Source organism: Sciurus carolinensis, chromosome 10 (genome assembly GCF_902686445.1).
Source record: "Sciurus carolinensis chromosome 10, mSciCar1.2, whole genome shotgun sequence".
In the NCBI taxonomy this organism is placed as follows: domain Eukaryota; kingdom Metazoa; phylum Chordata; class Mammalia; order Rodentia; family Sciuridae; genus Sciurus; species Sciurus carolinensis.
Window position 1 is genome coordinate 96,607,127 of NC_062222.1, and position 135,731 is coordinate 96,742,857.

The window sequence follows — 135,731 nt, forward strand, 5'->3', positions numbered from 1 at the left end:
ATGTGATGGGTTCACACACTTCCCTTTCCACAGAAGCATGGCTCATCTTAGGCAAATGATAAACTTTTGGATGGGCTTATGAGACTCTCATATCTCCTTTCTCCTCCCACTTGCCCAGGGGAGTCATGGCTTTATTCTTTCCCCATTCTACCTGCTTCCACCCAAACTTACCTACCCGCTGTCTCATTCTTTCAGGGTTTTTCCTCTGCTCAGTAACTATCAAGGTAATCTAAGGAGATCAGAAAATAGCATGTTTACATTTTAAGATGGGACTTAGGGTCAGCTCAAGGAGCATCAGATGGGTGAATCCTGGATGAGCACCATGGCATTTGGGGGAAGAAGACACAAAGTATCAAAGTTTCTATCCCCTTCACCTCCCTCTTTAGAGTAATGTGATTAATTATATCTACCATTCTCTTGAATGAATTGAACTGAAATCTTTCCAGTGGGTGAAAAACTATTTAAAAATTCCATCCACTCTGGTGAACTGTGTTCAGGAGTATCCAGTGTCCCCAGAGGTGAACAAAAACGTAAGAGTTGGCAACCACCGGGAAGGGATTAGGCCTTTGCAGCAGGGATACGGCCACTGTGACGGGCAGGATGGGTCCCAGCTTTCCTCAAAACTGGCCATGATGTCAGGGAGAACCACCAGAGACCTCAGGGAAACCCACCCTAAGATGCCACTCGACTGAGAAACAAATCCTGCAACTTAAAATATACAGGGAAGATAAGACCCACATACAAATGCAGTTGTCCCTCAGGATCCATGAGGGTTGGTTCCAGGACCCGAGTAGATACTGAAACCCACGGATGCTCAAGTCCCTCATAAAATGGTGTGACATGTGCACCATGCAGCTGCTCACGACACCTACACACTGTAATGCTGTATGAATAGTTGTTACGCTGTATTGTTCGGGAAATAATGACAAGGAAAGAAGTTAGTATGTGTCCAATACAGAGGCAACTATTATAGACCTAACTCCTTTTCCATCTGTGGTTGATCGAATCTGTAGATGCAGAGGCTACGGATATATAAGATTAACTGTAGAATATATGGCCAAATAATATTTTGAAATATGGTTTTTCCTTTTTCTCTCTATAATGCGCCTTCTCTCCTGGAAGGCTCTGGCTCCCTTACCTTGGAGAAGAAATGCAACAAGGAAGAAACAGATGTAGCTTGGAAGTGGTTCTGCTTCTTGTTCCAAAAGCTTAAACCCATAGGGAATCCTAGGTTTGGGGTGCTGTGGAGGAGATTAAAGGTAGAGCATTTGTGTCATTCCCAGACTGGAAAGAGTTTTCCATAGGTGGGAATAAAGAGGGGGAAATGAGAGATTGTGTGTTCCAGAAGCAAAAAGGATCCAGCCTGGCTTGGCAACACAGTCAGTCCCAAGGAAAGCAAACCCAGAGAGAAAAGGTCTGTGACTACACAGAGGCACAACCTTGCCAAAGATTCCCACATCCTATTTGGGACAGAAAAGCAGCAGAGAGCTGGAGGACTTGAAGGGAACATACAGAGAGGGATAACACGCCTCAGCAGCAACCAGTGTGGAGCAGGGCCAGAGGATCTCCGTCCTCAGCCCCAGGCCCCTCTGCTCAGAGTCTTGGCACTTGGGAGGTTCCTGGAATCCCAGAAGAGTGTGAGGCTGTTTTTTCCTCAGCTGGATGGGAAAAGGCTCAAGGTCAGAAAGCAAACTGAGTTATAGAGAATAAAGTCCTCTTTATCATAGGCCTGAGTTTGTGCCCATGTTTCATGGCAGAGAAGTGGGTGAGTGACATGAGATAAAAGGAAGAGAGTGGCCCTGGGCTGGAGGAGGTGGGGGTCTGACTGCGGAGAGCCAGTTTGAATTCTCCTGGATTGGCCACTTCACATCAGGGAGGGACCTGAAGACCTGGTTCTCTGCTTAAGCAAAAGTCGCGTGTTCTGATAACATGAAGCACGTTATTGCTGATCAAGATGCACGTGCTGATATCGCTAATCCTGCCCTAATTGTTAAGGCTGAACCAGATAGTTGCCACCAGTTTTAAGTAGGTTGTTAGGCACCTTCGTATATGTTTGTTGGTGTGGTGAATTCTATGGTAAGAATCGCTAAGATACAGTGTTTACTTAATAAACAATGTGAGGGAGATTTGGCACTTTTCCTAGGAAGGGTGAAATTGATTCCTCTGAACACATGGATGTAATGTGGGTGATAATCACCAAATGAGAAAGCTTATTTTGATAATGAGTGCAAGCCCTTTTTATCATCCTCATTTCATTCTGAATCTCTATACCTTTGCAAATAAGTAACGCACCTTCATGGCAAATAAAGAACTGAAGGCATGTTTTAGGCTGACATGTGTTGGATGATTCAAGATTCCCCAAGAATTTATCGCACAGTGGTCTCCTCTTCCACCAACTTATTTTTAAAAATAAATAAATAAATAACAGGTTGGTTTTTTTTGTGTTTTTTTTTTTTAGCAGTTTAAGTTTACAGAAAAATTGAGCAAAATATATAGAGTTCCCGTACACTGCCTCATACCCACCTCCCAGGTCCCTCCATTAACATCTTGCAATGGTGTGGCAAAATTGATACATTATTAACTAAAGTCCATAGTTTACATTAGTGTTCACTTCAGGTGTTTGGACAAATGTATGACATGTGTCCACCGTGGCAGTACCATACACAGTAGTTTCACTGTCCTAAAAATCCTCTGTGATCCACCTATTATTTATTCATCCCTCCCCAGGCCCCTCTAACTCTGGAAACCACTTCAGCGTGCTTTTATTAATCACACAAACTCCTAAGACAATGAGAACCCACTGAATATATGCATCATTTACATCAGTTTAAATTAAGACCCCCATCTTTATCAGTAGGCAAACGTAAGTATTTCCAGAGCTAGGATAACTGCATATTCTTTTGCACTTTAATTGTTTTCTTCCTTTCTTCCTTTTCTTTTATTTATTTATTTATTTATTTATTTGGTACTGGGAATTGGACACAGGGCTTCACCACTGAGCCCTTTTTATATTTTATTTAGAGACAGGGTCTCACTAAGTTGCAGAATCTGGCTTTGAACTTGCGATCTTCCTGCCTCAGCCTCCCCAGCTGCTGGAATTACAGGCATGCACCACCACACCTAGCCACTCTGTTTTTAATCAGCATTACTTTATAGATCTATTTCCACATCCAAGCAGAGTTCACACACTATTGCTAACCTTGCCACAGTGTGTAAGAATGATCAATTACCTTAGAATTGCCATGATTTTTCAGGATGAATTTCTCTACAGATATGTTTGTTTAAGTTCTAGTTCTTCAACATATATAACTGACATAGAAACACAATTTTATTATACACTTGTGAACCAAATGTCCACCCAGTCCTACAGAGGGCCATGTAGTTTTTCAAGGAATAAGTTTCTGGAGATCTTTCATAATTCAACACTCATTTTCCCATAGGAATAAATAAGGAGTCTTCCTGGAGTGTTAAGAAATCTATAACTATGGAAGCACATTTTTTGCTTTAATGCTACTTTTAATGCTTTAACACTATTTTTAATTTTTCTGTAGGTTATCTGATAAATTAATAGTATTCTATAATATCAATAACTATAGGAGCATATTTTTGCTTTAATGTTACTTTTAATGCTGTAATACTATTTTTAGTTTTTTCCATAGGCTGTCTGCTAAATTAATAGCATTAATTAATATTAACTTGCTTTATTCATACTACTTTATAACATCTAACTTTAACTCTGGACTTTTGACTTTAATTGCATTGTCCCACACTAGTTTTAGCAGCAGCATCACTTGAATGATATAGGATTTATAAAATCTTTCAATTTGCTAATAGTAAACAGAATAGCAATGTAATAAACATTAAAAGTAATCACAAAATTCCAGATGTCTTCAAATGTTCGTGGTTCTTCTGACAATAAAAATGAAGAGGATTACAGTCTGCTAGCTAAATAAGCTCTCTCAGGTCCTAGAAAGAAACAGGTAATATAAGTTTCTTCCTTATATAGGAAAACAATGTTTGTATCACAACACTTTAAAGTCACAAAAATCAAATTGCTTAGAACACATTTCCAGAGCAGATCACAGTCTCCACATGATCCCTCTGAATTGCATGTACCTTAAAAACGCTAGTCTATTTTGTTCCCCAAGCTGCAACTCACTTTATCTTATAAGCAATAATTTAATATACCTCTGTGGGAATGCAAACTTAAAGTTTTCTTTTTTGTTCAACAAGGAAAACTCCCAAGGAATTGGACAACAGTAACTAATTTAAAGAGGTTTCCTCCTAACTGTGCAAGAATTAACGTGATTCTTGAGTCCTGACTTCCCTTGTCTTAGGAAGTTACTTTGCACAACTTGCTGCCAGGGCTGGGGCCCTGGTCTGCCACTTTCCATGCAGGACTTCCTTACAACCTCACTGCTGAAGGGCAGCCCAGTGAGAAGTTTGGAGTAGCCGCTTTCAGTCAACTTCTTAAAGTCACTCAGGTGAATGTAGGTGCTGCAGAATCGCAGCCAGCTGGCTTTCGTTGGGATTCTGCAGTGCCTGTTAGTGCTGCCTGTGATTTCCTCAGGTCAGGCTATACGACAACAGTCACTCGTGGGTATCAAAGCTGCGACACTAGTGTTTTCTTTTGTTTCTCGCTTTTTTTTTTTCCTATTGAGTTGTAGGATTTCCTTATATACTTTGAAAATTATTCCCTGATCATGTATGTGGTTTGCAAAATCAATCATCCCCAGAGTCTCTGGGTTCTGCATCCACACATTCAAACACAGAAAAATATTTGGGAAAAACTGGAGTGTATACTGAACATGTACAGATTTTTCTTATGATTAGTCTCTAAATAATACAGTACAACAACTATTTTCATAGTCTTTACATTGTCTTAGATATTATAAGTAATCTAAAGATTATTTAAAGTATAGGGAAGATATGCACGGTTATATGCAAATACTCTGTCATTTTACATCTGTGCATTTTGGTATGCATGGCAGGGTCAGGGTCCTGGAACTAATCTCCCATGGATACCAAGAGATGACTATAATTCTATCATCCCACTGGTTTCTCTTTCACTCTGTTGATTGTTTCCTTTGCTGTGCAAAAGCTTTTTTAGTTTGATGGAGTCCAACTTGTTTATATTTATTTTTGTTGCCTGTGCTTTGGGTATCATGTAGCCAAGATGTGGAAACAAACTAAATGTCCATCAACAAATGAATGGATAAAGAAAATGTTGTATATACATACAATGGAACATTACTCAACCTTAACAAAGAAGGAAATCCTGCCATGGACAATGACATAGATAAATATTGGGGACATTATGGTAAGTGAATCAGGCGCAAGTGACAAATACTACATGATCCCACTTATATGAGGTACCTTCACATAATCAAATCATAGAATCAAAGAATGGCATGGTGGTTGCTATGCACTGGGAGAAGAGAAAATTGGAAGTACTAATGTTTCAGTCAATCAAAATGAATGCACTCTAGAGATCTGCTGAACAACTCTGTATGTAAGTGCACTCGGCAACCATGTTTTATACACTCACCAATTTGTTAAGAGGGTAGGTTTTTTGTTCAATGTTCTTTCTATAATTAAAGTTAAGTTTTAAAAAGAACTATGTAGATTAGCAAAGGGAGATGAGCAAAGAAAAGCAGCTACCTTCCACTGAGCATCTGAGTTGGCCAATGAAGGCAGATCTTAAAATAGAAAGATCTCCCACATCTTGGAGCACTCAGCAGAGAGTCTTAAGATAGACTTCATGTGCTCCTTCTGTGAAAAGTCCACACATCTGAAATGGAAAAGAACCAAAGTAATGCCATTTTGATCCGACCTGACTCCAGTGTATGCTTGCGTATAATGTTTCCCTTTTGGCCTCCTGAAGCTGCATCTACGTTGACAGTACAATAGGACCTTCCCGTGGCCCTGATGTAAAACAAAATGACTCTGAAATTATAATCATGTAATCAAAATATCTGTTTCAACAGGATCTTTGTGACCTACATATGCCTCAATTGTTCTTGTGGTTTTTTGGGTTTTGCCTCTATAAACTTTGTACTTGCAAAATTCAGGAGGTGGGAGTTCTTTGAGGCTTTAGCCTGCTCCCAGCCACCACTTGCCAGGCATGCTCATTAAAGAACCTTTTTCTCCTATCAATTTGGCTCAATAGGCATGGTAGTTTGTAATTCTCAGGCATTCCATAACACATCCATCTATAAACCCTGGTTCCTGACTATTTCTCTGACTTTAAACCCTCTCTCTCTCTCTGGTCTAGAGGAAAGGAGGAAAAGAACACAGGCATTTTATTAATTTTTTAAATTTTTAAATTTGTTTTAATTAGTTATACATGACAGTATAATGCACTTTGATACATCATATATAAAGAAGTATAATTTCTCATTCTTCTGGTTATACATGATGTAGAATCCTACCAGTCATATAGTTACATATATACATGGGGTAATAATGTCTCATTCATTCTCCTATCCTTCCTAACCCCATCCTGCCTCCTCTCCCTTCACTCCCCTCTACCTAAAGTAACTCTATTCTTCCCTAGGCACCCCCGCCAATTGTGAATTAGCATCTGCATATCAGAGAAAACATTCAGCTTTTGGTTTATGTGAATTGGCTTATTTCACTTAGCAAGATATTCTCCAACTCCATCCATTTACCAGCAAATGCATATGATACCTGGTGATCTCTTTGCAAGTTGAAAGGGTATTGAGATCTTGGGACTACAGCAAAGCAGAGTCTGGGGAAGCTGATGCCTAGGTCCATCAGATTGCAGCTGGGTTTGTGTGGTTTGTGTGATATATATATATATATATATATATATATCACATTTTCTTTATCCATTTGTCTGTCGAAGGGCATCTAGGTTATCTAGGTTGGTTCCATTGTTTAGTTATTGTGAATTGAGCTGCCATAAACATTGATGTGGCTGTGTCACTGTAGTATGCTGATTTTAAGTCCTTTGTGAATAAACCGAGGAGTGGGATAGCTGGGTCAAAGGTGCTTCCATTCCAAGTTTTCTGAGGACTCTCCATATCGCTTTCCATAATGGTTGCACCAATTTGCAGTCCCACCAGCAATGTATGAGCGTACCTTTTCCCCCACATCCTCGCCAACATGTACTGTTGCTTGTATTCTTGATAATTGCCATTCTGACTGGAGTGAGATGAAATCTTAGAGTAGTTTCAATTTGTGTTTCTCTAATTGCTAAAGATGTTGAACATTTTTTCATACATTTGTTGATGAAATGGAAGAATAACCAAAGTAATGCCATTTTGTTCTGATCTCACTGCATTATATACTTGCTTGTAATGTTTTCTTTTCAATCTCCTGAAGCTGCATCTATGTTGACAGTAAGTATAGTGGGATCTTCTGGCGTCCCTGATTTTGGGCCTGATGTATAACAAAAATGACTCTGAAATGTGTAATCACAACAATTCTCTCATGTAATCAAAATATCTGTCACAACAAGGTCTTTTCTGACCTACAGTGGCTCAGTTGTCCTTGTGATTTTTGTGAATTTTGCCTTTATAAACCCAGTACTTCTAAAATTCAGGACTGGGAGTTCTTTGAGGCTTTAACCTGCTCCCTGCCATCACTTGCCTGGCATGCTCATTAAAAAAAAAAAAAAACAAAAAACCTTTTCCCCTTTCAGTTTGGCTCAATATGTGTCATGGTTTGTAATTCTCCAATTCTCCCGCACACCATAATATTGATCCACTGTATTTCTTCTGTGAAGTGTCGTTTAGTTCCTTAGCATATTTATCGACTGGGTCATTTTATTAATATTAAAGGGATTTTTTTGGTTCCAGGGATTGAACTCAGGGGCACTCCGACCACTGAGCCACATCTCCAGTCCTTTTTTATATTTTATTAGAGACAGGGTCTCACTAAGTTGCTGAGGCTGGCTTTGAACTCATGATCCTCCTGCCTCTGCCTCCTGAGTCTCTGGGATTGCAGGCGTGCACCACCGCTCCGGGCTTAAAGGGACATATTTCAAAAGCCAGAAGACGGGCGGGGGCGAGTTCAGCTGTGAGGAAGCCTGGCGGCCCAGCGCTTACTGACAAGTCGCAGTTCCCGCTGTTCTCAGGACTTCACTTTCGCCCTCACCATCGCGGTGGGCGCCCTGTTCTTTGAGCGCGTCGTCATTTAGGCAGCGACTCGATCTAGAAGCGCATCAGCAGGGTAAACTGTGGATCCAGCTGTGATATCTTTTTTAAAGTCCCCTATTAACTCTAAGATGCGGGCAGGCTGAGATCCCCTGGTCTAGAGCCTGCTGGCATGTTGTAGAAGCTGCCGCAATGGTGACTGACTGCAGGCACTTTGGGGGAAATCGAGGTCATGTACTACTTCCCTGGCCTAAGGATCTTCTGAGACAGTGTGTGATCTCAAGAAATAGATTTCTTCTCTAGAGATAATGAAGCATCCTCTCCTCTGCCTGCAGATCACCAGCTCCCTCCTGTGACTGCCAAAGCACCAACACAGAGGATGTGAGAGCCTCTTAATAAACCAGAGCAGCCTGACTCCGCATGGTGAGAGAAAGGCAAAGGTTCTGGATCTGGTGCTTCTGTCCCCATCTTGCATGGAATTGAGCATGTACAGGGCCCCTCAGGATGACTTAGGATGTATGGTACCCTTTCTCTCCAATAAGACTTAAAATTCCAAGCATCTATTTTGGATTTTATAAACAACCATATGCTGAGATGTACTTGTTGTAAAGATCTGCTGCCTTTTCTGCCTTTATTTGCATTTTCAAAAGAGAGAAGTCTTAGGTGATGGGAAAATAATTCTGGAGGTGGAATTTTTTGCATTAGCAAAGTGGTAAAAGAGGTGAGGTTTGGACAGGAAAATACTACTACTGGTGGTTATAGTCACTGAGCACTTACCGTGTAGTAGTACCCTAAGCATTTCATCCCTTGTTTCATTTCATCTTCACAATGCTGGAGATAAGTTCAGAGAACTTGAACCTAAACCACCAATGCCCACGCAGTTTACTGTCTACATGAACATGAATTTCTCCACAGCCTTCAGTACTATGACTCTAGGAAACTCTAGCCCAGGAAGATGAAGTTGCAAATAACTTTATGGTCATTGTCCTGAAAGTATTGCCCCAGCCTCATCAACTCTCCAAGCCTCTCTTGGAAATCTTTCCCGTGTAAGGCTCATCAGTCCCCTGCCCAATCTGAATCAAACTTTCCCACTGAAAGACCTGCCTGAGAACAGATCCCCAACACCTAATAAATAACCCACTCTGCCTCTCTCTACTAGATGTGACTTAGCTTAGTCACCCATAATCAACTTTTGCTTTGTCCCTAGCTGTCTGGTGGTACTTTGTGGAGCCAGGATTGTCATGTACTGTTCTTGCCTCTTTTATTAGTCTAATGTAAGCCTCTTTCTGTAGCCTCGCTTACCAAAACTTCAAAGGGAGAAGGGAAGTTCCCTGCCCCGCCCCACAAGTAAGAACCTATGAGAGTTAAAGAAAAAAGCATTTTCTTTCCTTTAGGAAACCAACCCCAAATCTTAAAGTGAGGACTCTTTTTTCCTGGCGTTTCTGTGGATCAGCCCTGCAGTAGTGCTGCAGGGCCTCCCTGGCTCTCGGGCAGAGGCACTCTGCAGAGGCTTAGCTGGAGGCGTGTGCAGGGCAGCTCCTCACTCCAAGAGGCCTTTTGAGGAGTCTAGATTTCTTCTCAGAAGGAAAGAGTAGAAGTTGCCAGGCTCCCTGTGGCCTGGGCTTAGAAGCCCCACAGTGTGGATTCTGCCACATTCTCTTACTCTAATTTAGGGGAAGGATAAAAATTTTCTAAACCCATTGTAGCTGTTGGTTAGTATGGATTCCTGTAACAACACACAGATTAAAGAGAAAACAAACATAAGTTTCTTAACATATATGCCTCATGCATACACAGGAGATACTGCAGAATGAGTTAATCTCAAAAAAGTGTCCTTAAATTCAGACGAGCTGGACTCAGTGGTGCACACCTATAATCCCAGCAGCTCAGGAGGCTGAGGCAGGAGGATCTCGAGTTCAAAACCAAATTCAGCAACTTAGCGACACCCTAAGCAACTCAGCAAGACCCTGTCTCTAAATAAAATATAAAAAAGGGCTGAGGATGTGGCTCATTGGGTAAGTACCACTGGGTTCAATCCCCCTGGCTAAAAAAAAAAAAAAAATTCAGACTTGATAACATCATTCCAGTGAAACAAAGAAAGATGGGTATGAGGGAGATGCCCAGGAAAAGCATAGTAAGGCTTTTTACAATTTATAAGCCATGACTTTTGTTTTCTTCCTGCGGTCTGCTCTACATTTTATGGCCGGTTGCCATAGAGTTACTTAAAGCACTAACCCTCCCTGCATACTCTCTCCTCGCAGGTTATAGGCAAGGCCCCAATTAAAATGGAGTTGTAAAAATGTAAAGCAGAAACTGACGAAACCAGACACAGAACTTCAAGTGGCAAACCTTGACACCATCACATTTGCTTAGGTTCACAGGTCTAGGTTAACAAGGTGGCCCCAGGACTGAGTTAAAATGCTCACACTAGATTTCTAGAACTGACCATTTCTCAACACTGACGAACTACCCTGGTGGCCACTTCTCTAAGATAACATTCTCACTAAAGATGACATCTGTGCACGCCGACAGTCCCAGAGACTCAGAAGCTGAGGCCTGCAAATTTGAGGCCAGCCTCAGCAGTTTAGTAAGACCCTGTCTCAAAACTAAAAGAGAAGTGGGCAGTCCTGGGGGCGTACTCAATGGTAGAGCACTCCGAGGTTCAGTCTCCAGCACCCCCACCCAAAACAAACAGAACCACGAGCTCAGAAGCAGCTCCTCAAGGTAAGCTTTGCTTTTGCAGAAGGGTGTGCTACCGAGTTCAGTCTGGCAAACGAGCACACTTGGGCCAGAAGTCCACCTGGTTTTGTTCCTAATACAGCAGTGCCCCTTGTTCTCATAGGAGGAACTTGGGGTTACCATCTATGCGACTGGTTAATTTAAAATTGGGCAGTGCAAAGGAAAAGGTTATAGTTGCAATTGGATACATGTTAAGGAGCTTTCAGAAAAATGGCTACATTTTAACCACATGGTGTAGTAACTTAAAATGTCTCTATAACATCCTGAGGGCTGGGGCTGTAGCTCAGAGATGGAGCACTTACCTAGCACATATGAGGCACTGGGTTCGATCCTCAGCACCACATAAAAATAAATAAATAAAGGTATTGTGTCCATCTACAACTAAAAAATATTTTAATAATACTAACTATAATACATCCTGGAATTTAGGTTATAGTAAAACATTTATGACAGAAAAGACAGTATTGGTAGAATACTAAGCATTCATCTTCCAACTTGCGGACTTGTTGCTGATCAGAACTTTTCTTCTTCTGCCAATCTGTCTCTTGAATTACTAGCACTTTTGAGCGGCAGCAGAGACCTTTTCTCAATTATGATAAGGAGACACACAAATAGAGAATCCCTTTATAGATGTAAATTTCCATTTCTAAAGGATAACTTTCACGGTTTTCGGAGTTCCTCCTCTGTCTATATTCTCCAAATAACCAACTCAGAATAAGCCTTGGGCTAAGAGGACATGTTTTGGGGTGGCATATTTCAGTCTTCCATTCAAGTCCAGGCCAGCCGTGACTCAAGTAGGGAGAGGAAGACTCCAACCCAATCCCAAACTGGGGATTGCATTCAGGGATGCTCTACGAATGATCTACATCCCCAGTCCTTTTTAGGTTTTCTTTTGAGACCTACTTTGTTGAGACTGGACTCAAAGTTGCAATCCTCCTGTCTCAGCCTCTCAAATGGCTGGGATTACAGGTGTGTGCTAGTGGGCCGCTAGCTTCCTTCTCTTGATGGGAGGATTGTGGTTTTGTTTGTATTATAGCTAGTTGCCGAGAGGTCAGTTCTTGTCCCCAATGCCCATATGATAACAATGACATAGTTTTGAGAAAAAGGAAAAAGAAGGTTTGTTGTTTTGCTAGCAAAGGAGAAACAGATGTCTCCTGTCCCAGAGGCTGTGATTCTGCTCTGCACAAAAACAGGGGACATTTAAAGAGGTGACTCAAAGGTGTTCTCTGCTGGAGTTGTAGTTCACTTGTTAATTTGGGAGATAGTCCTCTCTGAGATCTTCTGGTACCAGTCCCAAAATCTGGATTCCTTCATTCCTATGATGGGTATGTACCCAAGGACAGATAAACTCTGTCTAGGATGGGGAAGAAAGGTCATCTCAGGTTTCTCCTGAGATTCGGGAGGGAGAGAGATTAGGGAGGAACAGGGAGAGAGGAAGAGAAAGAAACACATCCATTTTAAAAATAAAAAGCAGTGGCAGAGCACCTAGGGCTATATTCAAAGCATAAAGTGCATCTCACTGTTACAGGGTCTCGGTTGTTTCTGAACATAGGCAGGGATCAGAGGAGTGTAACTTACTGGAACCTTTCAAATCTTCACAGCAAACGACAGTAGCCACATTTCAATGAAAAAGTAAATGCTTTATACAAGATTTCATGGCTAATACTTGATGAAGGCTATTCGAGAGCTTCCTTAGCCAGAAGCAGGACTGCCTTCACACCCTGTCTCCCAGACTACGGGAAGCCCCAGAAAGTTTATGCCACCATTTTCCTTCCTTCAACCAAAGTTGGTTAACTCTGCTCTAACACCTCTGTCCCCAATTATTCTTCACATACCCACTATTTATGGAGTGCTTATCATATGTGAAACCCTTACAACTCAAGAGGTTGCTACAGAGGTCGTGGGGTAGAGTTGCACCTCGTATATGGTCTGGCCATTGTCCATTTATATATTCTGATTCTTACTATCTTGACTCAGTCCTTTCAGACCACTATAACAAGATATCACAGAATGGATAATTTATAAACCATGGAATTGTATTTGTCACAGTTTTAGAGGCTGGGGAGTATAAAGTCAAGGCATAAGTAGATACAGCATCTGGTAAGGGCTATTCTCTGCTTCCAAAATGGCAGCTTCTTGCTGTGTCCTCTTATAATTGAAGGGAAAAATGAAAGAACTTGCTTCCTCAAGCCCTTTTATTTACTTTTAAATATACGGTTTTTAGTTGTAGGTGAACACAATGCCTTTATTTTCTTTATGTGGTGCTGAGGATGGAACCCAGGGCCTCATGTGTGCTAGGTGGGTGCTCTACCACTGAGCCACAACCCCAGCCCCCCATCAAGTCCTTCTATAAGGGACCTAATCATTTCCTAAATAGACTTAACCTTTTAATAATATTATATTATAGATTAAATTTCAGTGTTAGGTAGGAGTTCAGGGACACCAAGATGGAGACAGGGTATTAAAAAGAAGTCACTGGAGGACAAGACAAGGAGATGAGTCCTGTCCCTGTTTACAATAAATCCCATTGCCATGACAACTTCCTCCACTGAGGATTTATCACCACAAAAACTCTAGCCACAGGTTCACACTTGCACCTGAGCCCCTCTCACTCAGTCTACTGCATTCTACCTAATGGAGTAATAACTTCACCTTCAATAAAGTCTGTACTCATCTGTTACTTCTGTGTGTGTCTCTCAGTTCTTTGTTCAGGACACCAAGGACCTGGATTTTGACTGGACATCCCAACAATAACATCAACATGAATTTTTGAGGGACACAAACGTTCGAACCCTAGCACTCTCCTGTTTCATAAACTAGAAATCCAGGAATTATCTTGAAGGCTTCCTTCTCTCCCTCCCCAAATCCAATCAAATCTATCTCCTTGAGTCTCTCTTAAATCTATCATTTCTTTCCATCTTCCATAGTGCCAGGAAACTATTTTCATCTTTTTTCTGATCTACCTAATAGTCTCCTTACTTGGTCTGCCTACCTCTACTGTCCCCTCCCAAATTTGTCAGAGTAACCTTTTCAAAAGACAACCCTAATTATGTCTTCCCTATGCTTAAGTTGTTTCAATAGCTTTCCATGAAGACTATAAGGTGAAGACTGTAACTTTCAACTTGACCTCTAGTGCCCTACATGTTCTGCTGCCTTCCTTCAGCCTCCACTGGCATCGTACAACCTCTTTGTTTCTTCCTGTTGGTGCCACACTGACCTTCTTTCAGTCCCTGATGCATCCTCCCACCTGCAACAAAGCATTCGTTGGAAGGCTAGGAGCATGCTCCTGAGTCAAAGGAGTACTAACAGACCAGGGTACGAGTCAGAAGCTCCAGGAATAGAAGTAACAGGAGCAAAGTAAAATCTCATCAGGGCATCTACCTATAATGAGAAATAACAGCTCCAACTACCTGCATGTCACTCCACTTAAGATCCAAAGCCCCAGAGGACAGTTCAATGGGTCTGGATGGTTTGGGTCACATGTCCATCCTATGGCCAAAATATCTTGAATAAAAATCCCCATAGAGTTTTAAACAATGGAGAAAATAATTCTCCTAAAGGAAATTTGGGGTTCTTACCAAGAAAAAGAGGAATTGGTGGAGGTAGGTTGGTCCCCCAATCACAAATGTCCACTAAATACTTGTTCCCATTATATGGAATACCTTCCTGTCTCCCCTTTGGCTAGATCAAAGTTCTCCATTCTGTTATTTCAAAATATTCTTTCATAACACTTGGTATTGTTGTAATTTTACATTTGTTTATGAATGTGTGAATTAGATCCAGCTCTCCTAACCAGCTAAATAGTCCCTGAGAGCAGAGCCTGTATCTGTGTGACACTTGTGGCATCTCTAGTGCTTGCACAGTGCCTGGCAAAGCAGTCAACAGACATTCATATAGTGGAAGGACTAAGCCATATTTTCACACATTTCTATGAATATGCCACTCCCCACATAGAAGGCAAATAGTTAAATATATAAACAATTTTTCTTCAATTCATACTTCATTATATACATCTTCTCATCTAATCTTTATGATAATGTGGTAGGAACTCACTTTATACATAAACTGAGGCACAGAAGATAGGAATTTGTTGAAGATCACACACCTGATAAATAACTAGTGGGAGATAAAAACTCAGATCACTCTGATTCCAAAGTTCAAGTTCAAAACTGCAAAGATCATAAAGATAGAACTCATCCATGGTAAAATAGGTTTTCAAGTAAAGTTTCTGTGTTGGTCAGCTTTTTGTCTCTGTGACCAAACACCCAAGAAGAACACCTTTGAGGAGGAAAAGCGGGCTGGGGAGATAGGTCGGTTGGTAGAGTGCTTGCCTTGCAAGCACAAGGCCCTGGGTTCAATCCCCAGCACCGCTAAGAAAAAAAAAAAAAAAAGGAGGAAAAGCTTATTTTGGGCTCATGGTTTCCAAGGTTTAGTCCATGGGATTGTTGTCAATTGTCAATGGGATTGACGCCATTGCTCAAGGCCTAACACAGGGCAGATCATGGTGGAAGGGCATTGTGGAGGAAAGTTGCTCATTTCCTATAAGTCAGGAAGTGGAAAGTGATGGCAGGAGCTAGGCACAAAATATATAATCCCCAAGGCATTATCCCAGTGACCCCCTCCTCCAGCCACACCCTACCTGCCTATAGTTACCTCCCAGTTGATCCATTCAAAATATTAATCCATCATATGAATTAATCCATTAGTTAGGTTACAACTCTCATAATCTAAGATTTCACCTCCTACCTTACTTAATATAGGAAGTTTTGGGGGACACCTCATATCCAAACCATAACAATTCCTTTGGATGCAAATCTAGGTTTGTCCCATAAAAGTAAGCTTAATTTATAAAATATGATATGTGAAGAGAATATAAAATAAAATAAAAACTATGGACAGATACAATAGAGCATTTTTCAGATCTGCTAGTAAAAGCGATATCTTGCTTTCTCTGCCATTTGTGGTAAGTCGCTCTGAGCAAGAGTGAAGGAATAGATTGGTGGTGGAGATGAGATCATTTAAGGCAATCCATTTCCTAAATATCAGCTACAGATTATGACAAGTATTTCAATTTTTAAAATATTTTTATTGATTCTTTTTAGTTATACCTAACAATAGAATCCATTTTGACATCTTGTATAAGCAAGGGATATATATCTCATTCTAATTTAGACACCACGACCTCTCCTTCCCCTTCCTTTTCCCCTCCCCCTGCTCCCTTCCCTCTATTGATCTTCCTGCCATTTGCCCATAGTTACTTTTTTTAAAATTAATTTCTTGTGGATGTACATGATGGTGAGATTCACTGTGTGTATTTATATATGTACGTAGGAAAGTTAGGTCAGATTCATTCTACTGTCTTTCCTTTTCCTCTCCCCACTCCCTTCCCTTCATTTCCTTTTGTCTAATCTACTGAACTTCTACCACTACCCCCATACTTATTGTGAGTTAGCTTCTGCTCATCAGAGAAAATATTTGACCATTAGTCTTTGGGGATTGGCTTATTTCACTTAGCATGATAGTCACTGGATCCACCATTTACCAGCAAATGTCATAAAGTCGTTCTCTATGGGCTAAGTAATACTCCATTGTGTATATGTACCAGATTTTCTTTATCCATTCATCTGTTGAAGGGCACCTAGGTTGTTCTACAGCTTAGCTCTTGTGAACTGCGCTGCTATATGTGCCTCTGTCCTCTAGTAAAGCAGTTCAATTTGACTGAAAGGTTCTTGCTGTGTCAGTTTATTTTCTAGGTAATGAGGGGAGGTTGCCAAAGTGCCCTAAAGAATGCTATCAATTCCCAGGACTTACCAGAGAAAGGACAGAGGAAGCATCAGCTACGAGGAACATGAAACTTGCCAAGAAAGGAAAAGCAAAACCCTCTAAGGAAGTGTCCTAGGGTCTGCCACAGTAATGAGCAGCCACGATGCTTGTGATGAGGTAGTAAAGATAGCAAGACGGGCTCTTGGCCTCTCTTTTATTGCATACTGAAGTCCCAAAACCTTCAAAACCAAGAAGCAATTACTGGCATCTGCAGCAACTGCTACTTCATGCTCATGGTTGGTGTTCCCTGGAGGTCTCGTATGTGGGGGGCGGTTGGGGAAGTTGTAATGGACGGTACCAGAGTAGGGAACTAAGTCGTCTAACACATGTTATAGATACATAACTACTGTCTGACGGCGGTGACTTTTTATGTTTAGCGTACAATAGGTTCTGCCAACTCCTGGATCCTTGAAGAACACTGTGCTTTCAAAGCTGCCGGCTTGACTTTAAAGACATTTGGATCATAAAATAGAATATGCATAGGCACCCTAAAACAGAAGGAAAAGAAATCAACCTGAGTAAGATGTACAAAGAAAGGGAACTAATGTTTCCCAAGCACCCATTATGTGTCAATCACTAGGACATTATCTCATTTAGATTTTCATGACCTCTATTTACAGACACGAAAAGGAAGGCTCAAAGAGGTTGTAAGAATGATCTATGACCAAATCCAGATTTGCATATCTGTCAGATTCCAAAGCCTTTGCTCTTTTCACAGAAAGTAAATTCTAGAAAATTTTCAAGAAGTTGGTAATGTTAAAACAAGCCAAAAAGTCCTCTATAGTCCTCTATCAGTCTTGAAAAATATCTAATTCTTTTGTGTGTGTGTGTGTTCAAGTGTTCTACCTTGAGCATCTGTAAACAAATGTATTTTTTCTTACACAAATTAAAACAGTGCGCTGTTTTGCAACTCATTTCAATTAACGATGTACATTGGATAAATATTTCATCTGCATACTTTCAGAGCTGTCTCCTAGATCTAAGTTTCAGTGCCTAGTCTATTAACCCTACTGATAGCTTTAGATTTATTGGAAGAAGACCACATATTTGTCACAATAAATGTAACTAGTGAGCAGGGCACAGGGGCACACACCTGTAATCCCAGCAGCTCAGGAGGCTGAGGCAGGAGGATCAAAAGTTCAAAGCCAGCCTCAGCAACTTAGTGAGACCCTAAGTAATTCAGCAAGACCCCATCTCTAAATTAAAAATATAAAAAAGGGCTGGGGATGTAGCTCAGAGGATAAGCATCCCTGGGTTCAATCTCTGGTACCAAAACAAACAAAAAAGTAACTAGTGAGATGTTATTGCATTTTTAAAAAATTTCTGGGCTGGGGTTGTAGCTCAGTGGTAGAGCACTTGCCTAGCATGTATGAGGCTTTGGGTTCAATCCTCAGCACCACATATAAATAAGTAAAAAATAAAAGGTATTGTGCCCATCTACAACTAAAAAATATTTTTTAATTTCTACAACTCTTTTCATTGACTAATAAAGTCAATCAACCTTCTCCCTGACCCCACAACCCAACCTGTCCTGTTCCATTTTAGTCTTAAGTTGGCATACCTTGAACTTGGATTAGCTAGTTCCTGAATTCTAGGAGATATTGCAGAATGGGTGGCAGCATAAGACACTGGCCATCGGGCATCACGGGCAGGTAGGTAATCTTGATGGACAGGCTTGGACTTAGCTAGATCTATCGTTCGGGAGCTAGGTATGGCGATCATGGCTGCCGGGGATACCTGCAGGGGAAACAAAGAGACACAAAAATACGTCCCAGCTTTCACCAGGCTTCCTGTCTCTACAGCTATCCTCAACTTGAGTTGCTCCCGTTTCTCTCCTGGGCTGCTGCAACAGACTCCTAACAGGTGTCCCTGCTTCCACCCTGGCCTGCGCAGTGCAGCCTCCCCATGACAATTACTAGGGAACCAACAAGTAGGTAGCATGTCACATGACAAGTGATTTGCCCAAATCACTCCCACTTCATCACCATGACAACCCCATAAGGAAGCACTTTCTAAAGCCCAATCGGACCATGGCTCTGCAGGCTTTAAACCCTTCCTGCGGCTGCCCATTTTGCTAACGATAGCTCCTTCCTATGTCTAAGATACCTGGTAGGATTGGGCTCCTGCCACTCCTCTGATCTTATCTCCCCCCCCCAACAGCTCCCCCCATCCCTATGACCCTGGCCACAGGAGGCCCCTCTGGTCCAGTTTCTCCTGCTCGGGACCCTTGTACCTGCTCGTTTTGCTTGAAAACGTCTTTCCTCCATCTCTGCTCAGCTGCCTCTTCCTTGTTCAAGTGTCTGGACTCACACACAGAGTCCTCAAACAGGGCTTCCCGACTGGCCAAAATAAACCAGCCTCTCTGATGAAGCGCCTCCGTGGTTCTCATCTACGCTGTTGCAGGGCACTGTCCACACCTGCACTAGTTTGTGTAAGGCTTGGCCTATTGTCTACTTCTCCCCACTAGAATATACACCACTGGAGGGGCCTCACCCCATTTGGCAATAGCTAGAACGAACTCTGGCTCATAACTGGTGCTGATAAATATGTCAACTGACAGTCCCCCTTTGATCTTACTTTAAAAACCACATCTGCCTGAGTGCCCTTTGTTATGTGACTTTATTGGTAAAATAAGGATGACACGTGGCTACTGTTCTCTCTGTTAAGTGCTCATTCAAAATACATAGGATGAACAATCAATACTTCTCAGCAACCCTGGAAGTGTTCTGTGTTGCATGAGTCCAGTTAGTTTTGGGTTCTAACAGTATGATTTTCCATAGCAGTATCCCCCCTTTTTAATTAAAGCCTTAAAAAAAAAAAAAAAAGAAACTCAAACAATTCTAGCAATAAAGGAAAGATGCCTATAATTCCCATTTCTATAACAAAAACAGCATTAAGTCATTTTCCTGCAAATTCAAGACACTCTCCTGAGAGTTTTTGGTTCCCAGGATGGTTTTCCATATTAAATCCTGAGGTTCCCAGAGAGAGGGTGAAATTGCTCCCACTTCTTCAGCAGCATATTTACTGAAAACCCAACTGAGACAGGGCACCAAGTCGGCAATATAATTAAAAAAGCAGAACGTCAAGGAGGAAGAGGGAGGGAAGCCGCTGAGTGTGCCAGGCTCCAGGCTGGGCACATGCCTTCCTGCTACCACATCCCAGCAGACCTCTAAGTGGGAAGTCCAACACCTGCCCTACCTGCCCTCCCCTGGCTCACCGAGCTCCACCCAGCTCCAAGCTCCTCCCAGACTGAGGGCTTGGGCATGTGCTCTTCCCTGTGCTGGGACATCTTCCTCCCAGATCTTTACTCAACTGACCCCTTCTCACTCCCAGGGTCGGCCCAACTACTACATGCCACATACCCCGTCACTCACTTCCTATATCATTTTCTCCAAGACATTTATCACTCTCTGGCACTGTCTTATCTTTTTACTTATTCATTGCTTATCCCCCCACCTTAGCTGCATTTGTTCACTTGGAAGAGTACTTGGCACAAAGTACACTTGCAAACACTGGTGGAATGACCAAGGCTCGGGAAGGTTCTCTGAACATGATAAAGCTAGCAGTGGTGAGGCGGGAATTGGAATCCAGCTCCTGTGACTCCAAAGCCCATGCCCTTTGCACCCAACTGCTCTGCATCCCTCTGTATCAGGTAGCTAGGTTTTCCTTCCTGACACAGACTACTGTTCCAAGATTCTTTCTTCCAGTGATTTTGGGCTATGTCCTATAGAAGCAAACAAACCAACCTCAACAACCACAAAAAAACCACCTTAGGATCAACCAGAAAGAGAGCAGAAGGACGGCAAGGCAGTGATGGCTTACAGGACGGATGGGCATTTCACTTCTTTGTCTTTCATAGTATAGACCCTCTGACTTGATCTTTGGGTGGGCAAGGTCTAAGATTCTTGGAGTTGCGATAGCACTCAGGGCAGACGCTGAAATCTTAGTTTCAATCTAGAGGAGAAAAATAAAACAGTACCTGTAAGTATTAAATAATAAACAACATCTAGTTCAAGATTACAAAGTAGTGTCTGATCTCTGGACCAGGCTTCCCAGTAACCAGTAGAAATGATCAGACTCTTACAATAACCCCTGGTCACACCTGGAAAGATCAATTGCCATCTTTCTCAAACTACATGGGTTCCAAACCAACTTTTCAGGAACTTAACTGTTAAACTACAGAGGTAGAGGAAACAACAAACAATGTTACATACTGACTCAAAATTAAATGGTAATATTGATTTGTAGACTGATAAACTCAGGGAAGGTTCAACCCTATCACATGAGAATGCTTTACCAGGTAAGAGTCTGCTTTGTTCTTCATTATTTTTGCCCTTTGGAAACTGGGGCTTATATTATCACCATGCCAAAAAGAATTTAAGTGGTTCTCTTCTCATTGGAATAAATAAGAAAAGAAAAAAACTGAAGCCAACAAGAAGAAAGCAAAACCGTAAACCTCCTTTGGACCCCCAAATCATTCTTTTTTTTTTCAGGTACCCAGAATTGAACTCAGGGGCACTTGACCATTGAGCCATATCCCCAGCTCTATTTTGTATTTTATTTAGAGACAAGGTCTCACCGAGTTGCTTAGGACCTAGCTTTTGCTGAGGCTGGTTTCGAATTCATGATTCTCCTGCCTTAGCCTCCTGAGCCGCTGGGATTACAGGTATGCAATACCATGCCTGGCCTCCTCATTTGTGATTATGAAAATGAGATCAAATTACATGGTCTTCTATTTAAATTACTTGTATTTAAGTAACTTCTTATACAAGACTTTGAAAGGGAATATAGTCAACAACTGAAAATAAAATAAGTCTTTAACTATGGGTGGAAAAAATATGGTCGTCTCAGTACGATAATGAGTTCAAAGCCAGCCTCAGCAAAAGTGAGGTGCTAAGCAACTCAGTGAGATCCTGTCTCTAAATAAAATACAAAATAGGGCTGGGGATGTGGCTCAGTGGTCGAGTGCCCCTGAGTTCAATCCCCAGTACCTCCCCAAAAAACAGATAAATATGGTATACATAAAGTATTTCCCAAATTCTTTCTTATGTTATTTAAATGAGGATCATGATGATATTAACACTGACTGTTTTACATGTAATTAGTTTATTTCTTTCCTGGAGTATCATTTTTATTTCTATTTCACTAATGGAGTAACTAAGGCACTTGAGGTTCCATGGTTTACGTAGTTAGTAAATGGCAAATATGGAATTCCAACCAAAGGTCCTGCATGTTTGTACAACACTGTGAAGGACTAATTAAGCATTTAAGCATTTCCTATGAATAAAGCTTTTGTCTCCTATCAGACTCTGGCAAATCGAAGTATATGGCAACCATCGCCTTCAACAATTAAGCCTTCCAATCTAAAAGGAAATAAAACAATCATTCATTAATTCAATTCATTAAACAAATATTTCTTAATCAAGTATGTTATGTAAGACATAATAAAATGCAGTTCTTTTCCTTAATGCAATTTTCAATTTATAAAGAACCTAGACCTATAGGCAAATAATTAAGATTATTTGGTACTCAAAAGAAAAGGTTAAAAAAAAAATGAAGAGCTATCAGAGGAAAGGTGGGAGAAGACCAGGAAGGATGCTCTTTTTTTGGCGGATTGGGGTACATTGCAGGAAAGAACCATTAGCCTTCACTAGACAGGAAGCATGATCAAAGCTGGAGACTACCCTGTCGGCAATGGATGAGAAAGACATGCAGAACCACAGGAAGCAGGGGACAAAGAAAGCTCTGGGCCCAAAGAAGAATGTTTTTTTCCCATTCTAAAGTGGTGTTCGGGCTGGTGGGGGGCTACTGGGAGTTTGGACCAGGGGGCTTCAACCTGTACCTCACACATGCAGAAAAAAATAATTCAAAGTGAATCATATACATAAAAACACAAAAGTAAAAATACTAAGGCATCTATAGGAAAACATAGAAAACCTTCATGAGCGTACAATAGACAAATATTTCTTAGCCAGGACACCAAAAGCATTAACCATAAAAGTAAAGATTGACAAATTAAATTTTATCAAATTTGAAACATTTTTTCTCATCAAATGATACCTTTAATAAAATTAATAGGTTAGCCATAGAAAATATTTGCAAATTCATAGCCCTGAGGAAAAGACATATATTCAAAACTAAATAAAATTTGAAAACATCCATAAAGTGTAAGTATTACCACCTAATTTTTTAAGCCTAATAAAAACAGACAACTCTGTTCAAACACAAATTATTTGATGTGGAAAATCCTGAAGAATGTGATAAAAAAACAAAACAAATCAAACCAAGATACAACTACTACTCAATGACAGAAGAAGCTACAGATGCCAAGAAGCACAGGGCAATTGCTGAACATCCATGCGTGGCCTGGAAAAGCAAGCAAAAATCACTATGAGACACCACTGTCTCGCTGAAATGTCCAAACTCCTAAAAAGGGACGATGACAAATGCAGGCCAGTCTGAAGCCTCTGGACCACTTACACACAGCTGAACGAAAATAAGGGGGTGTGGCTCAGCCATAGAGTGCTTAGCAGGTGTGAGGCCTTAAGTTCAACCCCCAAGGTCCGGGGTGTGCGTTGGGTGGTGGGGGGATGATACATTCACCTGGAAAATAATGGTGTATTATAAAGTTAAATCTATACCTACCCTGTGACTCGACAATTCTACTGTTATGTATTTATCCTAAAGAAATGAAAGCATGTGTTCACAAAAATATCTGTAATATGAATGTGCATAGCAACTTTATTCTTTTTTTTTAATTTTTTTTTATTGTAAACAAATGGGGTACAACTTGTTTCTCTGTACATGAAGTAGAGGCATACGATTTGTGTAATCATACATTTACATAGGGTAATGGTGTTTGATTCATTCTGTTATTTTTTTCCTATCCCCCACACCCTTCCCACCCCTCTTGCAACTTTATTTTTGATAGCCCATTTGGAAATATCCCAAATGTCCATCAAAGGAATAAAAAAGAATTGATGTAGTTTTACAATGGAATAATCATTAATAAAAAAAAGAACACAATGTACTGATACACTCAATAGTATGCATGAACCTTAAAAACAGTATGTTGACTGAGTGAAAAAAAGCCAGATACTAAAGAGTATATATTGTATGATTTCATTTAGGGTTTTTTTTTTTTTTTTTTTTTTTTTAAGTTGGGGGAGACTGGGGATTGAACTTAGGGGCACTGGGAAACTGAGCCACATCCCCAGCCCTATTTTGCATTTTCTTTAGAGACAGGGTGTCACTGAGTCGCTTAGTGCCTTGCTTTTGCAGAGGCTGACTTTAAGCCTGAGATCCTCCTGCCTCAGTCTCCTGAGCCATTGGGATTATAAGCATGAGCCACCATACCCGACTGCATGATTTCATATAAATCAAGTTCAAGAGCAGCCAAAACTAGTGAGTGTTGATAGGAATCTGAACAGTAGTTGCCTCTAGGGCAAGGATTAGATTAGGAATTGACTGGAAATAATCAGAAGGAAACATTCTGGAAGAGCGGATATGTTGTGTATCTTGATTTGAGTAGTTATGGAATAGATATATACATTTGTTAAAAGCTTATTAAACTACACACTTAAGATCTATGTGCTTTATATAAATTAAAATTCAAGAATTTAAAATTATAAGCTGAGGAGAGTACCATATATAACAGATGAAGAATTAATGTCCTTAATATGTAAAGAACTTTAATAAACTGATTAAAAAACATACAGGCCAGTAGAAAAACAATTAAAACCATGAAGAGATAAATTTTTCAGAAAAAAAGTATGCATGGTAAATAAATGAGGGGAACTACCTGACTTTATTATTATCAAAGAAATCCAAAAATTTTTAAAGACGTACTGCGTTACTACACAATTAACATTTTGCAAAATAAGTAGTATTTCATGTTGGCTGGAGTACAGTGGAAAGGCAGACAACGAATGCAAGCAAAAATGCAAATCAAAGCCACTTTTAGGGACCATGTTTTGGAATCTTACATACATCACCTCCAAAATGTTCACGCACTTTCTTGACCCAGTGATTTTAGTTCTAGAATTTTTATTCTAGGAAAACAGAGACTGAGGAAGATGGGGGGGATGGGAAGTAGAATGACCTTATGAACTAGGACAGCAAGTAAGACAAAGCCAAGTGGGATAGCCAGAGTTCAAGTGCATTGTACTCAAAGGTATCTGCCAGATAGGAAATAGGAGTCTGAAGAGTCAGAGTCTCTCAAAAGTTAAAAATCTAAAAATTCCCAACAGGTTGATGCGTCTAGGAAGGAGCTGCAGGACCTCAGAAAGCAGTCAGAGAATCACAGATATGGACTAAGTGAGCCGTGAGAGTGACTCATTTTTAAGTTTTGATTGGTTTTTGTTTTGTGTGTTTTGTAGTACTGGGATTGAACACAGGGCGAGCGCTCTACCACTGAGCTACAGCCTATTTTTAAGTTGTGCAGGCTCCAAAAAATGTACTATAAGAAGGGACTCAACATGACCAGCCATTGAATAGGAAGACTTCCTCCAGTTCATCCATCCAAAGTCTCCGGTGGCAAGTGACCTCAGGCACCTGTGAAAGTACCTTGACTTCCCTTGAGAACATGTATTATTGTTAAACTTGAGGAAGATTAATAATTAACTGTAAAAAAAGAAACCCTAAGGGAATCAAATCATGAAATTAACACTTTGTTAAGAATAAGTATGTGTGACAGATGATGAATTTGAACATGGATCATAGGGTAGATACAGTACTTTTGTATCAATACTAAATTTCCTGATTTTGATAAAGCTTTTATTCTGTGGTTAAATAATACAATGTCCTTGTTTTTAGAAACTTAGCACTGAAATATTTAGGGAAAAGGGGATATCGTATACTTTTATGAACTAGCTTGTCTCAAAAATTATTCAGGGGAAAAATTATTCACAACACACATGGAGGAGAGAGAATGATAAAGCAAAGGGAATAAAATGTGAATTTTTACAACTTTTCAATAAGTTTAATATTATTACAATAAAACTATATGTATATAAAATAAATACCAGGTGGATGTTTAAGAGAGTGAGAAATTTACAACTGCTATTAGAAATGTATAACTGACTAATCAATTTAGAATTGTGACATTAAATTAAAATCTTAACTTTGTTTATTCTTACAATATTAAAAAAAACTTGAGCTTCGCCATGTTTATTAACTTAACAGGATAAATTTTAAAGTATTGCTTTAGTATTTCAGAAGATTTTGTTTGCTTATGTAGATGAGTAAAGTACCTGAAAATCAATCAAATGTAATATATTTATGAATGTAGTTTAAGTTGTTTGAAGGATTTTATTAACTAGGTTTGGAAACATAACCAAACATTTTTTGGGATTCTTAAAATTAATTATTAAAACTGCTCGAATTATAAATATAATAAAATATATAAGCAAAACCTGAAAGTCTAAGAAAATTTGATTTTTAAATTTGAAATTTAAAACATAAGACTATTCACTAGGAATATGCTCAAGGATACCAAAAGACTCACATCACTGGGTGTGGCAGGGGCTTTTTTTTAGTGCCTATAAATTCTTTGACACTTCTCTCATTGGAAAGTAGGGTTTGCATTCCCGCCCCCTGAATCCAGCCAGACCACACATACCTGCATCAATCAATAGAGTATAATTGTGGTGACACATGACTTCCAAAGGCAAGTCATCAAAAACCAGGTAGCTGCCTCCTATTCTCTTGGAATGCTCACCCTCAGGGCACTCCAATTTAGTATACTTCTCAGAACTTGGCTGCCAAGTAGAGAGGTCTTTGCCACATGGAGAGGGCTTGGGAAGGTGCTCTGTACACATTATCAACTGAGTCAAGACTCAAGTCATTACCAGCCTAGACAGCACACATGCATGTTGTTATAGACTGAATGTTCGTGCCTCTCCAAAATTCTTATGTTGAAGGCCTGCTCTCAACTGTGTTGAAATTAGTAGCTGGGGTCTTTGGAAGGTAATTAAGGTAAGATGAGGTCATGAGAAGGGAACCTCCATAAAGGGATTAGTGTTCTTATAAGAAAAGAGACCAGAGTATTCTCTACCTTTTTACCTCTCCCCTACCACACACATCCCAATTTTCAAAAAGAGGTCGTGTGAGCACACAACAATATGGCGGCCATCTGCAAGCTAGGAAATAGACCCTCACCAAGAACAGAATCTGCTGGTTGGGCTTCCCAACCACCATAACTGTGAGATATAAATATCTTCTGTTTGAGTACCCAGGCTAGGGTATTAGGTTACAGAGCCTTAAATTGATGAAAACATGAAGGAACCTCCAGCTGATACCAGTCCCTTACTTCTTCAGACACTTAAGTAATTTTCCAAGATTTCCAGTTGAGAAGCTGAGACAAATATTACTTATTTCCCTGTTAGAATCTCTCATTCATAAAATCCTTGAGCATAATAAAATTGATGTTTTATGCCACTAAGTTTAGGGTGTTTGGTATGGTCAACAACCTGAACTGGTTGCTGCTTCATACCAAAGGAAAGATTATCTATATGGGTTCAAGATTATCTGGGATTTGTTTTCTGAGCTGATTAGCTTTAGAGGCATTAATGAGCCCATTGTTAGTGGTCTAAAAAAATCCCCACAGGTAGCTCATGACATGCAGTAGCAAAACAGAAACAAAGGCTTTGGATGATCAACAGTTGCTGTCAAAGAACACTGTCATGGAATAAAGAACAACAATGAGGTTGGCTGGTTGTTTGTAAGTATACTGGAGAAATTGAGAAAAGATAAGATCAGCTCAGGCCTTTGAATTCCCACCTGAAAGTTCTGATAAGGGAGCAGAAATTTGCTGTGTTTTCCCTAAAAAAAAATAAAAACCCTTATCTTCTATTGTCAGAGGGCAGAAAATTCTGAAAAGCAAAAATCTAATTCTGTGGGTAGGTAAGTTCAAATGAAAATCCTGCACAGACCCTATGTTAAAGTTGGGGCAGTGATTGGGAGGGACTAGGAGCTTGAAAATTGAAATGGGGACACAGGGGTGGTTTCCAAGGAACCTGGAGACTTTAAGCCCCTAAATGCTGTTGAACCTTCCTTACCTTTAGAATCAGCCCTTCCACCCTGAGGAGGTTAGACTCCCATTGCCCAGACACCTTCCAGGGAGCCACATACCTATCTCTACCACCTCTCATTGCTTCTAGATCTATTACCAGGACCAAGTCCTAGATGCCATATCAGCCTTCCATAGACTTTGCCACTGGCTCCACAATTGTCTAATGCTTCATCTCTGTAATAAAGCCCTTATCCACATCACTCATGGTTCTGCTTCTCTGATCCACTCCTGACCAATATAGTAAGTATAGAAGGGTTAGAAACATTCACTTATTGAGAGGAGAAGTACAAAGGAAGAAAAGAAAAATACGCACCCAGACTTAAAAGAGTATTATGTTATAAAGTCAATCAAGAACTGGTTCTTTCACATAGGCCACTTACATTTTTTGGAGGAACATAATTAGGATCTACGCTTTTGGCAATTGACAGTCGTAAAACCCGGGGTGAAGGATCAGGCACTTGAAGAGAACTTCTTACTACATTATCATTGAGGGACCTATATGCAAATGGAAATATAAAATGTCATATACAGGGCTGGGGATATAACTCAGTTGGTACAGTGCTTGTTTTGCATGTACAAGGTCCTGGGTTTAATCCTAGCACCACACACACACACAAAAAATGTCATATATATTGAATATGGGGGACAATAATTGAATTTGTCATTGCTATAATCAACTTCCAATCAATTATGCATACTGTTTCCATCTTAGGAAGATCTTTTCCTATAATCATTAGTGCTTTTTCAAACAGATTGGTGTTTATCAAAATTTATTTACTATAATCCACAATAAGTAGTACATTTTATCTTGTGATATGTAATATGTGAGTGGGTTTGTGTATACTGAATTTCTGGTATGATATTAAATAGAAATAGTGAAAACTCACAATCTTGTATTGTTCTAATCTTAGGGAGAAAGTATTTCACCATCAGTTGTGTTTACTGAGGTATTTTTGTAGATGCCCTTTATAAAGTTGAGTAGGTTCCCTTCTAAGCCTAGTTTTTTTTTTTTTTTTTTAAATACCTTTATTTTATTGATTTTTTTTTTTTTTATGTCGTGCTGGGGATCGAACCCAGGGTCTCACATATGCCAGGCAAGCACTCTGCCACTAAGCCACAGTCCCAGCATAAGCCTAGTTTACAGAGCATTTTTATTATGAAAGTGTGTTAAATGTTGTCAAACACTTCTGCTGGGTGTACTGAGATGATCATGCAGATTTTTTTTCTTCTACTAATTAGGTGTATTACATTGATTTTATTGGTTTTATCATTGTTAACCATCTCAGTCAGGAAGTACAATATTTTTATATATTATTGGATTTGATTTGCCAATATATTGATGTGAATTATTGCGTGTACATTTGGATTTGGTTTGCTGCTGTTTTGGTGTGGATCTCTGCGTGTATATTCACAAGAAATATTGGTTTTTAAAATATAAAATGCTCTTTTCTGCTTTTGTATCAGGATGATACAAATCAAATAGAATGAGTTGGGAAGTGTCCTACTTTTTGGAATGAGCAGAAGAGTTTGATGTTAATTCTTCTCAAACATGTAATAAAATTCACCAATGATTCACTTGCATGTAATGAAATTACTCTTCCTGAGCTGTTCTTTATAGGGAGGTTTTTTGAAAACTATTAATTGGATTCCCTTTACTTATTATGGGTCTCTTGAGACTTCCTATTTTTTCTTGAGTCATTTTAAATAGTTTGTCTTTCTAGGAATATGTCCATTTCATCTAGACTATCTAATTTGTTGGCCTTAATTGTTCATAGTAATCCCTTATAATCTTTTATTTCTGTAAGGTCAGTAGTAATAACTCCTTATAAATAACCCCTTAGAAAGGTTTCTTATTTTTTCCCCTGATTTTACTAACTTGGGTCTCTCTTTTTTGTGTTGATTAACCTAGCCAAAGGCTTGTCAATTTTGTCAGTTTCCAAAGAATCAACTTTGGAGGGTTTGTCATTTTCTGGTTTTCTAATCTCTGTTTCATTGATTTCCACCTTTATTATTTCCTTCCTTCTTTGTGTTTTGAGTTAATTTGTTTTTTTTAGTAATTTCTTAAGGTGAAAAGGTGAGGTTATGATTTGAGATCTCTTTTGTTTATCTCTTGTGAATATACACACAGAGATCCACATCAAAACACCAGCAAACCAAATTCAAATCTACATGCCACAGTTCACATCAAAATACTAACAAACCAGGCTGGGGATATAGCTCAGTTGGTAGAGTGCTTGTGTCACAAACACAAGGCCCTGGGTTCAATTCCCAGCACTGCAGGGGAAAAAAAAAAGAATACAGACAAAAAAAAAAATACTAACGAACCAAATCCAACAACATATAAAAATGTTTTGTGGGGACGAGGGGGATAACTCAGTTGGTAGAGTGCGTGCCTTGCAAGCACAAGGCACTGGGTTCAATCCCCAGCACCCAAAAAAAAAAAAGTTTTGCTTCCTGACCAAGTCTGTTTATCCTCCACCTGCTCCTTTGTGCTTTTCTAAAATACACGGTATGTCTACCAACATAGGACTATAATTATTGTTCTATGCAGCTCTCTTTTAAATCATGGAGGAAAATAAGAAGTTACAAAGAAAAAGTATATTATTTTGTCTTTTTATATTTACCTACATAATTAATTTTATTGGCACCTCTTATTTCTTCATGTAAATTCAAGTTATTGTCTAGTGTCTGAAAAGATACTTCAGGGATTCTAATATTTCTTATGTAGCAAGTCTACTGGTAATTCATTCCCAATCAATTAAGTTTTCATTCATTTCTCCTTCGTTTTTGAAGGATAGTTCTGCTGGGTAGAGTATTCTTGGCTGATAGTCTTTTTCATTCACTGCTTTAACTGCCACCCACTGCCTTCCAGCCACAATCATTTCTGATGAGAAATCATTCATTAACCTTATTGTAGATCCTTGGTATGTGATGACTTGCTTCTCTCTGGCTGCTTTCAAGACTCTGGCTTTCTTTGCCTGTTGAGTTTGGTTATGTTGTGGCTAGCTGTGGCTCTCGAGTTTTTCCTCTTTGGAGTTTGTTGAATTTCTTGGGTGGTAAAAGTTTTTCTTCAAATTTGGTGTGTCTGGGGCCCTTGTTTCTTCATATATTCATTCTGGCCCTTTATTCCTCTCCTCTCTTTGTAAGAGTCCCCTTGTTTGTCTGTTGATCCTCATGATGGTGTCCCACAAGTCTCTGTTGGGAGCCATGATGAATTGTGTGCTTGTCTGAGCCATCTCTAAACAGAGGTGAGCCCCTCTGAGAACTCTTGGTGTCATCTCACCGATCTGAGACTGCTCCGTTGCCTTGGCAACCTCCTGCTCAAAGAGAATTCTGTGCTACCATGGAATTTATTGGCCCAGACAGCCCTAGGTTCAAATGCAACTCCCTGGAGGTGGAAAGAGATACCAGTGCACCCAAATAGCCTTGAGGCGCCGGCTGCCTGGAGGAGGAAGAATCGCTGCACAAGTGATAAGTCTCCAATCAGGCCAAGTTCCCCACAGCCTCTGGCTTCTTGTTTATCTTGAAAAAGTTTTTCTCACAATAAATCCCCCTTGATGTGTTTCACGATAAATAAAGCATTTGCAAGCCTCTCCTCTTTGTTAGGATCAGACCCATCAGGTCTTTTCCACCTGTCAAGCCCTCACTTTAACTATATTTCTAGTGTCTTTGTATTTATTTCTCAATTTTTTAATAATTTTATTTATTTATTTAACCTTTATTTTTATAGAATGCATTTGGATTCACTGTACACAAATGGGGTACAACTTTTCACTTCTCTGGTTGTATCTCAATACTATTTTTTCTGTCTTTTTTTTCCAGCCGTCCCACATCTCCGTGTGGTTTACTTATTCCCTCCCCATGCAAGTCTGGGTGAGAAGTCTCTGAGCCTCTGTTCATTTTACTCCATTCTTCTCTGTTGCTCAGAACTGATCACCTCAAATGAACTCTCTTCAAGTTTGCTGATTCTTTCTTCTGCCTACTCAAGTCCGCTGGTGAGCATTCTAGCCAATCAGCTTCTCTAGTGCCCAGAGCCTACGCTGTGTAGCAGTACCTTTATTTTTGGAGATCCCTGTATCTTCACTAAGTACTTACTTTGTTTCCTTTCATACGATTCTAACAAACTTGAAGATCTAGTAAGAGGCTGATTAGAGAACACTCTCCCTCACCCTGCCCCGCTCCAATTTCCATTCCTGGAAAGCTATTCAGAAAGATTTTTCCATACTTAGCTGACATCTGCAGTAAATTCCTTCTTTTACTTCTTGTACTAGGATTGATTAAATTAATTTTCCTTCCTCCCCTTCTTCCGATTCTTCCTCTTTCAGATGCCAACCTTTTACACATTTGAACAGAGCTATCACTGCTTCCTTGGTCTCTTCTCTAAGCTAAACATGTCATTTCTCTTAACTTTTTTCATGTAACAATTTCCAGAAGCCTGGATGTTTCATTTACCTCCTTCTGAACAGTCTCAAATGGATTGCTACCTTCTTAAGGCATAGTGTTCACACTGGTTACATAGACCCAGTGTGTCCTAACCACAGGGTAGCAATGTTGCCTCCCCACATCTGTACACTGAACCTATTCACTAACACAACCTCATGTCAAAGTCACTTTCCAACAACTATATCACAATCAGCTTCCCTGGGGAAGGCAGCACCTAAGCTATCTTTTAAGGAGAAGGAGAAATTCAGTATTCAAAGCAAAAGCATCTGCCAAGTCACTGGGTTATCTGGGGGCAGAAATAACAGTTCAGTTTGGGAATCAGAGAAACAGAAGGAAGAGGTGAGATATAAAAGAACATCAAGTTCTACAAATTGCAAAAGTCTGTGATGTTCATTTGCTGATTTCCCTTTTGGTTTTTTTCTGATTGTGTGGTGCTGGAGGACAAAACCCAGGGCCTCATGAATGCTAGGCAAATACTCTAGCACTGAGAAATTTCCTTTTAATTGGCTAACAATTAAAAGAAAATTAAAACAATGATAAGGTCTAATGTGAATTTTAGTTTCACCACAATTTGAGTCAAATGTAATTATTGATGATGATCTTCTGATTGGCTACAGTTTCTACAAATATTTGGCTTTTTTACCTGACACTCTGGAAAACAAATGGACTTTTAGCTCATGAAATTGCACATGCTAAAATTAGGACAACAGTATTGTGACACTTAACCAGATTAGATCAGGATTTATGGAGATTCTCAAGATACTCTACCGATTTAGTAGAGGCAGTCTTTTGAATCTGTTGGGCTGTGCCAGACTCTGGATCCTTTTAGACGGCTGGATAAACAATGCAGAATGAGGTATTGTCCAAATTACAGACTCTCTTCCACAACTGTAGTAATACTGGGCCCTGCAAGTTGTAGAAGAGAAATGAGTGAAACAGGCACGAATTCAAATTATCACAGGATTTTCCAACTTTGATTCCCAGACCTTGAAGAGCAGGTATGACATTATTTAGGATAAATAATAATATCATTCTTATTATCCCTGCCATTTTGTCTTTTCTTAATCAAAATATATCAGCAGTGAAAAAGGAAGTGGTCCTGACTCTTTCCGACCGTGTGTTAACTCATATTGCAGTGCCACCTCTGCTTCTTTGAGACACTCACAGAAACAGGTCCTTGTCCCTCTGCCCACACCTCTGTCTGCCGGTTGCTGCTGTGAGTCTCAGTCTCTGTCAGCCTGTATCTCCTTTCTGGTGACCCTCCAGGTTTGAGGTGGGCTCACCCCACCATGCATCTGTCTGGACTCCCAGCCCCCAGGCCACACACACGGCCGAGCTCAAGCAGGCAAGGAGCTTCCAGCCCTGGGTTATCTGGGGGCAGAAATAACAGTTCAGTTTGGGAATCAGAGAAACAGAAGGAAGAGGTGGTTTTTTGAAAAATGGGTCGCCTCCAACAGACTAGATTCAGGTAAGGGGACCGCAGCGATTAGGAAGAAGAGGTGAGTAGGCAGCCAATGAGCAGCATAGAGGCAAGAAGCTCTTGGAGAGCAGGGCAAAGGGTAGAAGTCCAGACAGTGGGTGAGAGAGAAAAAAATATAGTAAAATAAAATGAGACACAAACTCAGTGGCTCAACATTCTGTCCCTGGGGAATGGCAAACACCAAATGCCACTGATCATGTTACTTATGCCTTATGCTGCCAACAACTAGAAGTGCAGGGTGCCTTAGGAAACGGGGGAAATAACACACGTTATGCCACTGTGGAGATTAGATCAGTAAAGTCATCTGATAATTTATAAGCACTATTCAAACATGACTTCATTAATCAAATTGTGATTGATTTTAATATTAATATCTTTTCTCCAATTATTATATTATTGTATATTAATAAAGTGCAGTGCTATTCACATTTGTGTGTTTCTCCTCCTCCCATAATTTTCCACAAGCCCAGGTCTTACAATGCCAACAATGTAGCAGGTACTCAAATATTATTTTAATATAAAATATGCTGTATTTTTCTCATTGAAAAAGAAATAAATAATACTTGTATATAATTATATCATATAAATATACTCACATAGATAGATAGATAGGTAGATAGATAGATAGATATAGATACTGGGGATTGAACCCAGAGCTACTACCACTGAATTTCATCTCTACCAAAAAACTCTACCAAAAAGTTTCATCTTTTTTTTCATTTTGAGAGAAGGCCTCACTAAGTTTCCCAGGCTGAACTAGAACTTGGACTCCTCCTGCCTCCACTTTCCAAGTTGCTGGGATTACAAGCAATTGCCACCATGTTTGTTTTATAACAGAAAATTTTAATGTGGTATATATACACAGTGGAATATTACTCAGCCATAAAGAAGAAGGAAATTATGGCATTTGCTGGTAAAAGGATGAACTGAAGACTATCATGCTAAGTAAAATAACCTAATTCCAAAAGCTGAATATTCTCTCTGATATGCAGATGGTAACACACAGTAAGGGAGGGGAGGAAAGAGTAGAAGTTCATTGGGTTAGACAAAAGGAAATGAAGGGAAGGGAGAAGGATGGGAAAAGGAAAGAGAATGAATTTGACACAATTTTCCTATGTTCATATATGAATACATGGTCAGCATAACTCCATATAACTCCACATCATGTACAACCACAAGAATGGGAAGTTATACTCCATGTATGTATAATATGTCAAAATACATTCTACTGACATGTATAACTAAAAAGAACAAATTTCAAAATTTTTTAAATAGAACTTTTTAAAATAAAATTTTTTTTATTTCTTGAAAGAAAGAGTGCACACATTCAGAGATGGTAATGGGTAATATTTTAGAATAATTTTTGTCTTTTTCCCCTTGTTTACATACTCAGAAAGTTCTCATTGATCACCCGTCATGGTGTTAGGTGCTAGGGAAAGAGTAAAGTCTGTGACAACCACAGTTCTCTTGGAGCTTGAGGCTGGGGTGGTGAGAGACACTGTTGCAAGAGCTCTGAAAGCATCAGTCATGCAATAGAGATGGAGGCTTCCCAGGAAGGCGTGTGAGGAGTGGAGACTTAGTGTGTTGGTCAGCTCTACATCACTGTGACCAAAATACCTGACGAGAACAATTTAGAGAAGGAAAATTGTATTTTGGCTCTTTGCTGCCGAGGTTCAGTCCATGGTTAGCCAATTCCATAGCTCTGGACCCAAGATGAGGCAGAACATCATGGCAGAGGGACATGACAGAGGAAAATGGCAACCGAGGACAAAATACATACCCCAAGGCACACCCCCAGTGACGTACCTTCTCCAGCCACTCCCCACCTGCCTACAGTTACCACGCAATTAATCCATATCAGTGCATCAAACCACTAATAAGGTTAAGACTCCCATACAGGCAAAGAAACAAACAGACAAAAGAAGAATAACCCCATCCATTCACCTGAAAATGGCAAAATTTTATTCTTCTTTATGACTGAATAATATTCCATTGTGTATGGCATTTGCAGATAAATGGATGGAGTTGGAGAATATCATGCTAAGTGAAATAAGCCAATCTGAAAAAAAAAAAAGGTCAAATGATTTCTCTGATAAGTGGATGATAATACATAAGGGGGTGGGAGGGAGACAAGAATGGAGGAAAGATGGATTGAATAAAGAAAAATGAGGGGTGGGGAGGGGATTTGGGGAAGGAAAAATAATAGAATGAGACAAACATCATTACCCTATGTATATGTATGGTTATGCAAATAGTGTGACTCTACTCCATGTACAACCAGAGGAACAATAACTGTACCCCATTTGTGTACAATGAATTAAAATAATAAAAAAAAGAAGAGTAACAATGTTTCAACAAAAACAACTGGAGACAGTGAGGCAGAATCTATTAATATAGAATTTCATGACCAGCAGAAATTCAGTTCAAAATGAAAGTGAAATAAGGAATTTTTCAGACATTCAAAAGCTGAAAGAATTCATCAGTAGCCGATCTGCCCTATAAGAAACATTAAGGAAAGTTTTTCCAAAGCACAGAAATGATACCAGATAAAATCTAGATTCAAACAAAAGAACGTAGAGTATGGGAAATGGTAAGAATGTGGATAAATACAAAATACCTTTTCCTATTTTTCAAAATATCTTTAAAAAAGAATTGCTTGTTTAAAGAAAAAATAATAAAAATGCATTGTGGGATTTATAAGACAAAGTAGAGTAAAATACATGATGCAAATAGCACAAAAGTCAGAAATGAGGAAGTGGAGATATACCATACTACACAAAGTGGTGTAACACGAAGATGTATACTGCAAGTTCCATGCAAAGTTAAAGATGTATACTATAAATCCTGAAGTCACCTATAAAATAAAAATTGAAAGCTGTGAGCCGAGTATGACACTGTGTGACTGTGTGCTCCCAGCTACTAAGAAGACAGACAGGAGGATAACTTGAGCCCAGGAGTTCAAGAACAGCCTGGGCAACCGACAAGACCCTGTCTCCAAAATAAAAATTCAAAAAGTTAGTGAATAAGCCAAAAAGAAGATAAAATGGAATAAACATAACAATTAATTCATAAGACAGCAAGAAAGAGGGAAAAGGGAAAAAAATAGATGGAATAAATAGAAAATAAATGCTAGTGGCTCTAAATATGTCAATAATCACATTAAATGTAAAAGATCTAAACATCTCAATTAAAAGACAGATTATTAAATTGGATAAAAAAAACAAGACTCAACTATAGGCTACCTATAATAAATGCACTTTAATATAAAGATACAAATAAGTTAAAGGTAAAAGGATTTAAAAATATGTCATGCTAACACTCGTGAAAACGTTAGATTATGTAGAGGGAAATGAGAAGGAGGAGGGAGCGGGGATATGAAAAATGGTGGACTGAGACAGACATCATTACCCTATGTACATGTATGATTATATGAATGGTGTGAAATCTACATCATGCACAACCATAGAAATGAAAAGATGTACCCCATTTGTGTACAATGAATCAAAATGCAGTCTGTAAAAATAAAAAAAGAAAAAAAGAAAGCTGGCATAATTATATTAATACCAAAATAGATTTCAGAGCAAAGCGTACTTTGCCAATGATAAAGAGGTTCAACTCATAACAATAAAGAAGTCAATTCATCAAGAGGACATAGTTTTAATTTTTTTTTTTTTTTTTTTTTTTTTGGGTGCTGGGGATCGAACCCAGGGCCTTGTTGCTTGCAAGGCAAGCACTCTACCGACTGAGCTATCTCCCCAGCCCCTAAATTTTTATTCTTCTAGTAATAATGTAAAAACTGATAGAACTGCAAGGAGAGACAATCCACAGTTATGATCACAGGTTTTAAAACCCCACACCTGAAAAATGGATCGAATAATTAAATAAACAAGGGATCAGTAAGGATAGAGACTTGAACAACATTATCAACTCAGTTGAGCTGAGTAATATTTATAGAACACTTCACCCAATAACAGGAAAACCATTTCAAGTGTACTTGAAATATTTTAGAACACATTCTGTGACATGAAACAGTCTCCATAATTGTGAAAGATTGAAATTATCCAGAGTATGTTCTCTAATCCCAATGGAATTACATTAAAAATCAATAACAAAAAAATTTGTAAAATTCCCCACATATTTTGGAAACTAAACAATATATATTTAATATTTGTGATTCAAACATGACATCAAATGAAGTATTAAAATGTATTTTGAAGCTGGGCATGGTGCACATACCTGTAATCACAGCAGCTCAGGAGGCTAAGGCAGGAGGATCACAAGTTCAAAGCCAGCCTTAGATATACAAAGAACTCAAAAAACTTAACACCAAAAATACAAATAACCTAACCAATAAATGGGCTAAAGAACTGAACAGACACCTCACAGAAAAAGAAATACAATCGATCAACAAACATGAAAAAATGTTCATCATCTCTTACAATCAGAGAAATGCAAATCAAAATTACTCCAAGATTTCATCTCACTCCAGTCAGAATGACTATTATCAAGAATACAAGCAATAATAAACGTTGGCAAGGTTGTGGGGAAAAATGTACACTCATACATTATTGGTGGGACTGCAGATTGGTGCAACCACTTTGGAAAGCAGTGTGGTGATTCCTCAGAAAACTTGGAATGGAACCACCATTTGACCCAGCTATCCCACTCCTTGGTTTATAATCAAAGAACTTAAAATCAGCATACTACAGTGACACAGCCACATCAATGTTTATAGCAGCTCAATTCACAATAGCTAAACTATGAAACCAACTTAGATGCCCTTCAACAGATGAATGGATAAAGAAAATGTATATATAGACAATGGAGTATTACTCAGCCCAAAAGAAGAGTGAAATTGTGGCATTTGCGGGTAAACAGATGGAACTAGAGAATATCATGCTAAGCAAAATAAGTTAGTCCCAAAAAACCAAAGGCCAAATATTTTCTCTGATAAGTAGATGCTGATCCATAGTGGGGAGTGGGGTAGGGAAGAATGAAGGAACTTTGGATTATGCAGAGGGGAGTGAGAGGAGGGGTGGAATGGGGATGGGAAATATAATCTTCAATAAAAAAACCTAAAATTTTAAAATTTAAAGAACTTTGAAAAAGTCAGTCTCAGCAACTTAGTGTGCCTTAAGCAACTCAGTGAGACCCTGTCTCTAAATAAAATACAAAAATGGGCCAGGGATGTGGCTCAGTGATTAAATGCCCTTGAGTTCAATCCCTGGTACCAAAAAAAAAAAAAAAAAAAAAAAAAAAAAAAGCATTTTGAACTTAATGAAAATGAAGACACAACATATCAACATTTGTGAAATTCAGCTAAGGCAACACTTACCAGAGGAAAATACATAGACTTAATAACTATTACAAAGAAGGAAATGTCTCAAGTTAATGATTTCAGTTTCCACTTTAAGAAACTGGGAAAAGAAAAGCAAATGAAATCCAAAGTAAGCAGAAGAAAATAATAAAGAGCAGAGAAGAAATAAATGAAATAGAAAACAGTAAAATAACAGAGAAAAATCTATGAAACCAAAAATAGATCAACCTTTAACCCAAATGATCAGCAAAAAAAAATTAAGTATAAAAAATCACTATATAAATTATACATTGATTTTCTCAAAATGTTTACAAAGACTATTTATAAAATGTACATATATGCATAGCAAAAAAGACTAGAAGAAAATATAACAAAATATAAACAATTTATCTGAATTATAGGCCTAAAGGAGATTTTTGTTTCCTTTTAAAAAATGTATCTATTCATATAATAGGAGATTAAGTATAACAAAGATACTAAACAATATGAAGCAAAACATGATACACACGTGTGCTGAATTAAATTGTATCATCACCAAAAATAACGGTAAAAAAATAAACAAAATTTTTAAAATAAATAAAACAAAACTATGGTTAAGACATCATCATACAGGCAAGGATTATTCATTATTTTCAAGAAGGAAGATGAAATTTAAAATGTACAACTGGAATTCTCTTATTCAGACAAAGTAATTCCCATTAAAAAATTTGAAAAAACTTGAAAAAAATTTTTTTTGCAGCACTCAGAATTGAACCCAGGGTCTTGCACAAGTTAGGTGAGTGTTCCACCATTGAACTACATCCTGAACGCACTGTGACATTATCTTGAATCAGGGTCTCACTAAGTTGCCCAGGCTAACCTCAAACTTGCCATCCTCCTGCCTCAGCCTCCTGAGTCGCCAGGATTACAGGTGTGCCCCACCACACCTAACTTGAGTTCATATTCTTGAATAAAACTTTTAAAAGCAAACAATTACACCAATGATTGCACCCTATAAATGTCATTCTGAAACAAGTATCTAATTCAACCAAGATTCCATTAAAAAAGGAGTCCTGGAATTAGCTAAGCCTCTTTACAGACTTCTGAAAGAAACTTTACACCAGGGAGCAACCACCCTAATATGGGAACCAGAACATATTAAAGCCTTTAAGACATTAAAAGGGGCCCTGCCCTTAGTTTACCTACTGAAGGGAAATTTAGCCTGTTTTTCATTAAAAGAGGAAGAATAGCCTTAGAAGTGGTAACACAAAAGAATGGACCTGTTCAACAGCCACTATCCTATCTCAGCAAGGAACTTGACTTGGTGTCTCGGGGATGGCCCCACTGTTTGAGAGTGATTGCAGTGGTAGCCCTACTAGTCCCTGAGGCAATCAAAATCACCCTGGGAAGAGACCTTATTGTCTACACTTCCTATGATCTCTCAGGAATTTTAAACACAAAAGGAAGACTATGGCTTTCAGACAGTCTCCTTCTAAAATATTAGGCTTTACTTTTGGAAGGACCCATAACTCAGATAGAGACCATATCCTCCCTAGACTTATCATGGGAACAAATTCTTAGCTCCTGGTTCTCTGGTACCTCCTGGTGGAAAACATTATTAGTCTCTGTCATCACCATCATATTCATTGGCATGTTCCTATGCTGTGGCATTTACTGTTGCATTAATCTTATCCCAGTACTCATAACTTCTTGTTTCTCTTATAGACCGCCTATCTCTCAAATGACCCTCCAGCCTATTACTTCTCAACCAGACTCCTACCATGGACCCCTCGATCGACCTGATTTCTAAATGGGAACTCCAAATGGCTTGCCCCATGCTGCCCACTTCCAGCTCGAAGCAGCCAGAGTGGTCATCGCCCCCTTTCCTTACAGCAGTAAGGAGTTCCTAAAACTAGAGGGGGGAATGAAGCCAGAATTGGCGACAGGCAGTTAGTGTAAAAATCGGGATCGGGTCAGATCGAGGAAATGGAGGCCATGAAAGCCATCTGCCTCTGGAAGTTGGAGACTGTCCTGGGAGAATGGAATGTCAAGGACCTACAGAGTCTATTGATGACCAAATTTACCTGCCTTTGTCAGGGACTACAGGCAAGGAGATGCTAATGAATGCCCCCTGGACACTTACCTGCCTGAATCACCTTGGCCCTCCCTCTGCCCATGCTTCTCACTTTATGCAAAACTGGGCCTAATTCCGTAGGTGGGAAGGAAAGAGATAAGGGGGGAGAATAAAACCTATATAAAAAGGACAAGATTTGCTCAATCCGATGGATTCTGCCTTTGGGTCCCCCTTCTTCCACCAGGGAGAAGTCTGCTTTTACTTTTCTTTAATAAAGCTTCTTACTTTCTACTCTAAAAAAAATAAAAATAAAAAAGGAGTCCTGTCCTGTATCAAACATGCTAAGTGGGAGGTCCCGCAGAGGAACCCAGGACATCTGAGATAAGAGAGAGGTGTTGAAGATTTGGAGGTCATCACCACACAAGTAGAAACAAAATCCATATAACAGGACAACCTCATCTTGGGGAGTCTTTAGAGCAGAAGGAGAAAGAAGCCAACTGGGAAATGGCAGTGGAGAAAGAGGAACCCACCAAGGACGTTGAGAGCGCAGGAAGATGGAAGTGCATTGTGGACAGAGCACACCTCCCAAGCCAAGGTGAGAGCTCAGAGAAGGGAGTGGCCTGTCCTCTTCTGAGGGAGCCTTAACAGGTGATTTTGGATGTACCTTCAACTTCTGATATGTCTTCAATACTAAAATTAGGGATCCTAACTTGAAAAACCAATGGCTTCTATAGAATTCATCAAGATACCTTGACGTTCTTGGGGCTGGAGATGTAGCTCAGTGGTAGAGCCCTTGCCTGGCATGTGCAAGGTCCAGGGTTTGATAGCCACCACTGAAAAAAAAATATTTTATAATATTCTTATTTTATTTTTAAAAAATCCTCATAAGCCAAAGCATTATGAAATATAATACAAGTCTGGATCTTGCTCTGGAAAAGTTTGACTGTAGTATGAGATTGGAACAGACAGAGCTTCCCTAAGCCTCAAAAAATTTTGACTGTAGATTGAACAATCTAGGACCCTGGGGTGAAAGGCCTGAATTCCATGTTCATTTTCTTGAAGGAGTCCTGACGAAGGAACCTCGTAACACAAACACCTACCTGTTAGGTACATAGTGCTGGGAGACTTGCTTGGGATGAGCAAGGTCTTTAAGTCTTTTGGTTAGCTGAGCCTTCAAAGCACTCTCGGAAATAGGGCAAATAGGATCTTGATTTCCCCAAAATAGTTTTCTGTTAAAATACACAACGATAAAATGGTAAAAAAAATAAATAAATAAAATTTATAAATAAATAAATAAATAAAATTCACTGAGAATGGACATCTTAGACATAGCTCTTAACAAGTCTTCATTTCCAGAATTATCACTATAACAGAGCTTTACAATTTCCAGTCATCAGAAAGAAACTATGGACATTGAAATAAGAATAAAATAAGGCAATTTTGTCCACTGTCTTGAAAGTGGTGACCCAAAATGAACCAACCTATTAGAGAGAAGATAGTTCTGTTCCTGCCATCTGGGAATCAACAGTGTAAGTTACAATCAGGTAGGCAGCAAAGGGACGTGCCAACCATCTCCACTGTGCTCCCATTTGGACAAAGGTGAGCAGAAAATAGTAACAGAATAATGATAATGGCTACCATTTGTGTGATATTTACTGTAGGCCTGGAACTGTACTGAGTGATGTACAGACATCAGTTCACTTAGCTGTGAAATAGGCGTGAAGGAAGAAGAGAGAGAAATCTGTATAGAATTGAGCTGAAAATGCTTCACAGAAGAAAGCTGAAGGGCACAGACTTCCATAAGTGAAGCATGTTCTGTGGTGGGAATGGGAATAATCCTGTCTTGAACTAGGAGTGTTCAGGTGCATGTGGAAAGTCCTGCAGAGAAGCCAGGAAGGAACACTGCTAGGTTGGGTAAGGACAGCAGAAGGCGGCCTAGATGATCTGGTCCCTCAGTAACCGGGCTTTGCCCAGAACTGAATTTGCACTGGGGTGTGGCTCAGAACTTGAGTGCTTGCCTAGCACGTGTGAGGCCCTGGTTTCAATCGCCAGCAGCACCAAAAAGAACAAAAACCAAAAAATCTGAATTTGCCAACTAACTGAATTCACTCCTTTAAAAGTATTGGAGAAACAGTTTCTCCCCCACCCCAAACTTTATGTACTTTTTAATATAATTTTTTCTCTGACTTGGAAACATTATCCAGAGTCATTTTAGAAATATTCATACCCCCAATCCCTACACTCTGCAGAGCCATTTCAAATCTGTTTGTTTCTCCTCACCTCAGTTGCTACTTCTCTTGTTCATACATCCATCATGCCCACTCCTTTCTCCATGCTACTTGTCAGAGTGATCTTTCTAAACCCAAACCTGATAAAGCCTTGTTCAGGACAATGCAAAGGCTTCCCCCTCCTCGCTGTGGCATGCACCGCCCTCCTCGGCTGTGGTCAAGAGGTTCGCCTCCCCAGCCTACCTATTCTTCCGGCTCATGTCTTCTGGTCTTGGAGATTTTCTCTTGAGTAGTTGATTGCTACCCATCAGAGTTTCTCAATAAAGGTTTGATGAATGGATGCATGGTGAAAGCTGGGGATTCACCTGATGGTGACATGCAGCAGATATTGGAGAAGAGAGAATGACCACCGGGAGAGCGTGAGGCCAACAGCAGAAATTCAGACCTCAGGGGCCATGGCCAGACAAAGGGGGGCTGCAGTGGGAAAGAAGGGAAAACTACACAGACCTAAATAGATCAGTGGTTGCCAGGGGTTCTGAGACTGCGGAGGAAGGAAAAAGAATGACTGAGCGGGGCCCAGGGGAGTTAAGGGCAGTGGAACATTCTGTATGATACTGTAAATGTGGATCCATGACACTGAGTGTTTGTCAAAACCCATAGACACATACAACACCAAAAGTGAACCCAACAGAAACTATGGATTTTAGTTAACAATAATGTATCAATACTGGCTCATCAATTATAACAACTGTACCACATTAATGTGAGATATGAATAATAGGGGAAGCTGAGGTAAACCTGGGTACTCCCTATACTACCTGCTCCATTTTTCTATAAATATAACTTCTCTTTTGGGTTTTATTCAGGAGCCAGAGAAGAAAGAGGGGATTCCTAGGCCAAGCAGGGAAGGACTGAGGGTTCAGCCTGCTGGAGACCCAGAGAACAGGTGTGCTCTAGGCAGAGGCTTGGAGACAGCAGGACTGGGTGGTACAGGCTGCAGGTGGATCTACAGGATGGACACAAGAGTTTCAAAGGAGCATGCAGCCACACCCTGGGCAGTGGGTCTCAAAATGTTCTGATTAGTAGAATTACCTGGAGAGCTTTTAACCCTCCCAAAGATTTATCCCAGACCAATTCAATCAGCACTTCTGGGGATGCTATCAAAGCAGCAGTCAGTATTGAAGCTCCTCAGGTGACCCCAAAGTTCAGATAAATTTGAGAATCACCGGCCAAGGGTTAGCCTGCCATGTCGTGTGCTGAATCAACCAAGGTGACAGTGTTGGCTCAGTGGATCCAGTCGCAGGATCCACTAATGGCAGAGCAGGATCATTCTTATCTACTTGATGTAACAAACTCAAACACAGCAAACCAGACCAGAGAATATTGTCTTACCTGTCTGGGGTTCCCCATTGTCTTTTAGGCTCAGAAAGACCTTGGATTCTCTTTCTAGAAAAAAAACTAACAAATACCAGCTGATTAAAGAGAACACCTAAGAAATATGGTTGCGTTAGATGAATCCTACTCAAAGAAATTCTGTCTGTGGAGGGAGGGGAAGTGATGCTACACTTGAGATGATTTGAGGGGTGCAGAAGGACCCCAAACTACTGTGGGCTCAAGATTCTCACTTGTAGAATCATTAATATAGTACGTAATAAAATGAAGACAATGAATATGCAATATAACAAAGTGCCGACTGGCTCCAGAAGACCCTAGGTAAAATGCATACTTGTTAATGGAAAAAAAAAACTGCAACTAGCATATTAAGTTAATTTGTAGATGGATTGGTAGCACTGGATTGTGAAGAGATTGTATAGATAAACAGGATGTCTGCCTTTGGCAAAACTATGAAATGGGCAAAATACACTCAGTGCCACTCAACCCTCTTCAAGCCCCACTCTGCTCTTTTTAAAATTTTTTTATAACTTATTTTATTTTTCCATGTGGTGCTGAGGTTTGAAACCAGTGCCTCACACATGCTAGGCAAGTGCTCCACCACTGAGCCTCAGCCCAACCCCCCACTCTGTTCTTTTAACTTTCCTGATCATTCTTACTCCACCTGTGGCAGAGTAAGTTTGGGTTCTCTAAGTATATGTTTCCATACATTTCCCACCTGCTGTGCAGTTATTTGGAGTCATGTCTAACTTCAGCAGAAGTATTGGGTATCACTTCCAGAGTAATGCACTTAGGAGCCAGTGTGACCCCTCAACTCTCTCTTTCCCTCTTAAACAGTGACCCTGGAAGCCATGTATTCTAGTTAGCAGACTACAAAAGTAGAGGAGGACCAACCAGTTCCATGACCACAGTCCAAGGGAGAAATAAATTTCTATTGTGTTAATGTTAAGCCATGGAGAGTTTTGAATCTTGTTCATTACTGCAGCATTGCCTAACTAATACAGACTAATATACCTCCCATGTTACTGAAGTTCATATTATAATTATTTATATACTTGGTTAGAGTTTGAAGGGCCCAATAACAAAATCCTTTTTATCCACCACAATTAGGAGCTAAATGAAAAATAGGCACAGGATTTGGTCACAGAATAAAAATACTATCACTATTATTGATAAAAATTATGTGAAATTATATGAATAGTTTGGATCCCTGACATTGCTGAAGTGAATGTGTGTCCCAGAGCTTCAGGCTACCTGCTGTAGGGGCTAAGCTGGCTGTGTGATGGAAGGCAGATCACAGACATCACCACTGTAATAGGTCACAGGGAGAGGTCTCAGAAGAGTTCAGTTCTCTTCCTCAAATCTGTCAAATTGATGTCACTCCCACACCTGAGAAGTTTAATCCACGGGTAAGGAAAGAGGCCACGTGAATTAGCCCAGGGAAGAGCTTTGATGGACAGTTGATGGAAAAGATCTCTAACACTTGCCTGAGCTCTGTCGTAGGCTGCAAACTCTCCATGTTAGAATAAACCCTGGCCTTGTGGTCACGTGGGATTTGGTTGACGACATAGCTCATGCAAACCCTTACGTGAAGAAATGCCTCCTTATTAAAAGTCATTTGATATACCACCAACCTCCTTTCAGAAAGTGGGAGGAGTCAAGGGGGGAGTAATAGCCAGCAACTCCCATGGTTGCACATTCACAAAACTGAGTCATCCAGCTGCAGAGCAAGCTAAACTCTGCTAACTAGATTATCTATTTCCAAATTACTCTGTGTTTAACTTGTGGTGCTCCTCGGCAGACAGCAGACTTATTTCATCCTTTTACAGCCTTGTCTTAGCTACTGCTGGTATAAACCAGTCCATAATCTTAACGGTGGAGCATCCCCTAGAGGCCAGCAAGGTGGTGGCAATGACAAATCTCAGGGACATGGGATCTGTCCAGCAATTCTCCCAACCCTTGGAAATTCTGGGTTTCATTTAAACAAAAAGTACCATTTTCTTTTTTATTATTTTTTATTGACATAATAGCTATACATTCTTTATGGGGTACACTATGGTACTTTGGTGTACGCATACAATGAGTAATCATCGAATCAGGGTACTAAATATTTCTATCTCTCCAAATGTTAATCATTTTAAGTGTTGGGAATTTCATATATTGTGATCATTTTGAAATACATCATAGATTGTTTTAACTAATAGTTAATCTGCTGTGTCATAGAAAACCAGAAGGAACTCCCCCTCTCTGTGTTTGGGTTCCCCTTATGTCATTTTCTTATCCTTGGGTGAATACTTCATTCTTTGAGCTTTATTCATTCAAGAAATGTTCCAGTATTTACCATGAACCCAATAGTGTTCTAGGGCTAGTTGTACACTGGTGATAATATAGACAAAAATCCTTGTCCTCAAGTCAGGGCAGAAAGACAATACATGAAATAAAGTAAATATCTACTATGTTGCATGACAATAAGTACGAGGAAAAATAAAGCTGGTTAGGAGGACAGGGAGTATGTGGTGAAGAGGGTTGCAGTTTCAATAGGGTGGTCCAAGAGGGTGAAGAGTGAAATTGCTGTTGAGTGATGAATGACTATACAGAGTTTTCAGAGAAAAATCATTCCATCCCAGAGGTAAGAGGAAGCTTAAATGTCCTGGGGCAAAACATTCCTACATGTTCAAAAGACGAAAGGAGGTCAGTGTGAAAAAAAAATTATTGGAGAATAATTTTATGCACCTCAAATTGCATATTCTAACCATAATTGTTGCTTCTTTTTCCCTTCTCACCTGCACAATACCTTGTATTTAGTAAATGCTGATTGGATTGAAGTGAACTGGTATTAAATTATTTGACATATGAACTTTGTTAAGTGTTCTATAAGGGAAAATCATGGAACTCTCAACCATATAAAGTAATATAATTAAGATAGTTTACATTGTTTTATTGATCCAAGATGTTGCTAAATCAAATACAAATCAGGAGGTAGTAAAAATGATGTACCACCTCCACCCAGGTTGCTCGGGTCCTTTCTTTCCAATGTCATTCTCTGAACTCTTCTGACTTCCCCCTTTTCTATTCCAACTAACCTTTCTGCACATAGGTCTCTTAGGACCTCAATTTAAGGTTTCTTAGCTTGAAGTTCCCAAATCCTTAGGGGATCTATGAAGGGAATAATGGGAGTCTAGAATCGTCATATTATTTCAAAAAATCAAAAGGAATTCCACCTCATCCACAAAGAGACTGCAGAAGGCTATCCAGAATACCAAATTTGTTTCTGAATTTTATCCACTCCATGTTACTTCATACAGACAGCAGTCTCTGTTAACACTTATATGTGTCCTTAATTTTTTTTAATTAATGAATATGTGTTCTGTGAGCAACATCAATAAAAAAAAATCTTTCAAAACCTGTGATCATGGTTGTGGGCAATTAATCCAAAAGATTCTTCGATTGTGAAAAATTTAGCATCTGTTATATAACTGATAGACTGCAACCTCCTATCCATGCCTGGTCATATTTATCTAGAAACAACAAAGATACTGTTCATTGCCAGAAAGAACATTCATGACCTCATTCAACAGAAGAGAGATTTTGCCATGCAGATACCAAATAATCCCTGCTGTGAGAGTCTGGGGTAACTTTCCAGGAAGGCTCAAGGGAGCAGAAAGTCAGAGTTGCAGACAAAACATCTTATTATATATTCAACTTTTAAAGTAATTTAGCTTCAGACTTCAGTCATCATCCCTGGGCCAAGATTTCCCCTGCTACCTTCTTTCCACCAGCAAAATAAGAGTTGTTGTTGTTGTTGTTGTTATTTGTGGTGCTCGGGATTGAACCCAAGGTCTTGTGCATGATAGGCAAGCACTCTACCAACTGAGTTATATCCCCAACCCTTGTTTTTTTGTTGTTGTTGTTGTTTTTTGTTTTTTGTTTTTTTTAATGCAACCTTTTGTGCAAAACTATTGACAGTGTCCTAGTTTTTTCCTGTAGACACTTGAATTGGGTTGTTATTTCAATTGAAAGTGATCTCACTAACATGGGTTTCCCTCTTCTCTTGGGAGCTACATTACCTCACAGTGTCTTTTTAATAAGGATTATTACATTGCTGTCCCCTTTCTTCACTGATAATTAGTCTCCTATGGCTTGCCAATAGCTAAGGAAGTTGTTATTGTTGTGTGGGTTTTTGTTGTTGTTGTTGTTGTTTTAATCTTTACTTTGGTTTGTTTGTAGAGCAACCATTATAGAAATGATTTCAGGTCTCTACTACTGGGGCACTCTAATAGCTCTCTCTCTTTCTCTCTCTCTCTCTCTCTCTCTCTCTCTCTCTCTCTCAGTTAGAATGCTCTTATCCTATCTTGTTTATATTCTGAAAATATCTTCTTTATAACTAATTAGACCTAGCACATTTATATAGGGAAGAAGAATTGCTTAGGGGATAAGTGGGCAGATAACAGAGATAAAACAATTTCTTCAAATAATTGACCCCAAATTAATGAATAAAGCAAAAGCAAGAAGCTGTTAGAAATAGTAAAAGCAAAAAAAAAAAAATCATAACCACTCTTTTTGCAATCTTTTCTTTAAGTATATAAACTCAGGGATTGGGGTTGTGGGTCAGTGGTAGCACACTCGCCTAGCACATGTGAGACCCTGGGTTCAAGCCTCAGCACCACGTAAAAATAAAATAAAGGTATTGTGTCCTCCTGCAACTAAAATATATATATTTTAAAAAAAGTGGGCTGGGGAATATAGCTCAGTTGGTAGAGTGCTTGCCTCGCATGCACAAGGCCCTGGGTTGCTCAACCACTGAGCCATATCGCCAGCCCCCCATTTTAATTTTTATATTGAGACAGGGTCTTGCAAAGCTGCAGGCTGGCCTCAGCCTCCAGAGTAACTGAGATTACAGGTGTGGGACACTGTTGCCAGTCCCACTTCACTTCTTACTTCATATTCCTTCTTTCCTGTTCCCATGGGAGCTGAGGTTGGAAAGGGGCTGTGACAAAAGGACACCACAGGAATCTCCTTTCCGGAACCTCAAGACAGACTTCCACTTGGAATGGCCGAGGAGTCGGTCCCGCTTGGCCAACCCACCTGTCAAGGTGTGCGAGAATAGTACTAGAGCTACACTCTTACCATTTCTTTATAAAGTCACAGGCAGCAGGGTCTGGTAAAAGAAATAAAAGCGAAAATTAGGTTCAATGGGAATCAAAGATATGATAAACACAGCATCACAAATCAAAAGAGGAAGGAGCTAGGAAAAGTAACTTCTTTTTTTTTTTTTTTTGCGGTGCTGGGGATCGAACCCAGGGCCTAGTGCAAGCACTCTACCGACTGAGCTATCTCCCCAGCCCAAAAAGTAACTTCTTAAGGAAATGGCCAAGTTAAATATGTCACGCCACGTACCACAATAAATCCTGCATAATTCAGGCATTAAATACTTTTTAGAAAGCCAAACTAGAGGGGAAAAAACAGGAGAGCATCTACTTAATCACTGGGTTTTAATCATCTAGGGTTAAAACTGACAAAAGATAGAAAAACAGGTTAAAATATTTAAAACTTGAAACTTCTGTGTGTTAAAAATTAAAACTGGGACTGGGGTTGTGGCTCAGTGGTAGAGCACTTGCCTAGTATGTGTGAGGCACTGGGTTCAATTCTCAGCACCACATATAAATAAATGAATAAAACTATCAATGTCTAAAAATTTTTTTAAATTAAACTTAAAGAGGAAACAAAAATTTGGAGAAATATTTGGCAGCAAATATGGTAAAGGCTTAGTAGTACTAGTATTCAAAGAGTATGAAAGCATAGACTAATAAGAGACTAATAACACTAAAGAGTTACCAAAACTGAAAGACTAAAGATAGAACCTGAAGTCACATATGAAGATATATAAAGGGCTAATAAACATTAAAAAAAATTTCTTATAATCAAAACAAAATGAAAATGAAAAATTTTTAAATTAGCAAAATTTCATTGCAAAGGGTAATGATTCTGGAAGGGTAAGATGATATGAGTACTCTTGTACACTGCTGATAAACATTTAAATGAGCACACTTCATGAAAAATAAATTGGTAGTAGAATCAGCAGTATTTGTATTTCTTAATCTAATTTTATTTCTAGAAATGTACCCTAAGGAAGTAATTTCATGTGTGAGCAAAGAGTCATGCACAAAACTGTTCAGCATGGTGTCTTTGACAGTGGGAAATGGGCAAACCTGAAAGGTCCAAAGTCAAAGAAATGGTTAAGCAAATAGAAATTCATGTTTAGAAGGTCTGTTTGTTCATTTGTTTTAATTTGGGGCCATCGTAAGGCCAAGGTACCCAAAGTCTTATCATAATAGGCTTCAAAATGACAGATTGTCCCACCTAGAATTTGGGAGTTTTTCATCACAAAATGACAGATTGTCCCACCTAGAATTTGGGAGTTTTTCATCACATCTGAGAATTCTGAAATAACATTTTGTACTTGTTGGAGTGTTTTGAGTAAAGTAAAGCAGGTGCTTTCAAATTCTTTTTTTTTTTTTTTTTTTTTTGTACCAGGAATTGAACCCAGGGTACTTTACTATATATATATATTAGAGACAGGGTCTTGATGAGTTGCTTAGGGCCTCACTGAGTTGCTGAGGCTGGCTTCAATTCGTGATCCCCCTGCCTCAGCTTCCCAAGCAGCAGGGATTACAGGCATGCAGTTCTATTTTTTTATGGTACTGGGAGTGAACCCAGGAGTGCTCAACCACTTAGCAATATCCTCAGCCCCCTTTTTAAATTTTTATTTTGACTCAGCGTCTCACAAAGCTGCAGGCTGGCCTGGAACTTCTGATCCTCCTGCCTCAGTCTCCCGAGCAGCTGGGATTACAGGCTTGTGACACTGACCAGCTAAACAGGTGCTCTACAGCATCAGATAGACATGGATCAAACCCCAGTTTTGTTACTTACTCAATTGTACAATCTGGTCAGATTGATTTCTCAGAGATTCAGTTTCCCTCTCTCAGATTGGAGGATGATAAGTCTGTAAAAATTACATACACACACACACACACACACACACACACACACACACATAAATTACATATACATATACAAATGCACACACACATAGACATCCACACCTAAGCACCTTATGTATAGCTTGTGAGTGGTAGTTGCAAATATTAGTTAGAACCTCAGTGCATCAATGACTTTCATAGAGTGCTGTAGAAAACAACTGTTCAACCAACTGTGGATTTGACCCTATGTGCAAGCTTGAAGTGAGTGTGAACAGGAGACAAAAGAATAAGATATGCCCATCTTCTCAGGGAGTTTGCAACTTACAGGAGACAGGTGAAAAACTTGGGACAAAAAAAGTGTTTTCTATCACTCTACTTTTTAAGTCTAAATTGACTTAGAAAAAGAGGGAATAGTCTGTGCTGTTATGCTGACGTCAGTGAAAGTTACAGCATTTGTTCCATGGATTTTTCATGGATGAATTAACTCTGGTTTTCAGCTTTATATACACAAGTAAGAGTCAGTATGATACTATCTATAAATACCAACAATAATAGCTGAGCATGGTGGCACATGTCTGTAATCCAAGCAACTCAGAAGGCTGAGGCGGAAGGATTGCAAATTAGAGGCCAGCCTCAGCAATTTAGCAAGATCTGGTCTCAAATAAATTAAAAGAGAGGGAATGTAGCTCAGAAGTAAAGCACCCTGGGATTCGATCTCTATTATTAAAAAAAAAAAAAAAAGCTGAAAATATGAATGAATAACACTCCCTCCTATTGGCCTTTCTTGCCGGAACGTCTCCCCTATAGCTTTCAGTCTTTAGAAAAGACTTTTTTCTGGTGTCTCACTAAGTGGTAGGATTGAATAGCTCTCAGATGGCCAATGTTAGCTAATGTCCTAAGCAGAGCCATGTTATATTGTTTCCAAACTTATCTCTGGATTAGAATCATCTGAAAGGCCAGGTCCAAAGCCACATCCAAGACCAGTTAAATTGCAATGTCTGGAGGTGGGATGCAGGCATCAGCGTTTTTTGAAGCAGACAAGTTTGGGGACCATCATGATGTTACTTAATGGCTAAATCACTCTCCGGAATCAGACTACCTAAAACCAAATCCTAGCTCTAACCTCTGATCCTGAGCAAATTTACTCCCATTCTCTGTAATTCATGTATAAAGTAGGTTCTTGCCTCACAAGGTTGTTATGTGAAAATAATAAATAATAAATGTAAAGCACTCTGCATAGTTCCCCAAATATGATAAATATACAATAAAGCGTAGCTATTAATAATTCTAAAAATTAGAAGATTCTGTTTAAATTTCCGCAGATTAAAAAAACACACTTAAATTGACAGTAAAATAATTGCTTAGGAAGCATTTCCCCTAAGGTTTCCAAAGATAAAGATAAATATTATTGAAATGTAAAACCAATTATAAACATACTTGTCATGTGCGTGAGCTATGCCATTAACATAGACCAAATGTGTTTCTGTCTTTCCACCATGTCAGAATTTATTGAATAACAATGAATTCACAGGTTACACCACTTTCGGTGATAGCAGTTCACTGAATATTAGTAGGTCACTCTACAGTCATAAGCCAGGCAAAAAAGTTTCTTTTATTCCAATCTTAACTATTACTATCTCTAACACTCAAGTTGCACATCACACTTTACACAATTACATACACAGTTTACAGAAAGGCTAAGAATTTGAACTAAGGGAGTTCAAAGGCAGAGAGCAGATACAATGTGAAGAGTCACTGTAGGTGGTCAGATAAGATTAGGAACTGAAGAACAGGAGCTTATTCTAGGAAGGTTCTGGAAGGCAGTTTCAGAATGTCGACCTGAGATGTCAGCTTGGATTGGCCCTGCACGGTCATCACAGGGAGGAGAAACCGGGCTCTGCTGAAGCCCGAGGACGGAGATTCAGAAGTTTGTCCAGGTAACAATTTTCCTGGGAGTGACCAGGTGACAGGGCAGAGTGCCACCATGCCCAGTCTCAGGGTGCTCCTCTTTTTAAGGGCCTTGGGTGAGGGGGGTCACTGTTTTTTCAGGTCTGGTGTGTCTAATAAGCTGATGGACCTGGTTATTTCAGATACAAATTTCATACACCCATGCATCCATGTACTTCTGAGTAATTCAGTAAGTTCATAGGTGGCCATTTTCTTTCCTTTTTTTTTTTTTTTTTTTTTTTTTTTTTGCGGCACTGGGGATTGAACCCAGGGCCTTGTGCATGCGAGGCAAGCACTCTACCAACTGAGCTATATCCCCAGCCCGGTGGTCATTTTCATTAGCACAATTAACTTATCAGTTTGTGCTGTTCAGGTGGTGATTATTTACTTGTACAAACAAGGAGTAGAGTCATTCGACCTCAGCATTTGTTCTCATAATGTAGTAACTCATGGCAAACTTCTGCTCAGGACTAGCTAGGCACAGCCTGAAGACTACTGTCTATACATCATGGTGTGATTCACAGCAGGGACTGGCCAGCTCTCCACGGTACTCAAATGCATTTTCATTGGGTTCTTTGTTTGTACCCACACCCCATTTGATGTTACTTACATAAACACACACAATTATCTACAGTAGAAAAACTCTAAGATGAAAAATTCAAGGAGAGAAGCAGAAAAATAGAAGGGAATGGAAGATGAAATAAAATGAGGAATGTGTAACAAAACCCAGCACCATTGATCTGAGCATTCAACCACTGAAAGCGGAAACACTAACTTTTGTTAATTCAGTAGTCTCCACCCGTTTTTCAGGGGGTCTGGTCAACCAAAGCCCCCAAAACATTAAATGGAACATCCGCAAGTAACAAATTATAAGTTTCAAATAATTTTCATTACAGTATTGTTATGATTGATCAATGTAACAATTAAGAACATTGTTATTATTCACTGTTGTTCATAATCTCTTACTGTGCCTAATTTATATTTTTAAAAAACTATCATAGATATTAACACTTAGGAAAAAACAATGTACATAGGGTTCGATACAGTGAATGGTTTCAGGTGTCCGGGGACCAACTTGGAACATATCCCCACAGATAAAATGGGGACCATTGTATTAAGATGATGGGGTTTTGGGGCAAGGAGAAGGAACAGGGGATTCATCGCCATTTATTTCTTGGTTTTTGTCTCTTGTAGATTATCTGACCTCTTGCAAACATGAGACCAGAAGACTCTCAGACTGTACGATTTGCCCACCGTGCGGCCTAAGTCTTTGTGGCCACCTCCCAAGTCCTCCACCTTTTCCTGGAGTGTGCACAGGACAGGCCTTGGACCTCAGGCATGTTGGCCACCACCTTGTGTGTGTCTTGGACACACACAGGTGCAATTTGGGCACTGAGCGTCTGATCCCTGTTGCAGGTGGGCATGTGGCTGTGCAGGTCCAGGAGCCAGGGGTGCAGATGCTTCACAATCTCTGCTAACATCTCCGGTGATGGAGGTCCCGGCCCCCTGCCCCTGGGACGGCTCTGCAGGAGCAGATCCAGAGAGGTGAGGAGCCTGCGAAGGGCTGAGGGCGAGGGTGGCTGCGAGGCTGGGCCAGGCCAGAGGCCAGCACCGTGCACTGTGTCAAACATTGAAATCTTAAAGAAATTTCTCCTGAGGTCTTACAGATGTTACACAAGGCATAAAATAAATTACAAGACTTGATCAAGGAAAGGAGAACAGAACCGTCTTTGTTTCCTATTTCAAAATTTGCTCTTGGTATGTGTTTCATGAAACCAAGTTAAAACAAGACCGTTTCCAGTAACTTACATAAGTGACTGAAAATAAGGCAAGATTTCCCTCCAAACAATTATTTTTCAGAAAAGCAGAGGTTACCTTAAGTGCAAGTTCTAGTAAGAACCCATCTATGAGGCACTTTCTCAATTTTTTATTTTTCCAGTAAAAACTGGTCAAGGAAAATATACTAGCCTGAAACAACTTCAATAAATGCAGGAATGGGGTCATTACAGTGTTCTCCCTGTCAAAATCAGCATTGTAAAATGGAGGAGGAAAATTAAAAATGAAAAAATAAAATGAAATAAAGTGGAGGGGAAGAGGTGAAAATTTTAAAATAGATTTTTTAATTATTCTTGGGGATATGGTCTTATAATCATGTTGAGTGCTACTCTAAACAAGCTTTAAACATTATTATTAAAAGCAAAATGTGAACACAAACCAATCAAGAACATGATGATTGTACATAGTAAACCTTTACTCTAGGGCACCTCCAGAGCAATTTTTTTTCTTTAAGCTCCTACGGTGGCATTATGTGAATGGGTTCTGGTGACTTGCGGCATGATTTCCAGTGACAGCATCAAGCACAGGTGCAAAAGGGCCCGGAGTTGCTCCTAAGAAAATAGCAGTATCTAGGCAATGAACCACGACTGACCGCCAGGGGAAAGGTGGACGGTGGGATCAGGCTGATCTCACCTGAACCCACTTATCGTCTTAGATTCCCCAGCAGGAGGAGAACCAGACTTCCTGTGCCTAACTCCCAAGACACGGTTGCAAGAAGCACACACAACCAACCACCGAAAATTCTTGAAAAAAATAATTTACTCTGAATCCAAGCAAGCCTCTTAATCTATAACCATGGTTGGCAAGAAATTGGGAAGTTCAAGACATCACACAAAAAAATTCAGAATATAGGATATTTTATCCAATTTTTCTAAGAAATAGCACTTTGAAAAGAAAGTGTAAGGGTGAGTGATAAAGAATAACAGATGAAGACACTAACTTTCAAGTGCACTGTGTGGCTCTTGTTTGAGTCCTCTTCAAACAAATCAGCTGTGATACATTTAGGGAAGCTTAATTATTTAGTAAGTATTACCTTGTTTTAGAGAAAATTTGTAAATTTTGTTCAGTGTAATAATGTCATAGTAATCATTTTTCTGAAATGTTAAGCAGTTAAAGATGCACACTGAGGTATTTATGGGTGAAATGACATGGTGTCTATTATTTTCTTTTTTTTTTAATGCAACAGCTCAGGCTTACATATTTAATACCTTTATTTATGTTTATGTGGTACTGAGGATTGAACCCAGTGCCTCACACATGCTAGGCAAGCAATCTACCACTGAACCACAATCCCAGCCCCTATTATTTTCTTTAAAATAATTTTTTTTTTGTTTTTGTGTGTGTGCGTCTGTATTTAATCACAGGTTTAAGTAAGACACTTTAAAGTATAATATTAAAAATCCATGAATTAACCAAAAAGCAATCAATAACATTCTTATATTGCAAACAAAATTGTTACATTAGATGAGTGACCATTCTTAATTTGTCATAAGTTTTATGACACACATTTTAATAAAACAATTCACGTATAAACAAGAATGAGTAGTATTCTAGTTACTTCCTAAAGAGCAAAGTCACAAATACACCAAACATGCCAATAGCCAATAAATATGAAAAATACCTAACTGGTTGAGTTATTTCCTGATCATCAGGTAAATGCTTGTTCACTTTCATTTTTATTATATTGGGACTTCAAATGGAAGCAAACAGAACAAAATTAAACAAATGATAAAGATATTTTATGCAAAAGTACAGAATGATAACCTATTATTATTGATAGGAAATGAAAGCAAGCAGAGTTTGCAAAGTATTTTGGCAAGAGTATTCTGTTTAGAGCTCACCCTTACAATATGAATTTATAATGATATTTATTTCAGAAATATTTTCCTTAAAAAAGGGACAAATAGATATAGAGGAATACATATAGATCTATCAAGATTTGAATTGATAAATGGATGTAGGTATAGTCTCTACAGCATCATCTTAATTTTGGGTTTTTCTTTTTTTTTTTTTTTTTTTTTTTCATGCCTTGGGTGCTACTCCATATTCTGAGCTAGTAGGAATTAGTGAGGTAGGCACCACTATATACTTTTCTCCAGTGAGTGTTAAAACGCCAAACACTATTGTCCCCAGTCCTTTGCTTTAACCTATCCTGAGTTGCATGTTATGGAAAATTTATGATATTTATTTCCTATTTCCTATGGTTCTTCATTCTGATATTTACTTCCTTTTCTCCCATAGTGATTTTTATTTTTTTAATTTTTTTAAATTTATTTTTATTGTAAATAAATGGGATACATGTTGTTTCTGTTTGTACATGGAGTAAAGGCATACCATTAGTGTAATCATACATTTACATAGGGTAATGGTGTTTGATTCATTCTGTTATTTTTCCTCCCCCCCCCACCCCTCCAACCCCTCTTTTCCCCTCTATACAGTCCCTCCTTCCTCCATTCTTGCCCCCCTCCCAACCCCCATTATGTGTCATCATCCTCTTTAAAATAAATTTATCCTATAGGATTGTCCCCAAAGTCTGGAAGGATGGGTGCGGGGAATTACCTAGATAAAACAAGATTCAAAAAAATGTTAATAATCATTGAAACTAGGTGATGAGTACACAGAGGTTTGTTATGACAGTCTCACTTTGTATATGTTTGACATTTTCCATAATAAAATTTTTTTTAAGTTTTCTGCTTCAAATAACTTAGAAATAAAAATGATGTGCCCTGAAAAAAATGTGTTAAACTGCCAGACATGGTGGCGCACGCCTGTGATCCCAGTGGCTTGGGAGGCTGAGGCAGGAGGATAGCATACTCAAAGCCAGCCTCACCAACAGTGAGGTGCTAAGCAACTCAGTGAGACCCTGTCTCTAAATAAAATACAAAATAGGTCTGGGGATGTGACTCAGTTGTTGAGTGCCCCTGAGTTCAATCCCTGGTACCCCCCAAAAAATAGTGTTAAATTATTCAAATACTGACATTAATGATTATCAAATATGAGGTAAAAAACTTTTTCATGAAATGACATTAGAAATAAAAAATATTTCCAGATTTAACCACTTAACATGTCATCTTAATTTTATATGTATAACTAGATTAATGCAACTATAAAAATACACATTTGCCTATTTGGGCTTTATTCCTAAACATGTATATATTTGTGTTAGACAGCTTTTCCTCACTGCGACTGAAATACCCTACAAGAACAATTTAGAATTTATTCTGGCTCATGATTTCAGAATATCATTGGTGAAAGGGACAGTTCTGAGGGGCGCTGCTCCCTCCCTCCTAATGGCGAGGAAACAAGGTGGGGGAAGGGCCTGCAGGGCAGGACAACCATCAGGGCTCGCCCCCAGTGACCACCTCCTCCAACCGTGCCCACCTGCCTACAGTTACCACCCAGTCCATTCAAATAGGATGCGCTAATTAGGTTACGGTTCCCATAATCTAATCATTTCACCCCCGAATATTCCTGCATTAACACAGGAATTGATGGGGAACACCTCATATCCAAACCAGAACAGTTATAGATGAATTGGAAAAAAAAAAAAATGTAATCTCCTTATACACAAGAATATACAGTAACCCCACTTCCGTATTATCTCCTTACGTCAAAGTGGGTAGTGGTATCTACATACAGACTCTTAAAACTAAAGGTATCCAGAGCGATTGGCTAGTCTACCCTCCTCAGTTCTTAGAAAGGAAACAGACAACCAGCTATGACAAAACAAAAAGTAAATTCCAAGCGTCCTGCCTCCTGGCTCCATGCTCCTTCCAACAGCATCAAGCAATAGGAAGAAGTCACTGAAGAATTTGGAGCAAGATGATTAAGAGCATCGCCCTAAAGAGACCACCAGAACATTATGGCTGTCTGATTTCCTTTTCAGTGTTTGAATTTTATTCTGTATCACCCAAACCCTGTTGGGCCCCCTGCCTTCTGCGGCTAACGGTAGTCTGGCCACCCCGGGCTCCGAGTCACCTGTGGAGAAGGCTGCCCTCTGCTGGAGGAAAGCAGGATTCGAAAGCTGTCCTTCCCGGATGGGGACCTTGCTCTGCGTGCAAAGCAAACCATTCCACAACCCGAGGGCAAAATATCAAAGCGATTCTCCAGCTTGCTCTCCTCCCTGCCTCTAAGAAGGCTGCGTCTGAGTTCCGAAGCGGGCACAGCTGGGCCACAGAAAAAAGGCAGGAGGACCTCTAGAAAAAAAGAACAGATCTGGGCCAGGAGGCCGAAGAGCTTAGGGAGAGGCAGGCTGCGGCTTGATAGAAATCAGGCAGGTATTTGAAAAGGGGAGTAGCTGTCATGATGACGAGAAACCTGGGAAGTAAAGTGTCTCAAGATTTTAGCAGGTTTGGTTCTGTGATGGAAGGTATTAATTACCTTGAAGATACGTCAATAAAATCTACATTACTTTGTTTTTCTTTTCTTTTCTTTTTTTTTTTTTTTTTTTTTTGGTACCCAAGATTGAATCCAGATGCGTTTAACCAGTGAGCCACATCCCCAGCCCTAACTATTTATCTATCTAACTATCATCTATCTGAGACAGGGTCTCACTAAGTTGCCTAGGACCTCGCTAAATTGCTGAGTCTGGCTATGAACTTGCAATCATCCTGCCTTGGCCTCCGGAGCTGCTGGGATTACAGGTGTGTGCAGCGTCCAGTCTTAGATTACTTTTTAAAGGCTCTGAAGTAAGATTCCTGCACTTACTAGGGTCTAGGTGCACTGTTGTGCAGTCCTGTTATATAGTGGGCATCACCTTTCAAACCAACAGTGGGACTTTCTTTGAAATGGCAGGGCAGGGTCTGTTGCCACCGTTCACTCTTGCGTGCTCCTCTCCTAAGCACAGCTCCCTACTTGGTGCTGCTGCCTTAGCACCTTAGCTCAGGGTCATTTGGAAAAAAAAGTATGGGAGAGGGGTGAGACGGCAAAGGTAGAAAGAGGATGAGCCCTTTCACATTGTTAAGCAACAAGACTGAGCCTTCTGTACAACTAGTGCTCAAAAACACCATATTGCCACACTACCTATTATGAAAAAGGCTGTTATGCCTCCTCTCACACCCCTAACTTTCCACAGATGTCACTTTTTGTCCCTTTAACTTCAACTCTATTTTTCATGTTCACTTTCATCTGGTTCATCTGTGGGAAGATGGCTCAGGCCATTGGACAGCCCCTGAGAACACAGGATTTATAATTCACACCATACACCGGATACACTCCAAATGGACCAAAGATTTAAATAATAGTTTTTTAAAGGATTACAAAAGAAAACACATGGATCAAGTCCTTCATAACCTAGAGGTAGGAAAAAAAAAAAAAAAAAAAAACACTTCTTAATTATGATTCAGTACAGAAGCCATTAAAGATATGATGGACAAATTTTATTACAAAAATGTTTTTATGGTGAAACAAAATAAACAATCAAAAAACAAAGAGAACATCAACAAACTGAAAAAATTTGTCACACATTTCCCAAAGGGCTAATCTCCCTGTAAATAAGATTTAAAAAAATAAAAACTATTAAGCCAAAAGAAAAACAAGCAAAGGACATGAAAATATACATCAAAAAAAGATGCTGAATATTACTCCTATAAGATAAATGCAAATTACAACTTAATTGACATACCGAATTTTCATCTATCATACTTTCAAAAAGTCAAAAGTTGAACCATATTCTACAATAATGTTGAGGTTATCGGGACAAAGACACTTCCATTTGCTATTGGGCAGACAAGGAGAATCAACTCCCACGGAGGGCAATTTCCCTAAACCAAACTTGCAACCACATTTACCCCAGCCACCCACTTCTGGGAATTCTACAGGTACACCTGCATGTGCACTAAATGACATGCGCAAGTTTCTCTGTTGACATTGTTTGTAACAATAAGGTCCTAAAAGCAACCAACAAGAGGTTAAATAATGGAACACAATGCATCTGTGGCTTTAAACAAACGAGGAAACCCCCATATGTCTTGGAGAGGAAAGATGCATTGTCCAGTGGAAGAGCGAGGCACAGCACCCTCACTAAGAAAAGGAGCGACACACATGCTGGTACGGTTTTTTTGGGTTTTGTCTTTTGGTACTGAGGATTGAACCCCGGGGTGTTTAACCACTGGGCCACATTCCCAGCCCTTTTTGTATTTTATTTAGAGATAGGGTCTCACTGAGTTGCTAAGTTACTGAAGTTGGCTTTGAACTCACGATCCTCCTGCCTCAGCCTCTCAAGTTGCTGGGATTATATCACCACTGAAGCCAGCTGGGTATTTTCTTGCATATATATATATATATATATATATATATATAAAGAAACACAGAAACTAGGGGTTACTGTAAAAGACGAGGAAGGGCTTCAGAGGGCACAGAGCAGGGGTGAGACATTTCCTTGCATGTCTTTTTATGTTGTTTTAGCATTTGAACACTGTGCATGTTTTACAAATTTTTTTAAAGTTTTAAATTAAAAAAAAAAAAAAGAAACTTGGTTTGATTTTTTCCTTTACATTCTTACCTGAGATTCTTTCAAATCATTTCCCTGATTTCTTATGAATCCAGATTTAATACTCTAGGTTCTGTATACTTAAGACTAAACAGTCTCCATCTCGATCTTGTAGTTTTAAAAACTTCAGGAGGGAAACCACTGCAGTGTGGCCTTGCTAAGGACTTCTGATTACATACTACATGATAGGGGAACCCCATCTGGAGGGTTGAGAGTAGCACAGCTGCTTTTAAACTACATTTCTAAGTGATTCCTGTACAATGAACTGAAGGGTGGGCAAGAGAGGAAGCAAGAGCCCAGCTGCAGTGGATTAGGCAAGCGATGAAGGCCTGTAACGATGATGACATTTTCAATGTTAAGAAGCAGTCAGAGTAGCCCCAGTGACTCAGGAGGCTGAGGCAGGAGGATGACAAATTCAAACCGAGCCTAAGCAACCCAGCAAGGCCCTAAGCAACATAGGGGACTGGGGCTGGGGTTGTGGCTCAGTGGTAGGGTGCTCACCTAGCATGTGTGGGGCACTGGGTTCGATCCTCAGCACCGCATAAAAACAAGTAAATAAAATAAAGGTATTGTATCCATCTACCACTAAAAAAAATTTAAAGGGTTGGGAACATGGCTCAGTGATTAAGCACCCTGAGTTCAATACAGAGTACAAAAAAGAAAAAGAAATAGAATCAGAATATAACTCAAAGTTAGGATTTGCTAATGGTTTGGAAGCAGGGAATAAGAGAAAATATGAGTCAAAGTTTTGGAAACATTAAGTTTTACGCTCCTAGTAGATATTCGGGCAGAGATGTTAAATAGATAAATTGGTTAGAAAACTCTGGAGTTCAGAGAAGAAACTGAGGTTAGAGATAATCTGGGAAGTTACCAGAATATAATTAAGGTTATGGAACTAATGACATCACCCACGGAATAAAGAAAAGTTCTAGAAGAATCTGAGTGGATTAAGCCATCAGTCATTCAAACTAAAGACCAGGAAGAGAAGAATTCAGCAAAAGAAAATGAGTCAGAAACAATCCATGTGGTAGGAGAATGGAGGTTCTGGTATCTCCTGGGATACCCCAGGATATCCCAGGAGATAATCAGAATTCTGAGACAAGGAAGCTGCCAAATGAGGATGATGAGGATGAAGAATGAGGCTTTAGCTCTGACAAGGCAGAGGTCATTGTGACCTCAATAAAAGCAATTTCAGATAAGTGGAGGGGATGAAAGCTTAATTTAAGCTGGGTACAGTGGCACACAACTGTGATCCCACTGACTTGGGAGGCTAAGGCAGGAAGATTGAAAGTTCAAAGCCAGCCTCAGCAACTTAGAGAGACCTTGTCTCAAAAGAAAAAATAAAAAAGGCTGGGGATGTAGTTCAGTAGGAAAGTGTCCCTGAATTCAACCCCCCAGAGCTGGGGAAAAATAGTAGAATTTAGAAAGTTTAATTTAAGTGACTCTCAAGGGTATGGAAAAAGAGCGCATGGAGATAATGACTACTGCAATTATTTTGAGTAATTTTTCCTGTAAAGGAAAGTAAAGAAACAGAGTGGTACCTGGAGGGTCATGGGGTTAATGGAAGGGATGTGTGCGTGTGTTTACCTTTTGTTTTGCTTTTCTGCCATGCTAAGGATTGAACACAGCACTAGGTACCTGCTAGGCAAGTGCTTAACCACTGGGCCCCAGCTCCTATTTCTTTTTTTTAAGTAATTATTGTGCATGTTTGTGATGGAAATAATCTAGGAGAGAAGAGAATATAGTGATGCAGGAGAGAGAAAGGGGCTAGTTTAAAAAGCAAATAACTTAAAGAAGTTAGATGGGACAAGATCCAACATCTGAGATGAGGGAATGGCCTTTAATAGAAGAAAGGACAATTCATCCATGATTAACAGGAGAAAAGGTAGATTATGTATATTGGTGCTGGTAGTTTAGTAGATTGCAAGGTGAAAAGATATGGTGATTTCTTCTATTCTCAATGGGGTGGGGGGAAGCAAAGTCATCAGCTAAGATTAAGAAGAGTAAGGGATATAGGAGGTTTGAGGGACATCAGCACTGACCATGATTTCTGGGACATTTGAAAATGAATTGACAGAGGAAGTGAAATATGATTGTCAGGCAGCAGTGAGAGCCCACTTGAAGTTCAAGGTCATGAATTTAAAGATCAGTCCACATAGTTGTTTGCCTTTCTCTTGTCTTGGTCTGTTTTGCAAGTGTAGGCACGAGTTAAACTTAACCAAGCACAAATGACAGAGAGACAGGTGAAGGAGTTAAGGACACCTGCAAGTGCGTGACTGCACTGGTAAGCCACAGAAGAGAAGGTAAGGAGAGACAGGAGAATGCAAGGCAGTGATAGATAGAGAGGAGTAAAATCAATACATTAGACCTCCAACCACTGAGCTGGAAAGACAGGACATGGTTGGAGATTACAGTGCTCATGATAGAGGTTCTGGAAATGGTACAGCAATTGACAAGGGATAGAGTGGGGGGTGCCTGAGATGAGCAGAGAGCCAAGATCATTCCAAGTGAGGATGTCAGAATGGAGGCGCCAAGTGGATCATCCGTGGGGATCCTGAAATCTCCATGTGCAATGGCAGGGGTAGCAGTAAACCAAAGCAGTTTCAGTAAAGTAGAGGAGAAAGAAGCCCAACCAGGTGACAGCTGAGGAGAGAACAGGAGGTGAGGAAAGGGAGTTGGTGAACACAGACAACTCCTTTGACAAGTTCTGCAGGGAAGAACAAGAAAACGATGGTGATGGTGGGAGAAGAGGTCTGAGGATGACATGGGGTCAAGAGTTATTTGAAGAAAAGAGATTCTATAGTACATGAGTATGTTCGTAGGACAGACTCATTAAAAAGGTACAAAGTGATGCTGCAGGGAGAGGGGATAATTGTAGGAACAAAGTTCTTCAGGAGACAAGAGTGGAACCTAAAGCACAAATAGACGACTTTGCTTCTCATAAAACAAGGCACAAGGCTGGTTTGGGGTCACAGGCCTGTAATCCCAGCAACTCAGGAGGCTGAGACAGGAGAAGCCCTAGTTTGAGGCTGGCCTCAGCAATTTAGAGAGAACCTGCTTCAAAATAAAAAACAAGAAAAAGGACTGGGGATGTTGCTCAGTGGTAAAGCACCATGGATTGAATCCCCAGTCCCAAAAAAAGCAACAAACAAAAGGCACAAAAAACGAAAAAGCAGATTCCATTAATCAGATGTGGGTAAGGCAATAGATCAATGGTAAGAAAATAAGTTCACAATTGATGGCTTCTATTTTCTTTTTTTTTTTTTTTTTTTAGCGGTGCTGGGGATCGAACCCAGGGCCTTAGTGCTTGCAATGCAAGCACTCTACCGACTGAGCTATCTCCCCAGCCCTGCTTCTATTTTCTTGATAAAATATGAGGCAAAGTCTGTAACTGGATGAGGGTCAAAGGAGTGAAGATCAAAGGAGAGTAAAAAAGGTATTTAGTCATCATCTCAGAGGCTGGGAAAACTAACTTACTAAGTAAATGGAGTTTGCTAGGAAGTACCATATGACCAGTTGAGACTTGTGGTAATGAAGTTGAAATAAAACCAATCAGCATGATTATGCAAATTTGTATAGTAAGAGTAACTACAGGGTGTAGGAAGAGAGTAGATGGATGGCTGGTTTAACCAGAGTTGAGAAATATGGCAGACGGCAGGAGAGGCCATGGAGTGGTGGAAGAGTTGCAAGAGCAACTGCAGTGATGGGCCGTAGAATTGAGGCTGGGTAAGGAGGAATCAGAGAGAACATGGGATAAAAACTGGTTAGTCAGCTGGGCATGATGGTGCACACCTGCAGTCCCAATGATTTGGGAGCTGAGACAGAAGGATAAAACATTCAAAGTCAGCCTCAGCATTGTAGCAAGACCCTAAGCAACTTCGTGAGACCCTGTCTCAAAATATTTATTTGCATGTCTTGCATGCAAATAAAAAGGGTTGGGGATGTAGCTCAGTGGTAAATTATCCCTGGGTTAAATCCCCAGTATCTTCCCCCCATAAACCCCAGCAAAAAAAAAAAAAAAAAAAAAAAAAGTCAGTCAAGGAATTGGAGGTCCAATGTGGATGAGAAATTATTTGGGATGAATCATCTGTGAAGGATTATAAGTGAACTGATGTGGTCAGAGCAAGGATTTGGGAGGGCGGTACTGGGGATTAAACCCAGAGGCGCTCTATCACAGAAACACGTCCCCAGCCCTTTTTATTTTGAGACAGGATCTCTTCACCTTGCTGAGGCTGGCCTCTAATTTGCCATACCTCCTGCCTTAGTCTTCTGTGTTGCTGGGATTACAAGCATGCACAACCAAAACCAGCTCCTGAGCAAGGATGTTTGTCCCAATCCCATCAGCCCCAATACCTTTGGAACTTGGGGAAGAGTGAAGAGTTAGTGGGCCCTGCGGCGTACTCTTGGAATATTTGCTCTGAGAATGTTTTGTTCTTCACTGGCAGCCTGTGCCAAACACTGACAAAAATATCCTCCCTTCCAAGGTCCCTACCTTTAGTTGGACAGTAACAGACATGATGTAATCTAAGGTCTTAAGTGCAATAAAAGGGAATGTTCAAAGGACAAACCAAAGGGATGGAATGACTAGCTGCAGAAGAGCATTAAGAAGGGCTTCAAAAGAAGGTAACAGCAGGTCTTCAAGAAGAGCTAAAGGTTCGTCAGGTGGTAGGGGAGGAAGAAGAGAGTTTGTCATTTCCAAGATGTCAATTTCCCATCAGAATTCCTTGAAGTGTAAAGAGGTGACTGCAGAACAGCAGATGACACAAGAGTTAAGTACCTTTAAAACACTGCAATCCCTCACATGTAAACCTTGACCCTTCACTTCCAGTTCTAGGTGGACGAGGTTGCAGGGTTGTGGGGGATAACACCTACCATTCTGGGATAAGACCCGAAACCGTGGCGGGCATCTGGTGATCACAGATGGGGAGAACATCACCGAGCTTTTGGGAAGCAACCTTAACTCCTTGGCCCCGTGGGGCTTGCGGGGTTGGCTGCGCTCGTGGGGCTGGGGTTCACTGGCCTTGCGGATCTTGTGCTGTTCAGGTGACCCAAGGAGCTTGTGACGTGCACCCCGCTCCTGGGGCTCGGAGGATGTGTAGGATTCCTGGGCCCCGAGGAGTGTGTCGTCCTCATAGAGTTTGCGGAGTCCGTAAGTTTCGTGGGGCCCGGAGGGTTTGCGGGACTTGTTGGGTTCGATAGGCTCAGGGGGTTCTTCGAATTCCTCATACTCGTCGTCCTCGTCGTACTTGTAGTCCTCATCGTACCCGCCGTCCTCGTCCTCGTCGCCTCCGTAGTCCCAGTCTTGCTGGTTTTGCTGATGAGCCTCCTCCGGCTCCTCCTCCTCCTCCGGCTCCTCCTCCTCCTCCGGCTCCTCCTCCTCCTCCGGCTCCTCCTCCTCCTCCGGCTCCTCCTCCTCCTCCTCCCTGGTCTCCTCCTCTGACTCCTTAATATCGCTCTGCAAATCGAGAATCCTGAGCACTAAGGGTTTCGGGAAGGCTTCGGAGTAAGTGGACATTTCTGTCTTGTCCTGCGTCACCTCAGATAACACGGATGAACCTGAAAACTCTTGGCCCTCCATTGTTCAGAAACCCCCTCGCCGCGGGCGGCCCAAGCCAAGTTCAAGGTCTTTGCGGAGACTGACCTGGAAGGAGGGCCGCCCGCGCCCCGCCCCAGACCGATTTAGCCCCGCCCCTCCCGGCCTCCCCACGCGTGGTCGGGTTGCCATGGGGACCTCCCGTTTCGCGTCGCGCAGCCAGAGCATCCAGAGGAATTGTTTTCAGGGACCCAGGCCAGATCCCGAGCTGATGCTCTCGCTTGCACAGGCCCTGGTGTAGGACTGTCGGCTGCCAGTCTAGTTGCGGCGCTACTCAGCAGGGGGGGATCGGTAGATTTCAGAGGTTCCTCTGTACAAAGGCTGGGAGCGGATGCAGAAAGGGGCAATATTTAAGACCCTCAATCACTAAGACAGTTTCTGGTAAATGCGCATCAGTCAGAATAAGGATTGTGGGGAGAGGGAGATGGGAGTATGACATTTGCCTAACATTCGAGGAGGATTTTTCATTTTATCTCCAGACGAATTTCTACAAGCCGTCGCCAGGAAACACTGACAGGTTTAAAAATCCTGCAACTTGTGTCCCATTATAGGGCACACGATCTATTTAAGGGTGCTACAAATCATTATTTTTTAAATTATATTGTGAAGAACACAACTGTGTGCTCTGTGTGTACATTAATTTGTTAAGTGTGATATATATAACTTAAAATACATATGAAATATATATGTTAAATATATTTTATATATATGTATGTGTGTGTGTATATATATATATATATATATATATATATATATATATACATACATACACCAGGGATTGAACCAAGGGCCACTTAACCATTGAGCCACACCTTCAGCCTTTTTTTAAAATTTTGAGACAGGGTCTTGCTATGCTGCTTAGGGCCTCCACCAAATTCCTTGAGGCTGGCTTTGAACTTGCTATCCTCATGCATCAGCCGTTGGTGTTGCTGAGATTACAGGGTGTGTGCCACTGTGCCCAGCAAGTGTGACATCTTTTAAATCCAGTACACCACAATTTTTGTAATCTTGTTTTTGGCACTGCCCCCCCCCCCCCGCCCCTTGGGGGGGGGCAGTGGCCTGGGCTTGTCTTAATTTTGAGGACTGCTTTTAGTCTTCAATTTCATGATGGTGTAGGAAAGAAGGGTAGAAACGGTGGAGATTCAGTAATGTGTTTATTTTCAAGGGAAGGGATTAGAGGTGTTAAGGAACAAATCATCTGCCAAAATACATAGTAAACTAAGGATTCTGTTTGTACATTACTAGATACTCTTTGGGTAGACTTTGTCTTACACTTGTGAAACACATCTAGATTCACATTTTGGATTGAGAATGTTATCTAGACTGGAACTAGGAGATTCATTATAGTCTTGCATATGCAAATCAGGAAATCTCCTTCAGACACATTTTGATACAGTGCAGAATTGTATGAAATTTGAGAAATACCCCCCTGAAACTTTGGGGAAAAAAAAAGAATTAAAGCTATCATCAGGGAGTTTATAACTCAACCTGTAAATGGTCAGGAAAGAATTATATAAACTCACCTTTAAAAGCAGAATGGTACCACATATAAATAAATAAGTAAAATAAAGTTTCATTGACAACTAAAAACAAAATTTTTTTAAAAGCATGATGGCCCCTAGATCAGTAAAAGTTGTTCACCACTTAAAAAAATGTCTTTAAATAGCCAAAGAACATATAAATCAGAAACATTTTGAAAAGGGGTTTCAGTCAAATATGGATGTACAAGAAGAGAGTCAAAGATACTGCACCCATCAAAAACTGCAGAGGCGGGTTGGGGAGATAGCTCAGTCCGTAGAGTGCTTGCCTTGCAAGCCCAAAGCCCTGGGTTCAATTCCCAGCACGGCAAAAAAAAAAAAAAAAAAAAAAAAAACAGCAGAGGATAGTGCCTGGGGTATAGCTTAGTAGCAGAGGGCTTGTTCATGCGGGAGGCCCTGTGTTCAAATCCCAGCACCTCCTTCAACAACCCCCTCCCCAGAAAAAATGCAGAGGGGAATGGACCTAAGCCAACAGACAGCAACTGTTACATCCTGTTCTTCAAGTCTTCTTGAGATGGATATGTGTGGTCTGACACCACTATACCTCAAAAGATTCCTCCAAAGTCAACTTTCTGGCATCACCCAGATTCCCAGGGAGTCTGTTTACTGAGAGAGATTAGTAATGATCACACAGAAGGAAATCTGGTCCACTTCACAGTTATATAATGGCACTCTGATTTTATACACATGAATCACATGAATCTGACTAATGTCTTTCCTGAGAAAAATTTAGAAATCAGTCTTGATTCTCCTTTTCTATCACCTTCTCCCCATACACCAGCAACTCTAGTTAATTCTGCAAATACATGTCTTTAATGCATCCCTTTCTCTCCATGTTCAGTTACTATCCCAGTCCAGCCCACCCTCATGTCTGAATTCTCCAATAGCCTCCCAATTTGTCTTCTGACTTCTACGTTGCCCAGTTCCAATCATGACATTCCAAACCATTTAGAGAAAGAGAAAAGACATGTTTGTACTATAAGTGATCCCACAATCTGGTCCTTTTTTCTCTCTAGTCTACTTCAGGCCATTATGCCCTTGCTCTGTACATTCCAACCTCCCTGTTCTTCTCCTAATCGTCAAACTTTTTTCCATTTCAGTCTCTTCCTATACCTGTTCTGCTGTCTGGAGTTCACATCTCACCACTCTTCACATACTGGTTGTTTTCTATATGTAAGGTTCAGTTTAAATATTACCCACTCAAAGAGTCTTTCCAGCTCTTATTAATTTTTTGTATGTGTACAATCTTATTAATGAACATAATAAAATATTTTCAATAGCACAGATTTCAGCTGTTAGGATTTTAAAAATTAAAATTTAACTATTAATTTTTATTAGAGCATTATAATTATACATAATATTTGCATTTGTTTTGATAAAATTAAAAGTTATGTGAAGAATGTCTTTGGTATTTTGATGGGGATTGCATTAAATCTGTATATTGCTTTTGATACTATGGCCATTTTGACAATATTAATTCTGTCTATTCAAGAACATGTCCAGCCCTTATTAAAGTACTCTAGTACCAGGTACAGTAAATGACTGTGGACAACTGTCATTATGTCTGTTATTTTCCTGCCTAGCCTCCCTTCCCTCTTCTTCTAAAAGCAGAACACCTCCTTTCTATGGGGACACTGATTCCATACGGATTGAGGGGACAAATCCTCCTTCCTACTCTGCCAATCTGACCACAGGAATTGGTTCGAGTATAAGGATGTGACCTCAGCAGAGTCAATCAGTGCCCCTCCATGAGATTTGCTGTAGGGTTGTTGAAAGAAGGTCCATACTACCCTGAGATCATGGTCTATAAGAATAGTGTAGGCTTGGTGTCAACAACAACCATCTTGCTACCTTGGTGAGGGTAACGAGAGTCTGAGAATTAATCCAGGCAGAGGTTAGCAGGACTAGGAGATGGAAAGACAGTCTTGCTATCTCTGAAGCCCTTAATCTACCCATGCTCAGGTTTCTCAGTATGAACAATCTCCCCAAATCTCCCCCTCTTTGGGGCATGCACAAATTTGAGTTGAATTTCCATCTTTTTTAACTGAGAATGTCCTGGCATTTAGTTGGTGCTTAGTAAATATTGACAGTCTAAATAAATGAAAAGACCAAATCACTTCTTAAAAAAATATTTTTAGTTGTAGGTGGACACAATATGTTTATTTACTTATTTATGTGGTACTGAGAATTGAACCCAACACCTCAAGCATGCTAGGCAAGTGCTCTTCCACCAAGCCACAACCCCAGTCCAGCAAATCACTTTTGATGCAGTAACTAAACCTATGGCATCTAAGCCCAGAAGATTGGCAACAAACACCAGATTGTCTTAAGTCCTCCAAAGTATTAACTGCCCCCTCATGAGGTCTGAAGAGGCCAGGCAGCCTCTTTGACATCACACCTATCTGTCCTGGATGAGTGCCATTTCCATCAAAAACCCCTGTGACATGTACCTGCATTGCTAGCCTGAGAGCATCTCAAGTGCAGGGTCCTTGCTTTCCTCATCCCTAGCATCATGCAATGACCGCCACATTAGTACTTAACTGTTCCCTGAAAGGAAAATCCCAGGGTTTTTTTTTGTTTGTTTGTTTGTTTTTTGGGTTTTTTTAGCAACAGCATTTGTTGTCAAAATGCAGAAAATAAGGGGCTGGGGATGTGGCTCAGTGGTAAAGCACTTGTCTAGCTTGTGTGAGGTCCTGTGTTCAATCCCCAACACCACCCAAAAAAAAAAAAAAAAAAAATGCAGAAAATAAGATCGGAATGTGAGAAAAACAAAAAATAAGACTGAACAAGGAAGAACAGACCTATTCCCCTCATCCTGAAGGCTTTTGGTATCACCTTTGAAAAAGGCATCAAGGAACCATGTAGGCCTCTGACCCCATTAGAACGCACAGGGAAGAGCATAGCATAGAATGCAAGCTCAGGACTGGAAGTCGTCTACACTGGGCTACATCTGTTTACAGGGAGAAGACCAAGATGATTAAGGGATGTGTCAGGAGTCCATTTGTAAAAAGCCTTGGGAAAGAAGCTAAAATTCCTAAATCCTAAATCAATGTGTGGTCCCACTTCCATAGGCCAAACAAAAGGTTCTGCGTTAGCTATCTGAGTGGCAGTGGTGATGGGATCAGGACAAACAGGACGCGGCAGCACTGACAGTGAAGGTAAGACACCTTGACTCAGGCCCACGCCTCGCCCCTCATAGGCAATCATTGTGCACACACATTTGTACACAAGTGCCTAGGTTGGGTTACATTCCATTGTAACCTAAAGCTTGATAGAGACAGTTTTCTGCTGACATTGAGAGGGGTTAATCATCTTCATCATATTTGGTTCTTTGGCACAGATTCCAAAAATGTAAAATGTAGAATTTACACAAGTCTACTTTCAAAAAAAAATTTTTTTTAAATCAAGGCAAAGCACTATAGTTGAAAGTTGAATTTACATCATGTCTGTAGGTAAATATCATTATCAGTTTATAAACATTTCTAGTAAAGTGTATCTATGTACAAAAGCAAAATGTCAAGAATTTTAAAAGCAAATCCCTACAATATTCCTCACTTAGTTTGACGGCTCCTAGAGACAAATGTTTCATAACTTTCTAAAAGTGGTTGATTTCTATTTCTCTGTGGATTTGAAAGTGCTCACTTTCCTCATTCTACTATCCTGTAATTCTATCCCAGTGTTAATGGATCCACTTAAAAGAAAGACACATGGATTTTTACTTGAGAACAGGAAGCTTGTTAAAATCTTTTAATAGAAACTTAATATCACTAAAAATCACAAGTGGGATGAAAATGTGCTAACATTCACTTTACTTTTGTTGATTAAATATCCTAATTCCAGGAGTGGGGGTGGAGCTCAGTGGAAGATCATGTACTTAGCATATCCAAGGCCCTGAGTTCAAACCCCAGCACTGCAAAAATAAAAAAAATTCTAATTCATTTCAAATACACCGTTTTTAAAAATACGTTCAGGGCTGGGGAGATAGCTCAGTTGGTAAAGTACTTGCCTTGTAAGCACAGGGCCCTGGGTTCGATCCCCAGCACCGCAAAAAAATAAATAAAATAAAATATGTTTAGCTGGGTGCGGTGGCGCACACCTGTAATTCCAGCAGCTCAGGAGGCTGAGGTAAGAGCATCACAAATTCAAAGGAAGCCTCAGCAACTTAGCAAGGCCCTAAGCAACTTAGTAAGACCCTGTCTCAAAATAAGAAATAAAAAGGACTAGGGATGTAACTCAGTGGTTAATCACCCCTGGGTTCAATCCTTGGTTCCAAAAAATAAAATAAAATACGTTTTTTTGTTTGGTTGGCTGTTTTCAGTATTGTAGGTTGAATCCAGGGGTGTTATACCACTGAACTCCAGTCCTTTTTTATTTTTTATTTTGAGACAGGCAGACTGGCCTCAAACTTGAGATCCTCCTCTTTCATTCTCCCAAGTTACTGGGATTACAGTTGTGCACCACCACACCCAGCTACAAATGTGTTTAAAGTTCAAAGTCTAAATACATAGATACTCTGTAATGAATTAGCATTATCTTTGTATATATGCCATGCATTGAGAAAACAGGAAATGTCTTATTTTTTAATTGAAAGTGGAAACCTTTGACTTCAAGCCTGCCATTCAACATTCCCTGATGACATTTAACGTGGTGAGTCATACAGTGGGCCTCGTCCTGCTTATGGCATGTCTGTAGCCAGGTGTGCAATCAGGTCTTTGGCATCTTGCATGGTAGACGGTATCTCTGAGCCATTTGTGGTCACTTGAGTTCCAAACAAGAACAGCTTTCTGTCGTTTCCTACCTCAGATAACCCTAAAGCTTCGTGGATATCTGTAATGTGATAGGCTGCTTCGAGATCCTTCAGCCAGAATGGAAAAAGAATAGGAAAAAGTCAGTTATTTTTTAATCCTTTGGAATATATAGACTTATTTTTATTTATTGCTCTCAATGACTTCCCCATTTTTTTTTTTTTTTTTCTTTTTGCGGTGCTGGGGGTTGAACCCAGGGCCTCATTCTTGCAAGGAAAGCACTCTACCAACTGAGCTATATCCCCAACCCCAACTTCCCCATTTTAATACAGAGGATATTGTGGCCCTAATTGTGATGATACCAGTAGATGTTTGAATATAAATATTTTCACCAGAATTATGTCAGCACTGGGAGTGGGGAGTGGTACTGGGGATTGAACCCAGAGGCACTTTACCACTGAGTCATATTCCCAGCCCTTTTTATTTTATTTTGAGACAGGATCTGATTCAGTTGCTTATGACCTCACCAAGGTGCTGAGGCTAGCCTCGAACTTGAGATTCTCCTGCCTCAGCCTCTTGAGTTGCTGGGATTTCAGATGTACACTGCTGTACCCAGATTATGCCAGCATTTATGTGTTATCAAAGTATTTTCTGGAATGAAGCTAAGCCAATCTAATACCTAATACTTTATTTTCTAAACAGAGCCATTTCTATTTTTTTTTAATGATGCTAGGAATTGAATCCAGGGCCTTGTGCATGCGAGGCAAGCACTCTGCCAACTGAGCTATATCCCCAGCCCCATCACTATTTTTAATTCAAGATTACTTTCTGGGGGGTGGGAGGGAGGCAAGAATGGAGGAAGGAGGAACTGTATAGAGGGAAAAGAGGGGTGGGAGGGGTGGGGAGAAGGAAAAAAATAACAGAATGAATCAAATACCATTACCCTATGTAAATGTATGATTACACAAATGGTATACCTCTACTTCATGTACAACCAGAGAAACAAGTTGTACCCCATTTGTTTACAATTAAAAAAAAAAGATTACTTTCAACAGGATCAGTTAAAACAAATTTACATTTATCAAAAGGAATTTGATTCATTAGTTATTTCTTGTTCATATCATATATTTCTGATTTTAGCCATTGTGAACTTTCTTTTCTGGTCAATATTTCCAATGAACAATAATTTTGGATCAAACTTTGGGAGGTAGAGAGAGACAGACAAGAGACCAGGGTGGGAGCAGATTGAGAACAAGAATGGTAGGAGAGGGAGGCCGAGAGCAGGCAGAGAGGCGAAGAGATGTAGCAGGGACAGAAACCCTTAGGGAGAGCCACCTGGACTTATGCTGCATGCCAGAATCAAACTCCTAGAGTCAAAATGGCAAGACCCAAACATACTCCTCTGCCTCTCATGCATCCAGAAGTATTTAGACAAAAGGTCTCTGATTTTTCCTTTGATAAATATTGGATCCCCTTTTGTTTTTCAGTACTTTGCAAAAATTTTGGCACTTTCACTTCTAAAACTGCAAATTCTAAAAATTGGCTTTTTGCTATTTCACAGCACTTTCTTAAGCTTTAGAGTATTGTTTTATTTGTTTGCTAGTTTGTTTGTTTGTTTTGTTTGAGATGGGGGCCTCACTATGTTGCCCAGACTGGTCTCAAATTCCTGGGTTCAAGCAATCCTCCTGCCTCAGCCTCCTGAGGAGCTGGAATGACAGTGAGTGCCACTGCACCTGACCAGGAGAACAGTTTTACAGTTCTAAAAATAATCCAATACTGAGTCATTTTCTTCCTATATCAATACAAACCTATCAAATTCTACCACGGGGAGGCTGGAAGGCTTTCCATGATGTGCTGCAATTAGTAACTGGTTGGAAGTGGTTACCCTCTGAGTGCTGGTAGTCACAATATATCATTGACTTGTTTGAAACCTGAATTTATTTGGTCCATCATCTTATAATAATTCTTGTAAGGGTTTTAATGACTCCAGTAACATGTGGGTGATGTCCCAGATTAAATAAGTTCACTAATGGAATTGGAGTAGAAAAAATAGGAAGAGAAGGGTGGTGGGTGATATAACACATAAGGTATAAATACAGGGTTTATTCCACACTTATATAATTGGGCCTTAATAGAGTTAATAATGCAAAGAGTAAAGATAAAGAAGATGATTTCTTTGAAAACCTTTACATAATAACTTGAACTTAGCTAAAATAATAGACTAAATATTTTGGCCAAAGAATATAAAAAAAGATAAGTTGAACTTGTTATGATTTGGATATGAAGTGTCCCTCAAAAAGCTCATGTGTTAGGCAATGCAGGAATGTTTAGAGATGAAATAATTAGCTTATGAGAGCTGTAACCTCATTAATGGATTAATCCATTTGATTTATTAACAATTTAAATGGACTACTGGCTGGTAACTGTAGGCTGGTGGGGTGTGGCTATGGAAATAGGTCACTAGAGGGGTGACCTTGGACTATATCTTGTCCCTGGCTCCTCACTTGCTCCCTCTACTTCTTGGTTGTCATGAACTGAGCAGCATTTCTCAGCCATGCCCTTCTACTGTGAGGTGTTACTTTTCCTTGATTCCAGAGCTCAGATGACCATGAACTGAACCTCTGAAACTTAAAGCCCAAAATAAACTTTTCCTCATCTAATTGTTCATGTTAGGTGTTTTGGTCACAATGATGAAAAGCTAACTAACACAAACTAGAATATACAAACCTTTTCTAATTAAGACCCAGCAAAAATTATAAATGTGACAATGAATGACTTTGTTTATTTAATTTGATGAAGAGACACAAATCACAGAAGAAAGTATTAATAAATTAAAAATAGAAGTCTTCACTCTCTGCCATGTGAAGATACAGCAAGAAGGTGACCATATACAAACCAGGAAGAGGGTCCTCAACAGGAACAACGCCTTGACCTAGGACCTCCCAATCTCCAGAATTGTGAGATACTGAAAGTCTAAGGTACTGGGGACACTAAAAGACTACAGGGTAGAATCTGTACTGCCTCAGCTCCATACAGTTAGATGAGAAGATGCACAACTAAAAAGCAAGGGAACGAAGTGTCTTGAACAAGCCAAGATGTTCCAACAACAGAATCCGTAGACAACATAGTAGAAGAAATGTCAGAGAAGGAGTTTAGAAAATACATAGTTAGATTGATCTTCAAAATAAAGGATGGTATTGAAGAGAAAATAGGGGAAGTGAAAGAATACTTCAATAAAGAGGCAGAGATTAAAAAAAAGAATCAAGCAGAAATTCTCAAAATGAAGAAAACAATAAACCAAATTAAAAAGTCAATGGAAAGTATGACCAACAGACTAGACCACTTGGAAGACAGAACCTCTTACAATGAAGACAAAATATATACTCTTGAAAATGAAGTTGACCACACAGAGAAGATGGTAAGAAGTCATGAACAGAACTTCCAAGAAATATGGGATAACATGAAAAGATCAAATTTAAGATTTATCAGAATAGACAAAGGCATGGAGATACAAACCAAAGGAATGCGCAGTCTTTTCAATGATGTAATATCAGAAAACTTCCCAAATCTAAAGAATGAAATGGAAAATCAACTACAAGAGGCTTACAGGACCCTAAATTACAAAATTACAGCAGACCCACACCAAAATTATAAAGAGAATTACTAGCATACAGAATAAGGATAGAATTTTAAAGGCTACAAGAGGAAAAAACTCAAATTACATATAGGGAGAAACCAATTCGAATCTCAACTGATTTCTCAACCCAGACCCTCAACGCCAGGAGGTCCTGGAATAACATATATCAGTTCTGAAAGAAAATGGATGCTAACTGAAAATTTTATATCCAGCAAAATTAAACTTCAGACTTGAAGATGAAATAAAAACCTTCCATGATAAACAAAAGTTAAAAGAATTCACAACTAGAAAGGTTGCACTACAGAACATTCTCAGAAAAATATTCCATGAGGAGAAAATGAAAAAAAAAAAAAAAAAAAACAATGAAAATCAGCAAAGGGAGGAACTACACTAAAGGAAAGGTCAATCAGACATTCACATTGTTATGTGACCATCGCCACCATCCATCACCCAAACTCTCTTAATCTTGCTAAACTGAAACTCTGTGAGTATCAAATAATTCCCCATTCCTCCCTCTCATAGCTTTGAGCAACCACCATTCTACCTTGTATCTTAGTGGATCTGACTTTACTAGGAGCCTCAATAAGCCGAATTTTCAATATTTGTCCTTTTGTGGCTGGCTTATTTCATGTAGCATGATGTCCTAAAGGTTCATCTTTGTGTTGTGATATGTCAGAATTGCCTTCCCTTTTAAGGCCAAGTAATATTCCATTGTATGTATGTACCACCTTTTGTTTATCCATTCATCATTGGATGGGCTCTGGGGTTGCTTCCACCTTCTCGCTACTGTAAAGAGTGCTGCTATGAAGATGGGTATGTAAATAGCTATTTGAGTACCTGCTTTCAATTATTTGGGGTATATGCCCAGAAGTGGAATTGCCACATCATATGGGAACTCTATTTTTTGAGGAGCCACAATATTATTTTCCATAGCAGCTACACCATTTTACATTCCAATTTCCCCATGGAATATTTTGAATGTGTATGTGAAATAAATTCAGGTCAATCTAATTGGTTTGAAACAAAACTATTTCTTTATACATACAAGTCATTCAAATATTGTGTTCAATTCAACCATTAATATGGTTATTGAAATAAGTTCAATATACCTTTGTTAAATTCCTACTATGCACAAAGCAGTATACTTAGGTACTTCAAGTGACACAAAGATTAATAACACTCATTACACTCAAGCAGTTTATAAACCAGGAGATCTAATAAATCAAGTTGAATATACAGCATGTTGCTGAATATCTAGCTATTAAAAATGGGCATTTCTCATATTAATAAGAAACGTATTGAGCGTGATTTATATTTGCACAGATTTTTACCTGTTTGTGTGCAAACACAACCAGAGGAAGGATTGGATTTGCTTCTGTTAGTTGGTGAAGATATTTTTTGGCTTCAGGTAAGCGATTGTGATCTGCTGAATCCACCACAAAGATCAGCAACAATCCCTTCGGCAGGTACATTTCCCAGGAGGAACGGAAAGGCTCGCTGCCACCAACTACAGAGAACAGTAGAGGAAGAAGACACCAACAAATCACATGAGCATCCACCAAGAGGCAGGCAGGGTACACTGTATAGGTGTTCTGACAAAATTCCACTTGTTAGAGGGTACCCAATTCTGAGCGCAATCAGAGAGATACTACCAGGAAACAGTTAGCCACTAGGAATGACTACCCTTCATAAGAGGATCATTCATTCTGGAATCAGAAAGGATCAGTGTGCAGATAGTAAATATTACAGGGAATGTCTCCTGATCCTGATATACATAGCAGACTCACCAGCCACTAAGTTCATCAATGGGAGTACACTACCAAAATAGTTAAAGGTGGTAGGTTAAAGCACATGTCACTCTAAAATAATTTTTAAATGGACTGAATTTGTTGGCTACCCTCACTTGCATAATTCTTTTCCTTTGTCAGAATCCCAGAACTAATTTCTCTTTTTAATATTGCATTGTGAGAGAATATGATCTTAAGGTATTCAGGAATACTTTTCTTAGGATAAAAATGCCTTTAGATTAGAGAATTTCAGTCTACTGATTCTTCCTATAGGAAACTTTTTGGTAATGATAATATACACAATGAATTTAGCTTTTACATTTCTTCTAGGATAGGTGTTGGCAAACTATGGCTGGATGTACAAATCTAGACAACCACCTATTTTTGTAAAGCTCACAAGTTAAAAAGTTTTTTTTTTTTAATGCATTAAAATGTAAAAAAAAAAGTTTGAAAAAAATGCCATATTATGACTATGAATATCATATCAAATTTAGATTCTAGTACCCACAAATAATTTTATCAGAACATAACATGTTTTGGTTTACATATTGTCCGTGGCAACTCTTACACCACAATGGCAGTTCAGTGGTTACAACAGAGACCATGTGGTCCACAAAGCCCAAATTATTTACTATCTAGCCCTTGATAGAAAACTATATCTGTAACAGGAACTTAAAAAAAGTCATTTTAAACACTAGTAGGAAAGAATTTGCCTTTCTCTTGTTTTCTTTTGCATCTATCTAGGCTAGTCATTCTTCTAAGTATTTTGTGGTTTTCATTTGTTAAAATTTTGAAACTTCTAAGCAATTTAGATGACTTCAACACAATTTAAATGTCCATGGACATTAGGATTATTCCTCATTTCTTGTTACCATAAACAATGCTGCTGTCAACACTTTAGTATTTGTCTCCTGGTATGGGTTTATGTGAAAGGAAGGCCAACTATGTCACATTGTTTTCTAAAGTGGCTGGTTCTGATTTATATTCCACCAATAACCAGTAAATTTCCTTTGGATCTACATTCTCTTCAAAACTTGGTTTTATCAGATTGTGTGTGTGTGTGTGTGTGTGTGTGTGTGTGCGTGTGTGTATGCCTAATTTAAATTCCTTTGCTTAATGATCATTAAACCTTTTTTTCATGTTTACTTCTAATTTGTTTCATATGAAATATTTTTTATTTGTCTTAATTTTTTCATAAGAGTTCTTAATATTTTGTGGATACTGTTCATATATCGGTTATATGTGTTGCATGTATTTCTCTCATTTTGTGGCATCTTAAAAAAGTTGAGCAGAAGTTCTCAATTTTAATGTAGTTCAATTTACTCTTCTTTCTTCATTGTTATTGCTTTTTATATCCTGTTTTGTATTCTGCATCTTTACCATGGAGACATAGATATTCTCTATTTTCTTTACAAAGCTTCTTACACTGGAATTTTACCCATCTGAACTTGATGCATACATATGTATATAAAGAGGCTGGAAACCAGTTTCACTTTTTTCCCGTGTTGTCCCAACACCATTTGTAAAACAACCTCTCTTTTCCCCAGAGGACTCTGCTCTGTACACTTGGTCACTTTGCTCATTCCTGTGCCAATACCACACAATGTTAATTTTAAAGTTTTATAGTAAGATTTGATATTTGACAGAACAAGGCTACCCTTCTTACTCATTTCTTCAAGAGTGCCCAGCTTTTCTTATACCTTTATACTTCCATGTAAGTTTTAGTTGTAGCTTTTCAAACTCTTAAAAAGTCTTACTGGGATTCTGATTGGAATTGAATTATTTCTAAACATCAATTTGGGGAAGAATTAACATCTTTTTTATGTACTGACTTCCTATCAATGAAAATTATGTCTCCATTTATTTAGATCTTCTTTCAGTGTTTTAAAATGACATCTGCAAATTGTCTCTCTCTCTTTATATATATACAGAAATTATGTTTGTTGCTATTGAAAATGTATCTTCTTTAAAATCATATTTTCTAAGTCATACACAGTAGGGCACGCCTACAATCCCAGCAACTGGGGAATCCTCCCAGCAGGAGGATGGCAAGTTTGAGGTCAGTCTCAGCCACTTAGCAAGGCCCTAAGCAACTAAGCAAGACCCTATCTCAAAATAAAAATAAATAAATAAATAAATAAGACTAGGGAAGTAGCTCTTTGGTAAAGCACCCCTAGGTTCAACCAGAAAAAAGAAAAATCATATTTTCTTCATGTTGCTAGATAACAGAAACGTAATTGACTTTTTAAAGTAATTTGAAGGGTCTTTTAGGTTTCCTTTAAAGAAAATTACATCATTCATAAACAAGATCTATTTTATTTCTTCCTTTCTCATCCTAATGCCTTTTCTTTTTGTTGAACTGACTTGGACCTTCTGTATGTTGAATGAAAATGCTCGTTTGACCTGGTTTTCAAGGGGCAATACTTCTAATACTTTATGTTGAGGAATCCTGTGTTCTGAAGTTTTGGTGGTTTAAGGAATTGCCATTTATTTTTAGCTTATTAAGAATTTTTAAGCCAAGCCCCCAAAACCAAAGGCTGAATGTTTTCTCTGATATGTGGAAGCTAATTCACAATAAGAGTGGCAGGTGGATAGGGAAGAATAGTTACTTTATATTAGGTAGAGGGGAATGAAGGGAGGGGTAGGGGCATGGGGGAAAGAACAATAGTAGAGTGAAACAGACATTATTACCTCATGTACATGTATGACTGCATGACCAACGTGATCCTGCAATATGTATAATCAGTAAAGAGAGATTATACTCCATTTATGTATGATCTATAAAATGGATAAATGCATTCTAGTGTCATGTACAACTAATTAGAACAAATAAAATAAAAATGTTTTTAAATTAAGAAAATTTTTTAAATTTTAAAAAAGTTTTTAAATCATAAACAATTGAATTTTGCATTTTTTTCTTTTATTGAGGTGATCATATATATTTATCTAGTTAACAATGTAGCAAATGACATTTATAGATTTTTTCAAAGGTTAAAGTTACTTTTTGTTTCTGAAAAAGCAGGGCTTGGTCATGATACATTGTTTCTTTCATATACTAACTGGGTTTTGATTTACTACATTTTTTTTTCCCCAAATTTCTGCATCTATGCTAATGAATTTCCTTTTCTTATACTTCTTAGCCTGGCTTTGGTTATAGTGACTTCACTGTAGGAAAGACTACTTTTTTTTTCCTATTGGGTAGGAGAATTTATGGAAGATTAAGATTGGTAGAGCTCACCTATAAAATCAACTGATCTGGTGTTTTCATTATAGAGTGAGTTTCAGCTAGTGATTTCATATCTTTAAATTTTTAAAATTATTCGGTATCTTATTTTTTCTTATCTTCCACATTTTTATTGATGCTCTGTAGTTGTACATAATGGTGTGATTTATTTTTACAAATTTGTACATGTACGCAATATAGCAATATAATTTGGCCAATAGTTTTATTTCTTCTTGAATCTGTTTTTGAAATATATACGTTATTAGCACAAATGTAAATATACTCTTGACATCTTTTTTTCATATAAGACATTAGTTGTGCTTTCTAGTTTTCCCTTGATAAATTTCATCAGAAGATTGTCTATTTTGTTTATCTTTCTAAGAACTAACTTTTGACCTTTCTTCTCTTTACTACTGTATCTTTGTAATTAATTTCATTGGTTTCTTTATAATCTCTTTCCTTCTATCCTCTTTGATTTTAGTCTGTTGTTCTTTTCTAATCTACATTGTATATTTAACATAAGTTTTAAGTTGTCTTTTTTCAGCTATAAGCATTTAAGATTATAAATTTCTTTAAATGCATCATTTTTCTTGGCATGACAGTTTTGACCAATAGATTTTGTCATTGTTCTTTTTAGCAATCACTTGATCTGATTATTTTTAAATTTCCATAATGATTTATCTTTGAACCATGAGTTATTTAAAAATGGACAGATCTATCTTTTGAAGGTTTGGGGTTTTTTGGTTGTTTTTTGTTTTCTGGTTTTTTTTTTTTGTTGTTGTTGTTGTTTGGGCTGGGGAGATAGCTCAGTCCGTAGAGTGCTTGCCTTGCAAGTACAAGGCCCTGGGTTCAATCCCCAGCACCGCAAAAAAAAAAAAAAAAAAAAAAAAAAAAATGAACCCAGGACCACTTAGTCACTGACCTACATCCTCAGCTCTGCCCCACAACCCATTGTGTGTGTGTGTGTGTGTGTGTGTGTGTGTGTGTGTGTATGTGTGTGTGTTTCTTATTTTGAGAGTGTTTCACTAACTTGCTTAGGGCCTCATTAAGCTGCTGAGGCTGACCTGGAATTTGCAATCTTCCTGCCTCTGTCTCCCCAGTCCCTAGGATTACAGGCATGCACCACTGCACCCAGATAATTCAATGAAGAGTTTTAAGTTAGCAAGTATGTGTTAAAATATTGCTCTTCACAAATGGACGAAAGCAAAAATAAAAAAGATGACTGCAGGAATCTGAGGAATCTGTGAGAGAGGTTTTGACTCATGTAGGCAGTGGGAAAAGATGTCACTGATAAATTCTAGTTACACTTTGGAGATAGAAAAACTCAAAATGTTTCACTTGTGGACTGAAGGCAAAGATAGAGAAGGAGGAATCAAGGGTGACTCCCAGGTTCTGCCTTGAGAAACTTGATGGGTGAGGAGTCACTTATTGGTCAGTAAATTCTAGGTAAAGGAACAGATAGGGGATAAATCAAACATTTTTTGTTTAACCACATTGTTTGAGAGGTAAATTAGATGTTCAAATAGAGATGTCAGGAGACAATTGGATATGTTTGGGCTAGACAGGTCAATTTTGAGGGTCATTAGAATATAGATAGTATTAAGTGCCATGAAGATGGATCAAGTCGTCCAAGGAGAGAGTGTAAGAAAAGACAAGAGGGCCAGACATAGTTAGTGGTGCATGCCTGTAATCCCAGCAACTTGGGAGGCTAAGGCAGGAAAACCACAAGGCCCTCAGCTACTTAAGGAAATCCTATCTCAAAATAAAAAGGTCTTGGAATGTAGCTCAGTGGTAAAACATGGAGAGAAAGAAGACAAGGGACCTGACCCAACTTTGGGGCACAGCAACATTTAGCAAGGTGATGACTCCAGAATTGGTACACAGTAGGGACTTTGGGACTGCCATCTAGTTGGAAGAAGAGGTTTGGGGATTGTCTATAATTTCACTTGCAGAGAAAGAAGCACACTGTACTTATTTAGGCTGCATGTTTATTTGCAGTAGTGTGGGAAGAGGGAGGCTGATTATAGATTATAGGAGGGCATGCTAAAGCCTTTCTTAAACTCCCCTTTGTCTCCATCACTGCATAAAAGAAGAAAATTTTAAAAAGCAGAAAGTGATTCCTAACTCCTTCACCAGGGCAGGCACCTCAGTATTAAACCACACATGCATCCAAAAGTTTGTGTAAATCTGATCCAGCATCACAAGAATCCAGTCAATAACACCACATCTGGCTTAAGATAAAAGAAAATGCTATCTGATAACTAATGAGGAAATAGAGCTTACTCTCCAGGAACTCCATTTGGTTGTCTTCAGTGTCGATGCAAACAGCATTGAAACCTTGGGTGGGTTCTTTGCTATGCTGGACTCTGTTTAAAGCTAGAGAGTGAAGGATGCTGGTTTTCCCTGCGCCATCCAGTCCTAGCACTAGGATCTGCTTATTTTTCTCCTGTGAAACAAAAGATAAATCAATAAACCTACTCCATCAGGACCTTGTTTTCCGGACTCCTGATAATGTGCCTGCCTGTATTAAGACCTAATAATAATCATGGAATCGACAACCAGAGCAAACTTCACATTTTATAGGTCTAAACCAAACCACCAATCACCTTAAGTTTTCTAATTAGCCATTACTACTTATGTGACTATTAATCTCATACACTTTCTCCGTCCCCCAACTCCTGTTCTCTCTCTCTCTCTCTCTCTCTCTCTCTCTCTCTCTCTCTCTCTCTTACACACAGGCACACAGACACACACAGACACACACACACACACACACACACACACACACACACCCCAGTATTTATGGAAGGTGCTACAGGTCTCAGGGTTGATTTCCAGAATTCTTGTTCACATCCTTTGGAAACTGTACCAGAATTTGGTTTGTTTTTCCGGGTCTTGGGACCTCCATGGTGCACACATCTACTGTACCACTCAGCATGCAAGCATTTAAGGTCTCATATTATTGTTAATCTATGTTTTCTTCACAAGTAGATAATTTGATTATAAAATGTTAGGGTAAGTTTCCCCTCTTATATTTTTAATGTATATTTTTAAGTCTCATGATTAAATGAAAAGGCTAAGATTATAGAAATTGTTAAAACATTTCCAATAATAAATGAGTATTTTAAAACCTATTGTTAAAACCTGGTGAACTGGAAGTAAACTACTGGAAGCATTCTATAAACATGCCAGCCTTAATTTTCATTGCCCTTGACTGAGGGATCAGAAGGGCAAGCTGTTAAGAGTTAAGAGTGCTCAGAGATACAGACTCTACTCTGCAAACACTAAAGAGTAATAAATGAGCAGCAATGCAGCCAGAATGCTCAGAGGAATTCCATTCTATTTCCTAAACAGCTTAATACATAAAATATTAGCAATTGTTGTTAATGGCACTGGTTTAGAAATAACAATAATCTTATGTTCATTCTGCTTGAACACCAAATGTTGACATTAGACTTAGACTGAATTTCTAGAAGAAAAAAAAAGTGATCTTAAACAGTATTAGAATGTCTGTAGTCACCTCTTTTTTAAAAAAAAAATCTATGTGAAAGTAAGACATTTTAAGTTCTGCCCCAATAGGTATTTGAGTAAAGGGTATGATTTTTAAAGGCCATACATGTTTGGTAAAGTGAATTCTTTAAAAAAAAAAAAAAAAAAAAAAAAAAAAAAAATATATATATATATATATATATATATATATATATATATATATTTGTTTTTTGGGGGTGCTGGGGATCGAACCCAGGGCCTTGTGCTTACAAGGCAAGCACTCTACCGACTGAGCTATATCCCCAGCCCCTATATATATAAATTGACACAATATTTTAGTTACTTATTTTTCACCAGCTAGGCTACCACTAAGCTACAGCCCCAGTCCCTAGAGTGAATTCTTGATGGCTCCAAATGTGAATGGTAATTTCATGAATCTCTTCTATCTCCATTCCTACATATGTCCTTTCCCATTCTCTCCATCTACATTCACATGTTAAAATGCCATTCTGAGAAAGTGCTAGGGTAAGGAAGAGGGACAATGCACAAAGGAGACTTCATTAAATGTTTTTAAATTGCATGCTTTAAAGCAATAGCAGCACCAAGAAATGGCTGCAGGGCATGGATTGTGTTCCCCCACCATCTCCACTGGGGGCCTCACTCAGCATACTTTATTAATTCTAAGAGGCATATTCCCCCACCCACATTTTAACATCTCTGAAAATAGGATGTCTTTAAAATCTATGGTATGTCATATTTTGGTTGGCAGCATTATTTTCTTTCTTAGTAATTCCTAAAATAATGGCATACTAGGTCCTTGAAACATTGGGAGTTAAAAACAGTTCCCTACTCCTTTTCCAACCACATTGCTACCCCTAGGCCCATTCTATCTAGAAATTCTGCACTCACTAATGTTTTACAAATTTTGTTTATATTTTTGGTCTAAAATACAAACTCTGGGTTGGGGATATAGCTCAGTGACAAGAGCATATAACTGAAATTTGAGGTTCAATCTTCAGCACCGAAAAGAAATAAATTTTAAAAAATAAATCGTAGGCTTCCTTGTGTTTATCACCATCTAGGGAAAGCTGAGATAGTTATAAATCAAGAGTTCAGATGCAAATTGTGATCCCAAACACCATCTGTTCTTGGACAAAAGTTAATCCTTTAGCCATATATATAGATATATGTAGCCTGTGTTTTACCAAAATATCAAATTTCCGTTAATAACTTTCAGCCTTTTAAGTTGTTGAGGTTTTGCCTTTTTTTTTTCTAACATTTAAAAACATTTAAGACATAACATGCACACAGAAAAGTATATAACATGTATGTACAATTTAAAGAATCATTTTAAAGTGAACATCCTAATAAGCCACCCAAGTCAAGAAATGGCCAACCCCTCAAGAGCCCCCACCCCATGTGTCCTCCCCACCTACAGCCCCCTTCAGGCTCCCTCTTCCCGCTTCTGCTCTTGTTTTGCTTCCCCCCCCCTCCCCTTTATTTCCATTCCTCGATTTGACTTGGGATATGAGAACTGTGAGACTTGAAGCTGCTACCCAACCTGAGCAGCTGTGACCAAGGGCTGCTTCAAGGGGCTGTCCACACACACTGGGCTCCTCTCTGCTGCTGGACTCTCGACTCTGAACCCTCCGAGGACAGGCAGTTCTTCTGAGAAGGGCTCCCCTCTGTGTGGGCAGGACTGTGGCTCTTCTTTTACCTACAGGTGGGTGAGGGTTGGAAGAGTCTGGGCTGTTTTTAGACCTTCTGGTCAGCTTTATTTGTATAACGAATTTTGTAATAAATAGAAAAACCCTCAAAAAATTTTTCCGTTAATAATTAAAACTGTTCAGAACCAAAAAGTGGCTCTGGACCCAAGGAGACCCAGAAACATAGAGCCCATCAAGCTCTCACAATACCTGGGTTCCCACACCTCTCAGTTAAAAATGTGTGACCTTCCATTCTGAGCGCTGGTGGTCTGCAAGCAGTAACCACAGTGCCTTACAGAAAAAAGCCAGGGAGCCCCCAAACACATCCTGCATAAATTCAAGAACCCTGCCGCTGCCGACATATTCAGCTGAAAGAGCCTGAGCGCAGGAAGGGTCCGGGACTGGTATCTGTGTCGGCAGATGGTCTGGGAGCTTGGTGTTGAATGTCTAACAGAAGCAAAAGGTCCTTCCCTGTGTCGTCGTGAAGACCAGTCAAGATCTCTGGTCCCTTAACACTAGAATCGATTAAGACACAGGGCAGGACACAGGGGTGAAGATAGGCAGGGGAGAAGGGGAGGGCAATGCGACGTTGGTCACTTGGCACGATCCCTCCCATCCTCAAACCCTGTTGAGGCCCGGTTCCCTGCTGCGCAGGTCTGCGGGGCTCGGACGTAACAGAGCCAGCGCCGGGGTCTGAGAGCCGACAATGGCCTTGGAGGCCAGGGTCCCAGGTACCTGGTTTTCAACCGGTGGCTCCAGAGGGATGGCTGTCGAGGTGCTGCTGCTCTTCTCTATCTCTGGTTTTCCTTTAAATTGCTTCTTCTCGTTCGCTGTCTCTTTCCCTTGAACTTTCTTCTTTTCCTGCTCTTTATCTTTTCTTCTAAAGTCTTCCTTTCCTTTCTCTTTCCCCTTCTCCACCACTTTCCTTCTCTCTTCTTTACCTTTCCCCTTAATTTTCTCCTTCGCCACCTCCTTAGCCTTCCCTTTCTTCATGTTCTCCATTTCCACCGTCCCAGTCTGTTCGCTTCCTTTCCTCTGCGCGCCCGCGCGCAGGAGTTGCAGCCTCTGGTCCCGGCAGGTGTGGCCCCCTCAGGGGGTTCAGGGCGGAGACGTAGGTCCACAAGGCGTAGGCCACACGCGTGGTCACCGTGGCCGCAGCTAGTCCCAACGCGCACAGCCTGCGGCCTGGCACTTAGCACTAGTGGGCCTGCCCAGGGCGGCTGGCAGTTGATTCACCTAGCCCGGGGGTCGAGAGGAGGGACCCCGAATGGAGTTGAAAAGGGCGGGGGTTCTAGCAGGTGGATCGAGCCCAGCCCAGAGGAACCCAGAGGAACCCAGAGATCCCAACCAAGAGTTGGGAGAGCGATGGGGCGAATCGTCGCTGCCAGAAAAACGTCCCTAGGTGCCACTTGCCCAGGAGGGTGCACCGTGGCGCGATTTCCCGGGGCTGGGCAGGGTGCCTCAGAAACTTCTCCACGTAAGTAGGATCCAGAGCGATCTTAGCCGCTGACATCTCTAGCTTCAATCCCAAGCCAGCATCCTCAACCCTGAGGACGCCTGCAGCGCCATCGTCCTCCCTCAGATCACAACCAAAGCCAGGAAAGCTAGTTGTGTATCCCCCACCCCCACCCCCGGTCCGAGTAAACTCCACTAATCAAATCTAAAGGCTGCCTGCTACCCAGGGTTGTTGGTTAAAGACAACAGTGTGTCTTAAATTCCGGTTGCGTTTAGATTAAAAAAAGAAAAAAGAAAAAAATCTCCGGAAATTAAGTACCCTGCCAGGACCCAGGCTGCTTGCAAGGTCCAGGTATCAAAGCCCGATGTCGGCAGGCAAAATAGTCTAATCTACCCGATGGAACTTTCAGAGATGGTGTGGGGGCTGTAAGGCAACTGCTTAGTATGTAGGAGGCCTTGGATTCCATCCCCAGCACTACCAACTGATTAGTTAAAAATTAGTTTACACATGCCATTAACTGATTTTTCTTCATCAGATCAATTTCAGATAGGCTTGTAAGGAATAATGAATAGCAAGTTCCAGAAGGCTTGAGTGATGCAATGATTTTTAAGGTTAGCTGTTCAGAGTTTTCTTTAAAAAGCTGATTAAAAACTTCAAATGCTGTTTGTTTATACCCATATCCAACATGATAAATTTTCAGTGGAGTTTAAACTGGGTTCCCTCAATCCCATTAGATTTGTTTTCTGGCTTTGCTGGCAGGGGCAGGAGACAATTTTAGATACTTTGTTTGAAAGAAAATTCTTAGATGCTAGAATAGTCACTGCTAGAATATTTTATTTTAAAATGTGCCACAGTGAATGGATGTATCCACATTGGTTCTTATAAATGTACACATACACACATGTATATACAAAGTATATATGTCACTGGTTAAAGGCCTGTCCAAAAGAGGAAATAATTACCAGAAAGTCAAGGTAGATGGTGTTTACACTTCATTTGACAATAACTTATTTATTTGAACTGAAATTTCAGTCGCTTAGCAATGACTAATACCAATGGCTGCCAATAACAATGACTAAATAGAGAACTGTAAATTTCACTGTTGTGCCTTAGGTCAAAATTTTCAAAGATGGATAATTTTCACCAAGATTCTGTTGCTTAGTTAATAAAAAAAAAAAAAAAAAATGATTATCTTTAACCACAGAAATTTAATGGAATGCTAATTAAGAGATTTACTAACAATCATTCCTATAATGTGGTATATATTCAGAAGGAATAAATATCTGGCACTCTTACCAAGAAACTATTCTCTGTTTAGCTCAAAAGTATAACATAATAAATCATTCTTATTTTAAGACCTCATGTTTAGATGCCACTGCAGATTCTGATGTTAAAGAGAAAGGCAGCACTCCATTTCCTATCTTTCAAAGATGGAAAGCCTTTTTAGAAATTCTTCAAGGAAGTTTCAGTAGATATGTTCAGTCGAACACACCAGCACTTTTATTAACAAGGACAGAGTAATCTGATCACAAGGAAATACAAGGCTAAAATAAATGATACTTGGGCAGCATAAAATGAATATTAAACAAGGGGAGGCACCCCAATGAGTGTCTCACAGCTGTTGAATGTGAAAGTGGCTTGTGAGCAAGGAAAGATAAGAGCAACATTCACACCACAAACTGATTGTAAAAGACTTCATTACTTAGAGAAAGGTAATGAATGGTCAAAACCTATAACGAAAGCAAAGTCATCACAGAGTATCTATTAATTGGGCCAAACAGTTCTGTTAGATCTTAATACTGCTTGGTATTGATTTCCTGTCTATGTAATGAAGTCAATGTTTTATGTTCTTGATAGGGGCTATTAATCTTCCTGATTAAGAAAGTCCAAACCCATCTGACCTCGGAACACAAAGACACTTTTCTTGCAACATTGATATATTCTTGAGATACTACCGAGTGGTGCTAAATCAGTATTAACATAATCTGAGAATGGAAATAAGGGGCACGAAGGAGCCATATACATATAAGAAAACTATCCCATATTCTAGTATCACATGACAAAATTTATGGTTAAAATTATTTAAAACATTTACTCTCTGTGGTCACTCATTTAATTAAGTGAAGAACACTAGTGTTTTGCTAAGGTCCCTTTCTTATCACATGATATTTCTAACTGAATACCTGGAATGCTCAGAAGATTCCACTTTCAGCCTCCTAAGGCCAACTAAGACATAATTTAAAGTGGGACCTGAATAGCAATAAGTGCCTTCATACTCTAGTAGAAACAGAAGAAACAGTTTCTGTTTAAATCCTGGGAAACCTCAGATAACATGACTTATTTGTGAAATGGAAAAAAGGTCGAATCAGCAAAGATAAAGGGTGCAACAGATATCAAGGTGGTAAATGCCCGATCATCTCCAGTCCGTATAACCTGTGCAATCATTGGCAGTACAAATGGCTAAACCTGACTAGGCAGTTTGAGAAAGGTGTTTTCCTATTTGATGCAAAAGAAATTATTTTATGAAAATATGTGGATATAAGAGGGAGCAGTTCTGTGCTTCTTGCTGGTTACCTTTATTATGTTCCTAGTATATCACTGAGACTAATTTAAAAACAGCCCGCAACAAGGACATTCTATCACCAGCCACCTTTTCCTCCTTTCTTCTTTTTCTGTTGCTGTTTCTTTTTTGTTGCCGGAGCCCCTGCAGGTTTCTGGTGTCTTGGGGGTATGATGTTACTTGTAGAGGCAGAGACTGTTGCTGCACTGCCAGGTCTTGGGGAGGTGGGTGGGCTGCTCACAGTTTTACTGGCATCCCTGAAATCAGACCAGAAATATTTTGGTCATTCATAAATTCAACAAAGGAAAAGGGTATGTACAAGTGTTTTACTTTCTATATCTAACAATTTTCCACTTGTTTATCCTTTTTCTTTTCTTTTTAGAATACTAGGGATTGAACCCAGGGATGGTCTAACTACCCAACCTTTTGGAACAGATTCTCACTAAATAGTCCAGCCTGGCCTTGAACTTGCAATTCTCCTGCCTCAGCCTCCCAAGTAGCTGGGATTACAGATGTGCACCACCATAACTGGCTTTAAACAACATTTTTACTATTATGTAACTAAAGAAAAATATATCATACATGCCCATTTTCAGAAACTTAAAAAATAAATAACCTACAATTCTATGTATAAATAACATTTTTAATCTTTAATCTTTCTAGTTTATCTAGAGTTAAATGATTCAGTGTAGTTTCCTTTTGAAACAAGAAATATTTAATTTTTATAATATAATCAAAGTTTTAGTATTCATAACATATTCAAACCAGAACTATATTTTCTTTTATATATTGTAAACATTTATCAAGGATATATGACTGTATACTTCTCATACTTAAAATATACTAACGAACTCTCACTAATATCTTTCAATCAATCTAAAAACAACCTAGGTTCTTTATTTCCTTACTTTTTTTTTTTTTTTTTTTTTTGTGGTGCTGGGGATTGAACCCAGAGCCTTGTACAAAGTGAGCCAAGCACTGTAACAACTGAGCTATATCCCCAGCCCAACAGCCTATGTTCAGAGTGACTTCTACTATGGAGCCATGACTTACAGTTCAGATGAGGCCCCTGCAGTTGCTCCCTGGGTCCCTTTTCCAATCTGATCCTTCTTTTTACCCTTTTTTCTTCCTCTATAGTAAGAACGTTCTCGCATTGGTAGCCATCTTTCTGGATCTGGGGTAACTTTTGGGTCATAATTCTTAGGTAGTTTTCCTGTGTAACAAGTAATAAAGAAATGAGGGATATGTCCATAATAGTTTCAAGACAGTGTGTTTATACAATGTGTATCTATGCCTGGGAATAAATAACACTACAACTGAAATTGTTCTGAGAAAGTTTTATTTGTATGATCTAGCAAAGGAAAAGGCCTCTTTTCTAAGTATAATATAAAATCCAGAGGCTATTAAAAAAAGAGATTTCACAGCTTTATATAAAGTTTTTAAAGTTTGGTAAGAATATATTTTTTAAGAAAAATAGAAAAAAATGTATATTCTATAAAACAGTATATTAACATCCTTTATATAGAAAGAGTTCTTGCTAATCAATAGGCAAATCGCTCAAGAAAAAATGGGTAGTTATCATTAGGGTAGGCCAGGGAAAATGAAAATCATTAATCATATAAAGAGATGCTCAATCTTACTAATTAAAAATGAGAAGGGTAACAAAACTTATTGGACTAACGTGTTAAAGGCAGTAACACCTAGTTTTGGTGAAATGATCACAAACACTCAACCACCACTGGCAGAAGTATATAATGGTATAGCCTTTATGGAGAACAATTTAATTTGACAACACCCATCATTTATAGACTCCTAGAAATTTATCCTGCAGAAGTCCATGAGCCACAAAGTTATACAAGAACACTCTCTTTAATGTTAATATAGCAAAATAACTTAATTATTGATCAGTGAGAAAGATTAAATAAATCATATCTATACTATAGTAAGTTATACAAAAGAGTTAAAAATGAGGCACATGTGTATTTAATAATTTGGAAAAACATTCTTCATAATTTGGTGTAGAGGAATGAAACAAATTATCATAATATTATGTTCATACTCCTTTTATAAAACTGTTCATTAAGCATTAAGTGCGTAATTATATGTATATTTCAGTATACAAAAAAGTTAAGTAACCATCTCTGGGATTACACATTTGTAGCAGAGAATTTTCCACTCTTTATGACACTCTATAATATTAGACAAATATATCATCACTGGCTTTTTTTGTTGCTTGTTTACTTTGTTTTTAGAATAAGTACTACCATTTTGCAAGTTTCAAAAAATGTTCATCTGGAAATCACAAAAATAGAAAAGAAAGTGATATTGCGTATTATTTCTACCTATGTTATCAGTTGTTTCCTTTTGGTAATAATACATAAAAGAAGTAATTACTGAATTTTATCCATTTCCAAGTACTATGACAAAAAAAAATAAATAAATAAAACTTCAAATTAAAGATAGTAGACTGAATGCAAACATTAGCTTGTGTACCCTTTCTACTAAAATGGTCATAAAAACATTAGAAGGAAAAATAGGTGAAAAAAATACTATCAAAAAATTTTGGAAGCTGGTAAAAGTTTTGTTTCTTATAAAAAATAAATAAAAAACTCAGGCAGTTATGTTAAGTTCCCAGTCACAATGAAAAAAGACTATGGCAACAATCTAAGTTTAGACAATCCAACTTCAGTTATACTCTTTTAAATTAATAAAATTAAACTGTAGATATAGTTGAGACAAAAGTCAGTATTCAAAAATACCAGAGGTGAGGGCAGCACATTTATGTCCACAAAGTTCTATTTAGGGATAAACTCAATTTTTTTATTTTGTAGAAAACAATCTAAAGGTTTTTTTTTTGTTTTGTTTTGTTTTTTATTCTTGAAAAGCTTACCCTTCTTTTTCTTCTTCTTCTTTTTCACATCTCCCTGTCTAAAATGAGAAGAAAAATCATTACCATCACTGTGCTAAAATATTTATGGACATAAGTATGTGCAAAAGAGTAAACTGGGCACTTAATCATATTTATTTATTTGCAGTGCTGGGGATTAAACCCAGAGCCTTAGGCATACTAGACAAGGGCTCTGAGTATCACTGAGCTACACCCCCAGCCCTCATAATTTTTAAGACTTGGTACCAGTTCATCAAAACTAACAAACAAGCTGTAATATTAATTCAGGTTAAATTCAATCACATTTCAGGCAGTATAACTTCTGGAAGATAGTTTAGAAAAGACAGATAAGAAATGTTTGCAGAAAACAGACAACAATTATGTTGAAATAATAATAATTTTTTTGTGTGTGTATGCCAGGGATTAAACATTAAGCTTAAACATTGAGCCACATTCCCATTCCTTCTTATTTTTTGAGACAGGGTCTCACGAAGTTGCTGAGGCTGATCTCGAACTTGAAATCCTCCTCCTCGGCCTCCCAAGTCACTAGGATTATAGGCATGTACCACAGCATCTGGCTTTACCTTTCTTTTCTGTACTATCTTCTAAATAGTATCTGAGTAGTACCGAAAATGTAACAGGTAAAAATTTGCACAAACATGAAAATCTGCAACACCTCTTGGTAAGTAACCTTACATTTGGGAAGACTTAGAGAATCAATAAGCTCTTTGCCAGAACATTTAAATAACTGCAAAGACTATCTCTGGAAGGATATTTAAAACAAGTTACCCTGGTCATGGCCCTGGGAAGGAGAAGGCTGAACAGGGACAGAAGGAAGATTTTTACTCACTCTGCACTTTCTTAATCTTCATTGCTTTCTCTCTCCCTTTTTTTTTTCCATTGTTAGTGATTGAACCCAGGGCCTGTTGCATGCCAAGCAAGTGTTCTACCACTGAGCTACACCCCAAGTCCTATCTTTTGAATCATGTGAGTCTATTAACTTTAAAAAAGTAAATAAAACCTCTGTTAAGCACACTTCAAAATAATTAAAAATTCTGAAAGCTACAGTGAAAGAGGAAGATGAAATTTAAAAAACCTGTATGTATTCACAAGTGATATATTTCTGTGAGAACTATGAAACAGTAAACTGAAAAGATGAGACAGCAACAATTCCTGCCAATTCATTCTATAAGTCATTCAATTATGGAAGTCTTTTCAGTATAAAGAATAATAAATGCAATGTGTAGTACCATACTTTAATATTTCATCTCTCACCCTGACTGAAATAATATTCTAAATTCTGCAAGGGCATACATACCGTTTCTCAAAGGTTCTTTTTTATTTCTTACATCTCTGCCTTTGCTCACACTCTGCCCATCTTATCATCCTTGGAATCAGCACAAATGGTGCCTTCATGAAGCTGCTCCTAACTTGCCATCATCCCAAGCAAGAGCTACTCCCTGTGGCATGCTCCTTTATATCCCATACATCATAGCACACACAACCTTTGATTGCAATTATTGTTTAAATATATTTGGTCTGATTTTATTTTTGTTCAACACTTAGCATATACATTCATAGTGTAGCTTCAAAAAAAAACTACACTTTTGCATTCAAAAGTTGAGCGTAAGATAAATAATGTAATGCCTAATGAAAATACTATGCTGAAATTTTAAAGTTTAAAAGTCTATGTATATCCTGATTATTTAAGAGAAAACTAAAGTTTTAGATAAAAACTGTGTATTCTTAGTAGTAATTACCCAACTCTGTTTGCAAAGAGAAAAAAATACTGAAAATATTTACACATGTATTTGAAAATCCATTTAAGACCTAGTTTCAATTTATTTTATTTTGGGGTTTCTAGTAAATCTTAAAAATAGAATGAAATGGAATTGGAATAATGTAACATTTTTGAGGCTTTAATTCCTATTTCAGTTTTAAAAAGTTATTATAAGGATGATAATGCTTTTTTTAATTACAGTTTATAATGAAAGAAGTCAATCATATTAATCATATATTCTTGCTTTTTCTTTGTGTGTGTGTGTGTGTGTGTGCAGTGCTGGGGATCAAACTGATGCATACTAGACAACTGCTCTACTACTGAGGTTTATCCCCAGCCCTGAATTTGTTTTTTATGAGGAAAAAATTTCAAAAGGCATTTTAAAAGAGGGAAGATAATAAAAAATTATGAAAGTCACAAAACTGGAGAAGTGTTTGATATCTTTCATGCTTTATTCATTCTGAATCAAAGCTAGAATCAAACATTTTACTATATGTTTCTACTACCTGTGTTAAGATGGTAACAAAGGAGAGTCAGACTGTGAATTCCTTTTTTTTTTTCTTTTTTTTTTTGCGGTACTGGGGATCGAACTCAGGGCCTTGTGCTTGCAAGGCAAGCACTCTACCAGCTGAGCTATATCCCCAGCCCGTGAATTCCTTTAAGTAAATGAAGTTGGCTATCTTTCCTCCCAATGAGTAAATTAAACCATCTGGCCGAGTATGGTAGCACATGCCTGTAATCCCAGCAGCTCGGAAAGCTGACGCAGGATCACAAGTTCAACACCAGCCTCAGGAAAAGCGAGGTACTAACCAACTCAGTAAGACCCTGTCTCTGAATAAATACAAAGTAGGGCTGGAGATGTGGCTCAGTGGTTGAGTGTCCGAGTTCAATCCCTGGTACCCCACCACCCAGAAAATCTGAATTTTGGTTCAATATGCTAAATGATGTACTAAATGCACATCAGTAATTTACACGTAAATAAAGTAGATAGTATCCAGTCAATGGAATTTTTTTAAGTATTTTTTTTTAGTTGTCAATGGATCTGTATTTTATTTATTTATACGTGGTGCTGAGACTCAAACCCAGTGCCTCACATATGCTAGGCAAGTGCTCTGCCACTAAGCCACAAATCCAGCCTCCAATGGAATATTTTAAGTAAAAATAATAAAATATGTCTACATTTAATACATCAAAGATCTCTAAGGCTTTTTAAATTAAATGTAAGAAAATCTGAAAACAAAATAATTCTGGAAAAAACAAAAAGTAAACCAGTTTAAGGAAAATATTTGTAATCCACCTGTATGTATAACACAAAGAAAAATATTTGGAAAGATACACAAAAAGGTATCAGTGATCAGTTCTGAGATGGAGGAACCAGGGTGGAAATAAGGAGTAAGAGCTGGGCACAAGGAAAGAGAAAGAAAAGAAATAAATGGAATTTAAGCTTTATTTACATGGCATTTTTATGAGATATAGTTTTCATTCTTTATAGAATTTAAAATCAGCATTACAGAATATTTTTAGAAATGTTTTTAATTAGAAAAACATTACCCTTGTTCCTTTGGTTGACTATCTCCAGTAACTTTTCCACCTTTCTTCCGAATATACGTAGCACCAGGAGAATTTTCAAGAGCCTCGACATCTACTTTTAGAGACATACTATCTGATGAGGGCAAGTGTTTACTAAGACTGGGATGGTATAAGAGTTCAGGAACCAAACATGCACACATGTCTATCAATATATTTCTGCCACTAGAAAAAGAGACTGTCTTTTCCTGATGCCCTTATCAGAAGCAAAAATGTTCTAAAATCTTCTACAGAGTAACAAATCAGCAAGTTATGTCAATTATAAAGTATGTGTTCCAAAAGGAGAATCAAGATCTAATCATCTATTCCTTAACATGGAGATGAAGTCCAAGGTAATTTCAAGACAACTATCAAGTCAGATAGTAGAATGAATCAGACATAACTTTCTTATGTTCATATATGAATACATAACCAGTGAAACTCCACATCATGTACAACCACAAATATGGGAGGCTATACTCCATATATGTATAATATGTCAAAATACACTCTATTGTCATGTATAAATTAAAAAAAAAAAGTCAAGCTTATAAAACATAGGCTTTTTTTCACTGCAAAGGCTTTGACTTAATATCCACCACCCCACGTCAGTTTTGGGAACACACCCTGATTAGTGTAGTATATATGATCTAAGCTTAATCAATCAGGACACAAAATCCTCTTATCAATAGTAATTGTTTCAGACTAATAGTTCACAATTCATGCTCAACTACCCACATAAAATATGCTGTCTTTTCATTCATTCATTCACTCACTCATTCGTTCATTCACTCACTATTATGTGCAGCTGCATGCACTTAAACCTGGAGAAATATAGGGTTGCACCTTGTTGACTTCATTTCTGCTTCTGGAGCTCATGATCCCAAGGTGGATCCATCACTGCATTTTCCAATCACACTGATCAATAATTCTAATTTTTCCCTTTATCACTTAGAAGAGAGTTCTGATTATTAGTTGAAATTTACAACAGAAAAATACCTGGGCAAAACTCTGGCTCTAGTGCTCTATGGGGAGCTGTCTGGAACAACAATCAAAAGGATACACTTTAGCTTTCTCTGGATCTACAAGTGAGTAAGCAGAAATAAGCTGCGCCAGTGTGTGAATATCTTTTGGATTTTGTCTGAAAGAAGAAATAGATAGTCACTGAACAGTTTATAAAAACTAAGAAAGTACACAAACATGGAAAATAACTCCCTCTTATCAATACAGAAACAAAATATGGATTTCTACATCTCCACCTTTTAGAGCTTACTTCCATAGCTGTTCTAGGTCACTAATTGCCTCCTTCTTCCGCCCATATTTGAGTTTGAAGTTTGCAGCTTCTCTTATCAATGACAAATGAGCAGGAGATTTGGGCTACAGATTCAATTAAAAAAAAAAAAAAAGTTAAGCCAAATATCTAGTAAGTCAATGAAGTTATATTTATTAAACCTTTAAAATGGACCTATCCATTAAATTAAATTCCTCATCCTAAATTTTACTGAATGCCTGAAACAACAATATCTCACACACACACACACACACACACACACACACACACACACACACAGAGGGTAGACAAATCAGCATAAGTAATCACCAATTTATGAAGCAGTTACAAAATCCAGTTCTATTTAGGTTGTCTATCACTAAAAACATTCTCTTAAAATCAAATCCTAAAGATATGCCACCATAGTTCTCAACCATTAATGTAGTATTTCCCAGAATATGTTTCTCCACCACTAATAGTGATAACAATATAAATGGCATTAGTGTATACATATGATGGGAAGTTGGATACTGCCCAGGCAGAGACCCACACTGGAAAAACTCAAGACGTTTGTATTAGAAGGACCCATGATAAACGATTATTCCATATACTATTGCTCCAGTAATTACTACCATCCATGGGCTCTCTAGTCACTTAAAATAAGCTCTACTATATGCAACCATGTGCTTCTAACATTCTTATTTCTTTGGATTATGGAAAAAAAAAAACGACACCTATGCACACAAGAAGAAGCTTCAAAAAATACAAACGATTATTTATCTAAAACATGTCATTTATTCCTTAGTTACCTGATGGTTTTGATACCACTGGATGGCTTGTGTGAAGACCTCGATGGCACTATCAATATCTTCCTCATGGCTGTACATGGTCACTAATGCAGATACCTATATAGTCAAAGGTATAAATTAATGAATACCTTTCTTCTAAAGCAGTGCCAGCTCACAAATAATTTGGTAAGTTCAGAAGGTGAGAAGTGCTTAGACACATTTACACACAAGACACCACTAGACATTCAAGTGTGATCAGCCAGGTACACATTAGTGTGGCTGAACCCCAGGTGATGAGCTCATGCAGCCTGAGCTGCATAAAGCTAGTGAAAAGCTTGTCCAGTATGCTTAAGGGAAAGAAAGGAGGCCCACATGGCTAGAGTAGAAGGGGAGGGGCAAGAGGAGGAGCAGTAGGAAATAAAGATAGATAAGAACAGAAACAGAGACAAAAAGTTGTATCTTTAAGAAACATCAGGTGCTCTGAAGTTGTAGTTCAGTGGTAGAGCGCTTGCCTAGCATGTAAAAGGCATTGGGTTCAATGCTCAGCACCACATAAAAACAAATAAGTAAAATAAAGGAAAAAAAAAAAAAGAAACATTAGTAAAAATGATAAACTGGCCAGAAAAAAAGACATGAATAGCCAGTTTCAGGAATGAGAAAGGTACTACAGATATTAAGAGGAAAATAAATATTATACATAACTTCTATGGCAATAAATTCAACAACCTAAATGAAATGGACAAATTTCAGGAAAAGTAAAAGAAGGTCAGATATTAAATATTAGAAATATTTTATTTCCAGTCATATCTCTATCTGATTCTAAGATGAAATGCAGAATAATTCTTAAAATATGAATCAAGACAAACACTAACATAGTTATTATTACATATTTATCAAGAACTAACTGAAAACAGAGAATACAAACATGAGTAAAACAGTCTCTGTTCAACAGTACATTGTGCATCCTATCACCACAAAACGTCTTTACTATGAAACAGATGCTTTCCCAGCTATATTATTGATCTAAACCTGTGCTGTTGAATAACAAGAAAACTAAAAGCTAAATTTGTTGATCACTATTACTAAATTATCTTAACTCAAAGTGATATGATAAACAATTCCCTATAATAGGTCTGAGATTATCTGAGGTTGGCTTTCATCAAAAATGTAAGGCCTAATAGTGCCTGGCACATTTGACTGAATAGTAAACTAACAAAAAGCAGAACAAAAAATGAAATTAAATGTATACCAAATAAATAACTATTATTATTCTACTACTCCTACCTTATAAATATACATAAGAAAATCAGTAGAAATTAAAGTAAATACAAATAAACATCAAACATACAAATGGACTATCGATTTCACTAACTTCTCAGTCTTACAATATTTTAATTACAAACTCACCATGCCTGGTTTATGCTTTAACTCCTCTATGCTTCTCAATATTAAACATGCTTTGGAAATATTACCTTAGAAGATTAAAAACAAAATCAGTATTGCAGTGAAGAAAGCATATTGTGGAAAAAATAAAAGAAATGTTACTTCCTACCATCACTTTTCCTTAGGAAAAAAGTCATAATCTTATTTTGTAATATTTCTAAGTATACAAGCTTTAGAGTCTTGGGGTTAGTACACTTGTCTCTGTTAATTTTACAGATAAGGAAACTGACTTACAAAGAAATAATATACTTGCTTAAGCTTACAAAGTTAATGGCAGAGTTGCTACCAGAAAAGATGTCTCAACTCCCAGTCTGTTTCAGTTCTACTTCTCCTTTATCACTCTGTAACTTGAAGGTGGTAGTAGATGAATCCTTCCCTAAAGTCCTTGCTATGTTAATATAGATATAAATGCAGTGAAAAATCTGTGGTGATAAAAATTCTGATTTTCCACTCATTGCTAACTTCAATAATTTTAAATAAAAACAAAAAACAAAACAAAACAAAACAAAGAAAACACAACAGACCCTTGCCTGGTAATTTCAGGATGATAAACAATCTTTGTAAAAATCAACAAAAACCAGGCAGTCAGGAGTGGTGGCAGGTGCACCTGTTGTTCCAGCTACTCAAGAAGGCTGAGGCAGCTATAGCAGGAAGACTTCTTGAATCCAAGAGTTCAAGGTCAGCTTAGGCAACATAGCAAGACCCTGTCTCCAAAAAAGAAAACCCAAACCCAAACCAAACCAACCCCCCCACAGACCCTAAAAACAGATAAGGAAAAAAGATAAAGGGGAGAGCAAGGAGACAGGTGTGATGGCGCGCACCTGTAATCCTAGTAACACGGGAGGCTGAGTTAGGAGGATTGCTGAGTTCAAAGTCAGTCTCAGCAACTTGGTAAGGACCTAAGCAACTTGGACCTATCACAAATTTAAAAAAAATCTAAAGGGCAGGGGATGTGGCTCAGTGTTAAGTGCCCCAGGTTCAATATCTGGTACCAAAAGGGGGGGGGGGTGTCAAGGAAAAGAATAAAAGAGTGAGAAAAAGAAAGAAAAAAAAAAAGACGAGTGAGGAAAATAAGGAAATGTGAGGGTTAACAGGGAAATAAGCAATATTTCTCAATCCTATTTTCATTACTGCCTCATTTAAAAGACTTTTTGAACATTTTTTTCTTAATTGCCAACTCCCCAATTCACGAAATTTTAATTTGTCATTGTAATATGTAAGATTTTTTTTAACCATTTACCACCCTTGTTGAGAACCAGAGCTGTACAATTTCCCTTTTTTTTTTTTTTTTTAAATATTTTGTTTTTGTTGTAAGTGGACACCTTTATTTTTTTTTTATGTGGTGCTGAGGTCGAACCCAGAGCCTCATGTATGCTAGGCAAGTGCACTACCATGTGCCACAACCCCAGCCCCAAAGCCCCATTCTTTTTTTTTTGGGTGGGTGGAAGTTTTTTATAATGATGAAAATGTCCTTTCAAGCCAAGTACAGTGGCACACGCCTGTAATCGCAGTGGCTTGGGAGGATCTCAAGTTCAAAGCCAGCCCCAGCAACTTAGCAAGGACCTAAGCAACTCATTGAGACCCTATCTCTAAATAAAATACAAAAAAGGGCTGGGGAATGTGCCTCAGCGGTTAAATGCCTCTGGGCTCAATCCCCAGTACCAAAAAAAGAAAGAAAGAAAAGAAAATTCTTTCATCTGTGCTATCCAACACAGCAGTTACTAGTTGCAAGTGGCTACTAAGTTTTCCCAAGTGTGGCTAGCCCAACTGAGGAACTAAATTTTAAATTTCACATAATTTTGATTGCTCTAAAGGTAATAGCTTCATGTGGCTAGTGGCTAGAATGCTAGCCAACGTAATCCTATTTAATCACTCAAGGTTGGACCAAAATCACAAGACAAAAACACTGATAGTTTCTATTAAGAATCAAACACATCAGTTCTCTCATTAAATCCTATGGGTGACAAAATATAAATGAAAGATAAAGGGCGAAACTAAATAATACTGGAAAGAACAATGCAAAATAATCCCTTTCTCATTTCACACAAGTATTACCAGTTATAGATATAAATATGAATAAGTATAATCAGAAAATATGAGTAAGTATAAAAATCTTTTGGAACAGAGGTATACTTTGCTTCTACTGACCTTCAAGGCCCAGACTGAGACTCATTCTAACAACTGAGGAATAACTGAAAGGGCCAACCTCCTCACTACTAAATCTGTTAGTGATCACAAATCTAGCCTCACGTTTGAAACAATAATTATACCTTACCACTATGAAAAAAATATAAAATCAAATATTAATACCTTGGGAAATTTTCAATTGTGCCATGGTCAGCTTAATTTCAGCTGCATTTTCTGGATGCTGATCTGAAAATTCCTAAAATTATTTTAATTGGGAGGGAAAAAAATCACATTTATTTTATACAACTGCAGATACTACAATTACTTATCTCAGCTACTCAAGATTTTTAAATCTGGAAGCCACACATAGTGGTGAATGCATGTAATCCCAGCTATTCAGGAGGCTGAGGTTAGCATGGACATTTTAGCAAGTCTCTGTCTCAAAAACAAAACTAACGACTGAAGTTTAGAATAGAATTCACTGAAGAATATATTACTAAAACAGAGGTTACCCATGTTCTGCAAACTTATATAAAACAAAGCTGTAACATAAGAATTAATCAAGGTGGCCATGGAATTTATCTGGTGGTACATTTTCTATTAGTTTTCCCAACAAACTTAAAAGCTTGTAGGTTATTACTATTATTATGAAACAAGGCCGTAACTGTCTGATACCTCATTAAAAATTCAAGTATGATGTCTTTACCTGAAGTAGCTCTATTGCTTTTGTATGCTGCTTTTCACGGCAGAGCTGGGCAGCTTGGATTAACACAGGCAGGAGATGTGCAGGACTTTGGGACTGTAACTAGCAGATATTTTGCGACATTGTTCTGCCTAGAAGACATGCCACCCACCCCCCACAAAAAACAATATGGTAAAAGAAGTTAAGTACTAAAGAACCAAAAAGAAAAGAGGAAGATAAGAATATACCACAGTGAATCTCCACATCATGTACAACCACAAATGGGATCCTAATTAGAACACAATATACTCCACATATGTATAATGTCAAAATATACTCTACTGTCATGCATATCTAAAAAGAACAAATAAAAATTAGGGTGAAGAACTGTAAGGTTAAAAAAAATAAATTTATAGCATCTATTCTCAATTTTTTCTTGTAAGAAAAAGAGATTTCCATTTACTGAATTTGTGTTCCAAAAAGCCTGTAAAGCAAAACTTCTACACATTCATTTGAATGCATAAATTCCAAAATTTCATTTAAAACAACATGTTTCAAGTGTAAGCATTTGCTTCAAAACCACAAAACACAAATATTTCTTACTAAAGTATTAAGAATAACTTGATTCAGTTCTAAGTTATTACTGCCTTTCACTGTCCCACCAAAACCTTGTGCTCTAGGAGTATGAACTCAAAATTTAATTAGAATGCAGCATATTACAGTGCTGGCGATGTAGCTCATCACGTAGAGTGCTTGCCTCTCAAGTTCGAGACCCAGGTTCGAGTCCCCGGCACTGTACGATTGCGGAAATTCCAAACAAACAAAAGAATGCATATTACAGTTAGAATGGCCTATACTTAGAAGATGCAAAAAACTCCATTGAATGAATTTTAGAGCTAATAAATTCAGCAAAGTATCAGATGACAAAATCAATCAACATACAAAAATCAACAGCTTTCCCAAATACCAACAATGAATCTGCTGAGAAAAACAGGACAATACTATATACAATAGCCTCAAAAAACAAAAACAAATAAACGACAACAAAAAACCCTAGGAATACATCTAACCAAGGAAGTGAAAGACTTCCACAATGAAAACTACAGAACACTGAAGAAAGAAACTGAAAACCTCAAAAGATGGAAAGACTCCCACATTAATGGATAGGCAGAATTAATATTGTTAAAATGGTCATACCACCAAAAGCAATATACACAGTCAATGCAAAATGCATCAAAATACCAATGACATTCTCCACAGAACAAGATAAAATAGTCCTTAAATTCATTTGGAAGAACAAAAGACCCAGAATAGTCAAAGCAATTCTAAGACAAAAGAGCAATGCTTAAGGCATTACAATACCAAACTTCAAAAATTATACTACAGTGCTATAGTAACACTGCATAAAAACAGGCACTTAGACCAATGGTACAGAATAGAAGACACCATCAGAAACAAAACCACACATCTATAGTCATTTATTTCTTGACAAAGGTGCCAAGAACATACAATGGAGAAAGACAGCCTTCTAAACAAATGGTGCTGGGAAAACTGGTTATCCATATACAGAAGAATGAAACTAGATAGACCCTTATTTCTCATCCTGCACAAAAATCAACTCAAAATGGACCAAAGACCCAAGAATTAGTCCAGAAACTATATAACTCCTAAAAGAAAATGCAGTATATAGGCAGAGGCAACTATTTTCTCAATAGAATCCCCTAAAGAAATAATGCCAAGAGTTAATAAATGGGATGGCATCAAGTTAAAATGCTTCTGCACAGCAAAGGAAATGACTAAGAATGTGAAAAGAGAACTTACAGAATGGGAGAAAACCTTTGCTAGCTACTCTTCTGACAGGGGATTAACATCTAGAATATATAAAGAACTCAAAAAACATTAAAAGTGTCAACCCATTGAATAAATGAGCAAATGAATTAAAGACATTTCTCGAAAAAAAAAAAAAAAAAACCACGAATGGCCAACAAATATATGAAAAAACATTCAACATCATTAGCAATGCAAACTGAAACTACTGAGATTTCATCTCACTTCAATTAGAATGGCAGTCAAGAATACAAATAATAATAAATGCTGGAGAGGCTGTGAAGGAGGAGGATATTGGTCAAATTATATTGTTAGATTGCATGCATGTACAAATATATATCAACAAATTCCATCATTATGTACAACCATAATGTACAAAAAAAGAAAAAAAAATTAAAAGTTAGATTTATAATATGATTATGCAAAATTAAAATGAAAGATGAATCTAAATCTGTAATCATGACTGGCATCTTGATGAGTGTTTTAATTCAGAGAGCTTAGAAATAAAGTAATGAGAAAGTCACCTCATTAAAGGTGTTAATGCTGTTTTTCTTCCCCTTGAAAGCTATTAACCCCACATCCTTAAAAAGAACTGGGTAAATGACTTAAGAAACAAATCTAGGACATATGACACAGTGAAGAAGAAAATAAGTAAAAAATATAAACAAAATATAAACAGTATAGACTAATATACCTGTATACCTCATATACCACATTACAAAAGGTTCAATTAGGGAACCAGAAACCTACCTGGTTTGTGTACATAGCAAGTAAAGCTTTGTTAAATTCTATAGCCTGCAGTTGTTTCTTAGAAAGTTTAAACTCTACTCCTTCTGCATTGGTTAATTTCACCTTCTTCTTGGAGTCAAAGACATTTTGGTCCTGACAAAACAAAGTATACCCACCATTAATAGAATCTCCAACTTTAATCCTTTTAACACTTCAAGTCCTTACTCCTCTTTCATTGTTTTATATAAATACAATAAGAAAGCTTAGAAGTAGTTATCTGGTTGGGCAGCCAAATTTATCTTGGGTTCTTGGTTCAGAGATTTTGTCTACATCTGTGAACCAAGAACCCAAGATAAAAAATCTCTGCAATTCAAACCTACCAGTAAACATGTATTTATTCCACAATCTTGCTCCATTCCTTTTAGAGCCTTCAAAGAGGAAGATTCTTATTTACACATAAATGGTTCTAAGTAGGAAGTGAACTGCTTTGATGGGAAGAACAAGATTGTTTTTTTCCCTCCACTATTACCTGCTTGTTTTGAGTAAAAAAATTAAATAGAACTGAGCACCTGTACTATTCCAGCTTTGTAACACAATGTATTTATCTGCAAATAGTGCTTTGTAAATAAGTGTATTTACTTGCAAGTTGGTGATACAACTGTGCTTTTAAAACTAAGTTATTATACGATAAAGACTAAAAGCAAAGAAAAAATCCAAAACAAATTTTACTCTTTCTCATGATGAAGTTTTAAAACACGCATTATTAGTGCACATCTAGTCCCATTATTTAGGAGCCTGAAGTAGGATCACTTCAGTCCAGGAGTTTGAGACCAGTCTAAGCAACATAGCAAACCACCACCACCCCCCAAATAAACCATATTTTCTAGTTGGTTCTCTTGTATTACTATGTTTATAATGCAATTCCTCATGCATGCCACTGCTAGACTTTCCTTAAACACTGTCACAGTATTCACTTAATTATTCAAACACCTGAATTGTCAAGGCCTCCCATACCTTAACAGTTAATCTAACCTATTTGTTTTTACTACCCAACACATATCTATCCTCTTCTGTTTTCTTTTTCCCCACAAATCATAAATTTTCTTTACAAGTAATAAGCTTATTCTGTTGCTTAATCTTTAAACTACATTCCTTCTTTAGAGTCAACTCAAATTTGCCAACCCAGAGATCTTTCCTTTCACCAAATATGGCAGTTATAAAGTATATAGTCAAGGAATAGTGTGGTGGGAGCAACTTGGTCCCCAGCATCCAGCCTTAGCAACTTGGACCCTGTCTCAAAAAAAAAAAAAAAAAAACCAAAGGTATGGGCATGATGTAGCTCAGCGATGAAACATCCCTGGGTTCAATTATCCATGGTACAAAAAAAAAAACCCAGGTATACAGACAAGGAATTCAAACATGCATAACTTTTTAAAAACATCAGAATGATGTACATAATGATTAAGACTTATTATTTTGGAAAAAAAATCAAATAAATATCTGAAAACTGAAAAAAGTTCAATGTATAAATTACATTTAGATGGAGAATATGTATTTAGTATTTCACATACTTTTCTCTCCAAAATCATATATGTCAGATAAAACCTGAGAAGCATTTCAAAATTCATAAACATAGGCAGTTATGTATTTCTGCCAAGATTCAAATGCCAGCACCAATGTTTGGAAACCTAAGCCATGTCAATAACTCCCTTTAATGCCACCATCTCACATTCAGGGACGCTCAGTAATTTTGTTGAGGAGAGAGGTACCATAAAGGAGCAGAAGAGACAAGCCTTGGGATCAGAGACTGGAATCTGGTGTAATTTTTTTTTTTTTTTTTTTTTTTTGCGGTGCTGGGGATTGAACCCAGGGCCATGTGCTTGTAAGGCAAGCACTTTACCAACTGAGCTATCTCCCCAGCCCCCAGAGACTGGAATCTAAAACCAAATTCTACCTCTTACTGGCCATGTTCTTTTTTGTTTGTTTGTTTGTTTGTTTGTTTGCCATGTTCTTTTAAAATTTTTATTGGCTCCAGCTTAAAATCCTATAAATTGGAGATAAGGACTACCACCTAAAAATACCACTACGATGATGAAGTAAGATGGCCTATGGATTAGGTTTAGGGAGGGGGGCAAGAATGGAGGAAGGAAGGACTGTATAGAGGGAAAAGAGGGGTGGGAGGGGTGGGGGGAAGGGAAAAAATAACAGAATGAATCAAACATTACCCTATGTAAATTTATGATTACACAAATGGTATGCCTTTACGCCATGTACAAATAGAGAAACAACATGTATCCCATTTGTGTACAATAATAAATAAATAAATAAATAAAAAAAAAAAAAAAAAAAAAAAGATGGCCTATGGAAAATCACATGGCAAGGGAAACCAAATGTTAGATACTCCTATTTTTCTACTGACTTGGATTTGAAATCTGAACTTGAATGGTTTCCCATTAAAATAATGTTCCAAGTGGTGATTAATTTCATTAGCACAGTACTCTTAAGACTACAAATATTCAAGTGCACTTGTAATATTTTGCACAGGATGGGAAGGTGAAAAGACGCAGCATATGCCCACACCTCATCCCCTTCCAGAGGGACGGCTAGGGGATGACTTATGCACTAAAACTCAGTATACCTCAGTATATGAAGAAATCACATAAAACATGCATGTACTAAGTTAAAAGTCCAAATAATTTATATCTCTAACAAAAAGAGATTTTCCAGATTATCATAAACTGGAAGAAGGGGAGCTTAAAGTCCAGTGCAAGAGTTTTACTACTTAAACATACACTACAGAAACATTAACATTATAAGGGTTAAATATACTCGGCTGTGATCTGCTACACCTGGAATTTTTTCTGTCATGGAAGAAATAACACTTATTCTAGAATAAAGCTAGTGTAATCTGTTCTCAGTGTAAAATAAATATGTAGGAAAATCATGGATATTCCATACCTTATTAATGGTAATGATGTTATTTGCAATTACAGCTAACAATCCCACATCAGTTGGCCTGTGAACAATAAGCAATAGTTAAAACTGAACAAACCTTTAAAGAGAAGCCTTATCCCCTATAAAGGATACTTTGTTTTCAACTCACTTACTTTAGTTTTATTATCTGATTGTAAAGTTGCAAAGCCTCCTCTGTACGACCCTGAAGCTGCAGAATATAGGCCATCTGACCATGAATAATGGCCAGTTCTGCCTGTGGGTCTTCCTCAGTCCCATCCTAAGCAGGAGAAGAAACTTCTTTTTTTCTGTAAATTTTGCAAACTGATCCACATATTTTACCAACTGATTCAAACATATGAAAGATTTACAATCCTCAAGATGACATGATTTCAGGAATTTTCCCTGAGGGTCAGTTTTCTAAAATATAGAATTGTCACTAAAAGAGAGTTTTTAAGGAAACATGGCAAAAAGATTCTGAAAGAAAATGACAACAAACAGGAGTACCATATATTGATTCTTATTTTCCTCTGAAGTCCAAGATTTAAAGAACAATATAAAAAGCAGCATGTAGATTATACAAACTTTATACAATATTCCTAAAGTTTAAAAATATAATTTAAAAAATGCTTCTGTCAATTCTTTTATAACTCTAAGCCAAAAATTACAAAATTCTAATTAATAATCTATAAAGAACTTCAAAAGCTGAAAACAATTATGTATTTAACATAATTCTATAATTGAACTAATTCTATAAAAATGTAGGTAGTTCTCTTAACTGATGCTCTTGATTAACCCATATAATCCAATCCTGCCAGAAATGCTGACTGGTATTCATGAATAACCAATACTGAAAGCTAGGAGGCTACTCTACTTTGCCAACCCAGCACTGTGGTTGTAACCTGGTGAGCCCAAGCACATTTTGTCAGTTGTACTTGATAAGAAAATGATAAAACAAATATTAAAATAAAAGCTATGAATTAAAAAAAAGAGGCTTGCTTCAAAAATGTAAACTGTGTAGAAAGCTCAGAAAGATCTGCTAAAGGTAGTTGCTAAAGAAATTACTTTCTGATTAGTTATGAGTCAAAATCAGAGATTAAAAAAAAAAAGTTGGGCTGAGGCTGTGGCTCAGTGATAGAGCGCTCACATAGCATGTGTGAGGCCCTGGGTTCGATCCTCAGCACCACAAATAAATAAAATAAAGGTATTGTGTCCACCTACAACTAAAACAAAATATGTATATATATATAAAAAAAAGTTTAACATCTATAATGTCTCTGTAATGAAACTGCTTCTCAACTCTCCTTAACCTATTTCATTCACCATCCAATAAGTAGGACACCTATAAAAATTTAAATATAGCATGTAAATTATATGATACAATTATAAAATCAGGTTAAAAATAATGAACTTTTATTATGATAAATTATATCATGTGACTATGCTATAATTACTTTATATTGTAATAAATTATATTATTAGCAATACTAATGTGTATAATCTCTAGATTATGATTTCCAACCTACTTCAATGCCCCTGTGACAATTTCATTGAAATATCTGCAAAACTGAAACTTGGGACTTAATGGATTAAGACATTGTTGCACTTGGGGCTGGGGATTTAGTTCAATGGCAGAGCACTTGCTAGCATGCACAAGACCCTGGGTTTGGTCCTAGGCCCTGAAAAGAAAAAAGTGGGGAAAAAATGATATTGTTGCATTTTAAAAAGAAAAAAAAAAGTGGAACAAGGAATATTGGATTATGTAAGAAATATGCATCAAATTGCTATGAGCAAATCTATATTCAAAAAACTTTAGTCCCATATCCTCAACTAAGAGAATGAATTTTATTTTATATTTATATGAATTTAAAATAAAATGCTATGGTAAGTACAAATTTTTGTATTGCAATTTATCACTCTAGACTCTGTCAAATAACTGATCAAGTGACTAATAAATTCATCATCTATTACAAAAAGTTGGTAAATAATACAATGAAACATTCTAGTAATTATGTCAGAAGTGTAAAATTTGGGTTTAACAGAATACTTACAGAGTCTTCTGAAAAAGAACGTCGGCAAAGATCTATAGGAAAAAATTGTTTTAAAATTAATCTTGCTGGGTAATTCCCATTTCCTTTACCATTTCAAAAAGAACTAAATTACTGAGCAGAATATTTCAATATAATAACAAGCAAATGTAAAATCAAATATTATATATAAGTGTATTGATCCTTGATTACTCTAGTTCTTTGGCACTGTTTTTCATCTGTAGTATCTACACTAAAAGGTTTCTAAAGGGTATTTTAAAAACATGTAAATGTAATAAATATTAATAGCAAAACATCGATTATAGGAAAGCATAAATATGAAGACAATAATCCTACGGGGGGTTGAACCCAAGGGTGTTCTACCACTGACCTACATCCCCAGTCCTTTTTATTTTTTGTTTTGAAACCAGGTCTCACTAAGTGGCCAAGGCTGGCCTTGAACTTGCAATCCTCCTACCTCAGCCTTCTGAGGCTCTGGATTACAGGTGTTGTGTGTCACCATGCCCAGCTGCTCTTATTTTAGCCTTTAACATTTAATAGTAAAAAGAGACTCCATTTTACCTTTTCTTCCTTTTCCCCATTCACTGAAATCCCCATAACATCAATTTTCTGGCTTTTAGGCAAAATGTGTACAGAAGAAAAATCTAAATATTTCAGGAATTGACATCAGACATAGCTCTATTATAAATTTTTTTTCATCTTGGTGCTGGAAACTGAACATAGGGTTCTGTGCATGCTAAGTTCATGTTCTACTTCTGACTTACTCCCCCAGCCTATTTTTCTTAATTAAAATCTTCATGAGTCAGGCACAGTGGGCATGCCCAGCAACTTGGGAGGTAGAAGCAGGGGGATTCCAAGTCTGAGGACAGCCTCAGCAACTTAGTGAGCCCCTAAGTAACTTAGTAGGATTCTGTCTCAAAAAAAAAAAGGGGGAGGGGATGGAGATGTAGCTCAGTAGTAAAGCAAATTATGCTATGTGCAGGTATGAATATATATCATCATTCATTTCAATTTTATATATAACTATAATGACCAATTTAAAAAAGTAAAAAAAGGCCAGGTTCAGTGGTTGCATGCCTATAATCCCAGGGGCTTGGGAGGCTGAGGCATGAGGATGGTGAGTTCAAAGCCAGCCTCAGCAACATAGCAAGGCACTCAGCAACTTAATGAGACCCTGTTCCTAAATAAAATGTAAAAATGGGCTGCGGATGTGGCTCGGTGGTTAAGCACCTCTGGGTTCAAATCTCAGTACCAAAGAAAATAAATAAATGAAAATTTAAAAAAAATTTTAATTAAAAAAATAAATAAATAAAAAATGGAAGACCAATAAAGGAGAAGGAGGGGGTAATAGGGAGGAAGGAGAATGGGGAAAGAGGAAGTACTGGGGATTGAAATGGAGCAAACCATGTTACATACATTTGTGAATATGTCAAAATGAACCCCACTGTTATATATAATTATGATGCATTAATATATATACAAAAGCTTCAAAATACATAAATATCATATATAGAAACACAGTAAATGGAGTTAAAATATGCTTCAGTGGTGCTGTAATATGTAAATGTAACATGTATGTGCATGCACACACAAAAGCAGACCATATTATTACTTACTTGAGTAGAAATAATAACTAGTATTACTAGTATAACAATAATAACCAGTATCTTGTTTTTATCAAATGCCATGTACTGTTGTAAATGCTTGAAATTAAATCACTTAGTTTACATTTAATATTCACAGTAATTTGCTTAAAATTCTACTCCTTAAAGTTGAGACTTTAAGGTCTAACATGACTAAAAATGGACAAATGGCCAGTTATGGTGGCATGCTCCTATAACACAGCAACTTGAGAGGCTGAGTAAAGATGATATCAAATTAGAGGTCAGTCTCAGCCACTTAGCGAGATCTGGTCAAAAAAAAAAAAAAAAGGGCTGGGGAATATCACTCAGTGGTAAAGCGTTCCAGGTTCAATTCCTAGTAATAAAACAAAACAGAAACTAGGTAAATGGAGCCAGGCACAGTGATACATGCCTACAATCCCAGGTACTTGGGAGGTTGAGGCAGGACAAGTTCAAAGCTAGTTTGAACAATTTAGCAAGAAAGACCCTGCTTCAAATTAAAAAGGACTGGGGATGTTGCTCAGTGGTAAGAGTGCTTGCCTAGCATGAGTGAAGCCTTAGGTTCAATCTCCAGTACAGACGGAAAGAAAGACAGAGAGAGGAGGAGGTAGGGAGGGAAAAGGGAAGAAAATGAATGAGTGGACTGATTTAAGGACTAGACAAAAACAGAAACATGGTCAAAAAGAGGCAGCCAGTTGGATGTGGTCACACATGCCTACTTAATAATTCTAGCTATTTGGGAGGCTGAGTCAGGAGGATAGCAAATTTGAGACCAGCCTGGATAACTTAACAAGAACATGTCTCAATAAAAACTAAAAAGGGCTGGGTATAGCTCAATGGTAGAGCATTCCTGGGTTCAATCACCAGTAAATAAAAAACAAAAACAGGGCTGGGGAGATAGCTCAGTTGGTAGAGTGCTTGCCTTGCAAGCACAAGGCCCTGGGTTCAATCCCCAGCACTGCAAAAAAAAAAAAAAAAAAAAAACTAACAAAAGGTCAGAACCTTTTGTTTTGTGCCTCAGTAACTTCCATTTAATAATTTCACAAACAACAAATGCAACATTTTGTTAACACTCTACAAAGTTAGATTCACATTATATTTACAGATAACATTAAGAAACTTCCAACCTTCAGCTTTTTGTAGGATTTTCATTGCCTGGTTCAGCTGGCCTTGTCCTATCAGGGCACATGCAGCATTGTAGCACAGTTCATGTGTGCCTTCTTGGAGGCCCAAGTTCTCCTGTTGTGGAGCAAAATACCAGTCAAACACTAGACATGAATGCTATTTATGGCTATATGGGTACAAAAGGGGACTCACTGGAACCACTTTTTCCCAATTGCTTTGAGCTGCAACCACTGCTGAAAGGTTTGTTTTCCTCTCCTCATCATAGTCATCTTGAGAGTTTCGGACAAGATCCCTATACACAGCTAAGCATTCATCATAACGTTCCAAACGGTATAGCTGAAGGGGAAAAAAAAGGTAACACATCAGAGGAAACTAATATAACATCATATCTTTAACAACATACGAATGCTTTTTGGAACCACTAAGTAGGAAACCTAATTCAGTATAATAAGGCAATCAATCATCTCTTATAATTTTTATATCAGTTTTGTCTACTATTAACACTTTCAAAAACTACTAGCAATGAATCTTTACTATATTAGATTAATAGGCATGATTAAAATTTAGAAAAGTAATTTTCTTTTTTTTTTTTTAATTTTTATTGAGCAGGGGCAGGGTGGGGGTGTTGATCTCAACGATGCTTGGTAAAAGTTGTGAGCATCAAAACCTTGCTGACATGGACCTACTATGACCGTCTCTCAGTGTGTGTGGTGCTTCTGGTTGATGGAGTTTTCACGTGATCTGTCAGGGGTCCCTTCTGCACAAGGCATAGCCACTGTGGTGCCAGGGACACCAGTCCTCTAAGGGGTTCATGAAAATACTTTACTCTTTTTAAAAATCAAAAGTAAAGCTCCAACTTAAATTTGTCTTCATTCTAACTTAGGCATATAACTTTTAATACCCCATCTTGGAGGAAGGGGCTCACGAAGTTAAAATTATTACAATGCATGAGCATCTTTATGTAGCCCAGATCACCTCCTCCTCCTCCTCCTCCTCTCAAAAGGAGCTGGTCTCATTTCTTCTCTTCCTTTCCCACAGTCTTCCTCTTGTGGACACACACTTGCATTTAGCAGAGGCAGTGGGGAAACTGGACGGGCTTTGGCATCTAGCAGAACTGGGTTTGAGCCCCAACATGACTTCAGACTGTTAGGTTGGAATTTGGGCAAGTGTAGGAGGGAGAGCAACTGAGACGAAGGGTAGCGTGCCAAGAAAAGTAATTTTCTTTACTTTTCTTTTTGAAATTAGTTAAGGGCCTAAATGGGTTTTGAAAGGAAATCTTTCTATAGAAGTCTATCCTGTTACCTGAATCTGAACTACAATGAAAACATTTTTCCACAATACAAAATTACTAAGTCCCTGTAAACAAAATAAAATATTAACAGAAAGACTTAGAATTTCCTAAAATTCACTATGTACAGGAGTTCACTATGTACAATCTTCATTTTCTGTTTCTCAGAAACTAGTTATTATATAGTTGTCTCAAATACCCACAACATAATTCCTTGCCTATTTCATTCAAGTTTTGTTTTTTTTTTTTTTATGCACATTAGGGCCTCCCACATGGAAGGACAGCACACTATCACTGAGCTACAACCCCAGCTCTTTTTGAGACAGGGTTTCACCAAGTTACCCAGGTTGGCCTTAAACTTACAATCTTCCTGCTTCAGCCTCCCAAGCAGGTGGGATTACACCTGCCTCTGCATCCAGTTCAAGGACAATAACAAATTGTCCTTTTTAAAGGACAATAATAAATGTCACTCTGGGTCAATCAGTTCACTATGTGTAACAGAGATTGGTGCCCTTCATCTATCGTTAGAATTTACCCTTTATTCAGTTTATGAAGCACTCTCATCATTAGTAGCCCTGTTTTATATTAAGACATAATGTCTTGAGCTGGGGTTGTGGCTCAGTGGTAGAGCACTTGCCTGATAAGTGTGAGGCCCTGGGTTTGGTCCTCAGCACCACATATAAATGAATGAATGAATGAATGAATAAAGAAAGAAAGAAAGAAATCTTATCTTAAAATAAAAAAGAGTCAATGTCTCAAAATTCTGGGAAAATATTTTCATGAATAAAGTATTTTTTAGGAGGGGAGATATAGTCACCTAAATTCTTCTCTATCATAATTTTCTTTTTTAGAATAAAATGCCAATTAAATACTTGCAAGAAATATTGTTTCAAACTTGTGTAAGCATACAAGCTCACTGGCCTTTATTTTTCTAACTAAGAAGTTCAATTTTCATGAAATAGTTCTTTCATTTTCCTCAATTTTTTAATTACCCAGGGGGAGTCCTTTGTTCACTGAACACTACATATAACTATTCAAACAAAGATCAAGAAGAGGGAATATGTTCAAACCTCAAGAACTGGTTTGGTGGCCAGTTTTGTGGAGCATCAGGATGGGCTGGGTTTCCTCATCCTTGCTCCATGCTACAGGTAGTCATGCTCACCCAGAATGACTGTCAACAGGTGTTTTAAAGCAGTAATTACCACTTGTCCATAAAGCTCCTTTAATTTGTCTGTCTGCTGGTTGGCACTTTCTATTGTCTTCAAGGCATTCTCAATTCTGTTCAGCCTGTACTCACAGTATGCCTTCTCAAAGGACAGAGAGTTACTAAAGAAAAAAAAAAAAATCTGATTATTACCTAACAATGAAAAGCACTCCCTATATGCCAGACATTGCTCTAAACTCTTGATATATGTTAATCTATTTAATCCCAACAACAAAAGATAAGAAATTTTAAAGATTAGTGACCTGTTCAAAAAATCATAGGCTACGAAAATATTACATCCATTTCCCTAGCCTCTTTCTTTTCTGATATTAACAGTGTTGTTGGCCTCCTGAAACTAACGATTAAGAAGCTAAACGTGAACCAGCTAAAAAACCAAATGTCTTAGACACAAAGACAATCGTTAATATTTAAATGGGATACTTAAGAAATTTCTCAAATATTAATTATCAAAGCAAATGGCAGTATCTTTTACTTACTTACCAACAAACTTTTTGGAAAATTTCTCTATCTCACAAAATAGTCAATATTCAAAATTCTGAATTTAGGATAAACATATTTAACAGTAGAAAACTGTACCCCTTTTATTTTTAAAAAACTGTTAGAACTAGTTTTTAATCTGCAATGCATTTATATGGCGCAAGTACAAAAACAAAGTATACACTGAGGTTTTACTTCCACTGTTATCCAAATGTAACCTATTCCTTCTTATCCTCTGCAAGTGATTATTATTCATTGTTTCTCCTTCTAGTATTTGTTTTCAGAATACAGCGAATATATAAATAAATTCTTACCCTCCTCCTATAAAAGGAGGTGTACTAAATACAGTTCTGCATCTCAGAAACCATTATTCCATTAATGAATAAATATGCTACAAACTTAATTTCAATACATACTTCTTTTGAGAGCTAAGCATGACTGTAATAAAAGTCAAATTACAGTAACAATTAATAATATAAATTCACATTTTGTGAAACAATAAATGAAATAAAGGAAAAGACAAAAAAAAAACAACAACAAAAAACCACCCCTGTTACACAGTCTAAACACTATTAAAGAACTATGACACTAAAAGATCTTAACCTAAAAACATATGCTACTAAATAATTCTCAACAAAGGCACAGAGGTCTGGCTAAGACTGTCATACCATCCTAACAACCTCTGTCAACTCTGATGCTTATCCACTCTAGAGTTAAACATCCTTATCCTACATATTCTGTCTTCTGTATCATTTTTTTTTTTAACTTCTAAGTTGTTCCTATTTTATGTTTATGTTCCACATCCTTCTACAGTTTACCTCTTTCTTACTGATTCAAAAGGAAGAGATTAAATGTCTATTAAAAGTGTTTCTAATAACTATACAACTAACTGAATCACTTACTTGGCTAACACTTTGGTATGAGTATTGATGACATTCAAGGCTTCTTTGAAACTTCCATTCTGGATAAGGCAGACCACCTTACAGTGCAAAGCAGTTACATCATCCTTATTGATCTGCAGTACTGGAGAACAATTTAAAGAGAGTCATTTTGGGGATGGGGGTTACCGGGGATTAAACCCAGAAGCACTTAACTACTGAGCAACATCCCCAGTCCTTTTTTATTTTGAAGCAGGGTCTCAATAAGTTGCTTAGGGCCTCACTAAGTTGGGGCTGGCTTTGAACTTTTGATCCTCCTGCCTCAGTCTCCTGAGTTGTGGGTACGACAGGCATGAGCCACTAGGCCTGCTAACCCTAGGTGTCTTGAAGTCTTAGGAAAATAATTTAATAACCAAATCTGTTTTTCTGATATACAGAATAAGCATGAGAACATAACTTATTTTACAAGGTTATCAAGAACATGAAATGAGCCCAGCATGATGGCTCATGCCTCTAAATTCCAGTGATTTTGGAGGATGAGGCAGGAGGATGTAAGTTCAAGGCCAGTCTCAACAAGTTAGGAAGACCCTGACTCAAAATAAAAAATAAAAAGGGCTGGGAATGTAGTTCAGTGGTAAAGCACCCCTGGGTCCAATCCCCAATACAAACAAAACAAAACAAACAAAAAAACATGAAATGACGATAGTCTGGAAAAATCTTACAAATTATAAAGTACTACATGAACACAATTTATCTTGTTGGCAAAGTTTCTAAAAAACATTCAAGATTTTCCTTTTCTACCTAGGTGACCAAAAAGAAGTAGAAAGAAGGACTCAGGTGACCAAGATTCAATGCCAGTGTTTAGTGTCAAAACAGCTAGGATGGTAATTGCCCTCATTCCTGGGCAACTAGAGGAGTCCAATTTTCAATCTAAGATCAAAGGAATTTCTAGTAGTTAATATATTCTGCAAACAGCCTTTGTGATTAAAGAATTTCTGCAGAACACTTACAACACTGCTACTTAGTGTACAGTATTAGTAGTGAGCCTAGCCAAAGGTTAATTAAGTTTAGGAATCAAATAACTAGGTAGATATTTTCTTCAATATCTGAAATCACCAAAAGTGCATAGTGGGCATTTATTACTTTTCACAACAACTCAGCAATAGGCTGTGGCAAATTATTTGTACAGCCTTGTATGTTAACTCCCACACCTTTTATGTTACCCCTGCTCTGCACAGCTAAATGGTTTTTGTAACTACATTTCAAAACCTAACATATACAAGTTGCAGCTTCGGCAGATAAGAGAGGACGACTGAAAGCATTAAAATATACTTTCAATACTATACTATAGTTATGCACAGTAAAGGATAAAATGTAATGAGTCACTCAAAATGAAGGCTGAAAAATTTGAAATGATCACTTTGGTGGGGGTTGGGGGGTGTGCGGGGAAACCAAACTTTTCTTCCGAGATTATTTCAAATGTTGGTGCTTTCGCATACCTATTTTCTGGTCAAATGACACTGGTGAGATTCTATGTGGGAATGACCTGAAGACCAGCCCTACTCCTGGTCGAATCCGTACAGCTTCCACCTTGTCAGCACCAGCTTGTCAATTACGTGTCCCAGGCAGGTTCCTTCCCCGGCCCAGGCCCAAGAGATCAAGCTCCCTGAACAACACTTGATCCCTCAGTTCAAGAGGAAGAGTAAAATGAAAGGTGGAGTATTTTCGAAATAAGGCAACAGAGGAGTCAAATAAAACAGTTCGAAAGAGGCTCCAGGAGCGGCGGTCTCTTTAAATCCCTCCCTCGCGTCGCGCAGGGGTAAGTACACGTGGCTCTAAGCAACCCCGGACCCCCGTGTTGCCCAGTTGCCGCAAAGAGGCTGCGACCCGCACCCCCGAGTCGTTGGGTCAGAGCCAGAAGAATGCCAGGGTCTCTGGCTGCGCGCGTCTACCCAGAGGTGGTCGCGCGCGCCGGAAACAGGCGGCATCCTCCCGGCGGCTCCAGCCCGCCCCGGCCTCCGCCCCAACGCTTACTCTTGTTGACGGTCTTGAGAGCGCGTGTGAAGTCGCCGTTCTGCCCGAAGCGGTTCACCTCACTCCACAGCGCAGGCACCGAAACCCCCCCGCTGCCGCCGCTCGCCATCTTGGAGGAGACGCGGGGAAGGGCGGGGTGACCTCTGCCCCGGAAGAGGCTCCCCCAGTGGGCAGAGCAGAGGGGAAGTTGGTGGTTGCTAAGCGTCGCTTGGTTTGGAGTGTTGCTACCCCTGTGTTAGGGATCGAAACCATAATCTTCCGGTCTCGTGGCAAGAATTTCGCCTACATAGGCTCGGTAAACCTGGAGTGAGGAGATCGGGAGCCGCGAGGAGGATTTGAAAGGGTTCACCAAATCGTTTCACGTCGAAGCCGCGTGCATTTATAGGGCGACAGATGTGGGCCGAGTGTGTGGCCCGGCGACGGTCTGCCGGAGATTAGTCTGTAAAGTGGTAAATAATAGGAACGTTGGATTGAATGGCCTACTCTGCAGATATTCATCCTGTCACGTCCTTCACGATTCCTATCACTCTTCCTCCAACAACCCTGCGAACTCCTGTTTGTCCTACTGTATCTGGGTTAAAAGTTGCTTCTGTGAGGAAGCTTTCGGGCTTGCAGACCGGGCAACATTCTAGCTGTTGTCTCTATGACTTTGTATGGTGCGGATTCAGCCTGCAAGCTACGAGACAGGCGCTCAACCATCGAGCTACACCCCCAGCTCCAGGCTCTTTTACCAGCCCTGATCATTCTTTAAGGCCTCTCACACTGGAAGGTCTATAGAGACCTTATTTACTTTGCTTATACTACTGTATCTGTAGGATCTGACACACCGCCTTACTTTTTATGAGTACCTTATCTGCTTGGTACTCTACTTTTATTTTGTACCAGAAATTGAACCCAGGGGCACTTAACCAGTGAGCCACATCCACAACTTTTTATTTTGAGACAGGGTCTCCGTAAATTACTGAGGCCCTCTTTGAACTAGTGACCCTCCTGCTTCAGCCTCCTGAGGTTGGGATTACATGACTAATCAGTTTTTAAACTGAACGAGATTTGCTTCATATTTCTTACCTAGTCTGTGAATTTTTTAAGGGCAAGTATGTACAGCAATTGGCTATGTTGTATGTTGTCTGACACATTTCATGTCTGGTCAGTGTAGCAATGCAAAGGTAGCATTAAAAGCAGAGTGAGCTCTAGGCACAAGTGGGTATAATCTTCATGGGTTAGTAAAAAACCATGAGTAGAGTTTGGTATTGTCACTGACTCTGGAATTATTATAGGTTTCAAGCCAATTATATCTAGATTTCAGGGATGTTTGTCCCAGATGATATTTGATACACTCAAATTGTGTGTTAGTTTTTCAGAGAAAATGTAGATTACATTGGATTCTCCAAAGGTATTTATGCCCCTCTCATATGTCACTGTTTAGTAGTGCTTTTATAACTTACTGACTTTATTTAAGTATGAGCAGTATAAGTCTGATCTGATTCACCTTGTAGATGCTAGAAATGACTGAGAAGTCCTGGATTTCTATTTCTTCCCTTACTTTAATGGAGTTTTGTGACAAAAAGTATACATATGTGGGCTTAATCTGCTATTTTTTAGACAGTCTTCTAAACCAGAGTGATCAAAAATACGACTTTATGTCTTACATTGTGGAGGCTGGGAGGTCCAAGCTAAAAATACCAAGAGATTTGGGGTCTGGTGAGGCTGGTAAGGCCCTTTCTCTTGGGTACAAAACTATCCTGTTGAGTTGTGTCTTCCTCGCGTGGTAGTGTTGCCGAAAGTTTGGTTCTTATTTCTGATGTCAATCCAATAACAAGGACTTGGTTTTGAGAAAAAGGAAAAAGAAGGTTTATTGTTTTGCTAGCAAAGGAGAAACACAGTGGACTCCTGTCTTAGAGGCTGTGATTCTGCCCATCAGCAGGAACTGAGGACTTTTAAAGAGGTGATTCAAAGGCTGCATTTCCATGTGTTCTCTGTTGGAGTTATAATTCACTTGTTAATTTAGGAGATAGTCATTTCTGAGATCTTCTTGGACCATCCCCAAAGTCTGGATTACTTCGTTCCTATAATGGGTGTGTACTCAAGGACAGATTAACTCTGTCTAGGATGGGGAAGAAAGATAATCATGTTTCCCCTGCTATTAGAGAGAAGCAGGAAGAGAGGAAGATAAAGAAACATGTCCATTTTAAAATAAGTTGCAGTGGCAGAGCAACTAGGCCTATATCCAAAGCAAAAAGTACACCACTGTTACAGTAGAAAGGAAATATCTTTTAGAATATATCTGATGCCACTCTCCTAACTTCTTGATAAACTCCAAACTATGAAGCCTAACATGTATGATCCTTTGTGATCTGGCTTCTGCTTAACATCTCTCCAACCCACATAGGTATCTTGTTACTTTCTGTTAGTCAATTTTCCATCATGGTGACAAAATACCTGAAATAATCAACTTACAAGGAGTAAGGATTATTTTGGCCCTTTGTTGTCTGTTGCTTTTAGGCTGTGGCAAGGCAGTACTTCATAGTGTGGAATGTGTGGGTGGAGCAAAGTTGCTTACCTCATAGTAGCAGGAAGAAGGAGGAGAGAGAAAGAGAAAACCAGGGTCTCAACATCTCCTTCAAGGACATGCCCCAATGACCTTAATTCCTTCTGCGAACCACCTTCAGAAGGTTCCACCACCTTTCAGTAGTTGGCTGGTAGCCATACTTTATTATGTGAGCCTTTTGAGGACATCCAAGATCCAAACTATAGCATATTTTGTGCCTTGCTTTTATGCTATACTCCTCTAATATTAGGTAATTTGTAGGTCTCTGTTCCATACCTCTGGGAATTTACACTTTTATATACTTGAGTATTTCAGTATCTTTTGTATATATAGCAACTGCTATGCATTACTTTAGTTGCTAGGTATACAATTAACAATTAATAAGACAACCCAGTGTACTGACAGAATGTATTTTCCAGTTGGGAGATATAGGAAATAAACAAAAATATACTGTACTTGGTGATAATAAGTTCTATGAAGAAAATGAAGAAAAAAGCAAGAGAAAGTGGGACTAGATTGTGGGGAATGAGAGTCCCTCTTTTTCATTCACAGTGTATCATTTTTTTCTTTTGCACTCAAGGTAGTCCATCTTCCTTTGTGTATTCATAGTACCCTATCCTTATTCCATGTTGAGTATTTCATAGAATGTTTTGAAATTATCTGTCCCTGGAAGACTCCTGGACTCATTTTGGGCAGGAATCAAATCTTGTTCAACGTTGCATTTCCAGGGTCTTGTCCATGTTATAGGGTTGGGGTTCTCCACAGAAACAGATATGGGAGATGTTTAGAAATACTTTAATTATGAGGGATTAGCTCAGCAATTGTGGAGGCTGAGGAGTCCCATAATCTGCCATCTGCCTGCATGCTAGAGACCTAGGAAAGAGCCAGTATTTTAGATTTTTTAGTTTTCCAACTCCCATACCAAATTCCCTTTCCTCCTTTTAAGGCCCTCAATGACTTGGACTATTCTTTTTTTTTTTTTTTTTTTCAGTTTTTAAGCATGTTTTCTTTTTTTTATTATTATTATTATTGTATACAAATGTGATACATGTTGTTTCTCTATTTGTACATGGAGTCAAGGCATACCATTTGTGTAATCATACATTTACATAGGGCAATGATGTTTGATTCATTATTTTTTTTCCCTTCCCCCCCTCCCCTCCCACCCCTCTTTTCCCTCTATACAGTCCTTCTCTCCTTCATTCTTACCACACTCCTTATCCCTAACCCTAAACCTAACCCTAAACCTAATGCTAACCCTTCCCACCCCCCGACTTGGACTATTCTTATCCACATTGATGACAGTAGTTGCTTTTTTACTTAGTTTACTTATTCAAATGTTAATCTCTTCCAGAAATGTTTTATCAACTGAGCCCCAGCCTAGCCCTTTTAATTAATTTATTTTTAATTATTTTTTATTTATCTTTTAATTTTTTACAGACTGCATTTTGATTCATTGTACACAAATGGGGTACATCATTCTATGGTTGTACACGATGTAGATTCACACCATTCGTGTAATCATACATGTACATAGGGTAATTATATCTGTCTCATTCCACCGTTTTTCATACCCCCCTCCCTCTGATATCCTTCTATATAATCCAAAGGTCCCCCATTCTTCTCTCACTCCCCAACCCCCCACCCCCATTATATATCATTCTCCACTTATCAGGGAAAACATTCGGCCTTTGGTTTTTTGGGCTTGGCCTATTTCAGTTGGCCTATTTCAGCATGATATTCTCCAATTCCATCCATTTATTTGCAAATGCCATAATATTATTATTCTTTATGGCTGAATAGTATTCCATTGTGTATATATACCAGAATTTCTTTATTCATTCACCTGTTGAAGGGTATCTAGGTTGGTTCCAAAGTCTAACTATTGTGAACTGAGCTGCTACAAACATTGATGTGACTGTGTTACTGTAGTTTGCTGATTTTAAGTCCTTTGGGTATAAACCGAGGAGTGGGATAACTGGGTCAAAAGGTGGGTCCATTCCAAGTTTCTTGAGGATTCTCTATACTACTTTCCAGAGTGGCTGCATCAATTGCAACTCCACCAGCAATGTAAAAGTGTGCCTTTTTCCCCATGTCCACGCCAACATCTATTATTGTTTGTGTTCTTGATAATAGCCATTCTAATTGGAGTAAGATGAAATCTTAGAGTTGTTTTAATTTTCATTTCTCTAATTACTAGAGATGTTGAACTCTTTTTCATATATTTATTAATTGCCTGTATGTCCTCTTCTGTAAAGTGTCTGTCCAATTCCTTGGCCCATGTATTGTTTGGGTTCTTTGTATTTTTGGTGTAAAGTTTTGTTAAGTTCTTTATAAATTTTGGAGCTAAGTGCTCTATTTGAAGTGCATGTAGAAAAGATTTTCTCCCACTCCACAGGCTCTCTCTTGACATTCTTGTTTGTATCCTTTGCTGAGAAAAAGCTTCTTAGTTTGAGTCCATCCCATTTATTGATTCTTGCTTTGATTTCTTGTGCTTTGGGAGTCTTGTTGAGGAAGTCCGATCCTAAGCCAACATGATGAAGATTTGGGCCTACTTTGTCTTCTGTTAGGTGCAGGGTCTCTGGTCTAATTCCTATGTCTTTGAACCATTTTGAGTTGAGTTTTGTGCAGGGTGAGAGATAAAGGTTTAATTTCATTTTACTGCATATGGATTTCCAGTTTTGCCAGCACCATTTGTTGAACAGGCTATCTTTTCTCCATTGTATGTTTTTGGCTTCTTTGTCTAGTATGAAATGACTGTATTTATGTGGTTTTGTCTCTGTGTCTTCTATTCTCTACCATTGGTCTGCCTGTCTATTTTGGTGCCAATACCATGCTGTTTTTGTTGCTACTGCTCTGTAGTATAGTTTAATGTCTGATATTGTGATATCTCCTGTTTCACTTTTTCTACTCAGAATTGTTGGCTATTCAAGGTCTCTTGTTCTTCCAGATGAAGTTCATGGTTGATTTCTCTATTTCTATGGGGAATATCAGTGGGATTTTAATTGGAATTGCATTGAATCTGTATCGTGGCTTTGGTAGAATGGCCATTTTGACAGTGTTAATTCTGCCTATCCAAGAACATGGGAGATCTTTCCATCTTCAAAGGTTTTCTTCAATTTCTTTCTTTAATGATCTGTAGTTTTCATTGTTGAGGTCTTTCTCCTCTTTTGTTAGATTAATTCCCAAGTATTTTATTTATTTATTTTTTTTGAGGCTACTGTGAATGGAGTGGTTTTCCTACTTCCTCTTTGAGAGGATTCATCACTTACGAATAGAAATGCATTAGATTTACGTGTATTGATTTTATATCCTGCTACTTTGCTGAATTTGTTTATTAGTTCTAGCAGTTTTCTAGTGGAGTTTTTTGGATCTTCTAAATAGAGGATCATGTCATCAGCAAATAGTGACAGCTTTAGTTCTTCTTTTCCTATTTGTATCCCTTTAATTTCTTTGGTCCATCTAATTGCTCTGCCAGGTGTTTCAAGGACAATGTAGAATAGAAGTGGTTGGTGAAAGAGGGCATCCCTGTCTTGTTCCAGTTGTTAGAGGGAATGCTTTCAGTTTTTCTCCATTAAGAATGATGTTGACCATGGACTTAGCATAGATAGCCTTTACAATGTTGAGGTATATTCCTACTATTCCTATTTTTTCTAGTGTTTTAAGCATGAAGAGGTGCTGTATTTTATCAAATGCTTTCTCAACATCTATTTAAATAATCATGTGATTCTTAACTTTAAGTCTATTGATGTGATGAATTTTATTTATTGATTTCTGGATGTTGAACCAACCTTGCATCCCTGGGATAAACCCCACTTGATCATGGCGCACTATCTTTTTAATATATTTTTTGTATGCAATTTACCAGTATTTTGTTAAGGATTTTGCATGTATGTTTATCAGGGATATTGGTCTAAAATTTTCTTTCCTTGATGTGTCTTTGTCTGGTTTTGGTATCAGAGTGATACTAGCCTCATAGAATGAATTTGGAAGGGTTCCCTCCTTTTCTATTTCCTGGAATACTTTGAGGAGTATTGGTATCAGTTCTTCTTTAAAGGTCTTGTAGAATTCAACTGAGAATCTATCTGGTCCCGCTTTTCTTGGTTGGTAGGCTTCTTCTATTTTGGTGCTTGAAATTGATCTATTTATATTGTGTATGTATTCCTGATTCAGTTTGGGAGGTCATATGTCTCTAAAAATTTGTCAATGTCTTCAATATTTTCTATTTTGTTGGAGTATAGATTCTCAAAGTAGCTTCTAATTATGTTATATATTTCAATGGTGTCTGTCTTGATCTTTCCTTTTTCATCATGAATTCTAGTAATTTGAGTTTTCTCTCTCCTTCTCTTTGTTAGTGTGACTAAGGGTTTACCAATTTTGTTTACTTTTTCAAAGAACCAACTTTTTGTTTTGTCAATTTTTTTAATTGTTTCTCTTGTTTCAGTTTCATTGATTTCAGCTCTGATTTTTAATTATTTCCTGTCTTCTACTGTTTTTGGTGTTGATCTGTTCTTTTTCTAGGGCTTTAAGATGTAATGTTAGATCATTTAGTTGTTGACTTTTTATTTTTTTAATGTATGAGCTCAGTGCAGTGAACTTTCCTCTTAGTACTGTTTTCATAGTGTCCCGGAGATTTTGTTATGTTGTGTCATTTTTCTCATTTACATCTAACAATTTTTTTATTTCTTCCCTGATGTCTTCTGTTATCATTGCATCATTCAATAGCATATTATTTAGTCTCCAGGTGTATGAGTAGTTTTTGTTTGTTATTTTATCGTTCATTTCTGATTGCATTCCATTATGGTCTGGTAGGATATAGGGTAGTACCTCTATTTTTTTGTATTTACTAATGGCTTTTTTGTGGCATAGTATATGGTCTGTTTTGGAGAAGGATCCCTGAGCTGCTGAGAAGAAAGTATATTCACTCAATGATTGATGAAGTACTCTGTAAATATCCATTAAGTCTATATCATTGATTGTATTATTTAGTTCTATAGTTTTTGTTTTGTTTTGTTTTGTGGTGCTGGGGATTGAACCCAGGGCCTTCTGTTTGCAAGGTGAGCACTCTACCAACTGAACTATATCCCCAGCCCAGTTCTATAGTTTCTTTGTTCAGTTTTTGTTTGGAGGATCTATCCAGTGGTGAGAGCGGTGTGTTAAAAGTCCCCCACTATTAATGTGTTTTGGTCTATTTGATTCTTAAAATTGAGAAGGGTTTGTTTGATATACATAGATGCTCCATTGTTTGGGGCATAAATATTTAAAATTGTTATATCTTGCCGTTTTATGCTTCCCTTAAGCAATATGAAATGTCCTTCTTTATCCCTCTGACTAACTTAGGTTTGAAGTTCATTTTATCTGATATGAGGATGGAGACCCCTGCTTTTTTACTGGGTCCATGTGCATGGTATGTTTTTCCCCATCTTTCACCTTTAGTCTGTGGATGTCTTTTTCTATGAGATGAGTCTCTTGAAGGCAGCATATTGTTGGGTCTTTCTTTTTAATCCAATCTGCCAGTCTGTGTCTTTTGGTTATTGAGTTTAGGCCATTGACATTCAGGCTTATTGAGATATGATTTGTATTCCTAGTCATTTTGGCTTATTTTTGGTTTTTTACTTGTCCTTTGATTGACTTTTCCTTTAGGATAGTTCCTCCCTATGCTGACTTGTTTTGTTGCTTTTCACTTCCTCCTCACGAAATATTTTGCTGAGAATGTTCTGTAGGGCAGGCCTTCTATTTGTAAATTCTTTTAACTTTTGTTTATCTTTGTTTTAACTTTTGTTTAACTTTTGTTTTTGTAACCTTCAAATCTGAAGGTTAGTCTTGCTGGGTATATGATTCTTGGTTGGCATCCATGTTCTTTCAGAGCTTGAAATACATTGTTCCAGGCCCTTCTTACTTTTAGATTCTAGGCTGAGAAATCTTCTGATATCCAAATTGGTTTCCCCTTATATGTAATCTGGTGCTTTTCTCTTGCAGCCTTTAAAAATCCTATCTTTATTTTGTATGTGAGGTATTTGCATTATAATGTGTCTTGATGTGGATCTGTTGTAATTTTGTGCACCTGGTGTTCTGTAAGCCTCTTGTATTTGATTTTCTATTTCATTTTTTATGTTTGGGAAATTTTCTGATCTTATTTTGTTGAATAGGTTGTTCATGCCTTTGGTTTGTATCTCTGTGCCTTCCTCAATCCCAGTAATTCTTAAATTCGGTCTTTTCATGATATCCCATAATTCCTGGAGGTTCTGTTCATGACTTCTTAACATCTTCTCAGTTTGTTCAACTTTATTTTCAAAATTAAATATTTTGTCTTTATTGTCTGAGATTCTGTCTTCCATGAGATCTATTCTGTTAGTGATGCTTTCTGTTGAGTTTTTTATTTTATCATTTCTTTCATTTCAAGTATTTCTTTTTGTTTTGTTTTTTTTTTCAAAGTCTCTATCTCTTTATTGAAGTGTTCTTTTGCTTCTTGCATTTGCTGTTTTAACTGTCTACTGGAATGGTCATGCATTGCCTGCATCTGCTCTCTTATCTCGTCTTTTGCTTCACAGATTATTTTAATTATGCAGAATCTAAACTCTTTTTCTGTCATTTCTACTAACATGCTGTCATTGGATTCTATCACAATAGCATCTTGGTTTGTTAGGGACACTTTCTTCCCCTTTTTTCTCATATTGTTTCTATATATTCCCCTCTAGCAGTGAAGATCAGAGATACTGAAGTTTCTCCCCTACAGAATATGACCCTGCAGTTTTCCACTACCTCTCCTTTGAAAGGGAGATCAATACCAGTAGCACCCAATATAGAGAAAATGCAGCCCTGAAACAGGTAGCCCCTATACAGACTTTAACATTATTGTAATGAACAGGATGAGTTTGATTACTATTTACAGTATTTCTAGTTGTGAACAAGAGGATGGGGAAGGGTGTAGGATGTACGTGAGTAAATAGATGTACCTGTCAAAGGGCCTCCAGTCTCCTGTAGTTCTCAGGAAGGGAGCCGCCCTTCCAGTGATGATGGCCACGCCCTCAGGAATAATTCAAAATGCCTGCACCAGCCTCCAAAGAAGCTGGGGAGCCCCAGTGAGGGTGTGCTGAGTCAGCACAGAGGCAGCTGCAGTGTCCCTCAGCAGTATGGGGGCAGGTGGGCAGGCTCAGCTACTGGCCTCCATCCTCAATGTGGGGGCAGGCTGGAGGGCTCAGCGCCAGGTCAGACCTCAGTACGGGGGGCAGCGGGCTCAGTGTCAGGGTCCGACTTCAATGTTAGGGGAGGCAGGCAGGCTCCCCCTTTTTATTTTTTAGACAGAGTCTCACTAAGTTGCTTAGGGCCTCACTAAACTGCTGAGTCCGTCTTTGAATTTGCTACCTTCCTTCCTCAGTCTCCTGAGTTGCTGGGATTACAGGTGTGCAACACAGTAAAAGCTTCCTCGCAAAGTATCTGATATTATCATCTTATCAATTCTTCAAGGCAAGCAGAAGAAATATTCAGTTACAATTTACAAAAAAGAACTCAAGTTCAAAGAGTAATGTGCTCAAAAAATTTTTGATTTTCATTCCATTTTTCTCCATATCATAATGTGAGACTAACCCCAAGTAGTTGAGATATGGAAGGCTTGAGTACAAAAACACCATAATGATAAGCATTTTCATGACTTTCTATGGACTGCTGGGGTGAAATGGCATAGTTTGTGGAAGCTCCATGATGCATCATACATACTGTACTTTTTTCATATTCAGAAACTAAATCAGCTGATAGGAATATTGAATTAAGGCTAATTTTCATAGTGAATTAATTCTACTCATATTAGCTTTTATACATGCTGCCAAGCAGATATTACATGACACTTTTATGTGCCAGGATACACTTTACATGTATTGACTTATCTAATTCTTATACCTTTCGTAGTTAAGTTTCAAAAGGCATTAAAGCAAAAACAATTCTAAGCTTGCTTTTATTATAAAAGTTTTAAAACTACATTCATTGGATAATTTTTCTTTATTTATATTCACCTACAAGCCCACAGAAAGTATAAACACTCAGATGACAAACAGGTTTGTGTAAGTTACTTTTTACAAAACATTAGAAATACTTTCAGACACATATTTACTCTAGATGGACGAACTATACCACTGAGGATAAATGCATTCTACCATGAAACTAATGGTAAAACTGATGACCACTCAATGGTCTTATCCACCAGTCTAAATCTATGCTTAAAACTTTTTATGTACTGTAAGAATTTCGTGTAGTCTTTGTTGTAGATGAGCAGAAGAGGTGAAATAGTAACTAATTCAGATTCCAGGAAAATTTTAAAGATGTGTTATATCTGTTTTTTTAAATATATATTTTTATTGTCAATGGATCTTTTTATTAAAATATTTTTTAGTTGTCAATGAATGTTTTATTTTATTTATATGTGGCACTGAGAATTGAACCCAGGGCCTCACACACACCAGGCAACCCCTCTACTGTTGAGCCACAACTCCAGCCCACGTCAATAGATCTTTAAAAAAAAATTTTTTTTTAGTTGCAGGTGGACACCTTTATTTTTATTTATTTATTTTTATGTGGTACTGAGGATTGAACCCAGTGCTTCACACATGCGAGGTGAGTGCTCTACTACTGAGCCATAACCCCAGCCTTGGATCTTTTATTTTATTTATTTATATGTGGTGCTGAGCTGAGTATCAAACCCAGGGCCTCACACATGCCAGGCAAGCACTCTACCACTGGGCTACAACTCCAGCCCCAAGTCTGTTTTAAAATTAGCATGAAATAGAAAACTAAAATTCATCTCTAGCAGAGGGTTAGAGCATGGCAACACTAGGGAAACAAAGTTTAAAATTACATTTTCTCTTCTCCTGGAGCTTACAATCCAACAAAAAAAGTACTATTTGTAGCCACTGAGGGTTACAGAGTTTATGGAGACTAAAGTCTAGTAACTGACAAATAGATTTAACTGGTAAAAATAGGAACCCTTAAAGAACTAAAGTTATGGCAATCCAAAAATCATTAGGAAAATAAGTTTCTTTGGTAGGTCACATCCATGATTCTTATAGCCTTCAAGGAACTCAAGAACCAATGAAATCTGTTGGTAGATTGTGTGCAATTATTTGAGAGGGTCAACAGCATTTTCTTCAAAGTTTATGGTATAAAAAAGAGATGGGACGCCATGTACAAACAGAGAAACAACATGTATCCCATTTGTTTACAATAAAATAAAAAAAGATGAGTTTAATGTGTGCTAGTTTTTCATCGCTGTTACAAAATACCTGAGTAAAACAACTTTGAGGATTTATTTTGAATCATGATTTCAGTCTATGTTTGACTGGCTCCATTACCTTAAACAAAGCAGGACATCATGGCACAAGGGTGTGGTGGAGGAAAACTGTTTACCTCGTGACAGCAGAGGTGGTGGCCAAGAACAAGATATAGACCCCAAGCATACTCTCCCAATGATTTGCTCCTTATAACTAAGGTTCTACCTCCTGTATTTCCTACCACCTGCCAATATTGTTATCAAATTGTGAATTGCTCAATGGATTAATCCATGGTGAGGTCAGAGACCTCATGATCTAGTCACTCACCCAAATCCCCACCTATGAATATTGCTGCATTGAGGACCATGTCATTAACCCATGGGACCTTGGGGGACATGTCATACCATAACTGTTAGAAAACTTTGAGCAGTTTACTTAGAAAAGGCCGGGTAGAGACCTAAGGATGAAAAGGTTCAATTTGACCCTTATTTATTTCAGTCTTCTGTACAGAAATGAGGACAGAATAAATTCAATGGTTAAACCGAAATTTAAACTGACATGACTTGTTTAGTGATGGGTGAGATGTGAAAGGTCATAGAAAAAAGGATGAAATTAAGCTTCTGACTTTGGACGGTGAGTATAAAGGAGTTACAAGCTTGGTGAAAATGAACTAACTTTGAAGCATTGTGTGTTTTATGGAAGAGGTCATGGGACAGACATGGTCAATTGAAAATATAAATATAGAGGAACAAAACTGTGAGTCCACAAATGCTACTTTTAACTGAATGAGTTAATAAGATCATGCAATCAGTATCAATTAAAAAAAAAAAAGAGACTCCGGGGGACACCAATAATTAAGGGAAGAGAATAAAAGAAGAGAAATAATAAAGGGTAAGGTTGGAATGTCTTGGTATCCAGCCCACAAAAGGCTAGGTAACCCCCCAGGGACCAGATGAAATAATAGTCTGAATATGAGATGTCTCCCAAAAGGTTCCATGTTAGTACAGGAATATTCAGAGATGCAGTGATTAGATGAGAGCTATGCTGGCAGTGGTGGCACACACCTGTAATCCCAGTGTCTTGGGAGACTGAGGCTGGAGGATTGAAAGTTCAAAGTCAGCCTCAACAACTTTGAGACCGTCTCAAAATTGAAAATAAAAAAGGCTGGGGATGCGCCTCAGTGGCTAAGCACCCTGGGTTCAAAAACAAAAAAGTTATGAGAAATGTAACCCCATCAGTCCATTTCAGTTTAGGCATGGTATCTGTAGGCAGGCAAGTCGTGGGTGCAAGAGGTGGGTGATTTAGGTATGTACCTAGGAGGGGTTCATCTTCCTTGCAGCCCCTTATCATCCAACCCTCTCTGCTTCCTGGCCACCTGAATGGAGCAGATTCCTCTCCCACACCCTTCATTCATGATGTTCTGCCTCACATTGGGTCCAGGGCAATGGAGTCAGCTGACCATGAACTCAATCTCTGAAAATGAGCCAAAAATAAGCTTTCCCTCATCTAAATTGTTCTTGTCAGGTATTTTGGTCACAGTGATGAAAGGCTAACACACAAGTTGTAAGAAACAACAGTTTAATAGTTTGGAGGTGAGAAAGAATGTGCAGGAAGGGTCTTGTCAAAATTTCATATGTAGCAGAGGTTCTTAGCATTTTGGGGGAAACAGGTCTTTGGAGAAAGCTATGACTTCCCTGTTCTCATAAAAATACACATGTAAAACTTTACAGGGAAGTTCAAGGTGGATGTTCAGGGATCTGTAATACTCTCAGGGCTGCATAGTGTGATTTCAAAATACTGGTTTATAGATTGAAGATAACTATAATGAAGATTTCACCAATGCTTAATAAAAAGAGAACTACAATGTAATGAAATAATGCTAAACTTATATGAACAACTTCTCTATATCCTGCAATTTCACCCTTCCTAGATTTTGCTTACTCTTCTATGAACTCATAGTCACAGCAGTTGTTGGAAGGTGGTGGGGAATGACAAGTGACCCATGTAACAATGGTTCACTTTATGCTCTGAATATAACATTTGCTACTCTGCCACTGCAACTGATTTTGAAAATGGACGTTTCTTTCTCTTCCTCTCTTCCAGTCCTCCCTACTCTCAGGGGAAACATGATTACCTTTCTTCCCCATCCTAGGCAGATTATCTGTGCCCAAGGACACCCACTATAGGAATGAAGTAATCCAGACTTTGGGGATGGTATCAAAAGGTCTCTTTAGACTATTTCCCAAATTAACAAGGGAATTACAACAATGGAGAAAAGTAGCCTCTTCAACAAATGGTGCTGGGAAAATTGGAAATCCATATGCAACAGAATGAAACTAAACCCCTATCTCTCACCCTGCACAAAAATCAACTCACAATGGATCAAGGACCTTGAAATCAGACCAGAGACCCTGCATCTTATAGAAGAAAAAGTAGGTCCAAATCTTCACCTTGTTGGCTTAGGATCAGACTTCCTTAACAGGACTCCCATAGCACAAGAAATAAAAGCAAGAATCAATAACTGGGATAGATTCAATCTAAATAGCTTTCTCTCAGCAAAGGAAACTATCAGCAATGCGAAGAGAGAGCCTACAGAGTGGGAGAATATCTTTGCCACTCATACTTCAGATAGAGCACTAATTTCCAGAATATATAAAGAACTCAAAAAACTCTACACGAAGAATACGAATAACCCAATCAACAAATGGGCTAAGGATATGAACAGACACTTCACAGAAGAAGATCTACAAGCAATCAACAAACATATGAAAAAATGTTCACCATCTTTAGTAATAAGAGAAATGCGAATCAAAACTACACTAAGATTCCATCTCACCCTAATTAGAATGTCGATTATCAAGAATACAAGCAACAATAGGTGTTGGAGAGGATGTGGGGGAAAAAGGTACACTCATACATTGCTGGTGGGGCTGCAAATTAGTGCAGCCACTCTGGAAAGCAGTGTGGAGATTCCTTAGAAAACTTGGAATAGACCCACCATTTGACCCAGCTATCCCACTCCTTGGCCTATACCCAAAGGACTTAAAATCAGCATATTACAGAGATACAGCCACATCAATGTTCATAGCTGCTCAATTCACAATAGCCAGACTGTGGAACCAACCTAGATGCCCTACAATTGATGAATGGATAAAGAAACTGTGGTATATATATATAATGGAATATTACTCAGCTATAAAGAATAATAAAATTATGGCATTTGCAGGCAAATGGATGAAATTGGAGAATAGCATGTGAAGTGAGATAAGCCAATCTCAAAAATCAAAAGGCGAATGATCTCACTGATAAGCGGATGATGACACACAATGGGGGGTGGGAGGGGGGCAAGAATGGAGGAAGGAGGGACTGTATAGAGGGAAAAGAGAGGTGGGAGGGGTGGGGGGGAAGGAAAAAATAATGGAATGAATCAGACATCATTACTCTATGTAAATGTATGAATATGCAAATGGTATGCTGTTACTCCATGTACAAACAGAAACAACATGTATCCCATTTGTTTAC

At 38.4% G+C, this 135,731-nt stretch overlaps 3 protein-coding genes and 1 non-coding gene across 4 annotated transcripts; all 4 read right to left on the minus strand.

Moving 5' to 3' along the window:
• Positions 1 to 17,031: 17,031 nt before the first annotated feature.
• On the minus strand, positions 17,032 to 67,497 carry Thegl (theg spermatid protein like). The gene is given in 11 exon segments (XM_047566041.1): positions 17,032 to 17,170; positions 18,244 to 18,419; positions 20,505 to 20,636; positions 28,134 to 28,248; positions 32,965 to 33,102; positions 42,147 to 42,275; positions 44,667 to 44,732; positions 49,794 to 49,827; positions 55,231 to 55,253; positions 66,815 to 67,224; positions 67,273 to 67,497. Coding segments are annotated over 11 exon segments (1,563 nt in total). The 3' UTR covers positions 17,032 to 17,055.
• A 5,998-nt stretch (positions 67,498 to 73,495) lies between these two features.
• Positions 73,496 to 85,026, minus strand: Arl9 (ADP ribosylation factor like GTPase 9). Its single transcript, XM_047566558.1, has 3 exons — positions 84,726 to 85,026; positions 78,764 to 78,939; positions 73,496 to 73,905 (listed from the first exon to the last, which is right to left on the minus strand). The coding sequence occupies exons 1-3, from the start codon at positions 84,739 to 84,741 to the stop codon at positions 73,726 to 73,728; spliced, it is 372 nt and encodes a 123-aa protein (XP_047422514.1). The 5' UTR covers positions 84,742 to 85,026; the 3' UTR covers positions 73,496 to 73,725.
• Positions 85,027 to 86,162: 1,136 nt separating this feature from the next.
• Positions 86,163 to 86,235, minus strand: Trnat-ugu (transfer RNA threonine (anticodon UGU)). Its single transcript has one exon. It is a non-coding gene; the product is annotated as a tRNA-Thr (tRNA).
• Positions 86,236 to 89,909: 3,674 nt separating this feature from the next.
• Positions 89,910 to 120,532, minus strand: Srp72 (signal recognition particle 72). Its single transcript, XM_047566557.1, is given in 20 exon segments — positions 89,910 to 91,910; positions 92,707 to 92,866; positions 94,544 to 94,581; positions 97,872 to 98,009; positions 98,950 to 99,027; positions 99,160 to 99,263; positions 99,966 to 100,061; positions 101,352 to 101,416; positions 103,698 to 103,770; positions 104,221 to 104,321; positions 104,324 to 104,348; positions 106,774 to 106,905; positions 109,711 to 109,768; positions 109,860 to 109,984; positions 111,756 to 111,787; positions 114,502 to 114,613; positions 114,692 to 114,835; positions 116,990 to 117,113; positions 118,392 to 118,512; positions 120,402 to 120,532. Coding segments are annotated over 20 exon segments (2,013 nt in total). The 5' UTR covers positions 120,511 to 120,532; the 3' UTR covers positions 89,910 to 91,732.
• Between the last annotated feature and the right edge of the window lie 15,199 nt (positions 120,533 to 135,731).

Excerpts from the sequence above, each read along its gene's own strand:
- Arl9 (XM_047566558.1), bottom strand. Across the intron at positions 73,906-78,763 it reads TTGTGTTTGCACACAAACAG|GATCTCGAAGCAGCCTATCA; the intron begins GTAAAAATCTGT and ends TTCTGGCTGAAG.